This window comes from Piliocolobus tephrosceles, chromosome 3, assembly GCF_002776525.5.
Source record: "Piliocolobus tephrosceles isolate RC106 chromosome 3, ASM277652v3, whole genome shotgun sequence".
Classification (NCBI taxonomy): Eukaryota; Metazoa; Chordata; class Mammalia; order Primates; family Cercopithecidae; genus Piliocolobus; species Piliocolobus tephrosceles.
The window spans coordinates 69,728,759-69,872,937 of record NC_045436.1 but is presented as its reverse complement, the minus strand read 5'-3'; the positions used below and the strand labels follow the sequence as shown (position 1 = coordinate 69,872,937).

The 144,179-nt window shown below is 35.0% G+C and overlaps 1 protein-coding gene across 3 annotated transcripts; it reads right to left on the bottom strand.

Annotated features, from left to right (window-relative positions):
* Positions 1 to 72,633: 72,633 nt before the first annotated feature.
* On the bottom strand, positions 72,634 to 131,663 carry MMRN1 (multimerin 1). Of its 3 annotated transcripts, none has more exons than XM_023195443.2 (8): positions 130,818 to 131,663; positions 117,317 to 117,436; positions 114,677 to 114,783; positions 103,498 to 103,602; positions 98,771 to 98,944; positions 89,939 to 91,927; positions 74,746 to 74,898; positions 72,634 to 73,502 (listed from the first exon to the last, which is right to left on the bottom strand). In XM_023195443.2, the coding sequence occupies exons 1-8, from the start codon at positions 131,438 to 131,440 to the stop codon at positions 73,081 to 73,083; spliced, it is 3,693 nt and encodes a 1,230-aa protein (XP_023051211.2). In that variant the 5' UTR covers positions 131,441 to 131,663; the 3' UTR covers positions 72,634 to 73,080. The 3 variants fall into 3 exon arrangements, with proteins under 3 accessions (XP_023051211.2, XP_023051214.2, XP_023051213.2); XM_023195446.2 differs by lacking the exon at positions 130,818 to 131,663 and adding an exon at positions 126,923 to 127,019; XM_023195445.2 differs by lacking the exon at positions 103,498 to 103,602 and having other exon boundaries at positions 130,818 to 131,510.
* Positions 131,664 to 144,179: the final 12,516 nt, after the last annotated feature.

Sequence of the window (144,179 nt, the reverse complement as noted above, 5' to 3'; positions counted from 1 at the left end):
CTGAATCTGGAGAAATACATCAGTAAGTAGAGAATATTTATTTTCAAACTAAAAAGAGTAAAACCTGTGGAGTTAATGCTACATTTGTCCAAAAGTTGTCCTTAAAGTTAGGTTTCAGGTGGAGGCTGGTAAATTGAGGAGAGATAAGTAACTGCTTTTTCTGAGGTTTAAGCACTTACCACATGCAGAGGTGGAGTAAATCATTTATAAGCTTTGTGACTTTGGGTAAATTAGTTAACCTCTCTGTGTCTCAATTTCCCTCAGTAAAATAGAGATAGCAGCAAAACTTTTCCTGTGGGAGTATTTAATAAATAATGAGCTATTATATGTAAAACACTTAACATAACACTTGGCAAAAAGGAAGCACTTGATACTTTGAAATATAATTATTCCCAAATGCACCTAGTACATTCTCTTTTATACGTTAGGAGATAAAAGAAATATTAATTGAATTGTTAAATTTTTAAAAACTAAGAATATATCAAGATGTATCCAAGAAAAACTTTATACTGACAAACTGTATAAAGCAGGTTCTTCTCTACTTTATTAGTTGTATTAGTCTTTCAATAGTGACTCAGTAAACTGGGACCTTAGATGATTAACATTTTTTCCTTGCCTATAATGCCCTTAGATCTTCTTAAAAGAAAGTATACATAAATTCCTAGATATCAGCCAATAATATTCTTCCTCTTTTAATAATTTCTATTGGTTTTTAAAATTTAAAAAAATTAGTAACCGCTCTTCGACCAAAGTATTATTTTTAGATATCAAATTTATAAAGTTGACTTGTATATAAAATTACTAACTGAAATACGTTTGTGTGTGACCTTCATTACTCTGTGTAGAGTAAGAACAACTTAAGACCATACACTGATGAGAAATATCAAATATCAAGACCCACTTAATAAAGGGTGCTGGATAACTGGTTATCAGCGGACCTTTGTATGTGGGCATGGGATTTGTTGTAAAGGCTTTGAAAGCACGAAGCCTCCAAGGCAAATGAGCATAATAATCATAATCTCAATCATAAGCCTAATAACACAGGGGTGATTAAATACCACTCTCTGGGGAAGAAATAGATTGATTCTGTCTCATAAAGGGGGTAAGACACATTTTCCACAAATATGGCATAAAATATATGGCTAAAGTTGGGTTTCAAGTGAAGGCTGGTAAATTGAGGAGAGATAATTAACTGCGTCTCTGAGGTTTGAGCACTACCATATGCAGAGGTGGTTATACTGACTAAGCATCTAATTTGGTATTAGCACATTTTAGCTGCTGAATAGATGTGACCTCCCTTTTGTTTGCAATCTGCTAGCAACCACCTAGTTAGATTCTATCATCACACCTTCTGTCACCGCTACCAACAATCCCCTTCCATCAACCTTAAGGTACACTCCCATCTTTTAAATAGCAGACATCCATGAACCTGGAGCCTTCTGACTGATGGCTGCGGAAGAGATCACCTGTACCTGCAGGCCTCCACTGTGTCTTTCTCTGCCCTCAGCCAGCTCCGTTTCTTTAATTATAAGCTATTTTAGTTCTTTTGGTTTCTTTCATAAATTATTGCCTAGGAATGCTGCACTTCTTCTTCTGCATGTGTGCAATGAACTCAGAAAGTCACTAAAGGCTGAAAATCATATTTATTCACACATTTATTACAAAATCCATTTTTACCCACATTTTTCTCATTTGACCATTGTTTAGGAAGAAACAATGTCATATCATCTCTTGTAAAATTTTTTTTATCACACTGTAATTGTACTGTTTAATCATTAACACAAAATCATTCACATAGAAGCTAACAAGTAATTATTTCAGTGTAACAGGTTTAGTTTGCACCAAGGCAGATTAGAGCAGAAATAATATATCGATATTATCTACTGTCTTCAAAGATCAAGAAACTGGATAAACATGAATACCTCAAAATAATAAAAATAATATATAAGCTACCCAGGTAAATAAAGTATTATATTTTTCAGCTCTTTCAGGTGACTTGGTTTATTCATTTGGTCCACACATCCTGGATGATCAAAAAGAAAACAGGTACAATAATAATTTTTAAAAATGTAATGATTAAAATGGTAAATGCATTTAGTTAATTGGTGCAGTCATCAATGTTTATGTTCTAGTTCTGCTTTATTTCAAGATGAATCATTTAGTGGAAACCCCCAGCAAATTCATACCTTAAGGAACCACAAGTTTATCTTCACTTCCTTATTACTAAAGGAGAAGTCAATTGCTGCACATTTGAAAATGTCTCTATAAGTCAGACTAGTATAAATTAAAATGCATGTATCACATTATATAACCAATTTAAAGTAGGGCATAGAAATATAAACCATGCTTTTTTGTTGTTGTTTTCTTTTGGTTTTGGTTTGTTTTGGGAAAGGAAGTAAACTAAGACTTAATGATGAGTGATTGGTTAGGATAGCTCCAACATATTTATTTTTTAAAATTAGAAGCACTGAGTCTTTATCTTGTATCTCCTCCTTTAGGCCTTGTTGCTCAATGTATATCCTATAATTTTATGTTAATTTTCACTGATACTGGTGAGGTTTTCAAGTAAAATGAAATATACCTAAGATTTTCAGATATGCATTCAGTAAACTGTGATACTATAACCCAGTTGAGTAAATGGAGAAAGAAGAAATAAAAAGGAAGAAAAGGAGAGGAGGACAAGGTAAAGGAAAACAAGTCATGACTCCAGAGAAGCATTGTTCTGAGACTGGTGCGGGTCAGCTAAGTAGGAATGCAAGACAGATGTACTCAAGTGTGCACAATCTGGTTCTTTGTAAGGTACTCAACATTCCTGATGATTCCATGTGAGCATAATCTCCCTCTCTCTGTTTCCTTTTTCTGCTTAACATTCCAGCTCCTAGATGTTAAACAGAGTCAATGTTTTAAGACTGTGTGTAGTTTCCATTTTATTTAAAAAAGAAAGAGACGCAAAAGCATTAAAATACTATGGGCTGCAGGGCACTAGCTCTTTTTAAAAATTAATACTTATTAGTTATACTTAGAGGTTAACTAAAGCTATATATAAACATGTAAGTTTCAAGGCTATCAGCAACTTTAATTCCTTAAGATGTTCAGAGTTGACAAAATGTTTGGTGTCATTAATAGTAACCCCAGTGGTCTTGCATGCACTAACATTGGAGGGAATCAAATTGGGGTTACCCTATGAAAAGACTTTTCTTCGGGAAAAAATAACTCCTTATGAACAGAAATAGCTTTTGCTTCTTTTGTCTATAGCCTTGTCTCTCCTCATACTATAATCACATTTAATTATCTTTGCTTGAGTATTTAAAAAATAGCAGAACCTGAGCCTTGAATGAACTCTTTACTTACATTCTTATTACAATTTTTCTGTATTTGAAGTTAAAATAACTTATTTTTTTAAAGTAAGTCCAAAGTGTCTTGATTTAAACAATTCAGTAATAAAATATTACTTGTGGCTCTTATTCCATATATGCCAATTTGGAAAAACCAGTATAAATTATCAATCATCTTGACCTACCCCATTATAATTTTTAAAAAGCTGATATAGCATGTAAACTTACATTTCTGAGTTTTTGTTTGGTTTTGGTGCATATCAAGTGTACAGTGGCTTGTACAAAATTTTTTAAATTTATGCTGCTGGAGACGGATATTAGCATATGAGCCTATGACTTCTGCTTTTTAACAGTACTTTTCCATTTTAAAAGCATAACCTTTAGATGTGTGCAGACACCACATATCTGCAATTATATAATTACTTGATGCATATGCATAATGTTGAAATTACAGATGCTCCTCTATGCTCATTTAGCTGAGAGTGTGAAAAACACCATGGTTCCATCAGTTCATTGAAAGTAGCCAGAAGATTAAAATGTTCACAAGTGTTCTTAAGTCATTAGCCAAAATGGTCAATAGACTAATTTTTATTGCTTCAGTCCAACTCGCTTTATTTAAAAATGTTCCCTCAGAAACATTTTAATTTCTGCCCAAATAAAGTAGATACTCAGTGTATGTGTTCATATTAACCTTAGACTAAAGCATAGATTAACAGTTAGAATTTTTGTTAAATAAATAAATGTTAGGTGACCATTTTTGTGTGTGTGTGTGTTAACTCTAGGTCCAGAATTGAATATCAAAAGCAGAAATACCAGACCAAAATATAATCAGAACAAAATAAGGGGTAGAACTTTCAGCCAAATTTTGCAGAGCAAAATAGATACATTAAATTGATGTTGTGGTTCAGTGACAGTAGTATTTGAGTGTATTTTCATTTTCATTTATACAAGAGATATTTAAGAGAAAATGTTAATATGGGATGTGGTGTTGGTGGTTTTTTAAATTTTTTCAGTTAGACTCAGTTCAAATAAGGTAAGATCTTACAGAACCAAATATGGCTTTTTTTTTCCTTTTTCTTTTTCTTTTTAAATTTCCTTTTGGTAGATAGAAGAAACAAAGGATATGCATATGTGCCCTCTGCTGGCAAAGTGAAAATCATGGCCATTTTCTAGAGACAATAGAAACAAAATCCTGGAAGCAGAACAGCACATTGTATTCAAATATGTTTTACCTAAGAAGCAAAACAGATTTGAATTAAGTAAGTAAATGTCTTGAAAGGACTGAAGAAAAGTTTGGTATTGTGGTTTATAGCAATACCAATTTACCTTATATAAGCTAAATGAAGTTATTGAAAAATTTGAACATTGTTTTATAGTCTTAAAATTGTTATATTAATTTGTTGAAAATAATGAAGCTGTAACATCTAGTTTGGTTAATTCCACTAAGGTTCTCAGAGACAAAATAAAGCTAGATTACTTTGTGAGAGTAATTCAAGCTTTCTAGGCCTCTAACAATAATTATAGTGCATTTGTCTCTCAATCTTGAATACTGGATAATTTTTGTATTCCTAGAATTAATAAAATATTGGTATTTTGAACTAAACTGCACTGCCCTAACATTTCCATCCTTTTAAAATGTTGGGCAATAATACTTGAAATGAATTTGTATAACCTCATCAAATTGAAGAAGCACGAAGATTTTTAAAAACAAAGGCTTCATAAAATTAATTTACCCCAGAAATTTTGTAAAAAATCAGCAAATGTTTTCCAAACTGAAAACACTTGCAGACAATAAATAAGAAATAAGGATATAGTCAATGCATTAGTGTCAACTCAGGAGAATGTGACAAATGGTGCCCTGAAGAGTTAATTTGGGGCCTGGTGTTTGTCTATCTTCTTATCAAGTGTCAGGATAATAAAAGATAGAACATACTCTTCAAATCTGAAACTGGCTTTAAGGAGCCAAAGACTGATTCAGTCCCAACATGGAGAATGATGTTTTGGAGGTAAAAAGTACCTCAAGAGTTAAGCTACCCAAACTTTCTTATTGTATAAATGAGGAAACTGAGGCCCAAAAAAATTAAATAAGGTCAAAAAGATTAGAGGAAACTACAGTTAAGTAAAAAATAAAATAAAATAAACAGAGACAGAATAAAGTTTAATTAAGACAAGTATGGTGCTATATATTAGAGAAGAAAAACAAAAATATCCCATAAGTCCAGCAGGAAAATGGCTTAGGGGCATAGCTCATAACAAGTTGACCATGAATCACTAATATGAGGGGAAAGTATAACATTTTTATTAAAAATACATTAAAATACTGAAGAGAATTCAGAAAAGGCAGGAAAATGTATAGCAAAAAATATAATAGGAGTAAATAAGGGTTAGATAACTTATTCCTTATGCTACTACCAATTAATTGTAACTCGATCAGTTACTTAATCAATCTGTCAGTTTCTAAATATGTAAATTGATCATTCACATGACTGTCTCCTATTGACTTTTAATGAACTGCACAGTATTGACTGGCACACATACTGAAAGTGGGCTTTTTCTACATGTGAGGGGCACACACAATGATACATAGATGATTCTTAAAACTATATACTATAACTGTAGTTATAACTATATGACTTTACAAATTTGACAAATATTCACAAAACTCATTAGTGGGCTAGAAAGAACGCAAGGATGTTGTGACGGTTAAGATTGAATGTCAACTTGATTGGATTGACAGATGCAAAGTGTTGTTCCTAGGTGTGCCTGTTGAGGGTGTTGCTAAAGGAGATTAACATTTGAGTCAGTGGGCCGGGAGAAGCAGACCCACCCTCAGTCTGGGTGGGCACCATCTAATCAGCTGCCAGCAATCCGCCTGCCTAGGGTCTCCCAAAGTGCTAGGATTACAGACATGTACTACTGTACCGGGCCTATTTTTTTTTTCTTTTTTTTTTGGTAAAATTAAGTTAATTTTATCAACCAGCCATATATAAAGAAAACTATCATGGCCATTTGTGTTCAGACAGCTCTATGGTTATAATATACATCTTCTTGGTGGGTAAATGTCCAAGGTATTGGAAAACTTTAGGACCAAAGTTCTGTAGATTTTGATCAACATCAATTGTTTCTAAAACATCCTATATGTTCCTGCATTGTTCTACCATATTCCAGGTATGGTTTTTCAAACAGACACTTGATCACACTTTCCATCTAGTCTAGCTCTATCTTGGTCCACACATCCACCCTCTGCCCCCCAGTAGCTGAGCATTTCTCTATTCCACACATTTAGCATTGTAGGTGAGAGGACAAGCTCAAGATGATGTCACTGATTAACCCTGGTGGCACAGTGCCCACGATGCTACTAAGCTTTCAAACTGTAATTTGAGGGTCTATTTCATGGCAATTCAAGAAAATGTTCCCTCTTTTGAGAGAAACAACATGGAATTCATATTGTAGTACACTTTCTTCCATAATACTTTAACCACGTATGTACTAAATTATAAAATTATAATTAACCAGTCCTACAATGTACTTCTGCCACAGCATCTAGATTACCAATGACTTTTTCCTGTACATTCTTGAGGCTTTCCTAGCAATATTTATGGGCTGAAGATAAGCACAAAATGGAGAGAAAGTCTAATTCACCTATTTAGATTAACTGCCTTACCTTGGCTTGATTTACAGTCTTATCAAGACCACACAAAATAGGGTCGTGACAATTTCCTAAAATGAATTTTGGCTGCTCTTGCCAGAAGAAGAAGGAAAAAATATTAGAAGGTCTACAAAAACCTAAATGTCTGCACCTTCAGCTTCTGGCTACTGAACTTGAATCAATTCATTTTCTTTTTTCCCATTTGTCTCTTAGATGGTTTAAAACATCCACCTTCACAGTACACACACATCATTCTTTTCTAGAATTTTAATATATCCTCTTTGTATCAAAGGTACTTGAGTACAAAGATTTCTCTAAATATCAAAGAATGGATTTATTTCAAGGATAAACCAAATAAAGTATTCTTCCCTCAAAATCAACACGCAACCAAGGATCTCTTCATATTTTTGAGTTAAGTGAATATAAACTGTTGCTCCTCAAGAGATATTCGTGTGTAACAAGAATAGCAGTAGTGAATTGCTATCGGCTAATGCAAATCTTCCATATAAGTGTGCATTTTTAATAACATCAGCATTAAACATAAAAATGAGACAGGATAGAAATCCTTTGATTGTGATTGATACTCGCAGAAAAAAAGACGAGAATAAAATATATTTTAAGTTTATTTTAAATAAGGGGACCTTCATCTTCAGGAAAAGCTGAGTGACAAAAATTAATATTAATTATAAGTAACTCTGAAGAGTGACCTGGACATCAGTTTACACACATCTGGAAGGAACTAAAGTCTAGTAATGAGAAATAACGCATTTGTGAAGCATACAATCATATATAGGTTAATACTACTTTACTGCATTTGTCAGGTCAGTGCAAAGAAATTATGAATCCTCTTAGAGAACTGAGAAAAAGTGATTTCCTTTAAAATAGAAATTATTATTAATATGCTAATAATGTGTGACTGATGAAATCTATAATTCTAATCATACATGGAGCAGTATAGGCTATATTTAGATGCTTACTTAGTAGTTATATATTAAAATAGAAGGAATTATTTTTAAACGTTTGTTTCCAAAACAAATGATGATTTTCACTCACATTTAATGTCAATGAAATCTTGAGTTTATTCATAATAATCTGTGTATGAAGTATACATAAAAAACACATTTCATTTCTGAGGTTAAAATAATTTATGTAATCTATTGCTTTTAGATCAAAATACACAACAAGAAAAATAATTTTAAGAATAATCTGCAATTTATCTTGAACAAATTTGAATACTGGTTAAAAAATATTTCAAACTTTATTAGAAGTTTAAAATATCAGATTTGAATTATTTCAAACAAAAGATGCTGCTACAAAATTCAGTGTGAAAGACTATTGCTGGATTCATAAATGTAATGGAATTTCACTATTGAGTTACCTCATATTGAAAGTATTAAGAATATAAAATCATTACTGGTGTATTTAAACTCATTTTCACTTCTCATAAATTGCTTCTAAAGAAAAGAATGTATTTACAAAGCATTAAGGACCTGTGGACCTGCTTATCCAAAAAATGTCCACTAGGTTTATGAGACAGGACAGTTCACCAGGCCAATGGTAATGCATACAGAAATCTGACTGGCTGAAAAGTCTTAGGAAAATCACTCAACTTCTCTGGTCTCATATTTCTGATTGGCAGAGCACTAGGATTTCTAAAAGTTCTCTTTTAGCTGATATCTATAAAAGGAAGATGATGGGAGCATTGATATGGCAAATGCAGATCAGAGATATCTATAAATCATAAATGGAGGATAAGTAAACTTTGTAATCCTCTTCTTTATCCCTGATAACTCCGCTTGCTTTGAATTCTGCTGTCTAAGTTTAATATGGCTACTACTGCTTTCTTTTGGTTAGTGTTAACATAGTAAATTTTTCTCTGTTCAAAGTGAGTTTTTTGTAGACAACATATAGTTGAGTTTTATTTTTTGATACACTCTGACAATCTCTGTCTTCTAATTGGTGTATTTAGGCCACTGATATTTAAAATAAATAACTACATATTTGTCACTGTTTTTAATTTGTTGCCCTTGTTCTTTGTTCCTATTTTTGTCTTCTGCTCCTTTCTGCCTTTTGTGGTTTTGGGGTATTTTATATGATTTTATTTTCTTTCCATTCTTAGCATATCAGTTATACTTCTTTTTATCCCCCATTTCTTCCCTAGAACTTGCAACATACATTTACAACTAATTTAAGCCCACTTTCAAATAACATTTTACCACTTAATGGGTAATGTGAGAACCATAAAATAACAAGACAATCCTAATTCTCCCTCTTGTCCCTTGTATCATTACTGGCATTCATTTCAGTTACATATAAGCATACATATGCAGATGTACTAAAATACATTGCTACCATTATTATTTTGAACACACTGTCAGCTGTTATATCAATTAAGAACAAGAAAAATAAATTTTTATTTTACCTTCACTTATTCTATCTTTGGTATTATTCCTTTCTTTATATAGATCTGAGTTTTTATCTGTATTATGTTTTTTCTCTCTAAGACACATTTCTTTTAACATGTCTTGTAAAGCAGATCTGCTAGAAAGACATTCCCTCAATTTTTATTTGTCTGAGAAACTATTTCTCCTTCACTTCTAAAGGATAATTTTGCAGAGTATGGAGTTCTAGGTTGGCTTCTTTCCTCAACACTTTAAATACTTTATTCCTCTTGTTGTTGCTTGCATGGTTTCTGAAGATAAGTTGGATTAATTCTTATCTTTGTTCATCTATAGACAAGTCTATAGGTAAGATGTTTTATCCCTCTTTCAGGATTTTTTCTTTATTTTTGATTTTATGTAATTTGCAAATGATATGCCTAGGTTTTTGCAAATGATGTGCCTAGATTTTTTGTTTTGTTTTTCTTTTTTCTTCTTCTTCATTGTCCCACTTGGTGTTCTTAGAGCTTTCTGGACCTGTGGGTTGGTATCTGACATTAATTTGAAGGAAATTCTTGGTCATTACTGTTTCAAATATTTCTTCTGTTCCTTTTTATTTTTCTTCTTCTTTTTCATCTTTGCTACCTTTGTTGCCTTTCAGCTTTGCAAATTTCTGCTGAGTTATACTTAAGGTCAGAGGTTCTTTTCTCGACTATGTCCATTCTACTGATAAGTTCACCAAAAGCATTTCTGTTACAGTACTTTTAATCTCCAGCATTTCGTTTTTTGGTTATTTCTCAGGATTTATTTATTTTTGCTTACATTGCTCATCTGTTCTTTAATGCTATCTACTTTATTAATTAGAGCTTTTAGCATATTAATCACAGTTATTTTAAATTCCTGGTCTGATCATTTCAACATCCCTGACATGTCTGGTTCTGGTGTTGCTCTGTCATGTAAACCTATATTTTTTGTCTTTGGTATGCCTTGTAATTTCCAGACATGATGTACTAGGTAAAAAGAACTGTGCTAAATAACCTTTAATAATGTGGTAGTGAGGTTTAGCGGGAGGGGAAGCTTTTTATCTGTTGTTAGGGTGGAGTGATAACTTCTAAGCCCCTTTCTTACATGCAGAACCAGAAATCAGATGTCCGAAGAATTTTTTTGAGTATCTATTAGTTTGCTAGAGCTGCCATAACATAATACCACAGACTGGGTAGCTTTAACAAAAGACATTTATTTTCTCACAGTTCTGGAGGCTATAAGGCCAAGATCAAAGTGTCAGTAAGTTTGCTTTTTTCTGAAGCCTCTTGTTGACTTGCAGATGATGTCATCTTCTTGTGTCTTCACATAGTTGTCCTCATTCTGTGTGACCTGTGTCCAAATCTCCTTTTCTTATAAGGACACTATTCATATTGGAAAATGGCCCACCCATTAAAAAAAAACCTCATTTTACCATAATTAGTTCTCTAAGGTCCTATCACCAAACACAGTTACATTCTGAAGTACTAGAATTTAGGACTTCAGTGTATCAATTTTAGGGGGAGGAAGGGACAAAACTCAGCCCATAACAAAGTGTATTTAAAAGTAACATCTCTTCGTAAATGAACTAGGGCAACAAACAATTAGAAGGCAATATGTTAGCCAGTTTTCCCAGCACCATTTATTAATTAGGGAATCCTTTCCCCATTTCTTGTTTTTGTCAGGTTTGTCAAAGACCAGATGCTTGTAGATGTGTGGTATTACTTCTGAGGGCTCTGATCTGTTTCATTGGTCGATATCTCTGTTTTGGTACAAGTACCATGCTGTTTCGGTTACTGTAGCCTTGTAGTATACTTTGAAGTCAGGTAGCCTGATGCCTCCAGCTTTGTTCTTTTGGCTTAGGATTGTCTTGGCAATGTGGGCTCTTTTTTGGTTCCATATGAAATTTAAAGCAGCTTTTTCCAATTCTGTGAAGAAAGTCATTGGTAGCTTGATGGGGATGACATTGAATCTATAAATTACCTTGGGCAGTATGGCCATTTTCACGATATTGATTCTTCCTATCCATGAGCATGGAATGTTCTTCCATTTGTCTGTGTCCTCTTTTATTTTGTTGAGCAGTGGTTTGTAGTTCTCCTTGAAGAGGTCCTTCACATCAATTGTAAGTTGGATTCCTAGGTATTTTATCCTCTTTGAAGCAATTGTGAATGGGAGTTCACTCAGGATTTGGCTCTCTGTTTGTCGGCTATTGGTGTATAAGAATGCTTGTGATTTTTGCACATTGATTTTGTATCCTGAGACTTTGCTGAAGTTACTTATCAGCTTAAGGAGATTTTGGACTAAGATGATGGGGTTTTCTAAATATACAATCATGTCATCTGCAAACAGGGACAATTTGACTTCCTCTTTTCCTAATTGAACACCCTTTATTTCTTTCTCCTGCCTGATTGCCCTGGCCAGAACTTACAACACTATGTTGAATAGGAGTGGTGAGAGAGGGCATCCCCGTCTTGTGCCAGTTTTCAAAGGGAATGCTTCCAGTTTTTGCCCATTCAGTATGATATTGACTGTTGGTTTGTCATAAATACCTCTTATTATTTTGAGATATGTCCCATCAATACCTAATTTATTGAGAGTTTTTAGCATGAAGGGCTGTTGAATTTTGTCAAAGGCCTTTTCTGCATCTATTGAGATAATCATGTGGTTTTTGTCATTGGTTCTGTTTATATGCTGGATTACGTTTACTGATTTGCATATGTTGAACCAGCCTTGCATCCCAGGGATGAAACTCACTTGATCATGGTGGATAAGCTTTTTGATGTGCTGCTGGATTTGGTTTGCCAGTATTTTATTGAGGATATTTGCATTGATATTCATCAGGGATATTGGTCTAAAATTCTCTTTTTTTGTTGTGTCTCTGCCAGACTTTGGTATCAGGATGATGTTGGCCTCATAAAATGAGTTAGGGAGATTCCCTCTTTTTCTATTGATTGGAATAGTTTCAGAAGGAATGGTACCAGGTCCTCCTTGTACCTCTGGTAGATTCCAGCTGTGAATCCATCTGGTCCTGGACTTTTTTTGGTTGGTAGGCTATTAATTATTGCCTCAATTCCAGAGCCTGTTATTGGTCTATTCAGGGATTCAACTTCTTCCTGGTTTAGTCTTGGGAGGGTGTATTTGTCCAGGCATTTATTCATTTCTTCTAGATTTTCTAGTTTATTTGCGTAGAGGTGTTTATAGTATTATCTGATGGTAGTTTGTATTTCTGTGGGATCGGTGGTGCTATCCCCTTTATCATTTTTTATTGCGTCTATTTGATTCTTCTCTCTTTCCTTCTTTATTAGTCTTGCTAGCAGTCTATCGATTTTGTTGATCTTTTCAAAACACTAGCTCCTGGATTCATTGATTTTTTTGAAGGGTTTTTTTATGTCTCTGTCTCCTTTAGTTCTGCTCTGTTCTTAGTTATTTCTTGCCTTCTGCTAGCTTTTGAATGTGTTTTCTCTTGCTTCTCTAGTTCTTTTAATTGTGATGTTAGGATGTCAATTTTAGATCTTTCCTGCTTTCTCTTATGGGCACTTAGAGCTATAAAAATCCCTCTATACACTGCTTTAAATGTGTCCCAGAGATTCTGCTATGTTGTGTTTGTTCTCATTGGTTTCAAAGAACATCTTTATTTCTGCCTTCATTTCGTTATGTACCCAGTAGTCATTCGGGAGCAGGTTTTTCAGTTTCCATGTAGTTGAGTGGTTCTGAGTGACTTTCTTAATCCTGAGTTCTAGTTTGATTACGCTGTAGTCTGAGAGGCAGTCTGTTATAATTTGTGTTCTTTTATATTTGCTGAGGATTGCTTTACTTCCAACTATGTGGTCAATTTTGGGATAAGTGCGATGTGGTGCTGAGAAGAATGTATATTCTGTTGATTTGGGGTGGGGAGTTCTGTAGATGTCTATTAGGTCCCCTTGGTGCAGAGCTGAGTTCAATTTCTGGATATCCTTTTTAACTTTCTGTCTCATTGATCTCTGTAATGTTGACAGTGGGGTGTCAGCCACATGTAGAAAGCTGAAACTGGAGCCATTCCTTACACTTTATACAAAAATTAATTCAAGACAGATTAAAGACTTAAATGTTAGACCTAAAACCATAAAAAACCTAGAAGAAAACCTAGGCAATACCATTCAGGACACAGGCATGGGCAAAGACTTCATGACTAAAACACCAAAAGCAATGGCAACAAAAGCCAAAATTGACAAATGGCATCTAATTAAACTAAGGTGCTTCTGCACAGCAAAAGAAACTACCATTAGAGTGAACAGGCAACCTACAGAATGGGAGAACATTTTTGCAATCTACCCATCTGACGAAGGGCTAACATCCAGAATTCACAAAGAACTCCAACAAATTTACAAGAAAAAAACAAACAACCCCATCAAAAAGTGAGCATAGGTTATGAAGAGACATTTCTCAAAAGAAGACATTTATGTAGTCAACAGACACATGAAAAAATGCTCATCATCAGTGGCCATCAGAGAAATGCAAATCAAAACCACAATGAGATACCATCTCACACCAGTTAGAATGATGATCGTTAAAATGTCAGGAGACAACAGGATGGAGAGGATGTGGAGAAATAGGAACACTTTTACACTGTTGGTGGGACTGTGAACTAGTTCAACCATTGTGGAAGACAGTGTGGCGATTCCTCAAGGATCTAGAACTAGAAATATCATTTGATCAAGCCATCCCATTGCTCGATATATATCCAAAGGATTATAAATCATGCTGCTATAAAAACACATGCACACATATGTTTATTGTGGCACTATTCACAATAGCAAAGACTTGGAACCAACCCAAATGTCCATCAATGATAGACTGGATTAAGAAAATGTGGTACATATACATCATGGAATACTCTACAGCCATAAAAAAGGATGGGTTCATGTCCTTTGTAGGGACATGGATGAAGCTGGAAACCATCATTCTCCGCAAACTATCGCAAGGACAAAAAACCAAACACTGCATGTTCTCACTCATAGGTGGGAATTGAACAATGAGAACACTTGGACACAGGAAGGAGAACATCACACACTGGGCCTGTCATGGGGTGGGGGAGGGGGGAGGGATAGCATTAGGAGATATGCCTAATGTAAATGACGAGTTGATGGGTGCAGCACACCAACGTGGAACGTGTGTACATATGTAACAAACCAGCATGTTGTGCACATGTACCCTAGAACTTAAAGTATGATTAAGAAAAAAAAAGAAGGCAATATGTTGAATGTTTTTCACTAAATTATATGTCCTTAATTGATCTTGGAGACAGCTCAGTCCAACTGTCCATTGAACATGGAAGAAATACAGTCTTGGCACATGGAAGTGGTTTTGTTCATATTCACTCTGCTGTGTCACTTCACAAAAGTGCTTAATATGTGTTTCATTTACTGACTGATTCAACATAATTTATTACACATCTACTAGGTTTTCAACACTGTGAAATGTGCTGTGAAGTCTGTGGCAAGTACAAGCAGAAATGGTCCCAATCTTCACGGAGCCTACAGCCTAGCAGGGAGTCAAAGTATTACAAAATAATCATGCCAAAAATGTAAAACATAACTGTGATAAAGAATACAAGAGAGGCCGGGCATAGTGGCTCATGCCTGTAATCCCAGCACTTTGGGAGGTCGACGCAGGTGGTCTCAGGCCACCTGCCTTGGCCTCAGGTGTCCTGAAGGTCTCCTGAACCCGAGGTCAGGAGTTGGAGACCAGCCTGGCCACCATAGTGAAATCTAGTCTCTACTAAAAATACAAAACAATTAGCTGAGTGTAGTGGCAGTTGCCTGTAATCCCAGGTACTTGGGAGGGTGAGCCAGGAGAACCACTTGAACCCAGGAGGCAGAGGTTGCGGTGAGCTATGATTGCACCACTGCACTTCAGCCTGGCTGACAGAATGATACCCTGTCTCAAAAAAAAAAAAAAAAAAAAAAAAAAAAAAGAAATTCATAGTTCTATGAGAACCTGCAATAAGATGACTTAGTCGACTTCATCAGAAAGATTTTCCAACAAAAGTAAACTTGAACTGAGATGGGAATGATAAGCAGGAATTTACCAAATGAGGAAAGGTGACAATGTAAGTACAAATGCTCCATGGTGGGAGCTGTATGAGGAATTACCTGATCTGTAGCCCAGTTTACCTCTGTTACCTCTCTCTGCTCTCCCCTTCACCCTCTCAGCATCAAATGCACTGCCCTCCCTGACATCCTTAGAGCACACCAGCTTTGCTCCCATCTTAATGCTTTAGTCCCCTCTACCAGATACCTCCTGAGCCAGCTGCTTCACAAGCATCAGGTCCACATTCGCAATGGAGTCTATCCTGACTGTCCCATTTTCCACAATGCTCCAACCTACCCCACTCCATGCTTATCCTGCTGTATTTTTCTATTTGTTTTTCCATAGGGCTTATTACCTTTTCACATAGTTTAGAGTTTACATAGTGTTTCTTGTGTATTCATTGACTGCTTAGCTAGAATGTAAGCTCGGTTGATAGCACTGATCTTTGTTTTGTGTACTTACGTATACCCAGTACCACAGAAAGGTACATAATAGTCACTCAAAAATATTTATTGATTAAATTGACTGATTTATTAACTGCTAAAAAGAAGTTTGTGTCTGCAGCACAAAGTTTGAAGCAGTAGTTAGGGACCAGATCTTGCAGAGTCTTGTGAGTTTTGTTATAGAGAGAGACAGAGAGAAAGAGAGTCTGTGCAGCAAATCCATTAAAGAATTGTGAAGGGGAAATAACATGAGCAAATTTAAATTTCGGAAAAGTACTTATTGTATTAGTCATTGTAATATTCCAGCAAAAGATACCAGCTTGGGTGAGGATACTACTGGGCAAGATGGAAAGTCAAGAAGGAGTACAGAGAAATTTCTGAGTTAAAATATTGATTACGTGAAGAAAGTATGTTATAGCCAGAAATGTATCCTATTTCTTTTTCTTTTTTTTTTTTCTAGGTACTCCTTTATTTATTATTTTTAGTTGAATTTTTAATCATTAGGACTCTTTTTTAAACGATCAAGATAGGCAATTTATAAAAAGGTACAGCCTAGACAAAAAATAATTATAACCATTTCCTATAACTATCATTTCAGAAGAATTACAAATAGTGAGAACAAAGATAAGTTAAACTGAAAAATCAGATCAATGTGATGACCAAGGCTGAGGTCAGAGTGAGGTGGGGACAAGAGCCAAGAAACATGGGCAGCCTCCAGAAGTGGGAAAAGGTAAAGAAATAGATTCTCCTCTAAAGATCTCCAGAAGCAACACATCCCTGCTGACTTATTTTGAACTTCTTGACCTCCAGAACTGCACCATAGTAAACCTGTATTATTTTTAGTCCCGTCCACTGCAAAAAGGTGATCTATTATACTTCAAATTTAACTTGGAAAACAAGTATTACAATAGAAGGTGATGTATCTGCCCTCCCCACCAAATTCACATATCTAAATCCTTTAAGGAGCGCATACACACAGCAAATTATTTTGAGATACAGTAGGATACAGAGCACCTTCAAAATACATGAAGTATGATAAAGATACAATACTTTGAGTATCATTTTAGAATTAAATATTTATCATATTACATTCTGATCCTATAAAAACTGATGGTACTATATGATACATCAATCTCTATTATCTAAAATGTAAAATTAACAAGGAACTTGATTTTTTTCACTTATTATTATTAATTTTTTTTAATGAAGAAGTTCTTTAGTGGTGATTTCTGAGATTTTGGTGCACCCATCATCACCTGAGCAGTGTACCTGTATCCAATGTGTAGTCTTTTATCCATCACCCCCACCCACGACCCTTTCCCCCAAGTCTCTAAAGTCCATTGTCTCGTTCTTATGCCTTTACATCTTCTTAGCTTAGCTCCCACTTATGAGTGAGAACATATGATGTTTGGTTTTTCATTCCTGAGTCACTTCACTTAGAATAATGGTCTCCGATTCCATCCAGGTTGCTGCAAATACCATTATTTTGTTCCTTTTTATGACTGAGCAGTATTCTATGATATATGTACACCACATTTTTTTTATTCACTCATTGACTGATGGGCATTTGGGCTGGTTCCATATTTTTGCAATTGCAAATTGTGCTGCTATAAACATGGATGTGCAAGTATCTTTTCCAAACAATGACTTATTCTTCTCTGGGTGGACACCCAGTGGTGGGATTGTTGCATCATATGGTGAATCTACTTTTAGCTCTTTTTGTTTGTTTGTTTGTTTGTTTTTTGAGATGGAGTCTTACTCTGCTGCCTAGGCTGGAGTACAATGGCTTGACCTCGGCTCACTGCAACTTCCTCTTCCTGGGTTCAAGCAATTCTCCTCCCTCAGCCTCTCAAATAGCTGGGCATACAGGTGCACACCACTATGCCCAGCTAAGTTTTTGTATTTTTAGTGGAGACAGGGTTTTGCCATTTTGGCCAGAATGGTCTCGAACTCCTGACCTCAGGTGATCTGCCTGCCTCGGCCTTCCAAAGTGCTGGGATTACAGGCATGAGCCACTGCACCTGTCCCTTTTAGTTTTTTAAAAAATCTCCACACTGCTTTTCACAGTGGTTGTACTAGTTTACATTCCCACCAACTGTGTGAAAGTGTTCCCTTTTCACCACATCCACACCAACATCTATTATTTTTTTATTTTCTGATTATGGCCATTCTTTCAAGAGTAAAGTGGTATCGCATTGTGGTTTTGATTTGAATTTCCCTGATAACTACTGATGTTGAGTATTTTTTCATATGTTTGTTGGCCATTTGTACGTCTTCTTTTGAGAATTGTTTATTCATGTCCTTAGCCCACTTTTTGATGGGTTTGTTTGTTTTTTTCTTGCTGATTTGTTTGAGTTCCTCATAGATTCTTGATATTACTCCTTTGCTGGATTTATCAATTGTGAAGATTTTCTCCCACATGTGGGATGTCTGTTTACTCTTCTGATTATTTATTTTGCTGTGCAGAAGTCTTTTAGTTTAATTATAAGTCTCATCTATTTATCTTTGTTTTTGTTGGATTTGCTTTTGGGTTCTTGGTGATGAAGTCTTTGACTAAGCCAGTGTCTAGAAGGGATTTTCCAATGTTATCTTCTAGAATTTTTATGGTTTCAGGTCTTAGATTTAAGTCTTCAATCCACCTTGAGTTGATTTTTGTATAAAGTAAGAGATGAGGATCCAGTTTTATTCTTCTGCGTGTGGCTTGCCAATTACCACAGCACCTTTTGTTGAATAGGGTGTCCTTTCCCCCACTTTACGTTTTTGTTTGCTTTGTCAAAGATCAGTTGACTATAAGTATTTGACTTTATTTCTGGATTTTTTTTTTACTCTGTTCCATTGGTCTATATACCTGTTTTTATACCAGTACCTGTTTTTATACCACTGACTATGGTCTTATAGTATAGTTTGAAGTTGGGTAATGAAATGCATATAGATTTGTTCTTTTCACTTAGTCTTGCTTTGACTATGTGGGCTCTTTTTTTTTTTTTTTGGTTCCATATGAATTTTAGGATTTTTTTTTAGTTTTATGAGGAATTATGGTGGTATTTTGATGGGAATTGCATTGAACATGTAGATTGTTTTTGGCATTATGGTCATTTTCACAATAATGATTCCACCCATTCATGAATATGATGTGTTTCCATTTGTTTGTGTCTTTGATGATTGCTTTCAGCAGTGTTTTGTAGTTTTTCTTGCTGAGGTCCTTCACCACCTTGGTTAAGTGTATTCCTAAGTTTTTTTTTCTTTTTTTTTTTGCAGCTATTGTAAAGGGGGTTGAGTTCTTGATTTGATTCTCAGTTTGGTCACTGTTGGTGTATAGCAGGCTACTGATTTGTGTACATTAATTTTATATCTTGAAACCTTGCTGAATTCATTTACCAGTTTTAAGAGCTTTTCGGATGAGTCTTCAGGGTTTTCTAAGTATACAATCATGACATCAGCAAACAAAGACAGTTTGACTTCCTCTTTACTGATTTGGATGCCCTTTATTTCTTTTTCTTGTCTGAGTGCTCTGACTAGGATTTCCAGTACTATGTTGAATAGAAAAGATGAAAGTGGGCATCCTTGTCTTGTTGCAGTTCCCAGTGGTAATGCTTTCAATTTATCCTTGTTCAGTATAATGTTGGCTGTGGGTTTGTCATAGATGGCTTTTATTACCTTATAGTATGGCACTTTTGTGCTGATATTGCTGAGGTTTCTTTTCATTGTTGCTACTGTTGTTTTTGAGATGGAGTCTCACTCTGTCACCCAGGCTGGAGTGCAGTGGTGATTTTGGCTCACCGCAACCTCCACCTCCCAGGTTCAAGCAATTCTCCTGCCTCAGCCTCCCGAGTAGCTGGCATTACAGGCATGTGCCATCATGTTTGGCTAATTTTTTGTGTTTTTAGTAAAGATGGAGTTTTGCTATGTTGACCAGGCTAGTCTCAAACTCTTTACCTCAAGTGATCCACCTGCCTCAGCCTCTCAAAGTGCTGGGATTACAGGTGTGAGCCATCACACTTGGCCTTTTTGAGGATTTTAATCATAAAGGAATGCTGGATTTTGTCAAATGCTTTTACTGTGTCTATTGAGATAATCATGCGATTTTTGTTTTTAATTTTGTGTTCATGATGTATCACATTTATTGATGTGTTAAACCATCCCTGCATCCCTGGCATGAAACCCACTTGATCATGGTGGATTATCTTGTTGATATGCTATTGAATTCAGTTAGCTAGTATTTTGTTGAGGATTTTTGCATCTATGTTAATCAGGAATATTAGTCTGTAGTTTACTTTTTTATTAGGACCTTTTTGGGTTTTGTGTTAGGGTGATATTGACTTCATAGAATGATTTAGGGAGAATTTCCTCTTTATCTTTTGGAATAGTGTCAATAGGATTGGTACCAATTCTTCTTTGAATGTCGGATAGAATTCAGCTGTGAATCCATCTGGTCCGAGAATTTTTCTGTTGGTAACTTTTTAATTATCATTTCAATCTTGCTGCTTGTAATTGGTCTGTTCAGAGTTTCTATTTCTTCCTGGTTTAATCTAGGAGGGTAGTCTATTTCCAGGAATTTATCCATCTCCTCTTGGTTTTTTAGTTTATGTGCATAAAGGTGTGCATAATAGCTTTGAATGATCTTTTGTATTTCTGTGTTATCAGTTGTAATATCTCCCATTTCACTTGTAATTGAGCGTACTTGAATCTTTTCTCCTTTTTTCTTGGTTAATCTCACTAATGGTCTCTCAATTTTATTTATCTTTTTAAAGAACCAGTTTTTTGTTTTACTTATCTTTTATATTTTTTGTTTCAATTTCATTTAGTTCTACTCTGATCTTTGTTATTTCTTTTCTTCTGTTGGTTTTGGATTTGGTTTGTTCTTGTTTCTCTAGTTTCTTGAGGTGTGACCTTAGATTGTCTATATATATTCTTTCAGACATTTTGATTTAGACATTTAAGGCTATGAACTTTCCTCTTAGCACTGTATTTGCTGTATCCCAAAGGTTTTGATAGGTTGTATCACTATTATAATTCAGTTTCAAGCATTTTTAATTTTCCATCTTGATTCCATTGTTGACCCAACCATCATTCAGAAGCAGGTTATTTAATTTCCATGTATTTGCATTGTTTTGAGGGTTTATTTTGGAGTTGATTTCCAATTTTATTCCATTGTGGTCTGAGAGAGTACTTGCTATAATTTTGATTTCTTAAATTTTTTGAGACGTGTTTTGTGGCCTATCATATGGTCTACCTTGGACACTGTTTCATGTGCTGATGAATAGAATGTGTATTCTGCAGTTGCTGGGTAGAATGTTCTGTAAATATCTGTTAATAATATCCATTTGTTCTAGGGTATACTTTAAGTCCATTGTTTCTTTGTTGAATTTCTGTCTTGATGACTTGCTAGTGCTGTCAGAGGAGTATTGAAGCCCCCCACTATTACTGTGTTGTTGTCTGTCTTATTTCTTAGGCCTAGTAGTAATTGTTTTATAAATTTGGGGGCTCCAGTGTTAAGTGCATATATATTTTTCTGTTGGACTAGTCCTTTTATCATTATAGAATGTCCCTCTTTGTCTTTTTTTACTGCTGTTGCTCCAAAGTTTGTTTTGTCTGATATAAGAAGAGCTACTCCTGCTCACTTTTGGTGTCCATTTGCATGCAATATCTTTTTCCACCCCTTTACCTTAAGTTTATGTGGGTCCTTATGTGTCAGGTGAGTCTCTTGAAGACAGCAGATACTTGGTTGATGAATTCTTATCCACTCTGCAATTCTGTATCTTTTAAGAGGAGCATTTAAGCCATTGACATTCAACGTTAGTATTGAGATGTGAGGTACTATTCTATTCATTGTGCTATTGTTGCTTGAATACCCTGGGGATTTTTTTCATTGCGTTATTGTTTTATAGGCCCTGTGAGATGTATGCTTTAAGGAGATTTTATTTTGGTGTATTTTAAGGATTCGTTTCATGATTTAGAGATCCTTTTAGCAGTTCTTACAGTGCTGGCTTGGTAGTAGCAAATTCTCTCAGCATTTGTCTGGAAAAGACTGTACCTTTCATTCATTTATGATGCTTAGTTTCACTGGATACAAAATTTTTGGCTGGTAATTGTTTTGTCTAAGTAGGCTAAAGATAGGTCATAATCCATTCTAGCTTGCAGGGCTTCTGCTGAGAAATCTACTGTTAACCTGATAGGTTTTCCTTTATGGGGTAGCTGACGCTTTTGCCTCAGTTTCTAAGATTCTTTCCTTCATCTTGACTTTCGATAACATGACTATGTGCCTAGGTGATGATCTTTTTGTGATGATTTTTCCAGATGTTCTTTGAGCTTCTTGTATTTGGATGTCTGGATCTCTAGCAAGGCTGAGGAAATTTTCTTTGATTTTTTTCCTCAAATGTGTTTTCCAAACTTTTAGATTTCTCTTTTTCCTTGGGAACACCAATTATTCTTAGGTTTGCTTGTTTAACATAATACCAAACTTATTGAAGTCATTATTCATCTTTTTAAAATTCTTTTTTCTTTGTCTTTGTCAAATTGGGTTAATTTGAAAGCCTTGTCTTCAAGCTCTGAAGTTCTTTCTTCCACTTGTTCAATTCTATTGCTGAGACTTTCGCGTGATTTTTCCATTCTCTAAGTATGTCTCTGATTTCCAGAAGTTGTGATTTTTTATTTTTATGCTATTTCACTATGGTTTTTCCAGTTATATTCTGTATCATTGTTTTTTCTTTCCTTAAGTTGGCCTTCACCTCTATCTGGTGCCTCCTTGATTGGCTTAATAATCAACCTTCTGAATTATTTTTCTGGCAATTCAGAGATTTTGTCTTGGTTTGGATCCATTGCTGGGGAACTAGTGTGACCTTCTGAGGGTGATAAAGAACCTTGTTTTTCTGGTTCCTTCTCATTTGGGTAAACTATGTCAGAAGGAAAATCTGGGACTCAAGGGGCTGCTGTTCAAATTCTTTTGTCCCACGGGGTGATCCCTTGATGTGGTGCTCTCCCTTTTCACCTAGGGATGGAGCTTACTGATAGCTGAACTGCGGTGGTTGTTATTTCTCTTCTGGATCTAGTCACCCAGCAGAGCTACTGGGTTCTGAGCTGGTACTAGGGAATGTCTGCAAAGAGTCCTGTAATGTGATCCATTTTCAGGTCTCTCAACTGTAGATACCAGCACCTGCTCTGGTGGAGGTAGCAGGGAGGTGAAGTGGACTCTGTGAGGGTCCTTGGTTGTATTTTTGTTAAGTGCGCTGGTTTTGCGTTGGTTGGCCTCCAGCCAGGAGGTGGCACTTTCAAGAATGCATCAGCTGCTGTAGTATAGGGAGGATCAGGTGATGGGCAGGGCCATAGAGCTCCCAAGAGATTATGTACTTTGTCTTTGGCTACCAGGGAGGTTAGAGAAAGAGCATCACGTGGGGGCAGGGTTAGGGGTTTCTGAGCTCAGACTCTCCGTGGGTAGGGCTTGCTGTGGCTGCTGTGGGGGATGGGAGTGTGGTTCCCAGGTCAATGGAGTTATGTTCCCAGGGGGATTACGCCTGCCTCTGCTGTGTCACACAGGTTGCCAGAGAAGTGGGGGAAAGCTAGCAGCCACGGCCTCACTCAGCTCCTTTGCAGCCTACAACCTGAAATGCTATTCTCACTCCCACCACGCAACCCCAATAGCACTTAGTTTATTTCCAGGCAGCCAGTAAACAGGGCTGAGAACTTGCCCCAAGCTACAAGCCTCCCAGCTGAGAAAGCAAGCAATAAAGCAAGACTCACAATTCCTAGCTGTCTCACGGAGCCTGCAGCAACAATTCACTTCCTTCAAAGGGGCTGTGGACTCTCTCCACTTCCCTGGTATATTTCTGGGATAGTTCTTGGAGCAAAAGTTCCCAGTGTGGGTCTCCACATGCTTCTCTTTTCATCAGAGTAGGAGCTAGCTGGAAGTTAGTTCTACCTCCTATCTGCCATTTTCCCCCATATCCTATTTCTTGATATCTAGTCTATTCTCCTTCTATTGCAGAGTGACAGGTAGGGAAAAGAGCATAGACTTAATATTCATTTGGTCCTGACTTTGGACAAGAGACTTAACCCCTGTGACCCTCAGATTGTTTTCTATACAAACAGAGTAAAAAATGGTGCCTGGCAGATTTTCTGTAAATATTAAATTTAAAAATGTATGCCAAGCACCAAATAGTCAATACATAAGGGTTATTCCTAGTAGCATGCATCTCTGAAGAATAACTTCCTTTAAAAAAAAAAAAAAAAAGTTATTTTATAGGATTTGATTTACACTTTGGTTTTTCTTTTAAAAATGCCACTTATATATGTTTGGATATTCAATGTCTTGTTACTACTGTAAGCAAGAGAGTCTTAAAATTGTCACCTTTAACAATGTATATAATTTATGGTAGACTTGTAGAGTAATGGCTGTCAATTTGTCCATGCCTTTCTACGCTCTCAAGTCTCCTCCTATACTGACTCTACTCTTGGCCACTTGACTTATTTTGGTCAATGATAACAGTAAGTATGACTAAGTAGAGATTGAAAAACACTTGTACTATGTGATTTTCCTTCCTTGCTGCTACTGGGATTTCTGTGACTATCCTTATAAGGAAGTCCAGGCTAACATTCTGGAGGATAAGTGACAAATGGAGATGAGTTGAGGTATCTCACGTGCAGTTTCCAAATGTCCCATCCTCAAATACCATCACACTGGAGATTAGGGTTTCAACATATGAATGGGGCGGGGGGGATGGGACACGCATACATTCAGTCAATAGCATCAGAAAAAAAGATACTTTTAAATTACATATCTACATACTCACTTTAAAAAATATATGTGTGTATTTTATTTTATGTATCTTTTTAAAATATGTATCAGTCACTTCTTGATATCTAGGATAGAGTAGTAAATTAAACACATAAAAATTCCTACCCTCATTTGACTTATATTCTAATATAAGGAAGTAAACAATAGAGATAAATAAGTAAAATACATAGTATGGGAGACAGTGATGGGTGCTAAGGAGGAAACAGAAATCAGAGAAGTAGGATATAAAATGTTGAAGGGCAGTTGAGAAATTAAATATGTCCACCAGGAAAACTCCCATTGAGAAAGTAGTTTTTAGGTAAAAAACCTGAAGGAAGTGAGCTAGCCATATGAACATATGAGATTTGTGTATACTAGTAGTAACATTTTATATTGCTTTGGGGTTCAACTAAAATCATGTTATATGGTTTAGAGAGTGGTCATAGTTAAAATGAAAGTTGGTTAAAACCAGACTGAGAAGAAATTTGAGTATGCCTTGATGGCTGACATTTCACTCATAATAAAAAGCAAAGTATTTACTACTACTTATAAGCTACGCTTTTTCTGGTTACATGTAGCTCTCTGACTTCATTTCTTTTCTGTTCACTACAGCTCTAATGGTCTTTTTGTTCTTCAAACTTGCCAAGCATGTTCATCTCAGGCCTTTGAACTTGCTAGTTCTGATACCTAGATACTATTCCCAAATATACATATGGCTAGCTCACTTTCTTCAGGTTTTTACTCAAAAACTACTTTCTCAATGAAAGTTTTCCTGATTTACATATCTACTTTCTCAACTGCCCTTCAACATTTTATATCCTACTTCTTTGATTTCTGTTTCCTCCTTAGCACCCATCACTGTCTCACATATGGTATATTTTACTTATTTATCTTTATTGTTTACCTGCTTACTTTAGAATATAAGTCAAATGAGGTAGGAATTTTTACGTGTTTTATTTACTACTTTATCCTAGGCATCAAGAACAGTTATTGATATATAATAAAAGACTACTGATATGTGTTGGATTGCTAAATGAAAGAAAGAAGTATGGAGGTGTTTATTCCTGTGTGTTTCAAAGTATCTGTGAATTAGCTGGACATTTTATGAAACTTTGATGTAAGTTTTAACATAATTTCTATTTACTGGGAGAGTGTCCATAACTGTTATCAGGTTCAATAAGATTTTTTGGTACAGGAACAAAAAATACTATAATAATTGATCTAAAGAATTTAAAATATGTTTTGAAGTGGAGAATTGAGAGTCATTAAAGTTTTTTGAGAAGGGTAGTGGTCAGAGTAGAATGGTACAAAAAGAAAATTAATGAGGAAGAATGATGAATTCAAGTCAGAGAGATTAAAGGCAAAGAGACGAGTCAGAAGGTTATTGTAGTAAGTAAGACAAGCATTAATAAGGTCCCTGAACTGGAAGCATAGCTTTGGAAGTGAAAAGAAGCTTTCTTGCTCATTATGTGCAAATGCTGTCAGTTCTGCCACTAGGTTACAATGTGATAGCATTGCTGATATGAAAATCAAGTATCAAATTAAGAAAGCTATCTTCTTATTTTAAACCAAACAAAACCTCAAATGATGGGAGTTTGTGGACAGAGATAAATTCACTGGATAAAGAGAGAAAGCCGTCACCACAATGTCCAACCCATTTTAACCTTAATCCAAAAGCCATCTTTTCTTCTTGCATACCAATGCCACCAAGAATACATTTGGTTATGAGAAAGAAGATGGGGAATTATTGGCTGAGTTCCATCAGGGATACTGGAATAAGACAAAATATAGCACGTTATTTACTCCTTTCACTCTTTTGATCAGCCATGAATATATCCAAATATTTTCATTTGCAGTTAGAAACTAAAGACGATTTATTATTTTAAAAATATCTTAATTCAGTATATTCAAAATACTTCACTGATGTATCTCACATAGCAGAGAGGGATAAACATATGAGAACTGACCTCTCATGTTAAGTTAATTCCAAGTCCTAAGTTTTATGTGCATTTTGCATTCTCATCAATAATTTATCTGTGTATTTTTATGAAAATTATAATTAAAATTATTCATTGGCTAAATATTCAAAAAAAACAAAATTAAGACTATTGATGCTGTCTTTATAAACCCCCAGAATAATGCTAGTCATTCAATTTTAGTGGACAAAAAAAGGCCTTAATAAAAGTATTTTCATTTTCTCAGTTGTCATAAAAGAGCCACAGCAAAGTGAATCAAGGACTATTACAGTTAACATTTAAAACTTAAATAATGGAAATGTAGCTACTATTATCTGAGAAATTGTTAGTACCACAATGCAACTGAGTAACTGGGAAGTAAATACTCTTCACACTTGAGTTTCTCTGGACACTGCAGTATATTGATGCCCTCGTACTGCTCTGTTTCCACAGGCTTGCCTCAAATGTCCCTTCTCTTCCTTAAGCAAGTCCTACATTCCTATTCTGACTCTTGAACTTACTTGTCTGGGGCAATATTTCTTCAATTTCTACAATTTGATCTATAACAGATACAATACATACATCTGGTACTATGTTCATGGGTGTTCTTCAAAAGAAAATCTCACCCCTAAACATGTGTATATTCATCCCGAGATCCTTCTCATCTGTGGCCTTTGTATTCCACTTTTATCAGCCTTTCTCTATCTCAACCCGCTCTTTGCATCAATCCTGTTTCTCAGCCCTCAGCATTTAAACTCATCTTCTGAATTACTGAAAATCTGATCATACTATTTGCTTGCTTACAATCTATCAGCAGTTTCTCAAAGCTCTAGAATATAGCTTCAGTTATATACGCAATCATACCCAGACCCCAGGTTCTGCCTTTGGATTCTTCTCCCACTACTTCCTCAGGTTGTGCTGTTTCACTCATTCTTCAGAACACTGTGCTGCTTTCTCCACCTGCTACAGACACTCATTCCTCAAATCTCACTTCCATTGGTTCCCTTCTTTTGCCTAGGCAGGTGCATTCCTTTCCATTTTTAGTACTTTGCATACTTCTATTGAAGCATTGTCTCATCAGATAGTATTGGTGGGATAATTTCTTAGTCATCTTTTTATCAGTACCTGGAGATAAGTTCTAGAGATATGAAAATTCCAGGTCACATACATGAGAATGGAAAGAAAGTAAATCACTTATGTTTTTCAAACTGTGCCACTTACATTTAAGGAAGCTTAATTGCTGCTGTTCAGCTGCTACATTTGGGAAACCTCAATCTGTCTTTGTCTGACTCACTTTCTGAGTTCTCGCTCCCGTAATGAGGCCATGTGGACACGTAGGAATGAGAAAGAATAGAAGGAAAAGATATTGAGAAATGAATTGAGGAAACTGCTACTTGGCTTTTATCACTTCCTGCATAATGGCTTCTAGAACTACAGACAGCTGGGCAGAAAAAAGCACTGGCTCTCAAAGGAGATAAACAAATGCAAACCATTTTGATCTTGGCTGTGACTATGCAGGTAAAAAAATAAAGCAACAATAACAAAAAACCCAGTCTCTTTCAACAAAGGAGAGCAATTGCTCCCTTTCTATGACGGAAATTTCAGCAGCTATGAGAGCCACCTTCATCCAGCTATTGCTTTTTTGGAACGCAAATATTGGACCATCCCAGGAATTCTTGGCTGTCTGACAACAGAGGCATCTAATCTCCCCCTTTACTGAAGCTAACCATCTGGAAATGGAACCTGCTTGCTCTGATGAACCACCTTGGGTGCATGACATCCAGACATAGACTGGCACAGTAGCCCTGGCCCCAAATCAGGATCCCCTTACGATATTTTAAAATTGAAAACATGTAGTAGGTCCAATTGCTAGAGCTATAGAAAGTCCCCTAAGATTGCTGAAATGGATCCCTAATACCTATGCATTAATATCAGACTGAATTTTGTTTATTAAAGGGTCCTGTTGCATAAAAAAGATAGTTATTTTTAAGTTATTTTAGTTATATTTATTATTATTATAATTATTCAGTTATATATATTTATATTTATTTTTAAGTTATTGAAGTAATAGCATTCAATACAGTAATAAATGTATAAATTATAGACGCTCTTTAATGTTTAAACACAATCCCTGTGTTTTCACATAAAACCTAACTTAAATGTATTATCCACAATAAATCTTCTACTTTGCATTAACATATTTCATATTATATTTTTATTATAGTTATATTTTTATTACTCTTTTTATCGACACCAAAGTGATATACATGTAGTATGAACAAGACTTCCATATCTTACTCTAGAAAGTAATGAAGCTATTTCAACAATAGTTCTATTGAAAAAAAATGGTTATATTGTCTTCGCCTTCCCATAATCTCAAGAGAATTTGGGGGAACAATGTGAAAAAATAAAGCATGTACTAGATTCAGTGATTCCCTCTCTCCCTTTCCTTTTCCAGTGTTCTACTACTGGTACCATCTGTAAACCACGATTCATATAAGACTTGAGAAAAATAAGAAAGACACTAATATAATTCATATATGTAAACATAACTGTATATTGTTATATTTTATTTCTACATTTTGCCTACTATGTATTTTATCATGCTATTGTCTGTTTATAAGCTTCAAAAATGAGTCTGTATAGTTCTAGATTATAGCATAGGATTGGCAGGGTATCACCCAACAAAAACTAGCACCAATTAAGAAATCCAAGTATTTAAAAATAATCTAGCTCAACTCTACTGGAAAGGAAGAAATTCATTCTTGGCTCTGGTGTTCAATCTTTTATAGAACTCTGCTTCCTTCTGAGTGTGTTCTATATTTTTTAAAAGCTTGGTACCATATCACAAAATCCCGTGGTAACTGTATTTTCATACTATGTCAATAGCTGAATGTCTACACGTGTTATCTGAGCAACATTTTTCATGATAAAGAAGAAAGAAAGGAAAAGAAAGGATGAAGAAAGGAAGGAAAGTGGAAAGGAAGAAAGGAAATTTGAGTCTGACTCTGAAAGAGGCGTTTTGCCTTTGTGCTTCAATGCCAAAACCAAGCCATCAAGTGTTCTTGACAGGAGGTCTAGGGCTGCAATTTGTGGTTTTGTTGGCACCAGCCACGTCAGCAGCAGCAGCCAAGGAGCAGTGGTGATAGTGGTGGTAGTAGAGGTGGCAGTGGGCAGTGGTACTGGTAGAACTGATGGTGAAGTTTTATGTGGGTTACTCAGAAATGGAGGTCTCAGAATGCAAGACTTAGACAATTACATACAACATGCTTTTCTTTTAGGACTCTGCCTAATAAGTGGCAAAATCTTTAAAAAAGATAAAAATACTATATTGATAGTTTGCAAAGAAATAGTTTTAATTATTTTTAACATGCCACCATTTTATACCAAGATCAGGAGAGCTAGAAGAAATAGATGTTACATATATGAAATAAAATTCCTTAAAAAATTGACTCATGAGGCTGGGCACAGTGCCTCACGCCTGTAATCCCAACACTTTGGGAGGCCGAGGTGGGGGGATCATGAGGTCAGGAAATCGAGACCATCCTGGCTAACCCAGTGAAACCCCATCTCTACTAAAAATACAAAAAATTAGCCAGGCGTGGTGGCACACCAGCTACTCAGGAGGCTGAGGCAGGAGAATCGCTTGGACCCAGGAGGTGGAGGTTGCAGTGAGCCAAGATCACGCCATTGCACTCCAGCCTGAGCAACAGTGCAAGACTCCATCTCAAAAAAAATAAAAAGATTAACTTGTGGCCAGGTGCGGTAGCTCATACCTGTAATCCCAGCACTTTGAGAGGCTAAGGCAGGTGGATCATGAGGTCAGGAGTTCAAGACCAGCCTGGCCAACATAGTGAAACCTTGTCTCTACTAAAAATACAAAAATTAGTTTGGCATGGTGGCACATTCTTGTAGTCCCAGCTTCTCGGGAGGCTGAGGCAGGAGAATCACTTGAACCTGGGAAGTGGAGGCTGCAGTGAGCCAAGATCATGCCACTACATTCCAGCCTGGGTGACAGAATGAAACTCTGTCTAAGGAAAAAAAAAAAAAAAAAAAAAAAAGACTCATAAAAATGAAATTCATAGTTCTGAAAGTTATTGCTTGGAAAAATATTTATATGCTGGGAGGCCACAAAGCCCAAAGCCAAGAGAACTAATGTATAATTTTGACAGCTATTCATTAGCAATCAGTGTAAGATATTTGTGAGAAGAAGACTTTTTGAATAATTCTGAAATCACAGTACAATTTTTCCTCTGCCTTATCCCTTAATAAATATCATAGTCACATGAAGTCTAGTAGAATGGCACTACCTTTCTTGTGGATGGTTTGTTGTAGACATTCTGGGCATGTAATTTTCTTATAGAACATATATTCATTCTTCTCCTTCTTTAAAAGTTTATATGATAGTTGTTAAGTTTATTTAAAATAATTATTCTTTCTTGAGAAATCTTATGGCTACTGACTAAACTTTACTCTTAAAACAGAAGAAAGGACTGATAAGAGCAGGTGGAAACATTTTTCCTTTAGCACAATCATTTCAACTCAGGTAAGTTTTATAGTAACTAAAAGCAATTTCATTTGAACTTTTGAGTGACCTTTATGAGATTAGGTATTGGCAGCTTGAGTCTACCTCCTAGAGGATTTGGCCATATTTCAAAAGCAGCAACATAATTGGCACTCCTTCCAATAACCTTTTCAGAGTCACAAGGTTAAGTGGAAACAGAGACCAGCCCAAACATTCAGAACGGTCTTTGTTGAACAAGGTTAAAGCCTTTGTTTGCTTGTTTGTTTGTTTTGTTTTGTCTTTGTGTGTGTGTGTTTTACCAAAATGGGAAACTTTACCCAGAATTCTGTCAGTCCAGAACCTTTCATAAATATAGATCAAAGTCAATCTAAGCATTACATTTATTTCTTATGCGATTTACGATCATTGCAAAAGATAGAAAAAATGAACACAAAATGCCCATTTATTAAGACTCTTCATTGGTCAAAATATTATAGAATGGTGTAGCTAAGTGAAGAATGTGAGAAAAATCAGAGGTGTTTTTTCCTTTTCTCTGTAAGGATAAATTGTACAAATGACATGAACGTCGTAAGGCTGACAGTGTATCACTCTGCTCCTCCGTGATTTGGTAATTAGTGGCATATACCACAGTAAATTAATGGGAGGTATTTGAGAGGTTTTTTGTTGTTATTTTTTTAAATCCCAAGCACAGGGAGAGTTGAATTTTTCCTGCTTCTGCCCACTGTGTTTGCCATCTGGACTGCGGCTAACTGCTGGAAGTGTCTGCTTCTTCCCAAAGAAAAATAAAAGATAAATGCTTTCGAATACTACCTCATGCCTGTTTAAACGTCAATTTCTCACTATACACAGTAGCTCCCTCTACCCCTCCCCCTCATTCCCTTCATTTCCCTCCCTCCAACTATCTTGACAGGGAGAAAGAAAGAAGGAAATCTTACATGTACCACATTCCCATTATGATCCCCAGTGTGGTGCCATTAAATAGTACCCTTTCTGAGTGAGTCTAATTGGCCAATATATGGTGCTTTCTATTGATGCTTTGTAGTCACTGCAGAGTTCGATATACTTACATGTATATAATTCATCACGTGAAGGTCACTTTCTTCACCCTTATTGTTCTGCTGTTTAAATTGTTATTCTATGTGAATTTCCATGTAATTAACTGGTTTGGTAGCAATTTCAAGCACTTCAGAAAGACAAAGGGAAAACGGGGAAAAAAAAAAAAAAAAAAAAAAGGCCGCATTTGTGAATCAGTTTACATTCGGAGGCATTGCTTGTCGTTCCCCTGGACCACCAGATGTCAGCCTAAATTGAAGAATAGAAAAGAAACCATGTATCATAATGTTAGTGTCTAGTGTGCCAGATGGAGCTTTACACAACCCTGCAGGAAGAGGTAGCCAGCAGTAGTTAAAATTCAGCGTTAGGAATAGCGCAAGTGACACTGCATGCACTGTGGCATTTTTTGATTATGGAACTTAATTGTATCATAGATCACTGATAGCTTAATTTATGAGGATTGATTTTGTTAAATCAAGCAGTTCAAAAGTCACTGTTAAAGCTTCAGTCCATTTAATTGTATCTGACTTAAGCTTTACTCATGCTATCAGAAGACAAATGGCTGTATAAAGGTAATACATTTTTATTTTTTCTGCTGTTTGTCCATTTACTTCCACACGTCATTTACTGTGATTTACATTTCAATGAGCAGTATTAGATATATAAAGCATTTTTTTTTTTTTGGCTCTCAGCTGAGCCAAAAAAATGCAAATGTTAAATTATGTTAAAATGTCACTTTTGATTTCACAATAGGATTACCACCACCATGAAATGTTAAGATTTTCCTCACAATATTACCATATTTTTCAAACTGGGAAATTACTTACATTACTTCTTAGGACTAAATAGCTGTTTTGGTCTAATCTAACAGAAGTGGTCTGCTATATTTTTCATTAATATATGCAACATTAAACATGTAAGGAAATTCCATTAACACATCCATTAAGAGAAGCAGTCAGAAATACAATTAGAGTAATTTTGCTTATCCTTATCTTTTGAATTTAACACTGAGGAATGAGTAATATATTAGATCAAATAATAGAGAAATGAATTTAAAAGATTGTGTGTGTTTATGTGTATGTGGGGGTGGGAGAGAGAGAGAGAAACAGAGAGTATGACTGTGTAGTATGTATGTTTTGCCCTGACAGTTTATTTAGGATTCAATCTTGCTCTAGCTGGCTCTCAACTGATGTACCAATGAAACATGGTTTTTCTCCCTCTGTCTCTTCTCAGCTTCTCCTTGAGTTCTTAACCCCGACATTTATTTGAACACACCAGCCAAGTTCTTATCTTTCTTTTCACGCCACTGAGCTATGAAAGCCAAATTCCCTTTGAAGTCAATGATAATGATAATGATAATAAAATCTCACATTTGCTTATCAGTCTCAGAATAAAAGAGCTTAAAATACTCTACAGGCATGATCTTATTAACCTGGTAATAAAGTCCTTTTTGACATAGTGCATGTGAATTTCAAAAAGGTTAAAAGACTACTCCATGGTTGCAGAATCTATCGATGCACAGAATCAGATCACACTCCTTATGCTATTTCAACAGTGGCTTTGACATCTTAACTTCATTTTTAAATCAGATAAGCCAGAAAGAGGAACCAAAAAGAAAGCCAGCCCTTTATTCAATTTTATTTAATCCTTAATAATATTGTGACTTTACAGAAAATGAAATCTGAAGACTTAGGTTTGATAATACCCTACATCTTAAGTTTGTATATTTTGATTTGCAAATATCTGATTTGTATGTCTTTCATTTTAAACAAATATTTTTATAACCCAGAGGCTTGTTCATCTCTAGCACATTATAAACAGCATAGTGTGCAGATTTTGTATCATTTCAAAAATCATCTTCAAATGATAGAGATGATAATATCCTAAAGAGGATAGACTAGTTTTACTTCTTGCCTAACATAATCAGAACATTTATTAAGGAAAAAGAAAGAATAGTTTTGATTTGATATTTGTAGTTCCAGTAATAAGTTATATTTTAAAAATCAAAGACAATGCTGAAAACAAGCTTACCCAAATTATCCACATCAATAGGTGTGGATGTGATGTGATGGGCCCTACTTCCACAGATGTGATTAAAAAACAAATCTGAACATATATTTTCATGCATATAAATGGAACAATATACAAAATATAGTGGTATTGCTTTGTTTTTGTATTTTATTATTCTCATCCAAAGCAGGACAAGATGTATTTGAGTTTTCCCTTTCTTGCTTGTCTGTGATTCCCAATGTCTGGTGTCAAAAAGGAAAAAAAAAAAATTATGACAAGAAGTAAACCTTCTGACTCAGTAGAAGCCACAAAATATTAGTACTGTATGTGAGTCATTCTGAGTTCCATCAAGTAATTATCGGGATCACAAATAGCTTTGAGAATTTCTGTGAGGACCCGTTTACCCAGGTCCTCCACACAACTTTTTTGCAAATGAAAAGCAGGATCATGGGGCCGCTATACTTCTCACTCCATCGAGGACCAGTCTAAATCAATATCACAGGTAGAAAAGTGTGATGAGCTTCTTCCATATCAATATTGTATAAAAATCAATGCTCCTTTTGTTTCAACCCTCTGTTTATTATTTTAGTCAAGCAAAATATTTCTTAAATAACCTTCATCCTCTTTGATTGCTGCTCACTTACCTTCCCATTATGCATCTTTGCGTACATAAACTGCAATTTTCAAACATTTGCTATTAGACACTACAAGGGGAATCTAGGTGAGTTACTCTTTATGGAGTCCACAGTCCAGCAAAAAAAAAAAAAAAAAAAAAAAAAAAAAAAAAGCCGACCCAATGTGGTTAGTGCTTTATCAGAGTAATAAAAATGTGCTAGAAAGGCCAAACAAAGGGAACAATCTATTCTTTCCTGGAAGTGAAGTTGGTGAAGAGAAAGACCCAGCAGTACAGCTTGAAGACACAGTTAAGATGTTTCCATATGAATAGTCTAAAAGACATTATTCTAGAGAGCAAAGGCACATATATGAAAAAATAGAAAGTTTGAAGAATCCTGTGCTTATAGTGTCTTGGGAGAATGATAGACTAAGCTCCGACTTCAATTGTTGTACTTTAGCTCATAAACCTTCTTTGAAAATGTATTCATTTTTCTCTAAACCCCTTTAACACTTAGTAAGCATTAGACTCTGAGGGGATACAAACATCTAAAATACTTGAACAGTACAATTTGATGTTTGTTTTTTCCATTCTTTATAAACCTCCCAATATTTTATTTTTCCTTCTATGACCAAAAGCAAGTTAGAAGCTTTCATTTTTACTGCCCACTAACATCACCTAGGGTTTTTAAAAAAATACCCATATTCAAAGGCTTTTGTGTGTGTGTTTGTGTGAGTCAGGGTGTCACTCTATCACCCAGGCTGGAGTGCTGTGGCACAATCATGGCAGCCTCAACCTCCTGGGCTCAGGTGATCTGCCCACCTCAGCCTCCCAAGTAGCTGGGACTCAGAGATAGATACCTTTTTGAATTCATTAAAGCAGATATTCAGGCAATTCTCACATGAGACTCTCTGGTGTAGGCTAAGGAGATCTGGTCTTCTGTGTGGTGTGTAACCATGGCCACCAGAATAATTAGTAGGACACACCCCTATAGTAACTCATGTTCATTAGTCTGGAAAAGATTAACCTCAAACAGTCTCTTAAAGTTCAAACTTCTTCTATCTTTCCTGAGTAGCTGATTCTTGAAATACCTTTCATTGAGTCCCCATGGAATTCAAGATAAAGTTAAAATTCTTAACAGAGCATATAAGACCCTTCATTAGTGTCATACTATTGCATATTCAAACTCATCAGCTGCTGTGGGAGAACAGACTATGCCACACCAAAAAATGAAAGACTGTTGAACTGAAGGCAATTAAAAGTAGATGCAAGAATGCTCTCTGCCCTCCCTCTATTTACCTAAAAGCAGGACATAGATTTACAAAGACAAAAGATATCCCTACCAGAGAAAAAAAAGGTTAATAACTACAGACAACTTTAGAACACTACAGACCTGGCAATGGCACCAGAGGAATCTATATTAACAAGCTTTACTAAGAGCCTTTATCTGCCATTTATTTGTCTTTCCCCACAAGTTGCAATCCCTGGAGACTCCCAGTCCTTTTGCTTTGTCTTTCACTTCTCTAAAAATTCACTGTTCCTTGTTGACAATGTTATATAAGCTGGAATTCAAAACCACTTCTTGGAAAATTACTCATTCCCTTGTTATCTCTCATGTATATATGAAATACACTTGTAAATAAACTTCTGCTTGCTTTCCTCTTGTTTATTTGTCTTTCTTTACAGAGATTCCCTCCAACTAAGAATTTATGAGTTTAAGCAAAAATTGTTTTCCTTCCCCTGTAGCTGCCTTGTATACACACACACACACACACACACACACACACACACACTTACTTATACACACACAGCTTTTTGTCCAATGACATACATACATTTGCCATTTTCACATGCCAGGATCCCTCAAAGCTTCCAGTTTTGAATGTCTCCCTCCTTTTACCTATCTGGGTCTTATTCACTCATTTTACCACCCGCCTTGAGGTGTACGGTTGACTTATCCTTTTAGACTCCACAAAAAAAGTGTTCTTTGATTGTGCCCCATTCCTCAGGATGAATTAGGTCCTTCCTACTCTCCTTATGATAGTGCTTTTATCACTGTATTACATAGCTAACTTGCCATTAATTACCTCACTAGGAGGTAAGTTCTTGCTGGTTAAGTAGTGGGTCACATTTTCCTCTGAAACCCTTTGGATAAATGCTTAGCATGCAACAGTGGTTCAGATGTGTATTGAAAAAAAAAGAATTATATGACTTCATTGAGGCATGTTATTATTCTCAAAGTTAATAATATTTCTAATTTTTGCATTGTCATTGAATATTTTCAAACCTTTGGGATGTTTAGGTGCCAAATCTGTGCAGCATGTTTTAGTTATAACTAGACATATGCATAGCTTTCTGTATATAAAAGTCTTCAGTTTTAGAGTTAAGCTTTTTGAAAATTATTTTATGTATTTTAAATAACTGAAGTTACAGACTTGGGAAATGTTAAATGTTGTACGGATTTCTTTTTTATATTAATATAAATTAACTGGATAATTCTATTTGGAAGGAAATTTCATGCTGAGAACATAAAAGCTTTTCTTTGTACTTAGTTCACTGTTTCTATTGTATTTCATGCTTAAAGTGAAGAGAAATGAAAAGCAAAGAAATTTGCATAAATTGGATAAGCAATCTCCAGATCAGTGAGAAAGAACCTAATTATCCTGTGAAGATTCCCTTTCCTTCCATTTTTTCCATTAAAAGATGTAGGGGTTAAAAAGTCTACCTCCATCTTCTTAGAGTTCTGACTAAGTCTGAGAATTGAATTGACATAACATAAAATTAACAAGAGAAAAGCATAATACAAGTTTTATGTGGCATGAAAGCCCTCATAAAAAAATGAAAACCTGAAGAAGCAGTTTGAGTCAGTTACTTATATATTGGATTGGACAAAGAATAGTAAGTTATGAAGAAACAGCTAAGTTATGTGGGATGCTTAAAAGACAAGAGAGATTTCAACGAAGTCGGAAAAAATTCTCTTGTTTTTGACTTCTCTTCCTGAAAAATAAAGATGTTGCTTCTTTCTCATATCAAGAGGGTCTTTCACATGGGAATCTCACCCTTTGTTTTTAAAAAAACAACATGAAGGTCAAAGTGATCTTTTTGTACCAGCTGTTTTCAAGTGTCTTTTACTTAAATAGTTAATATGCCATTAACTGTTACATGCACATTTTGAACCCTTCAAAGGGTAAAAGGAGCCTTGAAATTGCATAAATAAAGCTAGTTAATATTTAATGAGTGATTGACCAAATGCCAGATGTGAATCTACCGTGACCAAAGCCAAGGAAATATCTTTCAATGGTTTTCACAGCCTATGTCATTTGGGAATTGTTTTTCAAATATGCTGCTATAATAATACCGATTTTTATAATCAGGCATTTATCCTCTGCTTCTATGGTTAGATAAGATGTAAAAATCTTTGGATTTGTAATCAATGAACCAAAAATCATGTCTCAAGGAAGTATACATTATATACCTCAAAACTGCTAGAAACACAAAGATAAATCTACTATGCTATTCTGACTACAATAGAGATATTTCTATAGTGTAATAAAACTTCCTATTTGAATCATTTCCTTTCTTACTCTTTTATCTCCATCAGTTGCTATTCACTCTCCTACAGTATTTTCAGACTGATTCTACTAAGATGCCACGACTTAAATTTTCACTTTTAAGTGTTGAAACTCCTGTACTTCCATCTACACTTCTTTTCTTAGTCTCTTATTCTCTTTTATGTCTCTCCACACGTTTTATTTCCTCCTTCCCTCTCAAATATCTTTATCTTACTTATTGCATATTCCTAACTACCAAAGGACTGTTGCAGCTGGGAAGCAGACTCTGAGATAAGATCTCTTTTATTTGGTAGAAAGTAGTGTTGGGATTAACGACTATGGAAGGAAAAGGAAACGTTTAGGTCCATTCAGGCTTCTGTAACAGAATACCTTAGACTTGTTGGCTTCTAAACAAAGAAATTTATTTTTCATAGCTCTGGAGGCTTGAAGTCTGAGAGCAGAGTGTCAGCATGATCAGGTTCTGGTGAAGATCTGCTTCTTCGTTCATAGCAGCTGTCTTCTCGCTGTGTCTTCACTTGGTGGAAAAGGGGAGGGAACTCTCCAGAATTTCTTTCTTTCTTTTTTTTTTTTTTTTTGAGACGGAGTCTCGCTCTGTCACCCAGGCTGGAGTGCAGTGGCGCCATCTCGGCTCATAGCAAGCTCCACCTCCTGGGTTCACGCCATTTTCTTGCCTCAGCCTCCCAAATAGCTGGGACTACAGGCACCCGCCAGCATGCCAGGCTAATTTTTTTGTTGTTGTTTTTTTTTTTTTTTTTGTATTTTTAGTAGAGATGGAGTTTCACCATGTTAGCCAGGATGGTCTCGATCTCCTGATCTCATGATCCACCCGCCTCGGCCTTCCAAAGTGCTGAGATTACAGGTATGAGCCACCACACCTGGCCCAGAATTTCTTTTATAAGGGCGGCAGAGCCCTCATGATCTAATCACCTATCAAAGACCCCCATCTCCTAATGCCTTTGCATTGAAGGTTAGGATTTCAATGTATGAATTTTGGGGGGATACAAACATTTAGATTATAGAAGGAGGAAAGCAGGATGGAGGAGGGGAAAGGTTAAGCCACAACATAGTTACAACAAAGACCTCAGCTTAGTCAGCTGATCCCACAGGGAGCTCTGAGGCTGATATGGCTGTCAAAGTTTCTGAGTTTAAGCAAGGAACCAAGGCCTTTATGCCTCCACGTGGATCAGTCATTAGTTGGGTACTACTCCTAGAATGGGACCATGACCTTGGGCAAGGAGACTATCTCTACCTGAGCCAATTTCTGAAGAAGGCCAGTAGCTGAGGGCTCACAGCAACAATATTATCACTACCCAGGGAAGAGGTTAATCAGTCCTGAAAGGGGATCTCAGTGACACATCATAATGCCACTGGAAAGATCAAACTTGTTCGTGTGCCTTTTAACACAGAAAGCAAGACTAACACTTTCTAGGGAATTTAATGACCTTTGCTGACTAAGGACTTTAGATCACACTGTGATGCAAGACATGAAAATACTATGACATAAGAGATGAAATGTCTCCTTTAGTAAACTAACACTATTCAAGGGATTGAATTAGAGGGAAAAAAAGACTCAAGAAAATGGTGTGGGGATAGGAAGTACCAAGTATGATGGTTGAAGGATGGGCACTCTATGGAATAAAGTGCAAAAGAAAAGCCCCAAATAGCATGGGAGGCAAAAGGATTTTAAAGACCATGGTTGTCAATGTCTGACTGGAAGTTATTGGCGTTGCTTCGACGTAAATCTTTCTCAGTCACCCCCACTGAAGTCTTCATAGATCTTCTCCATCCAGCACCTTACATGAATGATGTAATTTTAGCAGAAACTAAGTATAAGTTTCAGATTTGTGAATGGGTTGTATAGCATGTGTGCAAAGAACCTGGAACCAGAATTTGGCCATTTGAACATAAACCTTTGACAGTTTTCATAAACATTAGCAAATGTTATTTATACATGGGCACAGGATAGGGTTTACACTTATCTTAATAGATTTCAAGGGATGAGGAAACTCCAGGTTATGCTTATGAACTGAAGTAGTTAAGCAATGAAATGCTATTAATACAGAATTTAAAAAAGGAACAGCTTTGGAGCTCATATGCAGTTGAGATAGCAAAGATGCACTAAATATGATAGAAGAAGGGACATTTTTTAAATTAGTTGTGTTCAAGGCCACATTCAGCCTAGATTTTTTTTTCCCGTGAAAGTTAGGGGTGCTGATGCAAACTCTACTTCAGCTGCAGTAGAAGGCGTTTTGTGGCAAACATATTCACAGGCTTTGTCAATTGTATGTACATACCTGACAGGCCCTTAGTTTACAATTCCTTTTCTGGCATGGATGTTTGTGTCAACAACTTATTAAAGGAATAGAGCAATGAAAATGGGACTAATAACATCTGTTTGTTAAAGAAAATCATTGTAGTTTTATGATTAAACCTAGAATAATTAGAGGAAAAAAAATGAAAACATAATCTGTCATTTATCAGGTACCTATTCTGCACCCAGCCCTATGCAAGGTGTCTCAAATCCTCATACAGCTCTGAAAGATAGTCCCATTTTACATTGTAGAGCCCTAGGATGACAAGGGTTACATCTTTCAAAAGGACACAGAACTAGGATTCAAACTCAAATTTTCTGATTAAAGATTCATACTTTCTAAATTGCTGAAAAATTTTGAAATTTTCTCATCAATTCTGGTAAAAGCAAATGATCAGTCTGACATGCTTTAGCAAATTCCTATGTAGAATATAAATGATCATGAAATGCAAAAACAGAAGATGAAAGAGCGAAAAGATCTTTGTAGAACTGTTGGTCAGTTGGATTGAGGTATCTTCAATGGCTAATTAAGAAAGTATTGATAATTAGCAAGAACATCATTGTAACTATACCTGCATATTATTTGAATTTGTTATAAAACACTCACTCTATTTAATAAATTATATTTTTATTTTTATTTTTATTTTTTTGAGACGGAATCTCGCTCTGTCGCCCAAACTGGAGTGCAGTGGCCGGATCTCAGCTCACTGTAAGCTCGCCTTTCGGGTTCACGCCATTCTCCTGCCTCAGACTCCCGAGTAGCTGGGACTATAGGCACTCGCCACCTCGCCCGGCTAGTTTTTTGTATTTTTTAGTAGAGATGGGGTTTCACCGGTTACCCAGGATGGTCTCGATCTCCTGACCTTGTGATCCGCCCGTCTCGGCCTCCCAAAGTGCTGGGATTACAGGCTTGAGCCACCGTGCCCGGCCTAGTAAATTATAATATCTTAATTCTTTCATGTTTTATCAGTGGTTACCAACATTCTTCTGTTGACTTTAGGAAATGTAGCTGAACTTGTGGGCCTAAATCATATTTGTAATCTGTGAAAAAAAAAAAAAATCTATAAAATCTATAACTTATAAAATGATATACATGTGGGAAGAATAGGCAAGGATTATCCCTTACTGAATGATGCCTCAGATCTGTCCATGTTTAATTTCATTATACCTTAAATTTATAGATGTCAGGCCACTGAAGTACTTGCATCACCACGCCCCAGTTCCATTGGCTAAGCATGGAGAGAGACTCTGTTTGGGAAAACATAAGGGAAAAGAACAAGAGTCTCGGCCTGATAATCCAGAAAATTCTTCTGGATCTTGTCCAAGACCATCAAAGCTATACCTCTGTAAGTCTGAAAAAAGCACAGCGATATTAGACTTTGGTCCCAAATCCCTTCAAATACCTGGAAAGCCTTCTCCAGAAAGAGGGGCACAAATAAGCCCAGACTGTAAATACTACAGTAAATACCTAACTCTTCAATCCCCTGACACAATGAACATCCACAACCATCAAGACCACCGAGGAAAACATGACCTGACCAAATGAACTAGGTAAGTCACCAGGGACCAATCCTGGAGAAACAGAGCCATGTGACCTTTCAGACAGAGAATTCAAAATAGCTGTTTTGAGGAAATTCAAAAAAATTCAAGGTAAAACAAGAAGAAAATCAAAATTAGATCAATTTAACACAGACATTGAAATAATTAAAAAGAATCAAACAGAAATTTTAGAGTTGAGAAATGCAACTGACGTAATGAAGACTGCATTAGAATCACTTAATAACAGAACTGATCAAGTGGAAGAAAGAATTAGTGAGCTTGAAGACAGACTGTATGAAAATACACAGTCAGAGGATACAAAAGAAAAAAGAATAAAAAACAATGAAGCACAAGTGTAAGATCTAGAAAATAGCCACACAGGGGCAAATCTAAGCTGTTGGCCTTAAAGAGAAGGTAGACAAAGAGATCAGGGTAGAATGCATACTCAAAGGGGTAATATCAAAGGACTTCTGAAACCTAGAGAAAAATGTCAACATTCAAGTACATGAAGGTCATAGAAAACCAAGCAGATTTAGGCCAAAGAACACTACCTCAAGGCATCTAATAATCAAACTCCCAAAGGTCAAGGATAAAGAAAGAGTCCTAAAAGCAGCAAGAGAAATGAAACAAATAACACACAATGGAACTCCAATATATCTGGCAGGAGACTTTTCAGGGGAAGCCTACAAGCCAGGAGTTACATAACATATTTAAGGTGCTGAAGGAAAACAAAAATTACCCTAAAATAGTATATTCACTGAAAATATCTCTCAACCATGAAGGAGAAATAAAGACCTTCCCAGACAAACAAGAGCTGAAGAATTTCATTAACACCAGACCTGTCCTACAAGAAATGCTAAAGGGACTTCTTCTATCTAAAAGGAAAGGATGCTATTGAGCAAGAAGAAATCAAGGAGTTCCATTGATTCTAATTTCTTCCAATGAAGAATTAGAATAAACTTGCCTAAAAAGCAATCTCTCAGTCTCCTCAATAGACCTGAAAAACTTTTCCAAAAATTATTTTGGCCCTTAGTAGATGACTTTACCTCATTAGAAAAATAAAATTCACCAGAAATGACCTCAATTTTGCCATCTCAGTTACAAATATATCTTCTCCCACTCTCATCTTTCCCTTTTTTTCAGAGTGTACAAATCAGTGGATAAAAATAAACCTATCTGTAGGCACATTAAGAACCTGTGAAAATTCAGAACATTATGGACAAAGAGAAACTTCTGTAAACTTTCAGAGAGAGGGGAAAAAAAGGGGGCATTAACAAAAGATGGGTCAAAATTACTTTGAATTTCTCTATAACCACGTAAGAAGCTGACAAAGTCACAGAGCGATGCGCTTAGATTGCTGAAAGAAATTGATTTTAAATTGAGGATTTGAAATCAATCCATATTCAATCAAGGACAAGGAAAGAATAAGAGTATCTTAGTAATGCAGGATAGCAAAGAATTACGTCCCATTAAAATGGGGGACTAAAACAAGAAAGAAGAAAATATGGAATAGATTCCGTTTGGAGAGACATAAGGGAATCTTCACTATGAGAGTAAGAAGAGTCTCCATATGACAACTGTTCACCAGACCTAGAGGGCAATGAACCCAGATTGGAGCCAGGGAGCGGAGATATTTCTTAAAAAAAAAAAAAAAGAAATTCATAGAATGATTCATGTGTCTGATCATTTTGAAAATTTAGACAATCGTCAAAGGTTTAGAATTGAATTGTGGTGAGTACAGAGAAAACTAAGAAAACAAGCCAATGAAAACAAGATAACTAGCTCCAGAGAAAACTCATCTGTGACTGACACTTGCATAATCATCCTAATGTAAACATAAAATATTAATCTAATCAAACAATTGATCTAGCTACATTGGTAAGTTTGGTGGTGGTAAGAGGGTATATCCATGGGGTTTGGGGGAAGAAAGTTAACTGCTCTTCTTCCTTAATAGCAAGTGACCAAATAATTCCTAAAACTGAAATCTCAAGTAATAGGGATACAAACGTGATCTTCAGAACCATTTGTTTGTCTTTCAAAAGTTTCTATGCATGTAAAACTTTAACAAAAACAAAATGTAAAATACAATAAAAAACAAAACATTATAAAGGACTAATGAGATCCCATCCTCCCATGGGAAGTATGGCCTAGTAAGGGATACAGTCAAGTAATAAGCACATAAATAAAATGAAGCAACAAGTTCTAATATGTGCTGTGAGAGGAACAAAAAGAGTGCCCTGATAGACACTAGCTAGGGAGGATTTTTTTTTTTTTTTTTTTTTTGCATCGAATGAATCAGGAGAATTTTAGATTTTACCTAAGGAGGTGAAATGTAAGTTGAAACCGTAATGAAAAGCCATGCATAGCTGGGACTGGGTTTGGGAGAGTGTTCCATGCAGAAGGAAATATCAGTCTAAAGATGTAGAAGCGGGAAACAAATGAAGGTTTAGAGGAACTGAGGAAAGGCCTGAGTGTTTATAATAGGTACGAGGTAAGATGGAGAGTTTGAGATGAGTTTGGAGAAACAGGAAGGGACTAAGTCATGCATGGATTTTATTTACTTAAAAATAAGAGTGTTTAAGGAGGCAAATAAACTTATCTAAATATCAAACTGGCTTCCATGTTGAGAATGAATTGGAAACAGACAAGATTAGAAGTAGGGGACCATCTAGAAGGAGTCCAGGCTAGGGACAATGAGATGTACTCTAGAGATGGAGAGATGTGATTAAACAGAAAATGTCTGAGACACAATATTGCAAAATTGGTGATGAATCCAACGTGGTGGGTGATAGAAAAGGAAGTATTGAGGATTGCTCTCATATTTTGCTTAGGGCAACTTGGTAGATGGAGGCTCCATTTATTAAAATAGAAAATGCTGGAGAAAGCACAGATAGAAGTGTGCAAGTAGAAAAGTGAGTCTTTTTAATGCACAATTTAAATTTCAGATGCCATTAATTATTCAAGAGGAACTGTGAATCTCACAACTGGATTTGTTAATCTGAAGTTCAGATATGTAAGTCAGGGAGCTATCAGAATTCAGAAGGCATTTAAAACCATAGGAATAGATATGATCACCTAGACTGAGCAGGTAAAAATGGAAAAGAATAATACTCATGGTTGACCTCTGAGTAATTCTAAAAATTAGTAGTCAAAAGAAAAGGATCAGAAGAAGAGATTAGGTGAGTTACAGACTAGTAGCAAATGACTGCTTTTGTTTTTCAAGTAACAAGCATTCACATTAAGTAAAAAAATCAGAGCAAATTTCTCAACCAATCAGAGTCACAGATGTCAAGAAGCCCAGAGCGTTTAATGCTCAGTTGTACTTTAGAATTTTAGTTAGTAAAAAGCAAGTTATTCCAAATGCCTATTGATTTTTACATCTTCAATTTGTTTTGCCACCCATACAATTTTAAAGCTGTAAGGGTCCTCTCTTCACTTCTTATAGCTTCTGTAACAAATTACTGCAAACTTGGTGGTCTAAAACAACAGAAATTTATTATCTCACAGTTCTGAAGGTCTGCAGTTTGAAAGTATAATAGTATCACTGGGCCGAAAGCAAGGTGTCAGCAGGGCCATAATACCTTGGTAGGCTCCAGGGAGAATCCATTCCTTGCCTTTTCTGGCTTCTAGTGGCTGCTGGCATTCCTTGGCTTATTGTTGCATCGTTCCATGTGGCTGCATTCCTCCATGGCACATTGCCTTTGTCTCTCCTGAATCAAATATCCCTTTTATAAAAAAAAAAAAAAAAAAAAATGATGATTCCACTTATGGCCCACTTGGATAATACAGAATAATCTCTTCATCCAGAATCCTTAGCTTAATCACATTTTCAAAGTCCCTTTTTACCATGTGAGTTGACTTTCACAGTTTCCATGGATTAGGAGTGGGATATTATTAGGGAGTATTATTTGGCCTACCACAAGTCTTCATACATTATTTAACTTGACTATTCGTCATTTTTGATAAGAGAAAATGAAGCAGAGTTAAAGTTACTCACGCAGGTGCATACCCAATCACAGACAGGGCTGAAACCAGAGGCCAGTCTCCTTGTTGCAGAAACCACACATTACATTAGAAGCAAGATGACATTTTTTTTTTTTTTGTTTTTCTCTGACACTGGTTTTGTACAAGCAAGCTAGAGATTTTTGAATCACAGAGATTAAAAATAAAAAATTTGAAAAGAAATTTTAAGGTGTATGATTTTATTTTAATAACTGAAAATTACTTTTAACAATTATACTCACAAAAGTTCTCATTTATAGTGATAATTCATAATTTAACACATTTTATTATAGAGTTTAGTGTCTTCAATTAGTGTTTCTTAAGGGAATTTGTGAATGACTTTCCTGAGGGTTCCAGAGACTTTACTTTTGAAGAAAGTGCTCAAAAACACTAGGATAGATCTGTATACCAGAGCACTGGTGATTCAGATAATTACACTTTTTTTTTTCGTCAAGTAACTTGAGAGATAGAATTAAACAGTATGTGGTTCAAATCATCCCTGTTGAAGAAGCATGCAAAGCAAGCAGGGTTTACATGTTTGCCAAACCACTTTTACACCCAGATTAGCATACATTTTTAAATTTTATTTGTTTACACTTTACGCATAAATACTTCTTAACCAAAAATGAAAAAAAATTAAAAACTCGGCCGGGCACGGAGGCTCACGCCTGTAATTCCAGCACTTCGGGAGGCCCAGGTGGGCAGATCACGATGTCAGGAGTTTGAGATCAGCTTGGCCAAAAGGGTGAAACCCCGTCTCTACCAAAAACACAAAAACTAGCTGTGTGTGGTGGCGGGCGCCTATAGTCACAGCTACTTGGGAGTCTGAGGCAGGAGAATTGCCTGAACTCAGGAGGCGGAGGTTGCAGTGAGCCGAGACCACACCATTGTACTCCAGCCTGGGTGACAGAGCGAGAGTCCATCTCAAAAAAAAAAAAAAAAAAAAAAAAATTAAAAACCCTGTCTTAGATGATAAAATCAAACCACAGTAGATGTTCGTATGGTAACATTGTTGTTGTCAGTCATCACTGCAAACTTTTCCAAGTGTCATATCAGTCTTACATAAAAAATCATAAAATGTAGGAGAAAAACATTCAAATTCAAGTTGATTATTCTGCAGTCACTCAAAGCTGTCACAGAAAAGAATGAAGACATAATATTAGCATATCTTGAAAACAGGTGGGACCTGCCTACTACTGTTTGGAACTCTCATTTATGATTCCTGATTGAGGAAACTTTTCCAAATATTAATGCATTCAGCCCCACCATACCTTTTCTGAAAAATGAGTGTTGACAAACACTATATTTTGAATCTAACTTCCTTTTTTGTTGTTGCTGAGACAGGGTCTCACTTTTTCACCCAGGCTGGAGTTCAGTGGTGTGATCTCAGCTCACTGCAGCGTTGACCTCCTGTGCTCAAGTGATCCTCCCACCTCAGCCCCATAAGTAGCTGGGACTACAGGCATGTGCCATCATACCCAGCTAATTTTTTTTTTTTTTTTTTTTTTTGTATTTTTAGTAGAGACGGGATTTTGCCGTTTTTTCCAGACTGGTCTTGAACTCCTGAGCTCAAGAAATCCACCTACCTTAGCCTGGCAAAGTGCTGGATTACAGGCATGAGGTACTGCACCGGGCCTTTGAATCTAACTTCTGTGCTCAGGAAAGTTCTTAATTCCATTCCTCTGCATCCTTATGAATATTTGTTATTTTCAAAGCATTTTATTTTCAGCAATTCAGTGGTATGTATTCATATTTCACTGTGCTTGAATTCTGCGTTTCCCAATGTTATGCATTCATTTACATGTTCATTGTCTCTTTGGATATCCTCTTTTGTCACGTCCCTGGTAGAGGACTTATGTCTATTTTTTTTCAGCTATACTTTCTTTTCTTATTGATTTGTAAGAGTTTCTTAGATGTCGTAAACATAAATCCTTTGTCGGATACACACATTTTATTCAGAATATCTCTTTCCCTTTGGAAGTTACCTTCTGACTTTCTTAATTTTTTTCACACTGACCAATTATTAATTTTAGTATCAAACAAAATATCAACTTTTTTTTCTGTTATGATAGGGCTTGAAAAATTATTGTTAAGAGGTGAGTGGATCACGAGATCAAGAGATCACGACCATCCTGGCTAACATAGGTGGAACCCCGTCTCTACTAAAAATACAAAAAAATAGCCGGATGTGGTGGCAGTTGCCTGTAGTCCCAGCTACTTGGGAGGTTGAGGCAGGAGAATGGCATGAACCTGGGAGGCGGAGTTTGCAGTGAGCCGAGACCGGGCCACTGCACTCCAGCCTGGGGGACAGAGTAAGACTTCGTCTCAAAAAAAAAAAAAAAAAATTATTGCTTAGACTTGTTTTGAATCACATGATCAGCCAGCTGTATGAATTTAAATAACATTTTTAAAAGCTGGAATATTGAATGACATCAACCTTAAAATAATGAATCTTCAGGTGAAGAACCCACTTAGAATTCATGCACAATTATTTGAATGAGAGTTATGTGTTAATGTAGCATAGTAAGTAAGCGTGGGTTTGGCATCAGGTGTGGTTCATATATTTCTTTTGACATCTAGTTCAGATTAGTAGATAATATAACCTTTACGAGTCTTCAAGTAAATTCTTCTGTAAAACTGGGGTAATAATGCATACCTGATAGTCTCTTAAATAGCTACCATATATAAGATGCCTTAATATGACATTATTCTCAGATGCTACTTTTGTAAACATGTCAAAGTACCAAAAAATGTTTTCAACCAGAGGATGAAGTGAAGTTTCCTGCTATCACTAAATATATGAATCAAAATATCCCTATACCTGTGGAATAAACATAACTCATTTGAAAGCAAGAATTATGAAGCACCATTCAGATGATGGATGGATGCTCACAATTTTACTTTACAAATGACACTCAGGTACTTAATCAATTTTTAAATTGCTTTTTGAGAGATGAAAAATAAACTCATATATCATCAATATAATAATGTCAGCTGAAACTGTGCTATAGAATGATGGTCTTGGAAGGAAAAATATAACTTAGATTCAAGAATTCCAGAGCCATCTTAATTCAATAATTAAACTCCATGGGTCTTAATGGCAAATGGGAAAATGCTTGGCAATATTAATAATAAGGTACTATATATACTGTGTGAGCAAAGAACAAGCCCTATTTAAGGCAGTGACATATGCTTTATAAGAATGTGAGGACTCATGATCAAGTATGTCAAATAAAATAGACAGGTCCAACAATACAGAATTGACAGCATGGTGTTATCAGCATACATGAGCAAATGAGTGGTGCAATTCTCTGAAAGAGGGCAGTCATCATGCTGTGGAAAGATCAAAACACAGATAGAAATTTCTCATTAAGGTTGTTACGTTGGAGGCAATTGTGTAAGTATGTTGTCAGCACTTTTTAAAATGCTGCTCTAGCAATTGGCTAGAGAAGGCAAATTGCTTTGGTAAGATAGTGGTATTACTATATCCCTGTAAGCTTTCCATGAGGTATTCCTCATGGATAAGATCATTATCTTTGCAATCTATTATTTTCTAATATTCACAGTGTTTTCCAAATTTAGACAAATACTTATAAAACTTACATGCTGACATAAATAACTTACATCATCTCTCCTAAGGGAATTCATCCTATTGGGGATATTTACATAGAGATACATAAGCTATAGATGATATAGACAGAGATATAATGTTATAAAAATCTTATAATCACATATGTGTGTGTGTTGTATACATACATAAGATGACTTAATATGATGAAATTCTCAGATATTTTGTAGGCATTTCAAATAAGTATCAAAATGTTTTCAACCTGAAGCTCCAGTGAAGTTTCCTGCTATCACTAAATATGTGAATCCAAATATCTCTATAGCTGTGGAATAAACACAGCTCCTATGAAAGCAAGAATTGTAAAGTTTAGTTGGTTAGGGCTGCCGTAACAAAATGCCACAGACTAGGTGGCTTAAACCAGAAATTTATTTTCTCACAATTCTGGAGGCAAGAAGTCCAAGATCATGATGGCAACAGGTTCGGTTTCTTTTGAGAACTCTCCTGGGCTTGCAGCCAGCTGCCTTCTCACTGTGTCCTCACATGGTCTTTCTTCTGTAAATATCACTCTTATTATAAAGATGCCAGTCAGATTGGATTAGGGCCTACCCTAAATATCTTATTTTAACTTAATCATTTCTTTATTTTATTTTTTAAAAATTTTGTTTCTACTACTGGTCACATTAATCATCTCTTTAAAGTCCTTATCTCCTAACACAGTCACATTCTGAGATACTGGGGGTTGGGACTTCAACATAAGAATTTGGGGTTTGGGGACATAATTCACTTCATAGCAATACATTTTGTATTATTTTATGTTGTGTGTTTAATCACACGAATGTGTTTTACTACAATTGCTGTTTTACCATTAAGTTCGGTGATTTTTTTTTTTTTTAATTTACGGACTGTCTTAACTAATGTGAAAGTGGGAAAAAAAAGCCTGCTGTCCTATCTCAAATGATCCTTGGTGACACTTCCTGGGAAACCGGAAATGTTGAGGGGTGGACACTGGCAATCGTAATGTCAAGAGCCTGACACCCTTGACAATTCCTATTGGGCATAAACACCTGAGCATCCTCCCACATGACATTTGAACTGGCCTTGCAGCACAACATGAGTTTTTGGGTGTGACACTCGAAAAGGGGCATTGACAAGCTGTAGCTAGAGCCTGAAAATAATTTTCTACAGAACTCTATATGACAGAATTAAACTAACTTATGAAAATAATAGAGAAATGAGTCTTAGCTCAATATTGAGAATAATTTATGTGCCTCAAAATACAATGAGCTTCTCATTACATAATAACCCCTCATCCAATAAAGTGTCCAGGGACAGGATAAGCCCTAGACCAACACTACCCACAAAATACTCTTTTCCTTTCATTTCTACTGTTAACAGAACTGGATCGTTTGCACATTCCCTAAGTTTACCATGTGGTTATACATTAATTTGTTTCCTCAAAGAAACCTGTAGGTAAGTGAAATGCTGGGTCTCCTTTTAATATCTAATGGCATCTAGGGTTTCTGGACTGTCAAAGACTATGAAATATACTGAGATAGTTACCATCTTATTCTCCTTCAGCTTATCACTATTTGAAGGGTTTTGAATTCTAAAATTAACCTAATAATTTTATAAAGCAATGTGAGAACTTATTTATTCATGAGAATTTTCTTGAAGCAGGTATATATTCTCCCCAGTATAAAAGTAATTATGTATTGGTATTTTCTTTCCCCATACCTCCCCATCATGGAATTAACTGTGCAGTCCATTGCGTGGCTTAAGATCTGCAATAGTTTACCATAATATACAAATAAATTTTTTAGAAGGATTTTAAAAATGTTGACTTTTTTTTGGATGTACATCTACTCTTTCTATTGTCTCTTAATTCATGAAGATTCATATGACCAGATCAAATCACCTGAAGACATTTTTTTATTCCTAAAGACTTAGAGAGTCTTCTGCTTGGGAGAGCTACTTTCTAAAAGAAAAGCAAGCATAAGAAGGAAGAAGATGAGCCAGGTGTGGTGGCTAAGGCCTGTAATCCCAGCACTTTGGGAGGCCGAGGCAGGTGGATCACGAAGCCAGAAGTTTGAGATCAACCTGGCCAACGTGGTGAAACCCTGTCTCTACTAAAAAAAAAAATACAAAAATTAGCCAGGCTGACATGGTGGGTGCCTATAATCCCAGCTACTCAGGAGGCTGAGGCAGGAGAATTGCTTGAACCTGGGAGGCGGAGGTTGCAGTTAGCCAAGGTCAAGCCACTGCACTCTAGCCTGGGTGACAGAGGGAAACTCTGGCTCAAAAAAGAAAAAAAAAAGAAGGAAGAAGATAGGGGACTGAGGGTTCACAGGAGTGACTGAATTATACTTCCCAGTGTATTGTATACACTGCAAAAAAAAAAAAAAAAAAAAAAAAAACCGTGAGTTCAAGTTAGGTTTTGCCTGGAGGGGATTAGTACCAAAAGAAAGGGAAATAAATTTGACATTTGCATTTGTGGCCTGAGATTTACATTCCCACATCTAACAAGTAAATTGATCTTCCTTTCATATTTTTAGTTAAGTTTAATCTTTTTTCCAATACTTTATCACAGTAAAGTGGATAAACATTTCATGAAAACAAAAATATTACATTGGGATTGTTCTCAAAATCAGGAATTTTTATGTAATAATATTTAAATATTTAAAATCCATAGAAATGTTATAATTCATATTGATTACTTTCAGTTTTAAATGAAACCAAATATTTCTTTATTTACACAATAATAAAAAGATAAAATAAAGGAGTACAAATTATATGCCAAGTGGTATTCTAAAAGCTATATGTCTGTTAATTAATTTAATCACCATACCAAATTATTTTAGAAAATAATTTCATATCACATTTTCTTTCTTTGTATGCTCTCATTTTAAAGCATTCAGTTTTTTCCTATGTATGAGCTGTTTTACTAGAAGTTAATGACACATTTGTAGTTGGAAAATCCAAAGTGCAAAGCCATTTTCCTTAGTTATTTTCTTTCAGTAATTCAAATTTTCAGACTGTTGACCAAAATTAAGACTGTTGAAGCCAAAAAAAAAAATTATACAATTTTATTGAAAGCCAAATTTGTGGATCAATCAAGAAAGACACACCAACAAAGGTGGGTATGTTCCAAAGTTTGTTCCAAGTTGGAATGCTTTTGTAAGAAAGAAGATGGGAGGGTGACTCCTCATACTGGAATTGTCCTTTTGCATTGGAGGTTACAATCCAGAGGTTACAATCATTGGCTACAGATAACATCTTACAGGCTCAAATGTTTTACGCACAAGAGAATGAGTAAAACTTCATGATTTAGAAAGAAATCAGCAAAACTTTATGATTTAGAAACAAATTAGTGTCGTTTTCAATGTCAGTAGGTTACATACTAATCAATACGTCAACAATTTGCAGAACTCATGATCAGATTTGAACATCTCATGATAAGATTCTTTACTCAAGGACAGGATATAAGACATGAATAATAAGACTTTCTCCAGGCAGTTAAAACATATTTTATTATTTAAGTATAGGGGTGCATGACTTAACCCTTGCCTGGCATGGGCCTAGGTGCTGTTTATAATTTGGTATTTTATTACCATGAAGAATCTGTTCTATCAGTTTTGTGATCTCTATTTTAACAATAATGTTGGTCAGTTGTTGTGTATAACCCCTAAAAGGGTGGGGTATAATGAGACCTGTCTGATCTCCCATCCTGTCACAGCCAGGAACTCAGTTTTTAAGGTTTCTTTGGGGGTCTCCTTGGCCAAGAGGGGATCAGTTCTGGCAATGGGGTGCTTAGGATTTTATTTTTAGTTTACAAGATGTCTGTGTGTTTATGTATTTGTAAATGTGCATGTATATGATAAAAGAGTATGCTTTGTTAATATTTTATCAGTTCTAATCTTGCTTTTCTCTTGTTTTGCCAAATCACGAATCTAACAATACAACTGAGTCAGTCTCAATCTAATTCTATTCCCACCTTACTTCGCTGAATTGCATTTGTTGCCAGTGGTCGATGAGGCTGCTTTAATACACTTATTTTTTCATCACAATTCTTTTTCTCAGAATTTCTCTTCATAGTATATCTAACCACTTCATGAAGTAGCTAATTAGATCATTTCTAACCTTCTCCTTCAGTGACACATAACTAAGTCAAATATGAAGGAATTATGTGGATTAAGTTTGAAACCTGTTGTTTCCCTATACCATAGCCAAGGTACCTGATCATGTAAGAAAAAAAGCTTCAGGAGGGTGACAGAGATAGATAGAAATGAGTGGGAAATTAATTTTAGTAGCTGAAAGTTCTTGTTTTACATTGGCTTACTCAAGACATTCTTAACAAAATATTTCCTGTTGCCGTCTCTTGATATTTATTTCAAGAAAGATTCGGGCCGGGCGCGGTGGCTCAAGCCTGTAATCCCAGCACTTTGGGAGGCCGAGACGGGCGGATCACGAGGTCAGGAGATCGAGACCATCCTGGCTAACACGGTGAAACCCCGTCTCTACTAAAAACTACAAAAAACTAGCCGGGCGAGGTAGCGGCGCCTGTAGTCCCAGCTACTGGGAGGCTGAGGCAGGAGAATGGCGTGAACCCGGGAGGCGGAGCTTGCAGTGAGCTGAGATCCGGCCACAGCACTCCAGCCTGGGCCACAGAGCCAGACTCCGTCTCAAAAAAAAAAAAAAAAAAAAAAAAAAAGAAAGATTCTTTGAGCATCTCAAAATCTTTGTTTCAAGTGAAATATTTTTGAGATTAGGAAAAAGCTTTTTTAGATAATAAATTGAAAGGTAACAGCTCTGAGCAATAGTGTCCTGACATCCAAAAAGATCCTATCACATTGTTTTACACTTTGATGTGGTTTCAAATACTTGTTGCTATCATCTTTAAGTGAAGAATTCCAGAATTACCAGTAGCAAATACTTCAGGAGTACGAATTCTGTGCCAAGTGGTATTCTAAATGCTGTATGTCCGTTAATTAATTTAATCACCATACCAAATCTATGAGGTAGACACAGGCACACCTCGTTTTATTTCACTTCATTCTATTGAGGCTTTGCAGTATTGCGTTTTCTTTTACAAATTGAAGGTTTGTGGTAACGAGCAAGTCTATGGGTGCTATTTTTTTCCAATAGCCTGTGCTATTGGAATAACACAGGATATTGGAAAACATGGCAACCATAGACCAAAATGTCACAAAGAGACTTTGTGCTTCTCATAATAACTCAATCTTTTTCATTATTATATCTGTTATGATAATCTGTGATCAGTAAATTTTTATGTTACTATTATACTTCCTTTGGGTTGCCATTAATCATGCCCATATAAGATGGCAAACAATCAATAAATGTGTGTGCTCTGACTCTTTCACTAACAGGCCATTCCACACCTCTTTCTTTCTCCTTGGTTCTTCCTATTTCCTGAGACACAACAATGCTAAAATTAGTCCAGTTAATAACCCTACCATGGCCTCTAACTATTCAAGTGAAAGGAAGAATCGCGTGTCTCTCACATTAAATCAAAAACTAGAAATGATTAAGTTCAGTTAGGAAGACGTGTCAAAAGCTGAGATTAAGTTCAGTTAGGAAGACATGTCAAAAGCTGAGATAATCTCAAAAGCTGAGATTAGGTCTTTTGTGCCAAACAGTTAGCCAAGTTTTGAATGCAAAGAAAAAAATCTAGACAGAAAGTTAAAGTGCTACTTCTGGGAACACATGAATGATAAGAAAATGAAGCAGCCTCATTGCTGATATGGAGAAAGTTTCAGTGGTCTGGTGAAAAGATCAATACGGACACAATGCTCGCTTAAGTCAAAGCTTAATTCAGAGCAAGGCCCTAACCCTTTTCCATTTCATGAAGCCTGAGAAAGGTGAGGAAGCTGCGGAAGAAAAGTCTGAAGCTAGCAGATGTTGGTTCATAGGCTTAGGTAAATGCCATCTTCAAACACAAAAGTGCAAAGTGAAGCAGCAAGTGCTGATGTAGACGCTGCAGCAAGTTATCTGAATATCTAGCTAAGATCATTGAATGAAGGAGGCTATAATAAATGATTTTCAAGGTAGATGAAACAGTCTTCTTCTTTTGGAAGAAGATGCCATGTAGGACTTTCATAGCTAAAGAGAAGTCAATGCCTGACTTCAAAACTTCCAAGGACGAGCTGACTCTCTTCTTAGGGTCTAATGCTACTGGTGACTCTCAGTTGAAGCCAGTGCTCAATTGCCATGCCAAAAATCTAGGGCCCTTAATGAATATGCTAAATCTACTCTATCTGTGCTCTAGAAATGGAACAACAAAGCCTTGATAATAACACATATGTTTATAGCATGGTTTATTGACTATTTTAAGCTCCTGTTGAGATGTACTGCTCAAGAAAAAAAAAAAAAGATCTGTTTCAAAATATTACTGTTCACTGACAATGTGTCTGGTCCCCCAAGAGCTCTGAGGGAGAAGTATAAGGAGATTAATGCTGTTCTTATACCTGCTAACACAACATTCATTCTGCAGCCCATAGATCAAGGTGTAATTTTGGCTTTCAAGTCTTATTATTTAAGGAATACATTTTGTAAGGCTACATCTGCCATACATAGTGATTCTCCTTGTAGATCTGGGCAAAGGAAATTGAAAATCTTCTGGAAAAGCTCCACTATTCTAGATACCATTAAAAACATTTGTGATTCATGGTAGGATGTCAAAATACCAACATCAATAGGAATTTGGAAGAAGTTGATTCTAACCCTCATAAATCACTTTGAAGGGTTCAACACTTCAAAGACTTCAGGGGAGGAAGTAACTGCAGATGCAGTGGAAATAGCAAGAAAACTAGAATTACAAGTACAGCCTGAAGATGTGACTGAATTGCTGCAATCTCATGATCAAACTTGAATGGATGAAGAATTACTTCTTACAGATGAGCAAAGAAAGTGGTTTCTTGAGACAGAATCCACTAGTGAAGATGTTCTCAAAATTGTTGACATGACAACAAAAGATTTAGAATATTATATAAACTGAGTTGATAAAGCAGTGGCAGGGTTTGAGAAGACTAACTCCAATTTTGAAAGAAGTTCCCCTGTTGGCAAAGTGCTATCAAGCAGCATCACATACCACAGAGAAATCTTTTGTAAAAGGAAGAGTCAATTGATGCAGCAAACTTCATTGTCTTCTTTTTTAAGGAACTGCCACAGCCACCCCAACTTTCAGCAACCACCATGCTGGTCAGCAGTCATCAACATCCAGGCAAGACTTTTCACCAGCAAAGGGATCATGACTTGCTGAAGGTTCAGATGATTGTCAGCATTTTTTAGCAATAAAGTATTTCTAAATTAAGATATGTATTTTTTACATACCTTAGCAACATAATGCTGTATTTCTTTACATACCTTAACAACATAGTGCCGTTGCACCCATAATAGGCTACAATATAATGTAAACATAACTTTCGTATGCACTGGGAAACCAAAAACTTTGCATGACTTTCTTTATTGTAATATTTACTTTTTGCAGCAGTTTTGAACCAAATCTGCAGTATCTCTGAGATATGCCTGTATGATTTTTATTATTTCTTATTTATAGAAGATGAAATTGTCACTCAGATTAAATAACTAACCATAGGGCACACAGTAGGTAAGTGGAAAACCCAGGTTTTGAGGTAAGCAATCTTGTTTGTAGCCACTATGTATTCCATGTCTTTAGAAAAATCCTTTTAGTTTGCTGTTTCTGTGCCACTTTTAATCTAATGTCTTTTCCAGCATGCTAGAGTGAGGAAAGAATATTTTTAATTGAATATTTGAAAATTCTTAATTTAAGAGGATCAATCAAAAAATTTTAGTGAAGCATTTTATTACTACTGAGCCAAATAATTTTTAGCAATATAAAATGGTTTCCTTAATTTTCATTTAATTTTGGTGCATTAGAAAAGCTTGTGATATTCAGTAGCTCTAACTCCTACATGGTCTGTGTGATTTGTTCTATTGACATTTATGGTTAATATAATACTAAAGAATCTATGAATACTATATTAAAACTGATTTTAGAAGGACAATAAACAGACTAAAAATGGATTAAACATTTTACTTATGGGAGAAATCCTTTTTCATTTTGCTAATAATTATTTTTGCAAAACCTTTTGTAGTTAATCCGTTTTTACTCCCTGCAAGGTTTGTGTCACTATGACACAAAGAAAAGTGAAAAATTAATATAGCTGCCTGAAGTTCAACAAATAATTTCCTCTTGCATTTTCTTGTTCATATGTCCTTGTTTCCTATGCCAGCCTTTTGCTGAAACACTGATATATTACCTTAAGCTAAGGATATATTTCATTTCAGAAGTAAGCAATTGAATGTGTTAGGCTATCTGTTTATCTATTTTTTTATTTTAGTTTTTTAATCTGTCAGATGATGCCTGTGCGAGCTTATGCTGGTGACATGATATCTTGATTTATTCATTTCCAAAAGTTGTCGTACTCTGCCAGTTCTGTTCATCTTTGTTAAAACTTGAATCCAACAATAAGCAGTTATTTAAAGCTTTCTAATTGTCTCCTCTTTCCTGTGCGTTCTTCTTTATCCTTCACAATCTTTTTTCTAGCATAATCATAGTGCTAGCCAATCATTTTGTGGGTATTTGCTAAGTACCAGTCATTGTGCTTAATGTCTTGCCTGCATTGTCACATTTAATCTACATAAGAATCTTAATAAGTAGGAATCATTTTATGTCCATGTTACAGGTGAAGAAAATGAGGCACAAACAAGTTGAGGTTAAGAGGTTGATGACTGTAGTTTAAACTCAATCGTCTGTGTCCATATGATTCCCCGCCCTTATTAATCAGCCTCTTGCATCAGATCGGTATGAACTTTGGGTTTGACCAACTGACAACTGATTTTAGGTCTTGTTTACAAGGGAAAGCCTGATTATCTTTGTGCCTAAATCTGTGATTATTGTCGCTAAAAAAAAAAATTTGATTTAAGGTAAATAAATAGTGGAATCAGAACTTTTAAAGACATGAAAATAATCAAACTATGGTTTACAGATGATTCTTATAGAGTTGTCTTTGGAGTTGATTTAGTACTGTAGACTTCATTTAATTGTTATGGACAACAATCACAGGGAAATGGATTTATATGAGAGATTATTTTTATAAAAATTAAATTTTACCCTTACTATTTCCACACACCTTTATGTATAAATTATGTGATTCTTCATAGCATATTTCTGTTTGAAGTAATTTTAGCTAACATATTTGTGTACACCTAAAACATATGTCCTTATGAATACTTCACTCACATTAATTATTTAAGTCAAGCATTCACTAAAAACATATTAAGTAAATTATCTACTATATGTTGACCATAAATAAATTATCTACTATATGTTGACCATAAATAAATTATCTACTATATGTTGACCATACTATATATGATATCTATAAGGTATGACTCATGATATCTTATAGATATCATGAACAAGAGAAACCAATGTTAAGTCCCTCTGAAACAGCTCTAATAAATATAACTAGTAAGTGAGTATTGCAGGTTTCTGATTATGGGAGTGAATTTTTTTTTTTTTTTCTGTAGTAGCTATGCATGAATGTAAATACTAAATGCCAGTGTTTCTTTGTAATGAAAAGCAATATACAGGAGTTCAAAAATCTTTTCTTTTTAAAATTTCGGTCATTTGGAAAACAGGTTTGATTATTTAGAGAGATCTATAAATTACCCTTTATTCAAAATGTCTATAATTTTAATCATGTTATTTTAATTGCAATAGGTTGTAAATTTGCAATAAAATAACAAGAAGGAGGCTGTAACAGATGTTCTGCCAGCACACGTGATTTTATCTGAGACAATCTAGCATTCATCATGCTTAATCTTCATCAGTTGAAATGTACTACTGCTTTTCAATAATGTCTGCTCTGTACACTCAAAAGGCTTCTGATATTTAGGAAAAAAAATTGACTCAAACAGTTTTTTTGTGTGTAGTTAAACGATGTATCTTTTTATCCTGATTGTAATTTTATTTAGTTGTGTATTATTTCATATTACATGATTTAAAAAGATAGCTATCTCTTTCTATAGATGCAGTCTTTTTATTTTTTGGATCATCCCATGTTTCTTTGCACATGATGAAAAATATTTTACCCAAATAGGCAAAATATCATCTATGCTTAAACTGGATGCAATTTGTAAATAATGGTGTTAATTTTTTTCTTTGGAATATACTACCCAGATGGCAGCGTAATTAATTTAGATAGCTGTAAAATCCTATGGAACATCACATTAGCAGTAATACTTTCATAAAGGAAACACAATTTAGGCCTGCTTCAGTACTATATTCAATGAAAATTGATTTCATTAATAATATAGTGCTTCCTAGAGTGTGTTTTGTATTATTTTAGGATCTTAGAACATGAGGTAAAAATAAAATAAAATGAGAAAACAAAACAACATTCTTTAAATGACGGTTTATGAAAATGTATGTCAGAAAGAGAGTAAGAAGGAGAAAAAAGAATAAGGAGGAGAGCAAAAGAGAGACTGAAAGTGAAAGAAGAGAAATACAGTAATAAGTACGTAAAAAACTGATGGAAAGAATAGGAAGCAAAGGAGGAAGAGGAAAAGATGGAGGAGAAAGAGGAGAAGAAAAGGAGAAGGGAGAGGAAGAGGAGGAGGGAAGAGGGAAGAGATGGGGAAAGAAAAAGAAGGGAGAAGCAAAAAGAGAACCAGGATCCTGCAGTAAAAAGACCAAAGCTTTTCCTTTCACTTGCAAAGCCAGACATTCACCTGCTAACATTCAGAGGATCATGTAGAGAATCAAGCTGTTGGGTAATGAGAAGGTGATCTCTTGCCTTAGGGCTTGCTTTCATAGAAAAGGAGTGGACGTGGGGAAAAATTAATGAAAGTTCCTGCCAATGGGACGTGGGGAGAGACCATTAGGTCTTGGCTAGTTCTCAGATACCACAAATGCCATTTGTCTAGGCCTGGAACTGTCCTTGTTGCTGGGTAAATGACAGCAGTTTGAGAGGCTCCCAAGGAAATGTGGGGAGTTGCCCAGAAACATAAGGCTGGTGCATCTAGAGGTCAAAATAAGATTTCAAATTGGCAAAAAAGGAACAAAATTGTGCTTATTTGTTTGCCTTTTCTATCCAAAGGGTTGGAGAACAAAACAGAGTAACTTCCAGAATATCTTTTCATTCATTCTAAAAAATTATCATGATAACCTTGCCTGGATGACATTATAAAACGTTTTAGCAAGAAAAAAATCAGAAGAATGTGCCTTTGATGTCTTTTCTGAGATTTATAAACTCTTCTCCCAAACTCCACTCCCACTGTTATTTGTTTATGAGATTCTCAACTTTTCGAAAATAAATGCAGGATGAAATCAAGAAAGTTTTATTTTAAGTGGAAATTTGTGTTATCTTTACGAGCTTTTTGGGAGAGACAGTAGTACATATTATTACAGATTATTTTCTGATCAATATTTATAAGAACATATTTTGTGCTAAGGGCCAACTGAATTTACTGAAGACTTATTTTAAACTCACTACTCTAAGAAATATTTTAAAATTCATATGCCATTTCCCACACTTTTAGAGTTCAGAAAACAATAAAGTTTAAATGTATTTGCTAATTTCCTACTTTAATTCAGTAGCAATGCCAGTGTTGAAATTTAGCAATTCCATTATGAAAGCTTAAATTCTATTTATTAAAACTGTACCCACTTTACCCATTTGTGCCTTTCATTTTAATGAACAGAGCTGCCTCGTACGACTTTAAGGAGTATGCTGAACAAATGCACCAATGGTCACATTATACCAGGGAATAATTTTAGGATACCACTAAAAGAAAATTTATGGAAATGGTAAGTTTTTTTTTTTCTTGTTCGGCAAATTACCAGGTTTCAAGAGTTAACAGGGAAATAAATGAGAACACGTACTCACAAACAATTTTTTAAATGGAGGCATAATCCTAGTCCTTTTTCTTCCTAGTTTGTGAAGCTAGTATTGAAACCGCCTTTGCAAAATTATTAAACAGTGAAACAGATCCAATTTAACTGACTCCATCTTGCTTCTAACCTCCAAGCTGTCCCTGTTCATTCCTGACCATAGGCTGAACTTTGGGAGAAACTTAGTTTGTAGTTTATAGTTTAAACAAAGACAGCCTTTCCCAAAACAGACTTCCTTCTTGCCTGGGGACTAGACTAACATAAACCACAGGATTAGAAATGGTTTAGGAGTCATGCAGCTGGAGGCTACAAGATTCTGACCCTCCCTAAACTGCTCCTAAGATCAGTGCTTGAGATATTTTGCAGACCCTGCACTTGATGGATCAGCTGGCACCACCCAGATCTACAAACCAGCTTGTCTGATCTTGTGGCCCTCACCCAGGAACCCCGACTCAGCTCAAGAAGACAGCTTCCATTCCCTATGATTTCAGCCCTGACCAATCAGCACTCCGGGCTCACTGGCTCCCCACCAACACACCAAGTTATCCTTAAAAACTCTGCTCCAGGCTGGGAGAGGTTGCTCACGCCTGTAATCCCAGCACTTTGGGAGGCCGAGGCGGGTGGATCACAAGGTCAAGAGATCGAGACCATCCTCCTGGCCAACACGGTGAAACCTCATCTCTACTAAAAATACAAAAATTAGCTGGACATGGTGGCACGCACCTGTAGTCCCAGCTACTCAGAAGGCTGAGGCAGGAGAACTGCTTGAACCCGGGAGGTAGAGGTTGCAGTGAGCAGAGATAGCGCCACTGCACTCCAGCCTGGGCGACAGAGTGAGACTCCATCTCAAAAACAAAAACAAAAACAAAAACTCTGCTCCCTGAATGCTCAGGGAGACTGATTTGAGTAATAGTAAAACTCCCGTCTCCCGCACAGCTGTTTCTGCGTGAATTAGTCTTTTCGCTGTTGCAATTCCCCTGTCTTGATGAATCAGCTCTGTCTAGGCAGCAGGCAAGGTGAACCCCTTGGACAGTTACAGTATTAAGTTACTCAAAGAATGACAATTTTTTTTTCTTCAACTTTTATTTTAAGTTCAGGAGTATATGTGCAGGATGTGCAGGTTTGTTACATACGTAAATGTATGCTATGGTGGTTTGCTGCACAGCTCATCCCATCACAGCTCATCCCATCACCTAGGTATTAAGCCCAGCATCCATTAGCTATTTTTCCTGATGCTCTCCTGCCCACCTCCCGCACCTCTAATGACAGGCTGCAGTGTTTGTTATTCCTCTTTATGTGTCCATGTGTTCTCATTGTTCAACTCCCACTTATAAGTAAGAACATGCAGTGTTTGGTTTGCTGTTTCCTTGTCAGTTTGTTGAAGATAATGGCCTCCAGCTCCATCCATGTCCCTGCAAAGGACATGATCTTGTTCTTTTTTATGGCTACATAGTATTCCATGGTGTTTATGTACCACATTTTCTTTATCCAATCTATCATTGATGGGCATTTGGGTTGATTCCATGTCATTGCTACTGTGAATAATATTGCTGCAATGAACGTACATTTGCATGTATCTTTATAATAGAATGATTTATATTCATTTGGGCATATACCCAGTAATGGGATTGCTGGGTCAAATGGTATTTCTGCTTCTAGGTCTTTGAGGAGTCACCACACTGTCTTCCACAATAGTTTAACTAATTTACACGCCCACCAACAGTGTAAAAGTGTTCTATTTTCTCTGCAACCTCGCCAGCATCTGTTGCAGAATGGCAATTTCACAAAGTCCAAAGCATGGACTTAAAATGTGTTCAGAAGTATGTCTCCAAATGTGTTCAAGATGAATTTGCAAGTTTTCAAAATGGCAACTGGAGTGAGTAGAGACAGTAATGGTTTCCTATTATAGATTTCGTCTGCTAGTTTTTCACATCATCTAGGCTAGAGGGAGGTTGATGAAATGGTACCAGGATCTTACATCTCTGTGGCTTTCACTCTGCCACACTATGTCACACCGTGTCTGTTCACCCTCTATCTCTTAACATGGACCAGTCTACCAGTTTGGATATACAGTTGTCCCTTGAACAACATAGGTTTGTATTGTGTGGGTCCAGTTATACACAGGTTTTCTTTTTAAACATTTTTTAAATTAAAATAGGGACAAGGTATCACCATGTTGACCAGGCTGATCTCCAACTCCTGTGCTCAAGCAATCCAGCCCCCTTGGCCTTCTCAACTGCAGGTATTACAGGCATGAGCAACTGGGCCTGGCCTATATGCAGGTTTTCTTAAGCCTCTGTCACCCCCACCCTGGAGAGAGCAAGACCAACCCTTTCTCTTCCTTTTCCTCCTCAGCTAACTGGACATAAAGATGAGGACGGAGACCTTTGTGATGATCCCACTTCCACTTAATGAATAACACATATATTTCTTCTTCCTTATGAATTTCTTAACCTTTTCTCTAGCCTACTTTATTGTAAAAATACAGTATATAATACATACAACATATAAAATATGGGTTAATTGACTAATTGATGTTATTGATAAGGCTTCTGTCAATAGTAGCTTCTTCGTAGTTAAGTTTTTGGGGAGTCAAAATTTTCTTGCAGATTTTTGATGCACAGGGGATCAACGGTAGTTTTTTCTCCTTCTCATTCTGTCTTTCTTTCTCTCATTGTCATCCTCCTTCTCTTTCTCTTTCTCTTTCTCCCACCTCCCTTCGTCTTCCTCCTCCTTATTTCTGTTCTGTTCTTTTGTCTCCTGCCTTTATTTCTTGTTCTTTTTCTTGTCTTTGTTATTAACTTCTGCCAGGTAGCCACCAGAAGATGAAAAACAATGGGGAAAGAAAATGTCCAGGAGATTTGTTCCTGAAGTTTGTGTTGCTTTAGATTTTACAATTATAGAAAAAATGATATTATGCCTTTAAAAGTGTAGTGATATAAGGAAGATTAGTCACTCTGGGTAATGTCCACATCAGAAAGAAAATGACAAAATCAATTTTGCATTATTATTCACTGTTGAATGTGATCATTCCCCCTGAGGCTGGAACCATTTGGCCCTATTGAAAATAGTTTTCTCACAGGGTTATTTTCCAAGTAAATTTCTTCATTGCTGTGGTTAACCTAAAACAATCACATGATCTATAAATTTAGAAAGGGAGACTTCATTTCTTGTAAAAGGTTACAGCCTTGCGAAGTGGCCATCTGGCAGGCTGGGAAGTGTGCCCCCAGCTGAAGCCACTTTGAGGAAAGGAGGGGTAAGGCAAGAATTTAAGTTGAAAAGGTTGGCCAAACATACATATTCAACAGGTTACAGGAGGAGCTATGAATATTCATAAAGGTGGTCTTGACATATGAATATTAAGTAAACATGCATGTAATATATGACCCTTGTTTACCTTGGGGGTGCAACTTAACATTTAAATGTGTTACAATTAGGCCCTATACATCAAGAGATGAAGGAGAGATACAGAGGCACTCAGCCATAATAAGTCCATGGTTAGTGGTCTTATCAGGAGACAGTTATTGAAATCAGTCTTTTGCCCAATCAAAGCTGTAGTTATGAGTTGTGGAGCAGGGGCCAGGGACCAGTTAGTCTGCGTATGGTAGAGTTGCAAATTGTTTTAATTTTGCTTATCTCAAGGCCAGTGCTTGTTTAGTTGCTAGAAAAAAAACAAACAACAACAACAGCAACAAAAAACCCTTGTGGCAGTTAAAATATAGTTTATTCTTTAAGTATAGGGGGGGGGTGTATGACTTAACCCTTGCCTGACATGGCCTTAGTTGCTGTTTATAATTTGATGTCTTATTGCCACAAAGAGTGTTCTCTGTCAGTCTTGTGATCTCTATTTTAACATCAGTGCTGGTCAGTTGTTGTGCCTAGACCTGCAAAGAGAGGAGGTATTGACAGGGATAGGAGTCAGAGAAATTCTAGGCAGAAAAGGGCAGGGTTCCTGCCCAGGGCCCCACCCTCAAGCCTGAAATCTCGGGCTAAAGTGAGAACTTTATATCCCTGTTTTCCCGCTGGAATGTTGCCTTTTCCAAACCATCCCTGGCCTGCACCGACCCCCATCCTGTTCCCAGAAAAACCCCAGGCTCCACTGGCAGAGAGCAAAGAAGTGGAGAAGAGAAGAAGCAGCTGAACATCAGAAAGAAATAGTTTGACTTCAGAGGGATGACTTGACTGCAGGACTTCAGAGAAGAGTCTGGCTGGAGACAGCTGGACTTCAGGGGAAGTTCCCACTCCATCCCCTTTCCAGCTCACCCTTCCTCTGAGAGTCGCTTCCATCAGCAATAAAATCCTCCTCATTCACCACCCTTTAATTCATTTGTGCAACCTGATTTTTCCTGGACACTGAACAAGAGCTTGGGTGCCACACAGGTGTGGACGCTAAAGGCTGTCACACCGACCCTCGACCCTCTGCCCTCACTGATGGAGAACAACTGCCTCACGTAAAAAGGCAGAGGGCCCACTGAGCTGATTAACACTTAAGTCGTCCACAGATTGCAAAGCTAAAAGCATGCAGCACTGTAACACACCCCTCTGGGGCTTTGGGGGTTATGGGTACTCCTGCGAGATGCTGCCACAGGGCCTGCATGGAGTTTTGCTCCTGCTGGCGCCCAGAAGCACTTGCCCTAGCTTCTGCACCCATTCACCTGTGTGCTCCCCCTCCTGTGAGGGGCTGGATTGAGTAAGCGAGGTACCTCTGCCATGAGACCCACAAAGTGGTGGTGGAAAATGTCCCGTTTCAGTATAACAAGGCATGTCTGGCTTTGGCTTTCCATCCTGTCATGGTCAGGAACTCAGTTTTTAAGGTTTCCCTGGGATCCCCTTGGCCAAAATGTGTCTGTTCAATTGGTGAAGGTGCTTAGGATTTTAGTTTAAAGCATGAAGAAGTCATATCTGGTTGGCAAAACTGCATCAGTGTGTTAGGATATAGCTAGGGCATGTAGTAGCTGTTTGTTAAAACCCAGAATGAGGATATTTTAAGAAAATTCGACATCTGCTTTGTAGGCCTAATTCAACAAAGATGACAACATTAATCAAATATAGATGTCATATTTTACCTCTTCAGATTAAAAAATAAAAATTAGGAGTAGATTTGGGATTTATATTTAAAAATTCATATATATCTCCATTAAGGTGTGTAAAATGAATTTTACTAGAACATTTTCTAAGTTTTGTGACTTTCTCAGATTTTTTTTCCATGAATTTAAGACATTTAATTCTTTCTATATTTCCAGCATGTTCTGAGCATTTACTGAACTCAGTGTTTTTTCCATTAGCTGCAGTGCCAAGAACTTCATTGATGAGCAATTGGTATATGGCCTCATGGAATTCTAAAATGCTCTGTAGGCATTTTAATATACTTATTCTTCAAAATTGATTATAGAATCAGTTTTCAGATACTAGTATTGTTCCAATGATACCTACAATGTATTTCTTAAATTTAAAGGTTCTGTTGTGATACCCAAGAATGCCTTTAGAGCATGTAGATGTGTTGCTGATAATAATGATGGCTTCTTTTTCTCAAACAGATGTTCTCCTTTGAGTGTACCACATGGGAAGAAAAAAGCCACAATTATATGGAAATGTAATTTGTTTATTCTTCCCTCCACCTTTGTTTATTCTTCCCTTCATTGCATGGGGTAGATTACATAGCTCACTGTTAACACAGAGCTCTGTGATAGAGGAAAACTCACTGATGAGCTGTCAGTCTGCTGACCATTTAAAGGAAATAGAATTAATATATCAAATAGAATCAAGATTCAAGGGATTTAATGACAAGATTCAGGAAGGGCAGTAAAAGTCACATTAAAAAGACATGTAATCTCTGGAGGATCTTTGAATTTCATCTACAGAATGACTTCTACACTATTTAGCTTCCTCTTCAGCTGGAATAAAGAAATCTAAATATATTTGTTAAAATAGCAAAGCTACGATGGTGAAGTCGGCAAAAGGGTACAGTAGAGAATTGAAGGAGGGTTTGAGACTGTGGGAGGAATTTTTGCAGGTTTTTTCTTGTTAATAGCTAGGTGACTCTATGACAAATCATAAAAATTAATGCATGTTAATATATCTAAGACATTAGGATAAGGAAAGACTATATTCTTGAGATATATTTGATATATAAATAGCAACTAAATGTCTTTGTATAAGTTTAATACTTTTCTCAACATAAATTATACATCTGTCACCTTAAATCAATTTTAGAAAGGATTTGGAAGCACAAATAAATGTATTTTTCCTACGTATATTTTCTGGCAAATTACTATCATCCTTAATCCACAGATTTCATATCAATAAAGAAATATACATGTGGTTTTCTTTATATATATTATGCATAATTACATATTTTGAAGATGATTGTGGCAGCAAGCATAAATGAGGGGGAGAAAATTACAAAAATAATAGAAACTATCCATAATCATCTGTATCCTGGTAAGAGGGACTCAGTGAGTCAATTTCTTTATCAGTGGCTTGAAGTTAGGAGAGTAAAGTGGTATTTATAAGAACACCCATTCCTTGGGTTGCATTATGTACTATTTTCACTGTTAACTTCAGTAGATATAATTATTAGTATGAATCAAAAAAATATTAAATCCAAATAAATATTTGAATCCAAATAATACATTGAAAAAATACACCAACTTTAAGATAATGTCATGTAGCACTTTCACTGTTATCTTCAGTGGGCTTGATATAAATGTTTACTTGAATCTAATAGGAAATCAAATTATAACTAGGATCTACTATAAACTGATATTTTAAAAGCTATGCAAGGAATGTTTTAAAACACCATCCTAAATATCACTACATTCAACACTTGGTACTGTACACTGCATGTTTGTGCCCCCTCCCTCTATCAAATTTATATGTTGAAGCTCTAACCCCAAATGTGATGGTATTTGGAGGTGGGGTTTCAGGAATTAATTAGGTTTAGATGAGGTCATGAGGGTGGGGCCTTATGATGGGATTAGTGTCTCAAAAAGAAGGAGGAGACCAGAGCTCTCATGTGCTCTCTGCCCTCACGCTCCTTCTCCCTCTCCCTCTTTCACCCTCTCTTCCCCTCTTTCTCTCTCCACGTGTGAAGACACAATGAGAAGGCAGCCTTTTGCCTTCTATAAGCCAGGAAAAGGGACCTCACTAGAGATACCAAATCTGCTGGCACCTTGATCTTGGACTTGTCAGGCCTCAGAACTGTGAGAAATAAATGTCTGTTGTTTAAGCCACCCAGACTACAGAACTTTGTTGTGGCAGCCCAAGCTAACTTAAATAGTTGGAATCTGAAAAGTGTTTTGACTAAAGCCTTGGCTTTGAAAGTTTATGAAGCAATTCATGAGTAAATATAATAAAAACTCCAAAATTTGGACTTTTCCCAGAGTTTTAGATTGTATAATTAGGATGTCAGCCCAGAGAAATAAATACTACTTTATTGTTGTTTTCTCTGAACACAAATGCAGTATAGCTCATTGAGAATTCTCACTGAGCTCTGGTAAAAGCACTCAAGGGAAGGTTCTTAATAACACTCCCCAGTCTGTTGATGAAACCCTCAGTTTGAAATCACAGGGACAGGAAATAAGCAAACATCCCTGCCTTCCACACAGGAAAGCAACCCAACTAAATTGTACACTCTGGGAAGGGCAAGCCTATATTTTTGCTTTAATGTATCCCACAGGTGCCTTGCAATGATCAATGATAGACAAAATTTTGAATAATGAGAAAAATTTTACTACATTGAAAATTACCTTCGTTGAAGACAAATACGATGTATGGCTCACGAGGTTTCCAATGTGAGTTGACAAATTTATATTTTGAAACAGATGAACAACAACCAAAAAATTATCTCTATGTGCCCTAAAAAACAAGCCAACTGAAAATTAGGATGGCTTACTTTAATCATTTCTTAATGATTAACTAATATTAGCTTATTCTTTCAAATTGCTAATTTTGACCAGTGAAAAGAGTAAGAAAGAGCAATTGTAGACACTCATAGCTTTGAATAGGAAGTCTCTTAATTCAGGGAATGAATACAAAAGGAGGTAACAGAAGACTGGTCAACAGCAGAAAAAAAAAAAAAAGAGGTGGGTGGTTATTAAAGATAAATTTCTCATTCTTACAGAGCTATCCATGATTCTGGTGGTCGTAAATGCCATCATAACCCCGGATTATGTATTTCAAATGCAACATTTGTCTATACTGATTTACTTTATATACTTTTTATTATTTGTTATATATAATTTATCATGCCTCCTATATTATGTACCTTCAATTAGGTATGTAATTAGCTACTTATTAAATACTAAATGAATGGATTTGAGATATTCATCAGTAATTAGTGACTTGGTGTACTTTGGGAGCCGGTGTGGCTGGAAGATATTGTGAGAGAGAAGGGCTATGAAATTGAATCTATAAAATAATATTCAAGGTACTTGGCTATCTCCATAGAAGAAATAAAGAAACATTCCAGTGCTATATTTTTTTCTACATGTATGAGTTTGAAGATGATGATTAAAAATACAATACTAAATTATCTTTGATTATATTGAGTGACTTTAAAAAAATAGCCAAGCAAGTTCATAGCAACTTAAAAGTTGCTCTAATGCCTCTTGGCTATTGGTGGCAATTTGTTATTTAATTGTATATTCTACAAATGCATATAAAAATAAAGAATATTATTAATAATTATATTTCTAAACACCAAAGCATTATATAATGCTAAATGTTATTATCTAACTAAAAATAAATAAATTAGATTGGACAGTGCAATGATGAACACTGTCAAATGATTTACTTCCTTCTGTTCTGGTAATAGAAAAGAAAAACAATATAATGAAATCAATGAAATCTATGTTGAAAAGTATATATGGGAAACAAAATCTATTTTAATCTGTGAAGAAATAAAATTTTAAAAATTTAGATTATAGTAAATTTTTAGGCAGGGACTGAAGATATCATGAGAACTTTTTAAATGTTTTTGAAAATGACATGTTTACACATAACAAGATAAAAAGTTGTCAGTCATTCAGTGATATGGTTTGAATTTGTGTCCCCACGAAAATCTCATACCCGATTATAATCCTCAGTGTTGGAGGAGGGGTCTGGTGAGAGGAGACTAGACCATGGGGGTGGATTTTCCCCTGCTACTCTCCTGATAGTGAGTTCTCATGAAATCTGATTGTTTAAAAGTATGCGACACCTCCCACCTCTCCTCCTTCCTCCTCCCCCAGTCACGTAAGACATGCCTGCTTCCCCTTCACCTTCCACCATGATTATAAGTTTCATGAGGCCTCCCTGGCCATGCTTCCTATACAGCCTGTGGAAATGTGAGTTAATTAAACCTCTTTTCTTCATAAATTACCCAGTCTCAGGTAGTTCTTTATAGCAATGCGAGAATGGACTAATGCATCCAGTTGTCAGTTTTAACTCTTGGATCACACTCTTCTTTGGCAGCCTGAATCTAGTACTGAGTGAGGCTACGGTATGAAGGCCTGATTATTTTGACTCAATGCAGGACATTCTGATGGACAATACTTACTTTAGAGTTCCTCCTTGCAGAAGTGACGAAGTTTGTTAGACTGCAGTTTAAAATCTTCTGCATAGTTATTGTGAAATTCCCAGGTGTTGTACTGTGTTGTATATGTATGTGAAAGTTTGCTTAACCATTTGTCTGTCACAGGACATGTGGGTGATTCCCAGTTTTCAAGCTATTACAAATAAACAATGAACATTTACATACAAGTCTTTGTATGGATGTATGCTTTCAAGTTTTGGCAAATTTGAAAAATTTTCAAGTATCTGCTACAAATAGAAGGTACTTTCATCTTCAAGATTGGAAATATTTCAAAAATTGTTAATTTTTATGAGGATGTGTGGGGTATAAGGAGCAGTTTTTCATATTCATAGGACTTAGATTGTTAGTACCAATCAAAATGGAAAATTATAGTCATCCTTTGTCCCAGAAATTCTCCATCATTGGCTATACTACTAGGAAAATTACTTAACTTCTATGTGCTTCTGATTCTCATGGGCAGAAGGAGAGTAACAATATGTAGTACAAATTTCATAGGTTAATATGTAATTCATTATGTTATAGTGATCATTAAACAAATCAATTAATAAAAAAAGACTTACCATACCAAAACTTTTATTATTATTTTTACTATTACTTATGAAAGTCTGTTCTTCAGAAACACTTTGTCAGATATCCAAGGAATGTATTTTTAAGCATGTTCACTACAGTAACATTGTAATAAAAAATGGGAGACTACACAAATAGCGGATAAAGGATTAGTTAAAGAAATTTTAGCACATCTGTGGGAGGCAATATAGAGAAAGGATGGATGTGGGCTCTGGAGAAGACATGGCCTGATTCCAAATCCTACCTCAGCCCTATGAGCTCATGGGCCTTGGTCTCTGTATCTTAGGTTCTTTAACTATAAAAATCATGGTAATAATGCCCACTTTACAAGGATTATTGTGAGGAATGAGACATCACATGTAAATTGTTTAGAAGAGAAACAGGGCATAGTGAGCATCCCATAAATTGTAGTATTACACAGATAATGACTTACCCTTTAGAAGAAGAAGGGCAGATCTGCACGTACTGCCATAGAAGAATACTTATTAGAAAAATACTGTTTCCCCCTTATAGATGTTGTGTGGGGGTAAATGATCCACTCATATATTCTTAGACTTGAGTGTACATGTCCAACTACACGTCAATTACTATGTTATAATTAGATAATTATAGGAAGAGAACAATAGTTAAGCATATTTCAAATTTTCAATTCAACTTGCTTAATTTTGATTCTGAATGAAAATCTTAGTATGGAAAATTGATCAACTCAATGTAAAGAGTAAAAATAAAAGTTTACAAAAACCATTTTCATTTTTTGAGTAATTTATTTAAATTTGTGAATCTAGAAAATGTATGTTATTTATTTATATAGAGGGAATAACAAAAGTTAAGTGTTTTATTGGAAAGAAAACTGTGACTGATAATATTATGTAATTACCATTTTATAGTATTACTTTACATTGCAATGATTTAAAATGAAGAAATAAAAATAGGAATAATTATGCTAACAAATTCACTTTGTTTTCTGTGCCACTAAATTTCTTTAGGATCAAGAACTCCTTCATATTCAGACATTAAAAAAAATTCAAATAATTTTATAAAATAAACAGTCATACAAGTTTACTCATTAAAAAAAAGAAGTTGGTTTTCTTTTCCTGTAGAAAAAACAAAACAGAGCAGATGTGCAAGCAAAGATAAATGAAAACACTGGCTGTTTCTCAATAAAGGTGATAGTCTGGTTTTCATACTAACTTATGTACGATATAGTAAGTAACCACTAAATGTAGTAACAGGAGGAAACTTGGCTGGAATTGTTCCTTTTGCAAGTCGTAACCAGACTTCCTGCCCATAATTTAATTCTAATAAGGCATCTCCAGTTAAAACCCTATCACAGTGTATTTCACTGTTAATATTTTCAGACTCAAATGCAAGCTTGTCTACTCCATCAACCACTAAATATCCAGAGATATGAGCACTGAATGACTCAATGGTATACTTGAAAACATATACTCCAAGATATGGAATTCTAAATTTTCCAGTTCTTGGGGTATATGAAGCTCCATAATTGACATCCAAGTTATTAAACAGGATAGGACCAGGTGTAGTCATTCCATATGTATGAGATGCAAAAAATGCCACCATAGGTGCATATCTGTAAGATCCTTTGGAAAAATCTGTTAGAGGAAAAAATGGCAAGAGTTAATTTTCATGTTTTTATCTTATTTTGTCTTTCCTTATATCTTCATCACTTTTATCTCAGTTACAAAAAGTCTTAGCAGAAGAGAAAGGCCATCCATAAAACTTAGCAAAGGTGCATGTGTCTCGATGCCTGTCTCTTGGGCAAATTACTCTAAATTGCTTAGCCTCTTGGGGCCTCAGTTTCTCCATTTAGACCAGGATAGAATAAAAATAACATTTGATATCTTCCTCACACAAATGCCTCAAACATAATTTGCATGTTGCTTTGATCTCCCGAGAGATAAAGGAATTCAAAGCACTCTATGATTATTATGGTTATGTCAGAATGTTTTAAAGCCCCTTGCAGGAATTGAAGCTGACATGATGTAGAAACAATTTTTCCGGCACCTTGTCAAGCAGTTTCTAAAGGCTAAAACGAAAACCATATAAAGTCATATTCACTGTAGCAAAGTAGACAAAGGCAATTTTCTGTGTAATTAATGCCAATTGTACTTACAAAGGCTGAGATCTAAAAACAGACTAAAAAAATTTACATTTCACTATGCAGGATATTATTAAGAAAAAGCTGATTTGAAATAGGTTTTTTTGCAGTCATTGAATAACACGTTTTTATGCTGCACATAAATTTCTGTATAAAAATCAGAAATGGTGCACTCTTGAAGTAAATCCAAAGCACAATACTTATGAATTTAAATAACTAAAAACGCCATCTTGTTTTACTTAATACATTTGAGTATGTTCTACTAGTTCTCACACAGTCAAAATGGTACCATTAGTTTAACCTTCACAGAAAACGTGTTACTAAGCATGTATTAAAGCCTCATTTAAATGACCATACCAGACATAAATCAAACGTGTTTTTCTTTAACCACTTGTTTGAGGAGAAAATGTTTGTATCAGTCAGATATATACATCCATATTTTTTTAGGATGCACAAGAGATAAAAAGTTTGTGAGAGGGTGGAATTTTCCATAAACTGCCTCTATATAGCAATATTGAAAATTTCAACAAGTTCATGTGAATAAGAATTTGCCTAACAAAAAGACGTTTCCACTTGTAAATCAGGTATATTATTCAGTAAGTTTCAGAAAAGTAAAAGGAATTGTCAAGTGGATCCAGATTAAGCAGGCTTAAATATTCATTCATAAATATTTTCAAAAAGTGTTTCTATTTATGACAATGAGCACATCCAAAGATGCATATAGTTTTTTTTTTTACCTGGAGCTAAAGCATTTTCTTCCACAAGCTTGATAGTGCAGTTGTCACCAGTGAAAGGATGCCTGCAGGCACAGGTAAAGCTAGTTCTTCCATTTATACATGTGCCCCCATTTTGGCACGGATGCCTACTACAGCTTGAATACTCCTCTGTTGCTGAAAAAGAATCAAGGTAAAAGAGAATAAAGTGACCTATTTTCCTTTTGATCTCAAATCGTAGTTTGCATCAGAATAGGAAAATGACTGAATTTTAAGTAAGAAAAATGGGCTCCACAGCCCAGGATGCCTGTCGATCTGGTCACAGGACGTCATGCAAATCCCTTAGCTCTGATATCTCCTTCAGTAAAGTGAGCAAAATTCTGGGATCCATTACATTTATTGGTGTGAAATGGTAACATTCTTGTCAACTGCAGAACAGAACAGAATTATCTCAATACAGATCATGTATATTTGAAACTGGTATGTGATAAAGGTAATGCTTTAAATCACTGGAGAAGAAAAATATCTATTCAATACATGGCGCTAAGCTGGTGTTTAATATATATAAAAACATAAATTCCACATATACAAAAATACTAAATATAAAAAACCAATATGATTGCATTACAACAAAAAAGGAGAATATCTTTCTAGAGCTTTAAATTTTTTTAAAATTCTTTCAAAGCAAAACAAAGCAAAGCAAAGGAAAACAAAACCCTGAAACCATAAAAGAAAAACATTATCACGTTTGACCTAAGAATTAAAACTAGTTTGCATTGAAAACCACCATTCTCAAAGTTTAATAATAAGTAACAAATTAAAAGAAAATATTTTTAGAAGACATGGCAATCTAATGACTAATATTCGTAACATATGAAAAGCTCTGAAAAGAAAAAAAAAATTCTCCCCTTAAAAAATGGAAAATGAGGCTGGGTACGGTGGCTCACACCTGTAACCCCACCACTTCAGGAGGCCTAGGCATGAGGATGGCTTGAGCCCAGGTGTTTGAGACCAGCCTGAGCAGCATAGTGATACCCCATCTCTAATTTTTTTAAATAAAAAATAAATAAAAATAAGAAAATGGTCTTCACTTAAAGATCAGAAAAAAATAAGTTAAAAAATGGAGAATGTGTCAGTAGGCAAATCATTGAACAAAACCCACAAAATCTCACTAAAAGTTTTAAAGCATATGCAACCTCATTACTAATTAAGAAATAATAAATTTAGCAATAATAACATTATTTTAAATATCAGGTGGCAACATTTAAAAAGATATAAAATATCCAGTTATGTCAATATAAGGGAACATGGGCCTTTTCATGCAATTCTGGCTGGAGTGTAAACTGCTATAGCTATTAATAGGACAATGTGACACTATTTGTCAGTATAAAAAGGCTCATTTACTTTGAGCCAAACATTTCTTCTGTCTGTATATATATACTCCAGACATACTTGTCCATGTGCACGAAGACAATTCTTCAATTCAAAATGATATCATTTGCATTCGTGAAAAATTTAAAGACTCCTAAATGATCACTGATGCCGGACTTGTTAAATAAATTATAACATATTCCCACTGAGGAATATTAGACAGCAATGAAAGAATGAGGTAGATTCCCCAACAGGTTTGGTTTACTGAAGACAGAAAGCTACAGTTCACACATTACATATAGAATACTTTCATTTGTTGTGAAAGCTTCAAATTGTGAATATGGTTTATAAACATAATACATAATTATGTAAATGCAGAAACAAGGTCAGAAGAATTCAATGCTTACACAACTTGCCACAATTACTTTGGTGCCACCTTATGGTAATGATGTAGTTTACCATCCACTTATTTCAAATCAGGTGATTGTTGATGATTTTTAATTTGAAAGTTATTTGCTTTGTGTAATATTTTTCTCATGAAGTGAGATTTATACATTTCTATATACATTCTATATATCTAAATTTTCATAAACATTATATCCGTATAATTGAAATTCACATAAAATGTGACCAAACTGCATGCCTGTATTATTAAAATTTTTTGCAAAGCAAATATGTTAATATTGCACTTATGTAATGAGAAATTAATCAGAATTATATTGATATATTCTCTGCAATATTCTATAAACTATTATTCCTTATTAATATTCTATAAACTAATATTCCTTATTAAGAAAAGTATTAAAACTATTACATGTGTGTAATATCTTTTAACAAATATTTCAACTGGCTAACATTCCTTTAACCTCATTTTGCTGCATGTGAATAGAGAACTTTGCCCATTATTTTCCTGCATTAAAAACATCAATGACTTTTCATTACCTGTAGTAATGTGAATATTTTGTATCAAAGCATTTGCTTCATTTATTTTTACGTTCTCGGAATGTAGCATAGTGATCAACTCACAGGAGAGGTTTCAATTAATTCATTTTACTAGGAATGTATCAATTGTGCAGTAGAATTGGGGGACACTAACTTATTTATGTAATTTGATCAGCTCTATAATTTTAATTTTCCCAAATATAAAAAATCACACTCACCTGTAACCTTGGCCCTGTTCATGAATCAGGGATCAAAGCTGTGCTAGAAGGAGAACTTAAGAAACTGTAGAAAAGAATAGATTTATCTGCATTGCTATTAGCTCTATTCTGAATCTTCAGGATGAAGGCTTCTGCCTGCTATTTAATGTCCAGGAGCAGCATTCCATTTTTTGCTTCTTTATGTTCCATTACTTTAGGAATGGGGTCTTGCCTTGCTCTAGTTCTTTGAGTCATTTCAGAGGGTACTATTTTACCTTTTTCCAATTTCTTTTTAGGGTCATTCATCTGGAGGAGGGCTCCACTTAAGTTTAATTGAAGGTCTGCATCTACTCCTGCTGTTACAGTAGCCCAAACTTCTTGAGAATGCACACAGCTTGCCTTCTAGGACATCTTTCATGGTGCCTACTGACTATCTGCCCAGGATGCCTCAGCCACTTGTCTGTACCTGCTTCGACTGCTTCTGTTTTAAGTTCCTTTCTGTGCCTTTTTTGCTATTTTAGGTATGTCTGGACTTTCCAAGTCTCTGCCAAAATAATCACATTTTAGTATATAAAATCATGTCCATGGCACCCAGAACTGGACATATTGCACCAATGGAGCCTAAGCAGAGTAGGCTATGGTAGTTACCATTGCTAGTTACCCCTGCTGAAATGAACTTACACTTCTGTTAAGATAACACAAGTATTAAGTATTCATTGCCTATTTCTGCATCTGTATTACACTGTCTCATAACAGGTCTCCTGTGCTTTGATGTATTGAAGCTTTCTAAAATCTCATGTTTATTTAATTCATTTAAACATGAATTTACAATTATTACTGATAATAAAATTTATCTTATTAGACATAAGTTACCATCTCTGTCCATATAAACCATTCAGCTTCAGTCTGCATGAGATGTTTCAGACACCCTCCCCTATCTTTGTTATTATTTCCAAATTTATGTCTCATGCATTCCTCCAAGTTATTGATAAAAATAACCACTAGAAAAGAAATACCTAATGGATTAGTGACAAATACAGAGCCTTATAACAGACAACTGAAGATTGGCTGGCACTGATTTTCCAACTGAAGCTATTTGTACTTTGTTATACAATGAGTTAGAAATCAACTTTTGGCTGGGTACAGTGGCTCATGCCTGTAATGCCAGTACTTTGGGAGGCTGAGGCGGTCAGTCAGATCACCTGAGGTCGGGAGTTTGAGATCAGCCTGGTAAAACCCTATCTCTACTAAGAATACAAAATTAGCTGGGCGTGGTGGTGTGTGCCTCTAATCCCAACTACTCGGGAGGCTGAGGCAGGAGAATTACTTGAACCCAGGGGGCAGAGGTTGCAGTGAGCCAGGATCACGCCACTACACTCCAGCCTGGGCGACGGAATGAGACTCCATCTCAAAAAACAAAACAAAACAAAATCAACTTTCGTATACCACCTGACTTATTTTTCTCCTTTATTATTAAAATACTTAAAAAATAGTCAGGTGCCTTTATAAGTACCTACTCATATTTGTGCTTAATAGGCTACTTGTTCTTGAATTACCAACAAAAATCAAACTCCAATAAAGCATCATTTTCTTTTTGACATCTTTCCTCATCCCTATGAGTAAATTACTTTAGTTCTCTCCATTTCTGCCTGATGCTCCAAAATTGTCTTCTTGAATTTATCACACTCAACTGTAATTGCTCTGGTGTCTTTCTCACTTCCAACAAGAGTATGACGTTTCATGAGGTCAGGGATCATGTTCTCTATTACTTATACTTCATATCAACACTTATTAGCACAATGCCTGACATATAGAAAATACTAGTTTTAAGAATGAATAGACAAATTAATAAAAGATGGAATAGAATACCACATTCTTATCAAATTTCAACCTTCTTTCCAGTTTCACAAAGGTCACAGAGTTTGACAGTATGCTATCATTGTCATGTTATCCTAGACACATGAATCTATTTGTTTATTTATTTTATTTTTGAACTGGAGTCTCGCTCTGTCGTCTAGCTTGGAGTGCAGTAGCATGATCTTGGCTCACTGCAACCTCCGGCTCCTGGGCCCAAGCTATTCTCCTGCCTCAGCCTCCCAAGTAGCTGGGATTACAGGTGTGCGCCACCACAACAGGCTATTTTCTATATTTTTAACAGAGACGGGGTTTCACCATGTGGGCCAGCCTGATCTCAAACTTCCAACCTCAGGTGGTCCACCTGTCTCGGCCTCCCAAAATGTGAGATTGCAGTGTGAGCCACTGTGCCTGAGAGTGAATCCATTTAAGCAAACTTTCCACAACTTCTCTCCTTACTTTGAGCTTCAATAACCTCTTAAACTCCTTCCTGTCCATTTTTTTTTTTAATGGAGATCAGTGCAATTAAGTCAACAGTTCTTCCAACTTAACATTCTACCACTGTGCAAGTAGCATAACTGATATTTCATTTGTAAGTTTCAATGTGTTCTGGTCTTTGCTTTCTGGACCCTAATATGTGCTCTAGTTATAATTTTCTATTAATCCTAGTTTCATATATCCTAAATGTTCATATTAAATTTGAACTAATTGGAGAGCACCTTACATTTTCAGAGCACCTTACATTTTCAAAGCATCCTGTCTTTGCTAACATCTGTCATTTTTTATTATAATTACTTGATTAATGTATGAGCTTCATCAGAAGAGGGGTTGTGTTGAGTTTACCACTCTATTTACTCAACTTTTCTCAGCACTCATTCAGAACTCACTCAACAGGAATTTGATAAATAAATGAAGGGATACATTGTGTTGATGATTCCTACTGTATTCTTACTTTTATTTCTATTACATATAATGTTATCTATCATATACTTTTATTTTAATTTTACTTTATATTTCATTGTTTACTTCTACTTTAGCATCAAAATCTTAATTTCTTCATGTAAACAGTAACATTGTGAGGGCGGATAACTGATCTTTGCTAGAGCACAATGGAGTTTCCAATAGATTAGTGAGGGAACCTATCGTTTTGCCTCTCCTCCAGTTTTACAATACACGGATGAAAGCATTCTACAAATCTGCTCTAGGTCATATGCCCACACAGCATTTGCACTTCTCTGTATGTTTCATCCTGATTCCAATGCTCTATAAAATGTTTTCATTTCCATATTAATGGACACATTCTAAACTTTCAGTGTTTTTATGCTTCCCGATTTGTCAAAACTGTTTATATCGAATAAGGTTTATCTTCCTACTGCTCTAGAAATATTTCATATGCCCATTGCCAGCAACTTTCAGGAGTACTAATACGTATCTGTTTTTATTAACTTTTCAAATTCATTGTTCTAATTACTAACATTGTGTTCTTTGGTGTATAGATGGATGGAAATACTATTTCAAACCATGTTTACTGCTTCTCCTTCAAACCATCAGTTTTATTTTTGCTATTCTTTTTATATCACACCCATTGTTTCTTACACTGTTTTCTGGGATCTTTTTTCCTCAACCCTTCATATATTACTTTAAAGCACAATTAGTTGTATCAGCAATCTTCAGCAAATATCTTAGACCTGTTCCAAAGGATTTACTTCATACCTTACTGTTAAACTATTATTTTGTTATCTTAGGCCATGACCTAGGAAATTAAATATTTTTGTTTGATGTCATAAACTGATTTATCCTTTTTCTTTAGTGTCATAACCAGCAATCAAGAGAAGAATTAAAAACATTGTCTGTCAAATACATTAAAATATGTTCAGTGTTCCTAGTCACTAGGAAAATGCGAAACAAAACCACAATGCAATGAGATATAACTATGCACCTACTAAAATAACAAAAGATATTGACAATGTCAAGTGCTGGCAAAAATTTGGAGCAATTCTCATACATTATTCATGGAAATGCCAAGTGGTTAGTCATTCCTTATAAAGTTAAAACTATGTGTCTTATAACCAAACTATGGTAATTCTGTATAATTATAAAAGAGAAACAAAAACTGACATTCATACAAAAACCCGTATGTGAATGTTTATAGCAGCTTTATCCACAGTAACCCCAGACTGGAAACAACCAAAAAAAGATCCTTCAACTGGTAAGTAGATAAAGAAATTGTATATTTATACGACCTACTACTTACAAATAAAAAGGAATACATGCAAGAACATGGATGAATCTCAGATATGTCACATGAAGTGAAAGAAGCCAGACTCCAAAGCCTACACATATTGTATGAGTTTGTTTCTTAGATATTCGGGAAAAAATAAAATTGTCTGGGAAAAAAACAGATCACCGGTTGCCAGTGCTTGGGAGTGGGAACAGGGTTTGACTACAAAGGCACATGAGGAAATTAGGGGTGGTGATGGAACTAATCTCCATCTTGATTATAGTGAAGGTTATATGACTCTGTATTTGTCAAACCTCATAAGCTATCTATCAACATTAGTACATTTAACTAAATGTAAGTTATACCACAAACAAATAAACTCACATTGTTTCAGGTCCCTTAATTTCCTACCTAGGATTTCAAAATCACTAAGAATATTATAGATCATCATCCCGCCTTTTTTGTTGTCTATAAAACTTATTATTTTACTAAATGTAACTTCCCAAAAGTAATCTCCCTGCTCTTTGATTTCCATTCTATCCCCATTAACTTTTCTAATTGATGCTCTCATTTTCTCATATCTAGATGATTACAGCAGTCTTAACACCACTTTGCCTGCCTGTAAACAACCCTCATCCATATAGCTGTGAAATATGCTTCCCTAATTACAATGGGATATAACTGCATACCTATTAAAATGATAAAATAAAAGATACCGATAGTGTTACCATTGTCTGTTAAAAGTTTCATATTTAAATATTTTTTAATTTTTTAGACAAACTTTTTGGGCAAAGTTAACGTGCCCATGTGTATTTATCTGCACACGGGTAAAACATGGCCCTTTCATAAGTTGCTCAAGGGAGCGTAAACTGACACTCTCTGAAGAGAAACTTGGCCATATTTATCAAATTCTTTGAAAATGTGCATGGACTTTGCACCAATAATTTTACCTCTTGGATGTTATCTTAAGGAAGTAAGATTAGAGATGTTCACAAAAATTTATTAGTGCAACACTATTTAAAATAGAGAAAAAATTAAACTGTACAAAAGTCAAAAATCGAATACAAGTTAGATAAATACTTAGAATATGCTGTGGTATGTTGTTTCTTTTCTTTCAGATTCAAAATAGCTTCATAATAACATGGTATTCATATGCACGTACCAAAATAGCAAAAAAGTATAAAATAGAACATAACACTGCTCTATAGGTATATCTTTCACTACCAATTTTTTTTTTGAGATGGAATCTCACTCTGCCACCCAAGCTGGAGTACAGCGGCACGATCTTGGCTCACTGCAACCTCCGCCTCTTGGGTTCAAGCTATTCTCCTGCCTCAGCCTCCCTAGTAGCTGGGATTACAGGCACGTGCCACTACACCCAGCTAATTTTTGTATTTTTATTAGAGATGGGGTTTCGCCAGGTTGGCCAGGCTGGTCTCGAACTCTTGGCCTCAAGTGATCTGCCCACCTTAGCCTCCCAAAGTGTTGTGATTACAGTGGTGAGCCACCGCTCCCAGCCTCACTAGCAAATTCTTCTAGAACAAAAAAATTACAAAGCTTTCTGAGCCAGAGCCTTGCTTTCTAACTTGATCCCACTTAGGACTTAATATTTGTTGAATCAACTTGAACAATTATGAATCATTATAGTTTTCAGATCATATTCATAATTCTAAAAATAATTCATTTGGGTCCTAAAACAAAAACTGCTTTAAAAAGTTTTAGCACAACATTTTAAGCTAATATGACCATGAATAATAGAAATTATAACTTTATTGTAGCATCCATCTAGGAAGGTGTTTTACAAAGATTCTCTTGAGGTAAATCTGCAATTTCACATTTTCAAACAAACTTCCTACTTCAAGTAAATGACTAAATACACGTACACATGATTGTGCACAAGCAATTTCTTAGTTGACAATAAAGTCACTGAGTTTAGGTTACATATAAAAGGTAGTGTTGATGTCTCATTATTATTCAGATGATGATTTGGGATATTAAGTTTTTTTTATAACTTCCAATTTATTTTGGCAGGCCTGGAAAATGCAATCACATGCTAGTATCCACATCAGATGAACTCATCCTCCTGTCTCTCTTGTTTCTTCTTGATATTCTCTCCCAACTTCTCTCTCTCCAGTTATGCTTTAGAGATTGTCGTTCCTCTGACTCTCCTCTTATATGAGTCCCCTGGCTCAGTTCACCCACACCCAGAGTTTCCAAACACTATTTTCATGCCAATACCCCTCAAATCTAAATTTCCACGCAAATGTCAAATCTTAACACTTGTTTAAGATTATAAAGTCTGGAAAATAATTCTGAAAGGAAGGTTGATTAACTGTAAAACAATTGTTTACATTTTTGTAAAAAGTAAAAATATAAGTGTAGTTTAGAACTTTTATCATTCTGGCACAACATGCAATAATTTTTTTTTATTGATTGCTTTCTTTCTGCAAACACTGTGTCATAATTTCACTGGTAATTTGATTTTAGGGTAAAGACACTTGAGTTTAGATTTATTAATATTGATATCAATGGAGTGTCATGTGATATTTTCCCCTAAAACAATGCTGTCAACATAATCAGAATTTAAAAGTTCAAATTAGGTTTTTATCCTAAAATAATTATTATTTCTTTGGAGAGCCCATTTTAATCTATGTATAGTAAAACTGGCAATTAAAAAATTAAAGTATGTTTTTCAGACTTCATATGCAATTAGTATATGACACAGCTATTATTTCTATGCTGTGATTTTTGTCAGGATGAAAATATCATGTTCACTTAGATCATTCCATAGCAAATTTACAATCTGTCATTTAATAATCCTGGCACCTTCCTTTTCATGTTTGATAATAAGTTACAAAATAATACTATTGTATACAGTTTTAAATTCATAATATAGTTAATGACCAGTACAAAAATATATGCTTATTGCATTTAATTTACAGACAAGAATCAAAATTCGTTTCAAATCCTTGGTGTCAAAGAAATCGTCTATTGTTGGGAAACAGCTCCTGTGATTCTTGCTTGGGAAAGAACCCAAGCATATGCAGTGACTGTGTAAATGGAACCTGGAATTCCGTCCCATTTCCTTTTTCATGTCAGAGCAAATGTTAGAAATTTTGGTTTAGAGAATGTGATCATTAAATGTCTGGGTTTCTGACTGTGCGCCTTAGTTAGCCTGGCTACTTTACTGAGGACAAGGTGACAGAAAAGGTTGTCAATTTCGTCAGCATTCGCTCTTTAGCTGTCATCATCCTTCCTTATGAAGGGAATCATATGGAAATCTGGGGGAGTCCGTTCTTCTCACAGAGAGCCAACAAAAAGGAGTTCATTTACTATTCCCTTCAACACTGGTATGTTTTATTGACACAAACTGGGGAGGCCATCCCCAGCAGACAGGCCTCCTAACCAATTCTGACACAAAGAATATCTTTAAGATAATCTGCAGAAAAGAGTGAACAGAGCAGGCCAGAGACTGCTATCTTTAGAAAGGCCTACTTGGAAGGTTTTACTGTTGGTTAGCATCTGGGAACTTGACTTCTCTCCATTCCCTAACTGGTAAGTGTCATTCACCATGCCCAGACTCTCTGTACAAACAATATGGCTTATGCTGAATATCTGCTTCCCTTCTGAGAGTCTGGAGTTTTGGTATGTCCTAGGCAGAGGATGCTAATGTGACCAGCCCCCAGTAGAACTCTTGGGTGCTGAGTATCTGATGGGTGTGTCTGGACAGAATTAATGTACACATGTCACTAATTTTGTGTATGTGTATGTGGCTAGAAAAAAAGTGCACACAGAAATGCTGTCCTTCATGGGAGGGATAAACATAAAAAATGCTGTGCCTAAATTTCCCCAGACTCAGCTTGTATCTTTTTCCTTAGCTGATCCTATTATGAACTTTTTGCCATAATAAACCACAGCTGTGAACACTATAGATAGACCAGATCCTATGAGCGCTTCTATTGAATTACAAAATTCATACTTGCTTTTGGGGGACTTCTAAAACACATCATAAATTCTAAATTGAAGCAGATAGCTTTCAAAATTTAACTGGCTTATATTCAGCCATTTTGTACAGAAGATAACCTATTAGTTATCTTGAGGTATATTTGAAAATATTTTATAATATGGAAAATCACATAAATAGTAGAAAATCGCTTGGAGAAAGCGATTTCTGTCACTCTTTGACATTTATTTTCAGTGCTTATCAATGTACATGTTTTTACACCGTCTTTATATTTTGTATCCTATTCTTTTTGATTTATCATTGTATGATAACCATAAGCTAAGTTATAAGCATACGCAGAGTTTGAAACAAAGTGACTTATCAAAGTAATAATAAGTAACAATGAAATGCCATAAGTTTGTAAATTATGTTGATGCATGGAAATATTAAGTGAAAATGTTGAGAAAATAAAAACATATACATTGAATATAGCTAAGAAAATTGCATCATATAGCAATAACTTAATACACTATCTGCAGATTATATTCTTGATTCTCAAAATAAGCTTGTAAGGTTTGTATTTTATTCTTATTTTATAAATGAGGAAAGAAAGGTCTAGAAAAATAAATGACTTATTACAAATAAATACATTGCCAGGCAGGACTTGAACCCTGGTGTCCTGATTCCAAGTTCAGGGCTCATTCGTCACCACAATTGCCTCTATGCTGAGTCACAAAATATAGAAATGTTTTCAATGTGATATAAGGCAGCTAAATATTCACTAGATCCTCATTTTTTCTCTTTTAAATAGCATATATTCACATCTATTATAATTTTTTAAATTACATTTTAAAACACTACCAAATGTTTTATACAAAGTAACCTTTCTTGGGAGTACAGGAATAATTATTAATAAGAGAGGCTTATGAAGGAGGACTAAATTGGTAAACATTAGGGGAAAAGTTGAAATAAAAAGCCAATGGTTTTACAAGCAGGAGGTGCACATGCTCAACAGTGAGCTGCTGACATTGTGTTAAGGCAGGATTCAGCTGCTCTTGGAAGGGCAAGCAGCCAAAAGCTCTCTGCAGGGATAAGTCTGCCAATTGCTGTACAAACAAATCTTCAAAGATGAAATAAAAACCTCTTGGTGTCTATTAGAATATTGTTTAGAAACAAATCAAATATTTAGCAATTGAACCAGAATAGCTTATCATCAGTGGCCTACTAGGAATCAGAATTAGCATGAATAAATGTAGGAATGGCTCAAAAGGAAGTGGCAGGGATGAGTACTCTGAATTTTGTCCTCCTTCTTCGTCAGGCAAAGGAAAACCTTGTGACTAGCTGATGGTGACTTTCAATAAGTACCCACTGGCCATATCCCAGAAAAGCCAAACTGAAAAGTAGCACCTCTACTTCCTCATGTGCAGAAACAAATGATCAGTATTTGGGTCTTCAAGAAAAGAAACTCCTTAAAAATATCAGCTCTGGCCATATGGAATATTCAGATATGGCCAGACTGAAAAACATATGACGCATGAAACAGAAACAGAAAGAAGAGAAAGGCATGTGAACACACGCTACAATCTCTCTGAGCATGTGGTTGAGGACTGAGCCCTGAGTCTAGCTGGCCAGAAGCCAAGATCTATCACTTACTAGTTGAATGACCTTAGGCAGGATACTTGAGTTAATGTCTCTGAGGGTCAGCTTACTCATCTTCAGAATAAATAATAATACTTACCTGACAGGTATTGTTAAATGAAGTTATGAATATTGGGAATTTTCACAGTGTCTAACATACAGTAAATATTAATGAATACTAACCAATGTCATATTATTACAGTATTAATATTATCAGGCTTCAAAGCAAGTTATCAGTTATTAAAATTAAGATTAAAACACTATGTTTCTATTGCTTTTTTTCTATATACTGTACTTATTTTGCAAATGATGGCAGCTATAATCTGAATAATATGACTCTGAGATTCACAAGATGGTGATAAATTATCTTCTGGCTTTAGTTATGTGGGAGAGCAATGTGGCTGTATAATACCTACATAATATCAAAGGTGAAATGAGACAGCCAAATTAAGCAATGTGTCCCACCCCTGGTATAAAACAGGGTATCAAAAGTAGTAGTTTATTCTGCAATTGTTTGATTCTTACAAGAGAACTTAGCCTGAGTTCATTGGTTTCATCATCTTTCACAGACCTTACCTGCTGAGCTGCCCAGTGAATGACATCTCTTCTATGACCCATGGAAGTATGGCTGGCTTAATGGGCATGCAAACCTATGCACCCACTTAAAAGAGTCCCATACATTTTGTTGTTGGCCGGGTCTGGCATAAAATGAATATCTACCTTGCACATGGGAATTAGGCCTTTATTACCTTGACATCATTATTGGTATCTTCACTTAAAATAAAGAACTTTTATTTAATAGTTATTTTTGGTAGGCAGGAACATAAAAAGTTCTATTCTCAGTAAATAAAGGAACAGGAAGCAATGTTATCAAAGCCTTATTGGAAAAGAAGAATTAAAACTGAGTTATTTCCTATTATTAGCTTATTAAGCTCAATATTGAGTCAATCACAAGTATCTAGATATAATTTTTGTAAGGTCCTAACATGGATTCATTATATTATCAAAGTTTGAAAGTTCTTATGTTCTATAAATGTTTTTGCCTCAATTTATTTGAGGCTATTTCAATTTTATACTTACTATGAAAATAGCACATATATATGTTTAAAAAATGGCATAGGCCGGGCGCGGTGGCTCAAGCCTGTAATCCCAGCACTTTGGGAGGCCGAGACGGGCAGATCACGAGGTCAGGAGATCGAGACCATCCTGGCTAACACGGTGAAACCCCGTCTCTACTAAAAATACAAAAACTAGCCAGGTGAAGTGGTGGGCACCTGTAGTCCCAGCCACTCGGGAGGCTGAGGCAGGAGAATGGCGTAAACCCGGGAGGCGGAGCTTGCAGTGAGCTGAGATCCGGCCACTGCACTCCAGTCCGGGTGACAGAGCGAGACTCTACCTCAAAAAAAAAAAAAAAAAAAAAATGGCATAGCTTGCCTGGTGTATGGTCACACATGCTATATAGCTAATTGAAGATCATGATAAAGTGTCCACATGAAGACCAAGAATGGAAATAGTATGAAAAAACAACTCCTTATATTTCCCAAAATTGTTAATGTAAGAACATCTTAGATACTGTCTTTCTCTGGGAAACGTATAAGTCTAAATAGTTTGTTCTACGTTCCTACAGAAGTAAAATTAGTTCTATTAGTTCAGATTAATCTGGGGGAGTCATAAATAAATATACTAATTTAAATAGTAGAGAGAATTCAACTCTATTATTGTTATTTTTAATGTTATCAAAACACACATTAAACATGATGAGTCATATTATGTTAGAATAATGGTCATCCTTTGTAATGAAAAAGCAATAAAGTACAAAATTCAAACAAATGGGCTATAATTTAACAGCAGACTCATATGAGAAAAACACAGCCATTTCTTTTTGTAAGAATGAATAGCCATTCTTATTGTGAAAAGATTATTCAATATTACTTATATGACAACCATATTCATAAAACACTTCTTTCACACAGAGGTAGTATTATGCAATTTATATGCACCACACAATTCCTCTTTCTTCCAAAATACATACTTCTTCCTTGGTGTTTAGAACATCTGTTAATGGTACCCCTATTCTGTCATTTCCCAAATTCAAAACATCGGAAAAGTCTAGGTCTCTCTCTTTTCCAAGTGTCATGCATTAAGGCCGTGAACAGATCGTGGTTTTTTTTTTACAGTGATGCAGTCTTCAGCATATCCCCACCTCAGCGAATCACCTATTGCAATCTCATCACCTAAAAGGAAGAAACTAAGGCCTAGAGAGGTGAACGTTTTACCTAGTGCTATTAACTAACACAGAAACTTACTAATACAGCTAGGATCAGAGTCAAGATTTGATGTTCCTCAAATCATTTTTCTTGACACTCTCCCTCTGTTTCTGTTGATGGGAGCTTTCCAACATTTCTCACATCTGCCTTAGAGCTTCCTCTATGGCTCTTGCCAATATTCATTCAGTAACATCCCTAATATCACCTCTGCAATCACACTATACACTATTGCTAGCTTCATGCTTTTGAGTTGCAGCTCTTACCACAACCAATCCACTGATACAAATTTTCAGACACCTACTCTTTACAAAATCATGTCTAAGCACTTAGCTTGGCATTGATGACCTTCTATGGTTTACCCAAATCTATTTCCTGGACATTCATTGTCAGATGATCATTGAACAGATATTTACTGAGTTCCTATTGCATATCAAAATGAGTAAGTCTGGTCTATCAAAGATCTCCTTGCTTAACAGCTTTGTTTAATTACTTGTGCAAAGCAAATTGTTCTATAGGAGCAAATTTAATTATTTTATAGAGGGCTAGTCAGAAAAAACTTAGAAACTTATAGCCAAATATACACTAGAAATATTTGTTTTGCATTGATGCCTAAAATACTGTAAGATAGTTCAGATTTAAATATCAGTCATCTTCACAACTTGACTATCTACCCAAGTTCAGGTATGTTGTTTTATATTTAATGGTGTTGCTCAACTGTACAGATCTATTAAATATCATTTAAGTAAAAAGAGAGATTAAAAGTTACTTTTCAGTAACAGCTTACCAGGATATACTATGTTGTCTGTGTTTCTTTGAGTCCGGCCTATCAAGACAGTGGTAAGATTTACCGTTGGTTTCTTAAGTGTACTAATTTTCTTTGGCAACGATTTTACTTGCTTCTTAGACTTGACAACATTTGCCAGACTACCAGGCAACGATCGATCTATACAACAAGTTAAATTAGAGAGGACAGCTTGAGTTTGTATTTGAATTATTGGTTCCACAAATTCTGTCAGATCTTTCTGAAGAAGTTGAATATCTGGCAGGGAATGTTTTATCCACTTAGGTATGGTAGCATTCAATTCTGACACACTTGTAGAAGCATTGTGACACATTGTTAAAACTTCATGGAGAGTTTTGTTAAGCAAAAAGAAGTTACTTGAAAGATGGATGGATTTTGCTTCCAATGCCTTAAATCTGGAATTCAATACTTGCAGTTGAAGAGCCTGATCTCTCTCATTTGTAACCACATTGCCTTTTTTAAGTGAAATATAATAAGGTATGAGTGTCTGGGTAACTTTAGACTCAATGTCTTGCAACCGAGTTTCCAAATTTTTGGAAATCTTGGTGGTTAAGAGCATTTTTTCTTCCAAATGACTCATATTTTGCTGGTATTTTCTCACTTGGGAAGTGGTTTCATTGAACATTTGAAACATCTTTTGGAAGTTGGACTGATTTAGTTTCTCATCTCTAGGAATACCTGCAAGGGTCTTGGCAACTTGCAAAACAAAGTTGTATCTCTGATTGTCATTGATCAAAATCTGAATAGAATCATTCAGACGTTGGAACTGAGGAATAAATGTCAAAATAGTTTCCATATCGGAGGTACATTTATAATGGACCTCATGATTATCTTTAATAGTACTTAAAGTCTCTTTTAGGGCATAGTTATCTTGAATGAAATCAATAGCATTATTTACAATAGTCATTGTCTTATTTAGGCCATCTTCCATTTCTAAGGCATATTCATTGATACGTCTTTCTAAGGTATCATCACGACTCTGTACTTCATTTCTAAGTAAGTTGTGTCTTTTTGTAAGTTCTTTGATAATAAAATTTAGACTATTGACAGCACTAGTCAGATTTTCTATCTTTTTCCTTGTCACTATTGCTTCCTTCGGTTGTTCATATGTCATTGTCTGTCTGAGTGATGCTCCCTGCTCAAGCAAGGGTTGAAGGATCTCCATATCATAAGTCAAATCATTTAGTTGCTCACTCATTTGATCCATCTTATTGTCCATTGGAAACAGAACTTCAGCCAATGTTTGGTTTAACACATGTAAATTCTCTTCTGTGTCCTTAAGTTGAAATTTAAAATCATTTCTGCATTTGGATAACATGTCTTCACATTCACCTCTGAGAGACTCTTTCTCCATCTCTAAAGAGATGGTGAGATTGTTAATCTTGCTTTCTTGAATGCGCAAATCTTCAAACATTTGCAGCATCATCAAACTCTGCTTCTTTATATTCTCATGTAAAGTAGACATGTATTCAGTGACATTATTGCTAAGTGACTCAACAGCTGGAACATTCTTCTGGTCTGATACCTGTTCAGTTGATAAAAGCTGCTCATGTACTTCCTTCAATTGAGAAAGAGTTTTATTGAGGGATTCATAATACAGAATGCTTCTTGAGTGTTCCTGTTCTAGAGCATCTTCTAAATGAGTCTGCTTTACTTCTAGTTCTTTAATAGGCTTCTCACATGTAACAGTCATTTCTTGCCTTACATTCACAATGTGATTCCTTAGATCTACTATATCAGTCAAAGTGGGCCGATTGTCTTGCATTAAAACAGACTTTTGCTGGGCTGCTATTGAAACCACAGATTGATTAACTTTTTGAATTATTTGCCTGGTGCTTTCAAGGTCCTCTGATAGACTTGATACAGTCTTGAAGAGCTGTGCTACAGTTTCTTGCATGTCATTTTGAAAAATTTTAAATTGTTCTATTACTATGTCTCTTACCAGTACATTAATGCTTTTGGATTTTAGATCTAGAGAAAGAAACAATAAATAATACATAATTTTCATTATATGAGACTTTAAGCATCTCTAAAAAGATTAAAAAGTTTGAAATTAAACATTAATAACATGTAATAATAAAAATACCACTTAACTACATTTATTTATAAAATTTTAAAAATTACTATAACTTACAAAAGGTGATCAATTCCTTAAATAATAAATCTGAGAGGAGATATCACTTGCAAAACATACTAGAACATAATAAAACCATAAAACTAAGGTCCTTTGGATGAAAGACATGAGGGAACTACTACTGACTTCAGTAATACACCGTTGTGTGTAATAATTCTAGGTCTAGTTTTAGTTTTGTATGAAAATAAATGGCTTTGGGCTTTCTGCTTTAGTAAATAATACCTGGTGTTAGCTCATGAGTGTGTTATTAGGTTTCTAGTAATTAAGTTTCAGAGCTTATGCTTTGAGCTTATAAAAGCTAATAAATTGACTTCTGGGAAAAATCTTAATGATATTCTCAAATGAGGAAAAAAATGAAGTAATATTCATAAGATTTAATACTGGTTTATAATAACAATAAAATAATAATAATGAGGCTTGGAAATTTCAAAATTAAGTCTTCCTCCAATGAAAATAGGAATTCAAGATACACCTGACATATTATTATAGTATGACATTAATTTTTAACACAAAGAGAAGAGAAAACTTGCAAGTAATGAAACACATAGTCCTGTCTCAAATATTAGAAAACCTGGATTAATCATAAGACATGATTGTGGTAGTCTCTAAATGTAGCATGAAAAAAAGGAATAGGAAAAGTATACTGGACTATTCACAGTTACTAATATTCATAACTATTTAGAATAGAAAATGACTAAAATATAAAAAAACTTGCATACAAAGACAGAAAACAGAAAAAATACATATACTAGAGATATATTTATAATATCTAGTGATGAAGTACACATAAATGGAAGATATGTCCATTCACATTCAAAATATAATTAATATGGTTTGGCTGTGTCCCCCCCCCAAATCTCATCTTGAATCTTACTTCCCATAATCCCCACATGTTGTGAGAGGGACCCAGTGGAAGGTAATTGAATCATGGGGGTGGGTTTTTCCCATGCTATTCTCAAGATAGTGAGTTCTCACAAGATCTGATGGTTTTATAAAGGGCAGTTCCCCTGCACACACTCTCTTGCTTGCTGCCATGTAACACATGGCTTTGCTCTTTCTTCGCCTTCTGCCATGATCGTGAAGCTCCCCTAGCTATGTGGAACTGTGAGTCCATTAAACCTCTTTTTCTTTATAAATTACCCAGTCTTGGGTATTTCTTCATAGCAGTATAAAAATGGACTAATATAGTTGTTACCAGTAGAGTGGGGAATGGTTATCAGTAGAGTGAGGTACTGCTATTAAGACACCTGAAAATGTGGAAACGACTTTGGAACTGGGTAATGGGCAGAGGTGGGAATAGTTTGGAGGGCTCAGAAGAAGACAGGAGTATGTCAGAAAATTTGGAGCTTCCTGGAGACTTGTTGAATGGTTTTGACCAAAAAGTCCAGGCTGAGGTGGTCTCAGATGGAGATGAGGAACATATTGGGAATTGGAGCAAAGGTGATTCTTGATATGCTTTAGCAAAGAGACTGGTGATATTTTGCCCCTGCCCTAGAGATCTGTGGAACTTTGAACTTGAGAGGAATGATTTAAGATATCTGGCAGAAGAAATATCTAAGCAGCAGAGTTCAAGAAGTCACTTCAGTGCTCTTAAAAGCATTCAGTTTTATTAATTCGCAAAGATATGGCTTGGAATTGGAGCTTATGTTTAAAAGGGAAGCAGAGCATAAAAGTTCAAAAATTTGCTGCCTGATGATGAACTAGAAAAAAAAAAAAAAAAATTTCCTGAGGAGAAATTCAAGCTGGTGGCAGAAATTTGCATAAGTAACAAGGAGCCAAATGGTAATTGCCAAGACAATGGAGAAAATGCCTTCAGGGCATGTCAGAGTTTTCAAAGCAGTGCCTCCCATCACAAGCCGAGAAGCCTAGGAGGAGAAAATGGTTTCATGGGGAACTTGCTCCATTGTGCTGTTTCAGGACTTGGTGCTCTGTGTCCCAGCCATGGCTAAAAGGGACCAATGCATAGCTCAGGCCATTGCTTCAGAGGGTGCAAGCACCAAGCCTTGGTGGTTTACATGTGGTGTTGGGCTTTCAGATGCACAGAAGTCAAGATTTGAGGTTTGAGAACCTCCGCCTAGATTTCAAAGGATGTATGGAAACACATGGATATCTAGGCAGAGGTCTGCTTTAGGGCAGAGCCTTCATGGAGAACCTCTGCTAGGGTGTTGCAGAAGGGAAATGTGGGGTGGGACGCTCCCAAACAGAGTATCTACTTGGGCACTACCTAGTGGAGTTGTGAGAGGATGGCCACTGTCCTGCAGACCCCAGAAAGGTAGATTCACTGACAGCTTGCACTGTGCATGAGGAAAAGCCACAGACACTCAACATCAGCCCATGGAAGCAGCTGGGAGAGAGGCTGTACCCTGTAAAGCCATGGGGTGGAGCTGCCCACTACCATGGGGACCCACCTCTTCCATCAGTGTGACTTGGATATGAGATATGGAGTCAAAGGAGATCATTTCGGAGCTTTAAGATTTGACTGCTCCACTGGATTTCGGATTTGCATGAGGCCTGTAGCCCCTTTGTTTTGGCCAATTTCTCCCATTTAGAATGGGTGTATTCACCCAGTGCCTGTGCCCACATTATATCTAGGAAGTAACTAACTTCCTTTTGATTTTATAGGTTCATAGGCAGAAGGAACTTGCCTTGTCTCAGATGAGGCTTTGGACTGTGGACTTTTGAGTTAATGCTGAAATGAATGAAGACTTTGGGGGACTGTTGGGAAGGCATAATCATGCCATGTTTTGAAATGTGAGGACATGAGATTTGGAAGGGGCCAGGGATGGAAAAATATGGTTTGGCATTGTCCCAACCCAAATCTCATCTTGAATTGTTGCTTCCATAATACCCACGTGTCATGGGAGGGATCCACTGGGAGATAATTGAATCATGGGGAGGGGTTTATCCCATACTGTTTTCATGATAGTGAATAAGTCTCACAAGATCTGATGGTTTTATAAAGGGCAGTTCCCCTGCACATGCTCTCTTGCCTGCCACCATGTAAGATGTGGCTTTGCTCCTTCTTCACCTTCTGTCTTGATTGTGAGGTCTCCCCAGCCACGTGGAACTGAGTCCATTAAACCTCTTTTTCTATATAAATTACTCTGTCTCAGGTTTTTTTTTTAATAGCAATATGAAAATGGACAAACACCATAATCAATGACTATAATGTAAAATACAACATAATGCAAAGCATTTTAGACAGGAAAGTCTGTACAATGGGATATTGCCATCAGTTAGGGCTACTATGTAGTCTATTAAAGAAAGATCATCCTAGGATTAAAAGAATAGGCTCTACATGTCTCTATTTTGTAAGTAAGTTTTAAAAAGCACTTAACATACATGAGGGACTTACATAAAATATGTGAAAGAGTGATTATTAAAATATAATGATGTTTGAGCATCTTGATATTGACAACTTTGTACAAAAACAAAGCTGTAAATATTACAATTTAGATGGATAAACGTTTCTCTGGAAATCCTACATCATAAAGATCAGTGTTGCCAGATGAAAAAAAAATGGAAAAGATATTTTACTTTACTTTTTATAAACTTAGTGGAAACTAAAGTAAGTTTAAAAGTCCAAAGATCAATTTGTATGTAATGGAAAAAAGAAAACAAAACATGAAATATGGAATAGTAATCAATGACCACAGCCTTAAAGTACTAAGAAAAGGCTAAATGAATTAGAAAAGACTAGCCACAATTAAGATAAATTATGCAGAAATAGTCCTAGCTTTTGTATCAAATAACATGGAAAATCACACCAGAAAGGCTTTAAAATATTTTTATCTTCTACATTTTGCTTAGCATTTAACCAGTTACCCATTTATTAAATAAATATTCATGAAGTACATTCTATATGCTATACAGAGAAAGTAAAATTTAGAGAATTAGACTTCTGGTCTTAAAAAAGAATATGTAAATATCGTTGAGTGTAAGGTACTATTCAATAGTAATATTAATATTACTCTTTCTATAAGAACATTTAGTCATTTCCCATTAGTTAAAAATGACTCTGATTCTCCTGACGTCAAAAACTTGATGAAATATAATAAAATATTTAAGGTTCAGATTAGACCTTCTTTGACTTTATAACCTTACAATTTTTCAAAATTTAAAAGAAATAATAAAATTTAAGCTTTATTGACTTTATTAGTTGTGGACAATTACAATAAATGTTTAACTTCAGCAAACAAAAGATGACATGACCTGAAAGCCATAATAAGAATAACAATAAGCAAAAACGCTGTAGATAGATAAAACTCAGTACAAAAGCTTGATCAACATAATTAGGGAAAAAAATGAAAATGAATAATATAAATTACTTCAGCTATTATGCTTTAACACTTTTTTGGAAAAATACATTGAAGAAAGTGCAAAATCACAGCAATGTCTGAAAAGACATTAAACAGATTATTAGCTTAAAAATGTGTTTGGGGATAAGAAGCTTTTCAGATAACATTTCTACAGTTTGTTACTAAACAAGCATCTGTGCAAGAATCTGATTTCGCAAGAACATATCAAAGTGCTGTATGTTAATATTTGAGTGGGTACATCGTTTTAATTCTATTTGATTCTGTTTCCTGTGACTGATGTGCTTCCACTTTCCTAAAACCATATTACATTTGGTAATTTACCAGATATATTTGGTATCAGATACCTTCACATGCCCCTTCTGTGACTGTGAATGTATGGTCTTTTAATAACATTTAGGTACCTCTTAAGGTATCCATCTCCTCTTAAGGAGTTGAGACATTTGATTTTCAACAGTTTCTATGGCTACTGTCAGATTAAGCAGTGTTTTTCACCTTGGGAGTAAAATAAACAAGGGAGGAAGCTGTGGTTTCGCTAGGCAAGCACAGCACCTTGCAGGTGGGTTTAGTTTTTGTTTCCTGTAAGAATATTCAATAACTTCAAGCCCTCTGGTTCTTATAATTAATGACTGTGCTCAGTACACAATTAATTCCTCCTATTGAGGAGGGAGTTTCATTATTAATGCTGTTGCTGTGAGTGTGTGATTTTTCTCCTGTGTCAGTGCCAGAATCTTTGTAGTAGGCTGGTAGGTCACAAAAAACAGTTGAGAGGCTAATTCTCTTAGCTCATGAGAACCAACTCTTGCTAAACAAATCTCATTCAGATGGTTATAGTCAATTACATACTGTTTCTATTTGACTTGTTTCTCATGCTGTCACGTCAAGGGGGAAAAATATTTCCTTCTCACGTTTAGCATTGGTAAAGTTGGGCCATACCAGATACATAGGACAAGGTCTCTCTTTTAGTGACTGAGTAGCAGCAATTATTTATATGATTAAAAAATCATAATTGTTGTTGAGTTATGTAAGTGTCTGTACTGGTAGATGATATATTAAATATCAACCTATTTGTCTTTTTTAAATCTGAGAACCACAATAGAGAAAAGGTAACTTGTGAATCATAAAAATTGGGTTGTACACTGAGTTTTTTAATGAATAAAGCAAAGGGAAAAAACCCAGTAATCCTGAAACTTGCAAACTGACAAGTTTCATACAATAAACCCATTTGGGACACTCCCAGGAACCAAACTAACTGCATGCCTAGAACATCCTTGCCCTACCTGAAACCCTTTTGCCTGGTTAACATCGAGATGGTTTCTCCTAGACGCTTTCCCTGGTCCCCTTAGATTGGAAGTGTCAAGTAGTCCCATTGTATCCTGTGTATAACACTTTCATAGCAATTACTCACTATACATAAATCTCTGTGGCAGGCAGAATAAGACACACCCATTTCCCCCAAGGTGTCCATATGCTAATTCCCTATATCTGTGAATATGTATCTTACATGGCAAAAGGGACTTGGAAAATGTGATCAAAGTTAAGTGCCTTGAGATAGGGAGATTTTTCTGATTATCCAGGTAGGTCCAATGGAGTTACATGGTCAGAAAGATGCAGAGAGAACTCAACACAATGTAGCTGGCTTTAAAGATGGAGGACTATGAGTCAAGAAATGCAGTGGCTTCTAGAAGCTGGGAATGGACCTCAGTTTACAGACATCAAGAAAACAGGGACCTCCGTTCTACAACTCCAAGAAAATGAATTCTGCCAACAACTTGGATTAGCAGAAAATGGATTATCCTGTAGAGCCTCCAGAAAGAAACATAGCCTGCTTTTAAGCCCACTGTTTTAAGAGCACAAAATTCAGGCAAAGCCTATTCACATATATAAATTATGTTTTAATATTAATAATAACTGGAATGCTTTAGGATATATTTAGTAGATTTTACACCATAACCTAGAAAATTTTGGGGCTAACAACGCACTTCAGATTAGTATTGAGTCAACCAGGCATCTAGCTGTCTTGATCCCCTAAATGCATCTTTATTCTTGAAGTGGATAACACAATGGAAGTAAATTAATATGACTCGCGTTAACTAAAAATGAATATAAGTAAGGCTATAATTAGATGCATTATGTTTATCAACCAAATGGAATATTCAAAGACTTCAGTATATATAATAAAATGTAGATATTTCAAATTATTTCAGATTTTTTGTGATTTTATATCTCATTCAAAAAATATCTTTCTTAGGTTTCCATACTACCCAGACTAAAGCAAAGATCCCGAAGTGATGTAAGAAAAGAAAAATGAATCATTTGCTTCCTGTGTTACTGAATGAATAATTTATTTCATTTTATTTTTACCTTTTAGAAGAGATTGAAATTCTCTGCCTTTATCTTCACTGACTTTTCCTTCTAGTGAGGAGTAAGTGTTCCTTATGTCATTCACAGTCAAAGAAATATTGTCAATCTTGTTCTGCAGAAGAGTCAGTTTTATTGCCTGGTAGTTTACCTGGTCAGTCATTTTTCGCATCACTTCTGCATATAGAAGAAGAGAAAATTGAGACCATTAAAAAATATATTTTGACCCATAGTTTGTATCATATAATGGAGAAAAACTAAAACCCTTTCTTCTATCATCTGGAGCACAACAAGGATGCTCACTTTCACCACTGTTTTTCAACAAAGCACTAGAAGCTCTAGCTAGAGCAATCAGACAAGACAAAGAAATAAAGGGCATTCAAATTAGAAAGGAAGGGGTCAAAGCATCCTTGTTTGCAGATGATATGACCTTATATTTGGAAAAACCTGAAGACTCCACCAAAAAACTATTAGAATGGATAAATGAATTCAGTAAAATTGCAGGATACAAAACCAACATATGAAACTCAGTAGCATTTTTATATGCCAACAGTGAATAATCTGAGAAAGAAAAAAAGTAATCTCATTTACAGTAACCACACACAAAGTTAAATACATAAGAATTCAATTAACCAAAGAAGTGGAAGGTCACTATAATGAAAACTATAAAACACTAATGAAAGAAATTGAAGATATGTCATGTTCATGGATAGGAAGAATAAATATTGTTAAAATGTCCATACTATCCAAAGCAACCTACAGATTCAATGCAATCCCTATCAAAACACTAATGACATTCTTCACAGAACTACAAAAAAAAAAAAAAAAAAAAAAAAAAAATCCTAAAATTTACATGGAACAACAAAAGACCCAGAATAACCAAAGTTTACCTAAGCAAAAAGAACAACTGAAGGAACAACTGGAGGAATCATACTACCTGACTTCAAGTTATAATACAGAACTATAGTAACCAAAACAGCATGGTACTGGAATAAAAACAGACAAATAGACCAATGGAATAGAATAGAGAACCCAGAAACAAATCCACATATCTACAGTGAGCTCATTTTCAAGAAAGGTGACAAGAACAAACACTGGGGAAAAGACAATCTCTTTAATAAATGGTGCTGGGGAAATTGGATGTCCATATGCAGAAGAATGACTCTAGACCTCTATCTCTTGCCATGCACAAAAATCAAATAAAAAAGGATTAACTATTTAAGTCTAAGACCTCAAAACATGAAACTCCTACAAGAAAACATTGGAGAAAGTCTCTAAGACATTGGTCTAGGCAAAAATTGCTTGAGTAATACCCCACAACCACAGACGCTCAAAGCAAAAATGGACAAATGGGATCACATCAAGTTTAAAAGCTTCTGCACAGCAAAGGAAACAACCAACAGAGTCAGGACAAAACCCACAGAATGAGAGAAAATCCTTGCAAACCACCCATCTGACAAGGGACTAAATAATCAACATATATATGAAGGTCAAACAACCCTATAGGAAAACATCTGATAATCCAATCAAAAAATGGGCAAAAGATTTGAATAGACATTTTTCAAAAGAAGACACACAAATGGCAAACATGCATATAAAAAGGTGCTTAGCATAACTGACCATCAGAGAAACTCAAACCAAAACTACTATGTGATATCATCTGACCTCAGTTAAAATGACTTATATCCAAAAGATAGGAAATAACAAATGCTGACCAGGATGTGGAGAAAAGGGAACGGCCATATCCTGTTGATAGGAATGGAAATCAGTACAACCATTATGGAGAACAGTTTGGAGGTTCCTCAAAAACTAAAAAAAGAGATACCATATGATCTAGCAATCCCACTGCTAGGTAAATACACAAAATAAAGGAAATCAGTACATCCAAGAGGTATCCACACTCCCATGTATATTGCAGCACTATTCGCAATAGCCAAGATATGGAAGAAACATACGTGACCATCAACAGATGAATGGATAATGAAAATGTGGTATATATGCACAATGGAGTATTATTCAGCCATAAATACAAAGCAACAACATGGATGGAACTGGAGATCATTATGCTAAGGGAAATAAGCCAGGAACAGAAAGACAAATATCACATGTTCTCACATATTTGTGGGATCTAAACATCAAAACAATTAAACTCAAGGAGATAGAGAGTAGAAGGATGGTTATCAGAGGCTGGGAAGGATAATGGCTGATTGGAGAGAGGTGGAATGGTTCATCTCCCAGGTGCAAGCAATTCCCCTGCCTCAGCCTCCCAAGTAGCTGGGACTACAGGTGTGTACCACCACATGCAGCTAATTTAGTAGAGATGGGATTTCACCATATTGGCCAGGATGTTCTTGATCTCCTGACCTTGTGATCCACCCGCCTTGGCCTCCCAAAGTGCTGGGATTACAGGTGTGAGCCACCACACCCAGCCTAAAACCATTTAAATGTTTAATTAAAAATTAAATATATATGTGTGTATATATATGTATTTTTAAAAATATATAAATAAAAATTTGTTTTTTATTTGGGTATAAAAATTTTGTTAGAGGCTGGGCACAGTGGCTCACAGCTGTAGTCCTAGCACTTTGGGAGGCTGAGGCAGGTGGACTGCTTTGGCCCAGAGGTTCAAGACTAGCCTGGGCAACATGGCTAAACCTCATCTCTACAAAGAAAAAAAAAATTAACCAGGCATGGTGGCACACGCCTGTAGTCCCAGCTGTTCGGGCACCTGAGGCAGGAGGACTGGTTGAGCTCTGGAGATGGAGGCTGCAGTGATGCATGATCACTCCACTGTACTCCTGCCTGGGTGACACAGAGAGACCCTATCTCTAAAAAAAGAAATAAGTAAATAAATAAATAAAAATGAAAAAGAATAGCAAAAGAAAGAATGAATAAGACCTACTATTTAATAGCACAATGTTGTGACTATAGTCAATAATAATTTAATTGTACATTTTAAAATAACTAAGAGAATATAATTGGATTGTTCGTAACCGAAAGGATAAATGCTTGAGGGGCTGGATACCTCATTCTCAATTATGTGATTATTACACATTGTGTACCTGTATCAAAACAATATATACACCTACTATGTACCCACAAAAATTAAGAATTAATTATATGTATTTAAAACCACTTAATTTTTTATTTTTTGTTTTTTATTTTTGAGACTGAGTCTCGCTCTGTCACCAGGCTGTAGTGCAGTAGCATGCTCTCGGCTTACTGCAATCTCTGCCTCCCGGGTTCAAGAGATTCTCCTGCCTCAGCCTCCCAAGTAGCTGGGACTACAGGAGGGCACCACCATGCCTGGCTAAATTTTTTATTTTAGTAGAGACGGGGTTTCACCATGTAGGCTAGGATGTTTTTGATCTTCTGACCTCATGATCCACCCGCCTCAGCCTCCCAAAGTGCTGGGATTATAGGCATGAGCTACTGTGCCTGGCCTAAAACCACTTAAATTTTTAATTAAAAATTAAATATATATATATTTAAAATCACTTAAATTTCATGATAGACTTGAAGGTAATTCGAATAAACTATATTTGCACTAATACATTTGAAAATATAAGCCTATATTCATATAGCAAATGGCAACTTGAATGTTAAGACTAAGTGTAGAAATTTGTAAAAAGTATTATAATAGCTTCTTTTTCTAAAATGTTTTAACTTTTCTCAGAATTTTCTGTTTTAAAAAAATTATTTCAAAGAGTTACTGTTACACTCTCAAAAAGAAACAAAGGGACAGAAAACCAAAATAACTTGCTCGCAGTTACAGAGCTGATGGCTCATCTTCTGCTTCCAAATTCAATACCTCAACATTAAAAATATGCAGCTGTATATATGTATGTAGTTGTAGCTATGTTCTGAGAATTTTATTGTTTACTGAGGTATTCATTAATCAAGGATAAAGAGACTTATAATTTAGTTTAAATCACTTTATATAGCAATAATACTGTCTATCCCTTTAGACATGTATTGCAGTAATTCAAGAATGTTATGGTCTTTTATAAAGATACTGAATTTCAATCCCTTAAAAAATTACAATACTATTATTAGGGGATATTCAGCTGCATTCTTAAAGACAGCCCTTTAAGTCACATTTCTTAATTGAATGCCTTGTTTTGTATGACTAGATCCATGCCAAACACAGTGAAGAGACGTTTTTAGCAGCAACCAACCTTATGTTTGTAAGAGCTAAAGTTTAGCTTAAAAGAAATGGCAAAAACTGATTAGAAAGATGGAAAAACGTGACATGCCAGCTTTGGATCAGCAGGAGGTTCTTGTTGATTCTTAGTCATAATTTCGTTTCTTAGGGATCAGCACCTGTTAAGCGATCTCTTCTCAATGAATGGAAGAGAGCCTTCTTAGATCCCTTAAAATAATACGTTGTTCCTTCCATGTCAAGGGTCTTCCATAATGGCACTCTTTGGAGAACGAAAGTTTGGTCTTGTTTTGGAAACCTGTGGTTTCCTTACAACCTAATATCATAGCATTTTTATTCCTTCTGTGTTTGCACACAAAGCTTCAATAATTATACATGGTCTTTTCAGTACCTATTATAGCTTATCCACAATTTCTCCCAACATCCAGCACCAGTAGAAAAGGATTGAGAAGTATGCTAATGTGTCACCGTCAATCATTTGACAGCTAAGAGATTTCTTGCTTAGAAGTTGTAATAAATAGCACTGGCAATAATTGGGTTAGAGATGATAGCAATTACAGTCTATGACCTGGGTCACCACAGTCTTGCTGCTGCTGCTGCTCAGCTACTCCTCTGCCAACAGCTGTATGACTTTCAGCCTGGTTGGTGTGTATCAGATGTTGCTGTTCCTGGGCTAAAATGAAGCAGAAAGAGAACAGAGACAGTTAAGCGCTGGGACGGCCTCATTTTTTCCAGTCCTGAACAATAATGTGGCTGACATTCATTTTCCCATGTACTGAAGCATGATGGTCGGGGATGATTGCAGAGTAAGCTGCTCCGCCCCCAACCATAGGGCAATGTGACACCACATTGGAGTGGGAAATGCAGGACTCTAATTCTGCTTGGAAAAAAAATGAAATTATTCAGGGCTCCTTTCCATGAAAATGGATGGTAGTTTGCGGGAGCTGTATAAACTAGCAGATGTATACTGCCTGCCTAATTGAGGGGATTTTAAAATCCGCTGTGTTAAAAGCTATAACAGTTTTATAAGTGGACTGCCACAAAGGCTGATTGTTTAACAAGGCAATTTCCAACTGATGTCTACTTGGATAAAAGGGAGAGCTACAGGTTCCTTACTAAAATAAAAATAGCTATTTCATTAATAGTGCCACTTAAATGGATTGTTTCCAGATTTTTATAGTATCAAACTGGACTAAAAATAAAAGTAAACTATTGTAGGCATATTTCAAGCAAATCAACTGGCAAAGTCAGTGAAATTTCATTAAATAGAAATTCTCGTAAAATAAATCAACTCTATTGAAGAATTTCACATGACTCAAGTAATATTTTAAATGGCAATATAGTTTTTCATTGGGGAAAACAGTTTAGAGAAATCAACTATTTAAAATATTGAGAACAGGGCAGGTGTGGTGGCTAACGCCTGTAATCACAGCACTTTTGGGAGGCCGAGGCAGGTGGATGACTTGAGGTCAGACCTCAAGACCCATCTGGCCAACGTAGTGAAAGCCCGTCTCTACTAAAAATACAAAATTAGTCTGGTGTGGTGGTGGGTGCTTGTAATTCCAGCTACTCAGGAGGCTGAGGCAGGAGAATCAATTAAACCCGGGAGGCAGAGGTTGCAGTGAGCCGAGATGGCACCACTGCACTCCAGCCTGGGGGATAGAGCAGGACTCTGCTAATAAATCAATCAATAAATAATTAAAATAAAAATAAATAAAATAAAATATTGAGACCATCAAATAATGTGGCTTTAATTTACAGACTTCTAATGAACAAATTTATCCATTGAAATCTGCATGTCAGACATGAGGAAACAAGTGTTTTGTGTCTGGCTGGGCTTCTTCCCACGTGAATTTATGAACCAATGAAACTCTGCATCTCTGGCACATGTTAATTATGCTCCCTAAGCCATATGTGGCCGTGACTATAATACTTAAGCTTCTCTACTCCACAGGAAGTATATTTGACATTAATCTGAGTCTCTATTGTTAGATTGAATTTTGCATTGTTTTTCTTCAGGGCATTGAGCTAAATTAATGAATTTCCATTCATGTCCAATATTTTTGTTTTGATGCTGTTTCTTTTTGATTTTCATTTCCTCCACTGTATTCTATAAAGTCCTGTGTAATTGTTGACTTATCTGGTGGACAAAGGCAATCTGCAGCTTGGGAAATAGTGTAATTATTTAGGGCATGGAGTGGGTGGGGAAAAGTGTAAATCTTCTTCTAAGACCTAGCAATAAGATTATTATAGTGTAAGTTTAAACTAATTCACACAGATACAACCATTTAATCATTGCATAAATTTTTAATCATGATTCCTTCTTAAATGGTGTAATAAGGCCTTTTATTCTGGCAGGTTAAATGTAAATCCATCCAAGAGTATAATTAGAGAGTAAAGCAATGGTTCTTAGACTGGGGTTCCTTAATCAGCAGTATGAGCATCACCTGGAAACTTTTGGCGGTAGAACTTCTAGAACCCCACCTTGGACCTACTAATTTAAATATGAGTGTTAAGGATACAAGCTTATAAGTATTTATAGCAGTAAGAACAGGTGAATTTAACAGGATGAACAATGATCTTTTCATTTATTTGCTGCTTACATTTTTGGCTAGATCATAGGAACAAAAAGAGCTGGTGCATTTGAAGGTAGTACCATTACTCAGTAGGCTGTGGATACTTTGTTAGGAAGGGAAGCATAATTATATAAACAAAGATAATATTGTTTTGTGGTATACAAACAAGGTTACTCTTCAGATTTCCTTTTCTATCATTAACTTTTATTATAACACATATTTCTTTACATCCCATTAGAAACTTTTTTTTTCTCATGGATGGAAATCAGAAGTTCCTGTATACTTTGAAACATTAAGTGTCCATGTTCTTTTCACTCCCTCACCTGAGATTCTCATTCAGTAGATCTATTTTGGGGAATGGGACATGTGCGTATTAAAAAACAAAACAAAAGAAAAGAAAAAACTCTACGGGTGATTTCTATGTATGGCCCTGTTTAGGAACACTAATTTAGAACAAATTGCTAAGCTTTCTACTTCTAAGAGGGAAATTCATTGTTATAATGCAGAAAATACTAGATATATTAATACTAAAATTGCAATCCAGAAATCAATCTTCATAGACTTTTAAACAGCATTCCTGTTAATAACAAAGGCATGTGTTGAAGACATGATTTAATAAAGTTTAAGAAATGAAAACCTTGAGTCTCATACCATTCCTTAAAGAGTGAGTGAAGTGGGATGGGGGTGGAAGGTGCCTTTCACAGCTTCCTGATTTCCTCATGTAGACATTGCCATTCTTTCTATTGTTATAGCACAAGATCCCTAAAGAGGCACTGCTAAGCATGGAAGCATATGAAGGGTGTTTGTGCTGCCTTCACAGCAATCAAATCTACAGCCCAATGACAATTTTAGAATGTCTCAGAAATAAAATCGCTTTCCACTCAAAAGCCAGACTGTTGCTCCTTACTCCCATGTAGCAACATTGCACATTCCCCAACTCCATGATTGTGTTTTGCCAGTATGTAGCAATGTGGTCGGCCAATTGTTAAAATATTGAAATATAATAAAGCCACAACTGTTGGCAAATATATAATGCTGAAGTCCAATAACTGACAAGCTGAGTTATACCAATTATAATATTAACTAATTACAAGTTAATCATGGATACATGATAAAGGATGTATTTTGTAGGATATGTGATGAATGGAATTCCTACTGTGGCAACATCTGAAAACTATTTTTCAAAATTAACATTTTGTTGGACCGATGTCAGGCACTGCATAGATTCTGTGAAACAGTCAGTGTTTTAGTAGAATGAACAATTTATCATTACTTATGATTTATGTATTTGCTAGAACTTCCAAATCGTTTGGTGCTCAATTTATTTTACTTATTAGTATGTACTAATTGTTCTAAATGCATAGTTATTTGATAATTATAGTCCAGAAGTTTGTGGTAAATTATTGAAGATGCTGAAAAAGAAACAAAAGTTTAGCCAAATTTTAAAAGCATTTGTTTCAGGTATCATGAGTATGAATTTTTTGAATCTGAGAATAAAACAAAAATTGTATCACTTAGGAACCTAGTCGTAAATTAGGTAATGATACTGTGCCAAACTCAGTTAGTCTGGAACATCTTTTAATATGTACAACATCTAAATAATACCAAATAATTATAAAAAATAAATTCAATATTAAATAAATAAGCTACATTTCTGGAATGAAAATCAACTTGATTTTCAATATTGGTAGACTATTTTTTCTTGCTAGGTAAATGTTGGATTCAAACAATCATACAAATTTGTATAATATAGAAATAAAATTACTAGACTCATTTTTCATCATAATGGCATTTACCCATTATGGTAAACATCATTTGCAATCATGAATCATGAAGAAGAAAATATTAAAGAATGTTATGAAATTAGTCTCATGAAATAAGTATCCTTAATAATAAAATTTTTCAATGAAATCAATTGAAGTAAAAAACTTTAAAAATACTTTATCAGATGTTAATAAAGTGCCCATAAAATAAATAAAATATTTAGAAAAAAATCAGAATTTTAAATTATTTATTTTTTAAAACAATAAGAGCATAAAAATAATAGAGCATTTTAGAAAAGAAAAATATTATAGAATTTACCTAATATAATAATTCTGATCTAGGAATATCATTACAAATCAGTTTTATGATACTGCTTTTTGTAAGACAACTTCTTAGAAAACTTAAAAGTCAACTTGATAAAATATAAAAGTATTATTAATGAAACTTGAATTCTTTCATATACAAGTATTTTCATAATTTTACTAAAATGTAAAAATCAAGAATTTTAAAGCAGTTAATTTTTTTAATCTCAGTAAATTAGAAGGAAAAGCATCTTTAATACTACATTAGTAATGTAGTAATACATATGAACACTCGAGAAAGGAATTTTCCACGAAATTTGTGTATGTGAAAATTTAATTATTTAGATAGGTGAAGCCAGTGCAATAATAGTGAAAAAGTAAACTAGGAATTCCAGGCAAAATTTTAGATAGACTTCTGTTATTTTTTTTAAATTTTGGCACTCTAAGTTATTGTATTCAAATATTTCTGACTGAAAGTATAATGTGTTATCAAGTAAATACTTGAAATCTTTTCTAGATGAATTTCACACTTACTACTATATATCAAATAGAGAAGAGACAATAAAAATAGACTAGAGGGAGAGAGAAAGATGGAAAGACAGAAGGAAAGCAAGAGTATATGCTAAAAATTAAAGTAATAAAAATTGGAAGAATATTTGGACTTCAAAGATAGCCTGTGATGTTACAGCTAAAAAGGTATTTTTTAAATTACATCAAGCCCTACGAATTCACTTTCATATAAATTGTGAAATTTAACATTTGGAAAATAGACTTTTTAAAAAAAGAACTGATTTTCAGAGATGACACACTAACAGAAATGCCAATCCTTTTTCAGCTTTACAAGAAAAGAAAATTCCCCTTGTTAAACTGGAGACAGTTAAAAAAACTGATCAAAGATAGCATAGATATAAAAATTTCATGTATTCTGTAAATGTACATTTGAAACATATATATTCTATTTTAAATGAATATATATTAATTGAAATATATAGATGTACATATACTATTTGAAACAAAAATTAGTAAAAGACCAATTATATAAGGAAAAGATTTTCTAATAAATTGTTTGAAAATAAAATTTATATGACAAAACTAAAAAAATGCAATAAATATTCCTTGATTTATACTGCCAGATGAATTTAACCTAATGACATTTACAAAGCTCTATAAACTAATTAAATAGGATATTTATATAAGAATTTTCATGATTTAGTTAATAGTAAAGATAGTAAATATTCAAAAATACACACAGTATTCAAGTGCTGATAAAAATTGAATGCAATCACTTTTTATTCAGGAAAGCCCAACAGATAATTCAGCAGGAGGATAATTTAACTGATGTTAATAGAAATTACAAACTTATTGAGACCTCATGTCACCCAGTTTCTCTAAATCTGATGGGTAAGTCATTAAAGGAGGTTGAGATTGTTCCCTGTATTAAATTATCTCTCTGACAAGGACATCATTTAGCTGGTATTATCCATGGCAAAAGACCACACCAATATAATTTGTAGAAATCAATAAATTGCTTAGAAATTATTAGAATGATACGAGTGATTTTTGGTATGATTTATCTTATTTTCTTACTTGGTCTGTAGTTTTAGATTGTGTTATAGACAATGCTTTAATTTAAGAAAATAAAAAGTAATGCATTCTTAATTTTTGATTTATATACAATATTGACTGTGACTGTTGCCCCTTCCCAACAATTATCATAATCAAAAGGCAGATTGGTTTGGGTGCTCACGATCCTGAAGTGGAGAGATCTCAATACAAATCACAAAAGCATTTTACACAGGATTTATTTCCGGGGTTCAAAATACTTTGGTAAAGCTTTATTATAAATAGTGACGTTATTTTAAGTTGCATTTTATAATGGAATTTTAGTCAGTTCTTTTCATTTTACTTCTTACAAAGTATTACATGCTGCATATTTAATATGAAGATTATAACATAATGTTTTACTTAACATCCTTCAAGGACTGGGAAGCAAGGGCAAGGTCTCTCTCTCTCTCTCTCTCTCACACACACACACACACACACACACACACACACACACACGGATGTGTTGGCAGTATTTTAACTCTTCTAGGATCCTATTTGAGACTTCAGTAGGAGCACTTCATCAATATATAGTTCCTTCTGTGTACCCAGTCTAGGAAAGATCCTGAATGCTCAAGAAATAAAAATTTACGTAGGTGAGAGGTAAAGTGTCAAGAATAGAAAAGAGGCAAATGAAGAGCATCAAAGTTTAATTTTCTATTGACCTGAGGGTCAAAAGAATTTGAGATATATATCTTTCATGTGATCTTGAAAAATGCTATTACATTAAAAGAGGGAATAGACAGTGATATGTGGGAGATAATCAATATATTGAAAATAGTAACCAAAAACACGAGAAAAACTTTAAAATCAGTGACAAGAGGGAGAGGAGAGAGTAAATTAAAAAGTTGTCAGAAAGAAAAAAAAAAAAGCAATTGAAAGAGATAAAAAAAACATATATAGAGGTATCAAGTAAAAATCTAGTTTTCCTGTACACTAAAATTTGATGATTCATTCCTCAGTATATGAAAATAATATATATAAAATGAGAGAAATTAAGCTTTTTTCATATTTTATAGTTTCAAGATCATTAATTTGAAAGAAAATGTGATTATGAAGTATTTTATAGTATTAAATGCCAAAAATTAATGTAATTGTATGTATATATGTGCATGTTCATAAAGCTTCCCATTTGCTCTTAGCAATATTGTTAAACCTTTTTTTTTTTTTTAAGAGTCTAAGTGAGAAAACTGTACTCCTGAATAAAAGAAACAACTATTAAGCATCACACAAAGATCCTTGAGATCCAATTGTCACATGAATCTCTTTGCTGGGGAATTCATTAGATGGAGTCCCTGCCAAGGCTGTTGAAAACTTGAAATGCCTGTTTTACAAATTCAATAGTTTATGTTATCTTTCCCTACCTCTGTTTATTGACTGGAGTTCAATACTTCCATTCATCCCAATTTATTACACGGGATTTAACCAGCCACAGCAAAGAGCTGATAGGATCTCCGACAGTGGAGTCAGTTACTCTCCTGTGATAAAGAGCCTCGTTGATTGATGCTCTTTTGTTTTTTCATTTAGCAATCTTTCTGTCTCCCCAAATGTATTCTCTACCACAAGGACTGCCACAGATTCTAGGTTTTCCAAGCAATCTATCTTTCACTTGACACAGATTTTTGCTTTGTTTCTTACAGGACAGATTTCTAAGTTTCTTTTTCTTGTTCCCTTCTAAGCGATAAGCACAGGAACAGAGGACATTTATTTCAGTCAACTAAATTTGTAAAGATGTTTGTGCACTTCAGATTTTTTTTAAATGCAATATATTTTTTAAGTTGGATTCCTTTTTGCTTTTCTCCCAGCACAATTACTCTCTTTTTTATCCCCTTGCAATGGAAGCCCTGACCTTGATGGATCAAGGACTTACAGAAGCAAGGTCTGCAAGTGTCTACAGCAGAAGCAACAGCTTCCTTATTAGATCCTTTTTTTTTTTTTTTTTTAATTAGACGGGTTTTATTTGCATTATTTTGTAGTTGTTTTCCTTCCAGGCCTTTCAACCATATGGAAGAAGTCATTAATGGCAACTCAGTAATGAGGATGTTTGCTCTCTCCCACTCAGAACCAGAAAACCTTCCTGTGTGGCTTGAGGAGACAGATTTCCAGCTGATCCATCAATATCAAGTGAATACTGGCATGGTGAATGTTCGGTGTACATATTAAGCTTTACTGAGATTTACTAGTTAAATTGAAGTAGGCAGTTTGGTGCAACAACCACTTATGGTACACAGTGTTCTTCACTAAATGCATCATAATTTTATTGTGAAAGATGCTTAGAGGAGGTAATGTTCTTTCTCAAAGAAGAAAGCATTTGCTACTGCTGGGAAGAAAGACATGCAAAACTACAGTGAATGCATTTTACAATCCTCCTGCTGGAGAAGCCCCATATTCAAATGTTAGTTACAGTAGCTCTTATATAATTTATTGCATGATTTCACAGCATTTGTAAAACCAAATATTTGTTATATATTCATAACATATGGTAGGGGCCAGTTTATTTCAGCACTTGTACATGCTCACATTTTGTCAGCATTCATAATATCTGTAGTACAAAACAGAATGTTATAAGATACCTTTTTTCTATAAAGGATCTGATGATTAAAGCCACTATATTTTTAAAAACAGATTTGCAAACAAGTTTTCTTCGTCCTCTGTAATCTAACATTATTTGTATTTAAATCATTGCCCTTTGTGTCATTAAAGTAAGTCACGCTTTCCTTGTTCCACTTCAGAATATTTTAGAGACATCTACTGGAAAAGAGCATTATTGCAAATTTTATAAAACAGGTTTAAGTGTATGTTACCGCTGACTTTTTGAAAAGTATCTTGAATACCGTATCACAAAATTAGGTCCTTTCTGAAGGCAAAACCCCTGTGCAAACTGTCTTTGATGACTCATTCCTCATTATGTACAAATATGTATGTTTAAAATGAGAAAATGACATAACAAATGCAAAACATACCAGAACTATTACTTTGATGTTGGACTTAAAGCTCCTTTTTCCCCCCATATAAGGTTCTATTCATTTAGATCTTTTAAATTGGTTTCCTTTTGATAATATGATGAATATTTTTATAAGGTAATCTAGAACTGTGGCTACCAGTATTTTGATTATCTGAGTTGCAGCTGAAGTACATGTGTAGCAGATTAGCATATTGTGGAATAAAGAGAGAATCACCCATGGATTCTGAGTCACCACATCTCTTTCTAACAGTTTCAAGATGGATTTATATCCCCAAAGAAATAGAAAGAAGGGTATAAAAGAAAGAAATGGAAAGAAGGGTACAAAAGTAGAGGAGAAGAAGTAAAAAAGAGTACAGTTGCAAATAGCTCCAATTTATTCCTGAACTGGTGATATTTCTTGCATATTTACAAGATGTTCCTACTGCAGTTTGGTTTGCTATTAGAAGGGAAAGTGTGCAAACAGCCCCCCAGGAGAGAAATAATGAAGGTTCAAGGGTCAAAGGGACACAGTAGTTCCTAATACAACCAGTGCATCAATTGCACTAACAGAAAATTCAGTTATTGAAAATACAACTGCACTAAAAGTGAAAAGTAGAATGGTCAAAGTATACTAGGGAGCAACAGGGGGTTCTTTTGGAATCAAAGCTATATTAGAATTGGTTGTATGATAACATGACACAATATGCACATCTGCCATTGGAACATTATTCCCATTGTAGATTTCCATAGAAAAGAGGCCTTTCAATAACAGCTTAATCAATCAGCAGATACCTGAATTATGAGTGGTTCCAATTACACTGTTACGACAGAAGGTCATAATCAGAACTGTTCTGGGATATTTTTTGTCACTGGAAATCAATACAATGATTTGTAAATCTAGTATAAAACCTATCCACAGGTTACTTCCAATTAGGATATAAGGTGCCATTAGACAATCCCTAAACTACTTGAACTCATAAATATTTCATATCATACTTTGAAAAATGAGAACGGCAGGACACAATCTGTATTTGAAACTGTCAATTAGTCTTTGTTTCTTGTGTCTATATTTACAGGGATGTTCTGGTGTTTTTTTCTTCCTACATGTATGTAGTTCACCATAGTGATAAAGAATTGATTCCTAAGTATAAAAGGCTGAAACACAGAGCAACAGCAGTTCTCATCAACTAGAGTCCATGACATTGTTTCATCTGTAGACTTTTTCCCTTCCATGTGTCTACCAGTAGGATGTGTGATAACATCCTAAATTTCTAGAAATGTGCTCTGCAAACAAACACTCGAATCACCAAGAAATAATGATGGAATTAATAATCTCATGATATCCTTCCTTGTAGAAGAAAATAAATACAGATTTCAGAAACAGAATTCTAAATACTATTCAGAACTTTTAACCATTCACCAACTCTAAACACAAATATGTTTTACCATTGTGAGTATATTCGTGTACTTCATGGAAATCAGAAATCAGGGCCATATTTGGGCCTTTTTAGAATATGCTAAATTCTTTATTTCCAAATATTTTCAGCATAGATTACATTTTATTTAAAAGTTTATTTTGCCTGGTTATAAATGCAGTGCACATTCATTCTATAGTCTAAAAATAAATTGAATTTTTATAACATCTTCGAAATTCAGGCCAGACCCAGAATAAATAGCATTATGGTGAAATATGCCTGCAGATTCTCATTGTATGGGCTAGTAAAACCATAAATGATATCCCTAACTAAAATGCAGGATTCCTAGAGCTTTTGTATTATAATTTGCTTTTTCTTAATGTGAGTCATAATGGTTTATCCACACTTATATTAATTTTTAATCATAGTCTCTTACACTGTTGATTGAATTCCCCACCACTGCTAATGGTCTTTCTTGTAATATTCATTCACTTAAAATATGTATGCTGATGCCATATCTTATTTTTCAAAGGAAACCTGTTTAAAGCCAAAAGCAAAATAATAGTCACATGGATATTAGGCCACAGCGGGTTACCATGTGTTTGATCAGCCTTGCCACCAGAAAGTCCTTAAAACTTCGGTTGAAAAAAAAATAGCTCCATTAGAATTTTGAAAAAGAGAGAATTATTCATGACATACTTTGTATGTCCTTTAATACTAAATTTCATTCATATGCACATTATTTCAAATAACTGAACTGGAACAAAATTAGAGAGTAGTCTTATTTTTATATTGAGTCACTTCTAATAATACTTTATTTAAAAATTGAAAATTAGCATTCCTGATATTTTAATAAGGCATGCCTCTATAGCTTGTTGTTAAGAATAAGTAAGATCTTTCATCAGATTTCCATTTGCTCATCATATAAATCCAACATAAAAATGGGGGGAGAAATTAGAGAATAGCTTATGAGACTTCAGAGTGTTATAAAAGCTACCAAATTAGAAAGCTTAGAAAAGTAACAGTCCTAGGAATTTGGCTACATGTTAATTTACCTTGGTTCAAAGGGGGAAATATTATTCTTTTCTTCAATAGAATCAGTTTCTTATTGTTCAGAATTGTGATTACTAATATTAGAGTATACCTCTTAGCTGACATTTCGGCCCACTGTATCCAGGACAACACCTCCAATCCAACGAGGTGACAATTTTATGTTGCATCCTGTAGATAGGATTGGATATCTTCTGAGATCTAGAGAGTTGAGCAGTTGGGGGAAAATCAATTATTTGTTTCACATTAAATTATCAGTTGGAATAATAAATGTAAAGTTTTTGGGGAAATGCCTACAATATAACAAGCATTTATTTAGTATTAGCTGTTATAATAATAATATTCATTATCAACATTATTGCCTAACTTAAGTTTTTTTCAATACATTACAAAAAGCGGTAGTAGTTATGGTATTTGGTATTTTAAATTGATAGTTATCATTGACTTTCTAAAGATATTATAGCTTTTCTCTTGATAATACTTTTAGCTAAATCAATGTTAAAACATATTTTCATTCCAATTTTAAAATTATATGGAGATAATTTATTCTACTTCAATTCATATTATTTCCTATATTATTATAATTAAAAAGATCTATATTTCCTCCAGATCAGTATCAAACAACTTGAAACAACTGGATATTCGTGATCTAATTGAAATTTTGATAACCACTATCATTTTCCCATTGAATTTTTCATCATCAAAGTTTTGAAATTATAGTACCCACTATTTTTGTCATATAGTATTTCTCTGAGAGAGACAGAGAAGGACAGAGAGAGAGAAGGGATGTAATATGAGGAAATTTTATTTCTAAGATGAAACCATAAAACAACAAAAGAGAAATAAGGAAACTATAGCAGTTCAACACAACAATCAACATAATTAGTGAATGCTACTAAATTGTGAGCTCCGTGTGTGTAAGTCATAAGTACAATTTGGCCGTATTAATCTTACCCATGTGACTTTAATATTTAGTTACTATTTATCAAATGGGTCTGTAAAATGGGTACATACTATCTTGCTTAATTTTCATATTAGTTTATGATGAAGGCATTATTATTATCCTGATTTGCTGATGAGGAACCAAAAGAACAGAGAGATGAAATAACTGGCTCAAAGTCCCATATCTAAAAGGGGTAGAGCTGTGATTTTTAGCCCATGTCATGTGGGCTAGCTTCCCATGTTATTATCCTGGAGTTTGCCACGTACAACTATATGGAGACAACAGTCATCCACATGGGTAAACCCTGAACATGTGGAACAGTAACATTATAATAGACTGGCCTTTAGGGACTTGGGTTTCAGTTTCTGCTATAACATGACAGGTAACTGAGTATGTCTGAGGCTATTTGTCAGTTGCAAAATGAGTTACAAGATCCTTTCCATTTGTGAAAGCATGCTAATCATTTGCCCTCGTTTGTTTCACTAAATCTTTCTGTCTAGTGAAATATCATCTGCAATCCCATAGTTAAAGCTAAGTAGGAAGTAAAGCAATTTGGAAAGGGACTCTACATAGAGTTTGTAAGGATGAGCTCGAGCAGTTAGTTGAACTATTGTTGGGGTCAATATTCCTGCTTTGGCAAATTGAGTATCTGTTGCAGACATAATAAAAGAAAAAGTAGCAATTATGACATAAGTATTAAAATAGCGAATGAATGGACCCACTCAGAAGGCATAAAAAAGATAAGATTCAAGAATAAAGATAAATACTGGTTTGTTTGAAGAAAAGAAAAAAAAATGAAAAGAGCTCACTTTGAATCCAGAAGGGCAGTATGCTAGGGACTACTGTGGTCAAGTTTTCATTACTAAAGAATTAGCAATGCATTATTTGTGTCTCATATTAGCAAGGAAATTGTCACAAAGGGAGTAAGGGCTGAAAATAGAAATAGAGTTCAGCTCTCCCAAATCCCTAAGATGTGCTTAGCTCTCTGGACGATGAACCTTAGCTATTCCTCAAGGGACTAAGAAACACCTTGATTTTATGTATCCTTATTGTGCACTCTTCCAGATTGCCATGTGTCAGATTCATTGCCTGAGTTATTTGTATGACAATTTGCATAACATTAGCCATCATGGCCTGAATAACAATTTGAGTTTTTATTGTAGGCTCTTTGGAAACACCCCTAGCTGAGCTACTGTGACTATATTAATTCAGGAATTTATCAATTACTCAGCCCCATCTTTTAGGACAACAGCATAGATTTTTTTTTACATGATAATCAAATGACATGGCTAATTACAATAGATACAAGAAGAAAAACTTCACTTAGCTGCTTTACCATGCATAATTGTAACTAGAAGCTCTTCTAATTTTAGAATATGAACCAAGTTATAAACTTGTCTCTGACCTAGCATGAAGAGAAAATAATAAATCTTCAAAATTGTGCATGAAATTCATAAGCAATTAAAGGACAGGATTGTTGACTTGCTATATAGTGAAAGTAATAGTGATAGTAAAAATAGAACTAAGCATGAGAATTAACATGTATTGAATGTTCACAGGGCACAAGGCACTAGGCTAAATATATTATTGCATGACCTCAAATGATTCTGAAAATGACCATATGAGGCAAATATTATTAGTGTCTGCATTTTCACTTACTGAAGCATAATGCGACGACTATCCCCTGACCCTGTTACGTATTATGTACCTTGGATGACTAACATTATATATTCCCAGCTATAATTTATTATGGTGCAAAAACAGTGGCTATTTTCAAGAAATATTACATACCTTTGAGGACAGGATCCGCCGGTCCAGCCACAAGGTCCTCTCCCACCTGGGACATAAGTGACCTGGTTGTCCAATATCACTGTGGGAGATAACCTAGTGTGTACATAAGCACACCAATTCCTAAGGAAGATCATAATTGTTAGAGAATAAAACTGTTCTCAAAAAGAATTCTTTTCATCAAAAGTATTTTCACAGACAAACATCTATTTTTGCCATACTATACATCAGAAACTTTGTAAGATTGCTATTTAGCTTTAAAATATTTAAATATAAGAGAAAATAACTTATTACTGCATTGCTGTACTCAGGAATTATAAAGAAACACTAACAAGATCAAAATAAATAAAAGAATAAATCAAAGCTAAAATGAGAAACTTGCAGAGTATAGCTATAAGATAAATCAAAATGCAAGAATGCTCTTGTAGCAAGTATTAATATTAGTACTGAGATAAAAAAAAAAAACTCAGATCCGGGTCCATTACTTTAAAATATGTGCAGTAAAGCATAAGTAAATAAGTAGATAAATGGTTTAAAAATCAAAAAAGAGGAGAAAGAACTGTTGTTAGCTGCAGTGGATAGGATTGTAACTGAACAAAATACAAAATGGTCTAGATGCAGATTATTATAATTAAAAAGAGAATTCAGCAATGTAATTAAATATAAATGTTTATGAGTTAATACAAGATTAATTTATATTAATTCAATCACAAAGTTAAGATCAGTTACATTTCTCTGTACCAACAACAAATTCAAAAAGGCACTATTAACAATAGTAAAAACTAACAACAAGAATAATGTACCTAAGAATAAATTCAGCAAAAGAAGTGTTAGATTTAGTATGTAAAAATTTTAAACTTTATTGAAAAACTTTAAAGAAAAAGCCAATGGATCATGTTAACTAATGGGAAACTCAATGCAAATATGTCAATTTTCCTCAAATTAATCTCCAAATTCTATGCATTTTCACAACAAGTCTTAGCTTGAGATAAGGAGTTAAATGAGCTTATACTATAATTTTTCATATAAAAAACTAAAAACTTAAATTTCAGAGAATTTTGTCCCTGGCTATATAAACTATCAGATTTACCTTTTTACGGAAAAAATTATAAATCTGGACAAGATGTATAAAGCAACAGTTTTCAGATGTTGGGCAGTAGACAATGCAGTGATATGATTCTTGAGGGAAAATACGTGATGTTAGCTCCACATTCAATCTAGTTTTGTGCCTGGGAACAATTTTCAAACTGCATCACAGAAGGATGGATTCCAGAAAAGACACCAAGTAAAGAAAATAGAGATCTGAGTTTGGGGATACTAGGGTGGTTAAAAAGTGTGGCAAAGATTAATAAAATGAGGGGGCCAGAGAGAAATATCATTTTAAAAGTCAATATAGGGGTGCCCTTGAATCTTGGACTGAATACTATTTTGTGCTTGCAAACAACAAAATTCAGACACTGATAACATAGAATCCACAGTGCCCAGCATGAAAAGCAAACAAAACTAAATATGAGAAAAAGCAGCAAAATAGGACCAGTATATGGAGTAAAAATCCAGTAAACAGAAAAAAAAAACAAGGATGACATAGATGTTGGAATTAGCAACCCATGACTTTAAAACAATTAACCATTAAATAGAACGAGAAGTATATAATATATGAATTAAAAATGGACTGGATGTGCTTAGCTGAAGTCTGGACACTTCAGAAAGTAAGACCAATAAACTCGAAGACAAGGAATAGAAACCGGCCAAACTGAAGTACAGAGAAAAAATTCAAAAACATAAATGAGCAAAACTGAAGTGGTCCTAAGATCGGGCAGAATAAACATGTGAAGAAAAAAAAGGAAAATTTTCTAAATGTGTATTTTTTTAAAAAAAAATCAACCCTCATATCTAAGAAGCTCAATGAATTCCAGGAGGATAAACACAAAGTAAAACCTCACTTAAGTACATCATACACAAATTCCAGAAAACAACACATAAAGAGAAAAAAAAAAAAGATATGTTAATTGCTTGATTTAATCATTCCACATTGTCATTCATCTAAGGCAGATAAATTGAGCTCCATAGAACTTATTGTGCTCTTGTGAATGTGATGTTTAAAATTTCAGGCCCCTCAAAGAAGTAAGAAGACACGCTGGCACATGTTGTTAAATCACTGGTAACAATTGAGGCAAAAATAACGTAAAACAAAGAACTGGAAAAAGCAAGAAATAAAAATAAAACGATTTGAAATTGAGAGGACCACAATAAAGGGATCTTTAAAAAATTAACTAGATTCCTCATGCAAATGCAATGAAGATCCTAATTACTGAGACTGACTAACTTCAACAGAAGCACAATTAAATTGTCACATGAACATTCTCTGAATGACTGTGGAGGAGGGAGTGTGGGGCAGAAACAACACAAGGATTGCCGTCACTGCATGCTCAGGGCTTTGAAAAGAAAAAAATATATTCATTCTCTGTGAGGCAAAATGATAGTGTCACCTGGCAGAGGCCTTTTCAAATCCTAAATATTAAAACAATCTCATGACTAAAATAGTTGAGGAGGCAAAGGAGCAGATCAGCAGACTGCTCATGGCCCAGCAATCTTTGATCCAGTATAAATTGGAAGAACAATCCACAGCAAAAGAGCCCCTGGTGTGACTTGTAATTAGGTTTATGCTACCAATGAAATAAGCTCATTAAGGGATGTTAAAAATGTAAATATAATTTTAAAACCAAATTATCTGAAAATGTAGGTTTAAAAACAGAAAATGAAGCATGGTAAAATGGTGACGGCAGTTTAAAGGAAAATGCAATGATCCCAGACAAACATTTTGCTTAAACCTAGTAATCCTTTGTACCTTTCTAGACAGATTATGGTGGATGGTGAGCAGTTACTTTGAAGTATTTAGTTTTCCAGGGGGTCATAACCCTCCATCCAGCAGACCACATTTGGGATTCTCTTTCAGGGTAATAACTCTGTTGCTTTTGTGCAGCAACATGTACTGAAAAAAAGCTTGTATTGATTCTTTGGATTTTTCAAGTTAATAGGTAAAAGGTTTGTTCTAGGGAAAAGCAGACATCTTTGGTTATGAGCAAAGGCCTAGCTTGTTGAACATATAAAACAGAGAAGGGAAAGGATTCTATTATGATTCCTAAAACTCAAAGACTTGTGGATAATGAACTAAGAGAAGGCGTCATAAAGAAACAGTTTACTGTATTTTTGATTTTCACATTTTAGAAACCAAATCTTTCAGGAAACTAGTGAAAAGACTAATGTAAAAAACTTCCATTAATGGACTAAATAATGGCCCAGTCATATCAGTTCTTATCCTGAACTGAGTGAGAGGGGACTGAAGCAAAGAAGATGGCTTTAAATAATGACTGCACAGAACATGTTCCCAAGAAATAAAGGGATAATCTAAGAATTAACATTATTCAGTTATACTAGTCCTTAGAACCCAGATGAATAGATTACTTGTCATCTAATTCAAAAGAAGCTACTTAAACTTTCATATTAATAAACTGTGGCTACAATAGTATGAAAATACCAAGTCCTGAGGATGTTCATTAGAAGTCAAGGTAAGCCAATAAAATCACCACCATAAACCAAGCCAATGGTATATAATTTTCTTTGAGAAGCTGGAGATTTTGTGTCTGGGGGAGACTTTATGGATTGAATGGCCTTTGTTTCCCACCATCCCCTTGAATGTAGAGATTTAAAGGGGAACAAGAGGAAAACAAAATAGGACAAGACAGACATACTGCTTCTGAAAATTAACATTCTCTCAAAGAAATAGGATTATCAGGTGACTCTAGTAATAAGCCCTCACACCTCACTTAATACCCACCCATGCCTCTCTGACTTGAGAAAGTATAAGATCTCAAATGTCCATTTCTTTACCTTGTACTTAAAGATGACTACAATTTGCAAATGACAATATATGCATATATTAATGAATTCATAAATGCCTCAGGGGAAGAACTAAGTCTCTGGTGGGACTTAATTTAGAGAGAACAATATTAATCCCTCATAAGAGAATAACTTATTCATATTATTCCTAATTCACCTCATGAAAAATACTATTGTCTTAATTATAAGATTATTATTGCATGGAAGTACATCCAAACAAAACTTAACTGTTTGACCATTACTAATGGCAAAATTATGAAATAATAGTGTCGTACATCATTTTATATTAAACTCCGGAAGTCCATAGGGATAAAATTCCCACCCAATTCAATGATAAGTGGGACAAACATATGCTAAATATATAAAAGTTAGTCTTGTACTTTTTTATAAGTGTTTACTACTTTTTGCAAATCAAACCTGCTCATTTCATTCTCAACTCTGTAAGTCTGACATATGTGGATAATTCCCCCTCTCTCTCTTTTTAAAAAATATCACTTAGTAAAAAATAGTTTGTTTAAAGAGGAAAATAGAATTTTAAAGGCAACTATACCTTAACAAACCTATTTTTATTGATGTCAATAATCAGGGAAAAAATTCAGCTGAAGCCTCACTTGGTTTAACAGTTCAATTATTAAGTCCTTGAGCAAAATTATGTGTCCTAAGTCAATAAAAATAGAACATATTTTAGATAGCACCACTAGGCAGAGTACGTGTTCTCCCTAGCACACTACCCTAATTTGAGAACATCATTAAAATATCATGTATCACAATAACAGAAAGGTAGAGGCAACTCTAATGTCCATTGACAAATGAGTGGAAAAAGAAAATCACACACACACACACACACTCAAAATGGGGTATTATTCAACCTCTGAAAAGGAAGAACCTTGAAAATACTATGCTAAGTGAAAATAAACAAGACACAAAAGGACAAATATTGTACAGTTTCACTTATATGATGTACTTAAGTGGTTAAATTCATAGAGACAGAAAATAGAATGGTGATTGCCAGGGATGGTGAGGAGGGTGCAATGAGAAGTTATTATTTCATGGGTACAGAGATTCAGTTTGGGAAGATGAAAAAGTTCTGGAAATAGATGGTAGTGATGACTGCAAAACAATGTGAACATACTTAAAGCCACAGAATTGTACATTTAAAGACGGATATAAATTTTTAATGTATATTTTACCATAATAAAAATAAATAAATACATACATACTGAAAAAATGCCATACAAAGTGATAAATAATAATTTTGCATATCTCTTGTCAAAATCAGAGAGAGTTGAAGAAGAAAAAGTAAGAAATAGCTCAAAGGATGAAAAAATAGGACAAAAGAACAGGAAAGGGGAAAAGAAGGAAGGAGGAGGGGAATGAGGCATTTCTGGCAACATCAGAGCTGTCATCAATACATGCCTTTTTTCACCTCCTAGGTCAGAATTAGAAAGTCATTTCTGTTGATGAAGGTCTGCCTGCTGGACAAGATTTTTATTCTTTTAACTCCACACATAGGGGCGAATAAAGAAGAGAGTGTATTTCTGTGCCTAGAGTTTTTTGTTTGTTTGTTTTTATTCCTGAATTAGGCAAGGGTGAGGGGTGGGGGCAGTGAGCACACCTGCATAAGCAAAATAAAATAAAGAAAAATTTCCCATAACATAATTCGATGCTGGAGCCAGACTATCTGCTTTTAGATCTTGACTCCACAATTTATAGCCATGACTTTGTCTGGCAAAGGTGACTTCCTCATCTACAAAGCATCTACAATAATATTATCTACCTCACACGATTGTCGTGAGACTAAATGTTTTAATAAAAGTAAAATACTTGCTGCTATCACTGCTCATAATAATTAAATGATTCAGAGTTAAGTGGGATTTTTTTTGAAGAGGATATATATATACAATATGGCCTCAATTTTTTTGCCTCCGATACAAAGAGACACAACTCCTGTTTTGCTTCTTTAATGACCTGATAAATTCATCTCAACCATAATTGCTTGTATGTTTCAAGTCAATAATTTCCATAAAACCAATACAGAAGACCATCATCATCATTTATGGTCAATTCAGATGATGAAGCTTGCCTCTCAGGAAAAAATAATATTGAGAATGTCTCTACAGTCTTAAGAAGTCATGAACATAAATACTTCTAAAGTGTTATAGAATCTGTTTATTAAAATCTTTATTTTTTCTAATCAAGCTAAAAAGAGAAGTTTTTAATCAAATTATTAATTTGAGAGACTATAATTGGCATGTAGTTCACTAGTCATAAATGAGAAAATAATTCAAGGGAAATATATACAACACAAAAAAAGATAATAAAAATGGGAAGAAATCATTTACACTTAGTGAAAAGATTCGTGATATGTAACTTATATTTAATAAAGCATTAGACATTTGATATTTAGCTTTGGCTAACAGTCCAAAAGACAAGTTCATCTCAATACTTATTTCCTTAAGAAAATCACTGTTTTATTTCCTAACAACAAAATAATTTATGTGTGTGGTTCTTTTTTTGTAGTATACCTTTGTATACTTAATTCTTTTACAGAATTTTATATAATATTCAAACTGAGATAAAAATATCAGTTTTGTAAAAGAATCATATAAATAAATTGATATTTAAAACAATTTTTTGAAAAGCAATTATGGAAAGCTCAGATCATGGGGAATTTCAGATACTTTGATTTATGGTTAGACTTTAAGAGGAAACCCTTTCTTATGTACCAGCTTTTGCGATTAAAATATTTTCGTCAGACATAATTAATTTGCTTTCTGTAGTGGGAACAATGTGGTGAATGTAGTTGAGTTTTCAATGATAGATGACTATAGAGTGCCTCGCAGCCACAAATTACTGTCTATACACAATATTGTCAGTGTAAAGTTTTAGGAGATCAAGCCGAATGTATGCCCATCACAGGATGTGCATAGAGTTTGCTGCTTGGATCCAACCTATTTTCCAATTTTAAAGTGAAATTTTCCAATTTTTAAAGTGGTACATCGAATTAAATATGTATAACGTATATCTTTTACAAGTAATGATTGTTCAAGTCAACCTTTAATACAACCTTTTTCATAAATTTGTTTTATTTTACCTAATTTTCTTTTTTGTTTCCCCCTTCCCCGCATAACTGTGACTTGAGCATATTCCGGGCATTGTAAACTGTTTCTATTCCAGTAGGTGTCAGGCTTTCCCAGCGTGCAGACCACAAAGGCAGGCTAACAATGCCATGATGCAGAATTCTATGCTTAATCCGGTTCCTGTAAACTGACTTTTTTAGCATTTACCCTCAAATAATCAACTTAAAATTACAGTTTTATATTCAGAAAAGCAGAAGGTGTGCGAATACAAAAAGTTCTCACTTAATTATTAGGAATATATAAGCACTCATTAAATTCTAGCATATGAAACGCAATATATATTTATAGTAACGTAGTAGAAACAGCAAAGTAATGAAATAAAGAATGCGATTAATGAGTAAAAACTGATTGAGAATATACTTTATATAGTGTTTATTTCACTGGCGGTAATGTAATAGAGACGTCTATTTCACAAAGATATAAGAAAATACCCTTTAGTATAATGGTTTCTCTTTAGAATTTTACAGCATGTAAAAATTACCCATTTTGGATGTTATTAGCCCTAATAATAACTTTGCAAACAACACAAAAATTTAGCTGATCAGATAATTCACTTCTAAAACCTATTCATAATTCACACAAAATGAGCAGAAAAAAATGTCTATTATGATAGACAGTAGAATTAATTTAATGATTAATTTTTGTAATTTTAAAATAATTTTCAAATTTGTCATTAAACTCAGAAAAAAAACTTTCTGTTTTTTTCTGCATATTCAAATTTTACCTTCCTCTGACCCTTCTCATTAATATGTTAACATATGTATGACCCCTCTGTATATAAAATAAAATATAATAAGAAACAAACACAAAAAATAAATAACTGTTTGGACCAGCCTTGGCTGCTGACCACTTTCTCCTTTTTTTTTAATAAAAGCCCTTCTTAATTGAGTTGGCTTTAACGGCTCTTTTTTGCCTTCCTTCATACCTCAATTTTCTCAGGCCAGATCACGGTGCTCACTCAACTACTTATCAGTTCCATGTCACTGAAATACTATTTCTCAGTGCTCATTTTGTCTTTTTCAGCAGCATTTCACACTGTTGATCACTTACCTCCTTATTAAAATATTTTCTTCCTTTGTTCTATGACACCACACTTTTATAGTTTCCTTCCTAACTTCTCTGGTCACCCCATTTAAGGCTGTATTGCGGGCATCCACCACTATCAGTTAATCAAAAATATTAGAGATTATCTGTTCATAATTCTAGGTCCTTCTTTCTTTCAGTATCATCCACATTCATGACTTAATACATTTCTGAAAACCAATGCTTTGCCAAATTTATATCTTTAGCCTTGATCTCCCCTCTGGATGCCAAACCCATCTAATAATCCATGATTTTACAGAGTTTTATTGAGCCCTTTCTATGTCCCTGGCACTGTTCTAGGCAGCAAATAGAGTAGTAATAAGACAGGCAAGGTCCCTGTTTTCATCGGATGTATTGCGGAAATACATAAAATACACTGTTGTCTATATAAATAGAATAATTTTCAAGTAATTCCTACAAAGAAAAAATAAGGGTGACAAAATAAGGAATGGCAAGTGAGAGAATAGTTAACTTTACATTAGGTCAGAGAAGGTCCTTTTGAGGAGGTGACATTAAAGCTGGAGGTGCAAGTGGAAAAGGAGTCCTTCATTATAAAAGGTGCAGAAAGAGCATTCCAGCAAGAGCAAAAAAGGTTTCCTTTGAGATTTATATTAACTTGACATGTTCAACAAACAGAAGTGAAGCCAGCGTGGCTGGAGGAAACGAAGTGCAGTGAGCTTCGAGTGTGACAATGAATGAAAGACCAAATTTCACAGATTTTAAGACACACGTTTTTGAAATCAAGAATGTGTCTTGAAGTCAATGGCATTTTTCAGTCACAAGTGGTCAGATAGTAGTTGTTGCTATTGCCTTAGAAATACTTTACCAGTTTCATTTATATTTTCTTCTTAAGTTTGCAAAAGTGATATGTGACCAAAATCTCAAAGTCTGAAAGACAAATCTAAAAATTCAAAGTAAGCAAGTATGATGTCATACTTTTCCTTCTGATTAGTACCTAAAAGAATGTGTCGCTTACAATAATGAAGTCTTACATTCAGTGAAATGAATTAATCTGACTTAAATGTTCAAAAGATCCCTCCCTTGTGTGGATCATGGATTATGGTAAACAAGGGTGGAAAGAAGTGGACCAGTTAGAACACTAGTGGTGAATAATGGCAACTAGAAGATGGAGAGAAGCTAAGGTATTTGGGATATATTAGAGGTGTAACAAGACTTTTTGATAGATTAGATAAAAACCAGGAGGGAGAGAAAAATTCCAAAGATCTGTCCAAGGTTTCTAGTTACAGAACTAGCCATTCACTGATTTAGTAAAAATTAAGATTCATGTGTACAGGGGTTGGGAATTGTGGGAAAAGTTAAGTAGGCAGTTGAATTGTATCGTTACCTCATTTCACCTATTATCCTCTCAGGCAAGGTTTACTGACCCCATTCACAATGGATAGACCATTCCCCTTGTTATACACTACAATTTCTTAAGCTTCATTCAGAATCAGCATTTGTGATTCACTGTTATTCCTCCTCTCACCTCTGCCACTGGGCTGTTGGTTCCATTCCATAAGGCAGGACATGTAGGAGTTCTTGTTCATTGTTTTACTCCCAGCACAAGCACAGTGCTGGGGACAGATAAGGTGTTCAGCAAATATTTGTTCAACATATAAATACACTAACCCTAATTTCTCATTTCCATCCTTCCTATTTCAAAGTGCTTGGTCATTGACTAATACCCACTCTGCTAGACAGGAAACCACAGGGCTATTGTAGCCAGGAGTTCCTGCAATGCTAAAAAAAAAAAAAAAAAGAAAAAAAAAAAAGCTACAAGATGAAACAAAAATATGCCAGAATAATCCTGAATAATCTAGAAAAGAACCTGTAATAAACACAAATACTCCTTTTACTAAGAATTATTATAGAATTCCAAGAATGGTAGAAAAAAATATGAGTTTATTCTAAATCAACCAGGTTTTTTTCATAAACAAATGCAAATATTTACTTGGGAAGCTTTCTTCTTTATATTCACATATTGATGCTCGTATTTCACATTCAGTATGATTAAATATTGATTGTGTACCTGCTATAAACCAGAGACTTTGCTAGCTCTGAAAGTAAGTCCCTACATGCAAAGACACTACAAATTCATTATGATTATTATGTAGTGTTGTAAGTGCAGTGAATAGGGGAATTCAAAGAGACCTGTAGGAGCAGTTAGACAGGCCACCTAACTTCACCTGAGAAGGCTTCCTGCATTATTAGGTGTGAAAGGAGACAATGATAGCAAAAAAGGACCATTGTAGTCAGAGGGAAGAAACGTGGGTTTAACAAACAGCATATATTGGACCAGAGAACTACTTATTTGAATAGGCAGGAAGCGGCAGAAGATGAGGTTGCGGAGGTAGGCAGGAGGCAGATCTACGATGGCATCATGTGACTAACTGGGTGACAAATCTTGATTGTATTCTGGAGGCAACCAATAGCCTATGAAACCTCACGAGCTGGGAAGTGAACTGGTCACGCTTATCCTCCCACTTGTGATAAGAGACTGTACCTGCCAAAGGAGTGTAATGTAGGAGCTGACAGCAATGACTCTAAAGCCAGCCAGCTTAGATTTGAATCTTTGCCCCGAGCTTTGTTAGCTAAATGACCTTAGGTAAGCTACTTAATCCCTCTGTAAAGAAATAATGATAGAATCTTCCTCATCTTTAAGGAGTTATAGTAATGATTAAATGAGTGAACATATTCACTCACAATAGTAGAGTACTAGGAAGAGATGCCATGTAAGTGTTTGCTACTATTATTATTATTATTTGCCAATCAAATGAAAATTTGAAAGACTTCTTTTGACCTTATCAAGGGTTTACAACCTAGGTCCATAAGCGAAGCACCTAGGTTTTCTCTAATGCCATTGTCATTTGCATGGCTTAATGAGTAAGGAATCTTGGTAGTGGAAAGGATTACAAAAAAATCCTCAAGCTCTCCAGGACCTCAAACGACAGAATCTCTACATGCAGTTGGTACTTTTCTATAGAAAGAATTGAAGAATATTTTTGTTGGAAAATTCATAGGATAAAGTTCTGTTCAGCAAGTTATACCTTTAATATTGTTTTCTCATAGAGCATATTAAAATTTTTTGAAGTCTGGTAGGTATGTTAGTGTTTACTTTTTATAGGGAATATTCCTTAGAGGCAGGAATTATTATTACTTTTTAAATTTTGTGTGTCCCAAAGCCTAGCACAGTGCTGGCACATGATGGGCAAATTATAAATAATCATCAAATAAACAAGCATTCCCAACCTTTAAAAGCAAGGACCTTGGATGAAACAACTAGCATTTATTTAAAAACTAGTATTGATCAAACTATTAGTTACTAGTTCTAATTATGACACAGCTGTATGCCACTTTCTATATGGTATATAACATTTAAATGCTATTTTAACTTGAATTGTCTCTGTTCTGTTTATTATATTTCCCTTTCTATTAAAAATTTCTGACTGAGTGCAGTGCCTCATGCCTATAATCCCAGCACTTTGGGAGGCTGAGGCGGGTGGATCAAAAGATCAAGGGATCAAGACCATCCTGGCCAACATGGTGAAACGCCATCTCTACTAAAGATACAAAAATTAGTCGGGCGTGGTGGTGCGCCACCTGTAGTCCCAGCTACTCAGAAGGCTGAGGCAGGAGAATCACTTGAACCTGGGAGTCAAAGGTTGCAGTGAGCCGAGCTGTGCTACTGCACTCCAGCCTGGCAACAGAACAAGACTCCGTCTCAAAAAAAAAAAAAAAAAAAAAAAAAAATTATTAGCTATAGCATCTCTGAAAAGCTCACAATCGTTTCCCATGAATGTCCAAGAGTTTTATTGTAATTAATTTTTTAAAATTTAATTACAATCTTTAATAAAATATGATGAACAGAGATGATGCATTCAAGTGATTTAGAAAAAGCTCTCAATAAATGACATTTCTGATTATTATTTAATAGACAAAATCCTGTTTCCCCCAAAATGAGAAAGATTAATACATGTCCATTAAATGTTTTTTTAATGGCAAATCTACTTGTCCCAAAATGAACATTTTGTAATCTGTACTATTTGTTTTACAGTAAGCTGGCATTGTTCCAAAGTCCACTATGTGAATACTTTTTTAGTTACAATCAGATTTACTTACATATTTTTAAAAATTCTGTATCTTTTGAAATATAGTGAAAAATAGACTTGAATAATAAATAATACAGAAATAAGTAAATTCATCAGCTTGTATTCTTACCAGTGTCTCTCTTCTTCTCACCTTTATATCAGCAACAGCTTTAACCAAATGCCTTTCACATAGCAGGTGTGTCAACTTCTATTTTTAACTTGTATTTTATTTTATTGTTAGTAAGATGTTTAACCCCATTTTGCTCCCAAGACATGTCTGGTATCTTGACTTTGTTTTATTACATGTAAAAATTATTTGTAAGTTTAGTATTGTAACACTAAACTTCTAGTATTCTAAACATACAGATGACTCTGAGCCTTAAATGAATAAAATATTGACCCACCCAGATATTTTTTCTTTGTTTATTTTGATTTGACTATCACTTCTTTTGAAAACCCTCTTTAACAATACTCTTTTAAATTTGTTTTATTTTATTTCAACCTTTCAAAGTGCTCTAACTTTAAATTAAAAATGATCTGAAAAGTAGGTTTTCTGAGTCATCACATTCATGATGGCAATACAACTCGAATAATAACAGTACTATCAAAGTTTGAGTTGTTGAGCACCTATTCTGTGAGGATCATGCACCTAAGCACATTTCATTCATTTGTATCTGAACGAGACCCCTGCAAAGTTTTATTTTTATTGACATTCCTTGTATTAAATCTGTAGTTTCCATATGAAGAAATCGAGGTTCACAGAGATCAATTGAGTTGCTCAAAATCATGAAACTAGACCATACTGAAGCCAAGATTGCACCTCTGGTGTGCTTGGTTCAATCTTTAACAACTCTTACGTTTTATAATACTGCTATTCCAATTTTCAAACATGTTTATGCCCCAATTTTATTTATTTCTTTATTTTTCTCTTTCATATTGTGGGTATGGTTGGGAACACAATCAACATATCCTTGAGTTGAATTAAACTAACAGCCACCATGGTGCTACTTTGCTTGGCAATGACTATTCTAAAGTAAAACCACCTCTATAAGGGAATAGAAAAGTGAATGATTATTTTAGTTAAAACAAAATTGCTGCATTTTATTTGTTCATTTTTCCCTATTAGGTAAACTAACAATAAATAATCTTATCTAACTGAAATGGCGAAATTATAAATATGATCCAATTTCATCCTGAATTTGATATAATTTTCTGGGAGTGAGGTAAATTTCCCTTGCAATCTTCTAGACCTGCTAGACAGAGAAAGAACATAAAGAAAAGAAGATTCCTTACTTTCCTCTAGTTGTTTCGAAACTTGATTTTTGGTAGTCAGTTCTTTGGCTAGGACTGCTGTCACCCCGGCTGAGGTATGTTTCCCGTGGGGCTCGATTTCCCACGCCTCCAATGCCTCCAACACCTCCAACGCCTCCAGCTCCTCCAACTGCGTTTAGAGAAGTTGCTTGTTCATTTGACTTTCTGGCAAAGCTCTGAAGAAATTTCAGTGTGGAATTGGAAAGGACCACTGGTTCTGCTCCAGGATTGAACCTGATGTTAGCTTTGGTTGGGAGGGTAAGATTCTGCAACTTGACCACTCCTTCTGCTCTCTCTGTGGATGTGAGAGTTTGGTTTCTCACACCCTCAGCAGGTGCACTTGTCTCTGAGGGAGGCAGTGTTGATTTAAGAAGACTCTCTTCAGAAGTTCTTGCCTCTGGAGCTGTAGCTATCTCCGCTGACATGGCCCAAGTGGTTGGCAGTATTTGCAAACTTTGTATTTTATTTGGAGAAACTGAAGCAGAGGTCATAGTCTTCTGAGAGTTCCCATCCTCAGGTATAGTCCAAGAATGCTTACTGTTGTTAAGACCAATGCCCCCACTCCATAAACTAGAAAGCAGGACAAATAATCTTGCCCCCTTCATCTCAGTAGTTTGAAGCAAGGTAGCTCATGTGAAATTTGGGGACAAAATCCGTGTGGCCTTTTTGATAGCTGCTTCCACACTGAATCTGCTAAGACTGAGCTTTGCCAATTTGAGATGTGTAGAGGAAACAGGTTTCTGTGTTTTGTAGTGTGCTCAGGAAGTTCGATTTCCTGTTTCTGTAGGGTTTTTCTGATCTGTGACCTCTAGTGGGATGCCTCTATGGAAGTGCTGAAGGGTCTCTGACAAAGCTGAGGGTAAATGGGAAAACACAGGCAATTATTATCAGGAAAACCCATGAGAAAAATATGAAGTAACTTTCTTTTCCTGAGCACACCCATATTTCACGTTTCACTGCTTTCAAAGAGAAATTTCGGGTTCACGATAGGTAGTGTAAAGTTTTGGTGATACAAGCTGAACACAGGAGTTTTAACATTTTGTTCTATTACATAAAGACACTGAGAAAAGTTTTTATGATACTTCTTATCTTCTATGCTCTATCCAGAGACCTGCATTTTGTTCAAGTGCATATCCACATGCATACACATAATCAAAATGTTGTTTACAGTGTCTCTATCATTTCATATGGTACATATACCCTAAATTATAAAATATCTATCTATCTATCTATATATATCTTTCTATTTTTATAAATACACTTCAGCTGTGTCATTACTTAATCTCAATGATTATAAGTAATAACAGAAAAGGAAAGTATAAGTAATTGAGTTAGACAGGTATACCAGGAACTCACTTTAAATTTTGCTCCTGGAACTTCTACCAGAGATATCCGCTAATGGAATAAATAATCAGAATTTTGCTTCCTTTATTTTCCAATCCTGAATGTCTGGTGGATGGGGGTAATCAATATTTTACTAGTAAGGGATAGATGAAGAAAAAGTGGAGTCACATAAAAATAAATTAAAATGGGATCATATAGAATGCTTTTATACTTTTACTGTAGGACAAAATTATACCAGTTGTAGGTAGCAGAGAACCAGATGTATCAAAGAGCTTTCTGTGGGTTTTTTTCTGGTAGAGATGTTTCATGAGATTTATCATTTAAATTCTCCAGCAAATCTCTGATCCTGACTTCAATTAACCTCTCATCTATAAAATTTCATAGCAGCCTGTTTAAATAGATATGTAAACTAAGTTATAATAGTTCATTCATTCATTCACTCATACATTTATTTATGTATTTAAGCATTCAGTAGTTGCATAACCCCTCATTCTGTGCAAAGTACTCTCTTATGTGCTAGGATTATAAAAGAAAGCAAAAATATTCTTTGCTGTCAATTTGCTAATTGTCTGTTATGTTATTTGAAAGCTAAATCCATGTGTAACCAATCTTTCTGTCAACTTCTGTCCCAGGCATTATGTTCTTGCTAAATATTCACTCATTGATTATTAAACTATAATTAGATTTTTTTGTTATTAGATTATTAAGTTCCTTCTTTCAAAATTAGAGAACTGGAAATCTAATTCCTGCTTGGTTGTGTTTTATTGTAGATATTTTTTCTAATCCTTATACCTGGACACAGTGCATTGGATTTGAAATAAGGCCTAATTCTTCCCTGGGCTACTAACTACTTGGGTTTAATATTTTTCTTCCCTCAATCTTTGCCATTTATTTCCATAAGTGTATTGTTGACCTCCTAGAGGGCATATAATATGGAGCTATTTAAACTAAGACAATCATCAGCAACCCCAATTGACTTTGATATGGAGTAAAAAGCATCCATTTCTCAGATATACCACAGAAAAATCCACAAACCTTACCTTAGTAAAGGACTAAAAAGGTCCAGCACAGACAATCCAGGAAATGAGTAGTTACTAAAAAGAGCAATGAAACTGCACAACTGTCACAATACAAACACGGTTTTCAGTACAAAGAAAAAGGCTTTACAGTGTCTTTATCTGGAAAAGACAGAAGGAAATAGCTTTGGCTTATAGAAGAGAAGTAATTTTGTAAAATTTAGGAAAAATATTCTTATTTGTATTCAATTTTATACCAATTTTCCTAGATTCAGTAGAAATAGATGAATGGACTGTCTTGAAGATTTATAATAATGCCAGAATAATGACATTCACTGATTTTTTTTTTTCTTCTACAGTTTGAAAGACTGTTCAAACCTGGTTTGGCAAGTGAACTTTAGTGATAAAAGGTCACCCACTGGTTCTATAACTGATAACAAGTAGTTATCCAATGATAATAAAAGCTGAACAAAGCTAAGCAATTCATTTCACCTCTTATAAGGTATTGACCAATAATGACTTTTGCTCACCCCCTCCTAGCTTACAAGTGACCCTGCAATCCAAAGGCTAAAGGTTCTGTATCTCACTATTGATCTACAAAGCCATCTTGTGCTTTAACTCCCCAGAGAATCCCAAGCTCATTTAGTGATTTGGGGTGTATGGATCAGCCCTTAATTAGACATATAAAATACTCCAGAAACTGTCAGAGGCCTCATCTCAAATTCTGCTTTCTAAGATTAATTGTCATCAAATAACAATTAAGAAAAATAATATTGCTGAGATGACTGACTGAGGAGTACTCAGTTTATTCATTCGTCTAGATACTCTAAACACTATTGTTGGATTAAACTATAACATCATTTTTGTATACCTGGACCCCGTCATTTTGTTCCACCTCTCATTTTCCACTAGGTTGTTAAATTATGTTTTACCATCTTGCCATTTGTTCACCATGAATATTTTGTAAGATAAAAGTCATGAAATTTATTATATTATGTGCTATCAGGAGATTTTTATGTCATTTTTCATTGTATCATAAACACCGGATTCACTACATACTGCAAAATGGGTTATCTGTAGGTGATAAGATAATGGGTTTGGTTCTTTTCCCCCTTATAACCCATATGCATTAATTTTCTAACCACAAGAAAAAAAAAGATTATTAAGTTGGAAGAAAACACAAATGTGAGTTAAAAGAGAATCATAGATTGAGGAGTTCACTGTAGATGGTGCTGTGTATTATTGAAAGCCTTTTTTTTTTTTTTTTTTTTTTTTTGAGACAGAGTCTCCCTCTGTCTCCCAGGCTGGAGTGCAGTGGCGCGATCTCGGCTCACTGCAAGTTCTGCCTCCCAGGTTCACGCCATTCTCCCGCCTCAGCCTCCCAAAGTGCTGAGATTACAGGCGTGAGCCACGGCGCCCAGCCTAAAAGCATTTTTAAAACAGTAAGAGTTATTATTCTCTGTAAAATGTTGGGGGTATAGGCTAACTTCCACCAGATTAGTAGGATTTTTTTCAGCAGCTGTTTATTTTTCACGAGAAATCCCTATTTTCTTAAAATAGTTAAAAACATCCAAAATGCGATTTCATTATACCTTTCCTCCATAAGACGTATCAGTCAAAAATAATTGAAGAAAACAAATTTTAGAGTTTTTTCAATTTAATGGTGTTTGAAAAATGTTGAAAACCTTTTAAATTTACATGTGGACAAAGGGGGTTAGCAACATACAGCAAAGGGGCTGGAGAAGAAGAGAAACTGATTTCTGCATAATTTTGATGAGTCGATGTGCTAGGTAAGTTAAATTTGGCATATTATGTAATTCTTACAAATGTGTTAGGTAAGTATTCTATTCTCATTATACTCATGGGAAGTTAAACTTAAAGAAGTGAAATAACTTCCTAGGGTAGCACATTAGTAATTGATAGAACAGATATTTAAGCCCGATTCTGATTCAATAGGCATTCAGTAAATATTTGTTGAATCAATGAATGAATGGATGAAGCTATGACCATACTCCTATGTATAGTGATAACACATGGCTTGAGGAGGGCTCTATTTCACATTCTTATAGCCACACAAAAGAAAAAAGTAATCTAAATAAATATAATGAACTTGTTCCAGGAACACAACTTCAAAAGTCTTCTGAAATACCCTTTCAGTCACATTGCTTCCTGTAAGTTCCTCCTAAAGAAAATTCAGAAAGCCCATTGATTCTACATTATCTATTCTCAAAATAAATATGAGGTTTATTTTGAAGCCATCATAGCCACATTAGAACAATAAACCAAAGACTAGGAGCTGTAGAAAAAAAGATAATGAAGCAGTAGCGATGCTAGAAAAATATAAGATAAGCAAATAAACTGAAAGTAAGAAAATTTAGGTTTGAGTGGGTTGGCTGGAAAGGGAAGATGGACAATTGATGAATTACATAATTCTTAATATTAAGTGAGAGAAACATATTAGTTTATCAGAAAAAAAACAACATATTTTATCCTAATATTAAAATTTTAACTTTATAAGAACATAAGGAACATACTGATAAAGATGACCAAATGCCCCTAATGAGAAAATGAATGTATGAATAGTTCACAGAACCATGCCATTGCTGATTTTACATTTCCCATTTAAGTAAAACAGTACCCTTGAAGTGAAAGAGTTCAAAAATCATTTCTTTTGATCATTTTAGAAATAACAATATTTTCATTTTCTTAATGGAAAGTTGTCTCTGGTTATCAAGTGATTATCAGTAGTGACTTCTGCTTCTGAAAATATGGAATAGACATATTTCCCTATTCCTTCTGCTAAGTACATCTGCAAATCATGGACATTATATATAGAACAAATAGAAGAAGATTCTGAAGGGTGGAGAAAAGAAGGCAGAATGACTAGGTGACCCAAGGAACAATTAAGCATTGAGTTCCCAAGTTTTCTTTTGCCTCATTTCTGGGTTCTGGGGAATTTGGCAAACTAGGAACACCAATAGGCACAAACAATAAAAGCCCCAATAAAAGCTTTCTTTAGGCCAATGACTAGAAAATTGAAAGCCTGGAAAGAAGGGAAAGATTTTTTTATTTTTTTATTTTTTTGAGACGGAGTCTCGCTCTGTCGCCCAGACTGGAGTGCAGTGACGCTCTCTCTGCTCACTGCAAGCTCCGCCTCCCGGGTTCACGCCATTCTCCTGCTTCAGCCTCCCGAGTAGCTGGGACTAGAGGTGCCCGCCACCACGCCCAGCTAATTTGTTTTGTATTTTTAGTAGAGACGGGGTTTCACCGCGTTAGCCAGGATGGTCTCGATCTCCTGACCTCGTGATTCGCCCGCATTGGCCTCCGAAAGTGCTGGGATTACAGGCATGAGCCACCGCGCCCGGCCTAGAAGGGAAGGTTTTTAGAAAATAACCACTCTACTCCCACCATACAGCACAGGGAAAAAAAAAGAAAGAAAGAAAGAAAAAGAAATAAAAACAAAAAACAAAACAACTCACCCTTGCCAGCAAAGCCTGAAGCGAGAATTAAACTTCCACCTCCCGAGGTTGTAACAAGGTGTCCCAACCCTCATTCTCCTGTTGGGGTAGTGTCAGAGAAGGCCAACAGAGGAGTCAGAAGTTTCTATATCAAGAGGCCTCGCCTGAGTACACTGCCATAGCTCTCCAAAAGCTGAGTGAAAGGAAAAGAATGAAAATCAATAGCTTCAAAAAGTCCTCCAAAGGCTAGAGATAAGGCAAGAGGTTGGAAAGATGTCTTCCAAGGTGTAGAAATCCAAGGGTGGGTCTGGAAAGAAATGAGAATGTACTAGAGATTTTTTAAAAACGATTTTTCATCGTAAAGTAGAAGAAGATTTTTCATTGTGAAGTAGTGTTTTAATCACCCTCTCTTCACCCTATTGTTGAGGGAGGAATTCCCACCTTAGGGTTATAGGAATGGGTAAACACATGATGTCCAATGTTGAATTGATGAGATTGGCAGCAGTTTATACATAAGCTAAAGCCCTGGGGAAGAGGATACAGCATACCACGCAGGGCCACACCAGGGCTGCACTCAGGAATAGAGTCAACAATCAACAACGCTAGAAGGTGGACTTGGTAATATCAAGAGTATGAGGTGTCCCCTGGCTCCCACAGGCGGATGTGACTGGCTTGTTTGAATAATTCTGTGGGCTGGCAGGGAACTGAAACCTACTACTCAGGGATAAGCAGGAACTATGCCTGGTCCCCTTGATAAGGCAGTGGATACTGGACTCGGAACCTTATCCACAAGAGCAGAGTGGGGAAGGAAACTTTTGGATTAAGGCCATCGATGCCCTCTGGTTTCAGATGTCAAGACAGCACATAATTCTATGTCTTTATTTTAGGCCTCATATTACACACAGTTCAGAGAGCTTTTTCTCTGTATTGTCAAGGATAAAGAGCTCTCCAGAGCTTTGCCTGTGCTCAGATCTCAAACTTAGTTGAAAGGAAAATCCTTATCACACCCTCAAAGTATTTTAAGAGCATGGTGAGTTAAAACTTAACGCTACAACAATTTCCGTTTATATTAGACCTAGCTCAATTACAAATTGGGATAACTCAGCTCCTACACTAAAGGGCTAGCGGGATAAGAATGTCCTTCTCTGAGGTAAATATTATTTTCTATAGCCTTTATTATTCTTTTATGCATAATGCCTCATATAATACAAAATTTAAGACAAATGAAAAAATAAGAAAATGTAATTCATGGTCAAGAGAGAAAACCTAAAAAATCCAGAAAACACCAAGATATTGGAAGTATAAGAGAGAGAATTTCAAATAAGTATGATAGAATGGGTATTGAAGGTGGGCAACATGTCTGAATATAAAGGGAATTTCAGCAGAGATAAAAATTATTTTTTAAAAAGTTGAATGAAAATGCCAGAAATAAGACATAACAAAAATGAAGAAGTCATTTGATAAGCTTAATAGCACACTGGAAATATCAAAGAAAATAAGAAAAGAAGATAGGGTAGAAGAAATTATCAAAACTGAAACACAAAAAAGATCAATATGTGAACGAAATAAACAGTGTCTGAGATCTGTGGAACAATTTCATATGGTTTAGCACACCTCTAAATGGAGGGAATAAAGAAGAAAAGAGAGAGTAAATAGTACAAAAGATAATTTTCTAAATATTTATAGGTAAGACTTTTCCAAAATTGATGAGACACAATTGATGAGTTGTTGGGGGAAAAAAAAAAAAAAAAAAAAAAAAAAACCACGCCATATCACATAAAGGGGAACATAATTACAGCTGACTTTTCATTAAGTCAAATAGATGAGAGAGAGCAATAGAATTACACCTTTAAAGTGCTCAAAGGAAAAAAAATAACTTGTCAACTTATAATTCTATATCTTGTAAAAATATCCTTCAAAAGTAAAGGGGAAATAAACATAACTTTAATAGGTGAAACTTGAAAGAATTTGATTTCAGAAGACCCACCCTATAAGATATAGTAAAGAAACCCTTCCAGCTAAAGAGAAACTATAGAAAAATGGAGCTAGATTGGCAAGAAGGAAGGGAGAGCATCAGAAAAGTTTTATATAGGTAAACAAATTTGATATTATCTTTATTATTGATTTAAAAAGGTAGATAATTGATATCTTTAGTATGGATTCAAAAAAGATGAATATGTGAACAAAATGAACAGTGTCTGGGATCTGTAGAACAATGTCATATGGTTCAACATACCTATAATTGGAGGAAATAAAGAAGAAAAGAGAGACCATTATAATTTCAAATGTAATGTGAAATGTTAATGAATTAAATTTTTTTTATTTTGACTGTTGAGATAAAAATCACAGCAATAATGTATGGTGAGATTGATAGTATTTGTAATTAAAATTCAAGACAGAAGAACACAAACAGTCTGCAGGTGTGTAAATGAAATTACACAGTTATAAGGAGATTCTGATGTTATATGTGAAAAGTAAAATGTTATTTGAAAATATACTAGAATAAATTAAAATTCATATTTTAATTGTTAGAACAAAAATGTAGCTTAAAAATCAATACAGGATTACAATGGAACATTTAGAAAGTACTCACTTCATATAACAAGGGAAAGAAAGGAGGAAAGGAGACTCAGTCAATCAAGAACACCTAATACTGAATATAAATGCACCTAGTAGTGTTTCAAAATATGTGAAGCCAAAATCACTGTAAATGTGTGGATTTATTTCTGGGTTCCCTTTTCTGTTCCATCAGTCTATGGGTCTGTTTTCATGCCAGCACCATCCTATTTTGGTTCTGCAGTATAATTTGAAGTTAGGTAATATGATTCCTCCAACTTTGTTCTTTTTGCTTAGAACTGCTTTGGCTATTCTGTATTTTTGGTGGTTTCATTTAAATTTTAGGATTTTTTTTTTCTATTTCTGGAAGAACGTCATTGGTATTTTGATAGGGATTGCATTAAATCTGTAGATTGCTTTTTGTAGTGTGGATATTTTAACAATATTGATCCTTCGAATCCATGAACATGAGATATCTTCCCATTTTTGTGTCACCTTCAATTGCTTTCATCAATAATTTTTGACAAAAGCTCCAAAAACATACACATGTTTTCTTTAATTTGTGGGAGCTAAAACATTTGCTCTCATGGAGGTAGAGAGTAGAATTTTGGTTATCACAGGCTGGGAAGGATAGTGATGAGTAGGGCATAAAGAAAGGTTGGTTATTGGGTACAAAATACAATTAGATGGCAGAAATAAGATATAGGGTTCAGTAGCACAATAGGGTGACTATAGTTCACAATAGTTTATTGTATATTTCAAAATAAGTAGAGAAGTGGATATGATATCATAACACAAAGAAATGATAAATGTTTCAGGTGATAGATATCCTAATTACCTTGATTTGATAATTAAACACTATATGCTTGTATCACAATATCACATGTACCCCATAAATATGTACAACCATTATGTAGCCATAAAAATAAGAAATAGAAAAATAAAAATCATGAAGCCAAAATGGACAGAATTAAAGGGAGAAATGGATAAATCTATTATCATAGTCAGAGATATTAACATCTTTCCTTTAGTAGACAAATATTCACATAATCAGCAATGATATAGAAGATTTGAACAAAATTATTAACCGATTGGACCTAGTTGATATTCATGGAACATCCAACAACTACAGAACACATACTTTTTAAATGTACATGGAACCATCATTGATACAGAATATGTTTTGGGTCATGAACTATTTCTCAGTAAGTTTCAAAGCATAAAAATCATAAAGAGAATATTCTGTAAACACAAAAGTGTTAAGTTACAAATAAATAAAAGTAAGCTATTAAAAATCCCTAAATATTTTAAATGAAATAATATACTTCTAAATAATCCTCAGTCAAAGCAGCAATAACAGGGATGTTTTAAATATGTGCAACTGAATGATAATCAAAACAGATCAAATTTTGTGCAATTTTGTCAGTTGAAATGCCTATATTACAAAAGAAGAAAGGGGGCAGGCACAGTGGCTCATGCCTATAATCCTAGCACTTTGGGAGGCTGAGGCAGGTGGATTGTCTGAGCTCAGGAGTTTGAGACCAGTGTGGGAAATGTGGCAAAACCTCGTCTCTACTAAAATACAAAAAATAAAAATAAAAAAAGTAAAAAACAAATTAGCCAGGCATGGTGGCTAATAAAAAATAAAAAAAAAAAGAAGAAGAAGAAGAAAGGGATGAAATTATTGAGGTATGCTTCCATTTTAAGTAATAGATAAAAAAGATCAAAATTATCCCAAAGTTGGTAGAAGGAAGAAATAGTGGAAATAATAGCAGAAATTAATGAAACAGAAAATGGGCAAAGAAGAGAGAAGAATAATTTTCGAAGTTGACTTTTTGCAAAAATTAATATGATTAACTGACCTTTAGCAAGACTAATCAAGAAAAACAAGCAAGAGATTATAAATGTTACAAAATAGAAGTAGAGACATTATAAAGAGCTTACACACATTGCAAGAATAGTAAGGACACATTATGAAGAATTTATGCCAATATATCTGGCAACTTAAACAAAATGAAAATATTCCCTTAAAAACTAAAACTGGTATAAAGAGACATTTAGAAAACTAAAAATCTCCATTCATAATAAAACCTTTCCCACAAGTAAAGCTCCAGGTCCAAATAGCTTCATTCGTAAATTATATTAAACATTTGAAGAAAAAACAGTACAAATCTTCATGGATTCTTTTCAAAAACAGAAAAGGAGATACCACATCCCAACCTCATTTATAAGGCCATAAAAACCTAATACCAAATATTACAAAAAAATATTTCAATAAAAACAAAACTTCAGACCAATATCTTTCGTTGACATAAAAGGAGAAGTATTAAACCAAATGATATCATTATGTAAAAGCTAATATATCATGATCCCACAGGGATAATTCAAAGAAGTTAAGGTTCATTTACATTCAGAAGTCAGGCAATGTTATTCACCATATTAGAATGAATGAAAGAAAGAGAGAAAGACAGAGAGAGAAAGAGAGAGAGACAGAGACAGAAAAGAGAAAAAGAGAGAGGAAAAAAAGAAGGAAGGAGGGAAGGAAGGAAGGGAAGGAAATGTATGTATATACATCTAAATAGTGTAAAAACATGTGACGAGACTAAACACTAGTTTATATTGAAATCTATCTGCATACTAGTAATAGAAGGCATCTACAAAAGGTCTATAGCTAACATCTTTATTAATTATGAAACTTTGAATGCTTTTTCCCTAATATAAAAATAAAAAACAAAAATATTTGCTCTCACAACTTCTGTTCACTATTGCATTGAAAATCCTAGCTGATGCAATAAGGAATAAAAGAAGTTAGAAGCAAGATGATTGGAAAGGAAAATGTAAAGTACTATATTATATATAAATGACTTGTCTGTGTACATAAAAATGTGATGTAATCCTCAAAGTTTTTAAAGCAGGGTGTGGTGGCACACTCCTGTAGTCCCAGCTACTTGGGAGGCTGAGGCTGGAGGATCACTTGAGCCCAGGAGTTCTAGGCTGCACTGTGCTCTGATTGCACCTGTGAATAGCCAGGGCATGCCAGCTTTGGCAACATATCAAGACCCTGTCTCTATAAAAAGGAAAGAAAAGAAAAAGGAAAATAATTCACAATTAGTGAATTTAGGCAAGTTCACATGATAAAAGATTAACATTCATATATTAATCGCAGTTCATATGATAGCCACAAGCAATGGGAATAGCAATTTATTAAAGTTCCATTTATAATGGCATCAAAAACCCATCAAAATCTTGGAATAAACCAAATTTTGCAAGATTTTTGCAATGAAAACAAGATATTGCCAAAATTTTTTTTGAAACACCCGAATAAGTGAATATGCCAAGTTCAAGGACTGGAAAACTTGATGTTTAAAAAAGTCCATCCTCCTCAAGTTTATTTATACCTTCAATACAAAACTAATTAATCTTAGCAGATTTTTGTTGATTAAATTTATAAGCAATGCTAAAATTGATAAGGAAATACATTGGATCTAAAAACTCAAACAATTTTCAAAAAAAAATTGGATAGTTAATACTACCTGATGTCAAGACTTAATCTACAATAAGCAAAATAGTATAATATTGGTGTAAAAATAGAAAAAGGGAGCACTGAAACAAAATAGTCCAAAAATTAATCTATACAGATTTTGGACAAAGGCACCAAGTCCATTCAATGGTAAAATATCTTATTAAATAATGATGCTGGAACAAATACGTGAATTTAAAAAAAATGAACCTTTACCTTGAATCCACTCCAAATCCAAAAATTAATTTGAGATGGTTCAGAGACTTAAATATAAACATTAAAACCTTACACCTTGTAGATGCAAGTATAAGGAAATGTCTTCATGGTCTTGGTATAGAGAAAGATTTATTTGATAGATACAGAAAACATGAACCATTTAAAAATAGTTGAAACATTGCATCTCCTCAAAATTTAAAACTTTAGCTCATCAAAGGACATAATTTAAAACAAATTGACAAGTCACATCTTGGAGGAAAATAATAGAAATTTAGATATTTGAACAAATTACTCCATCCAAAATATAAAATGAATTCATATAAATGAATGAAAAGACAGCAATACAATTAATAAATTGTCAAAAGCCCTGAACAGACACATCACAAAGGAAGATACACAACTGGCTAACAGACATGTGAAAAGATGTCCCGGCATCTTTAGTGATCAGAGCAAAACAAAGCAATTAAAACCTTACTGAGATACCATTTCACACCCATAGAGAGACCTAAAATTTTAAAAGCCTCATAGCACCAAATGTTGGATGGGAGTGGAGTGAAGCAATCAGAACTCATACATTTCAGGTAGAATAAAATGGTACCACCACTTTGGAGAATTGTGCAGCAATTATAAAGTTGAAAATTCATGTCATCCATGATTCAATAATTTGCCTGAGATACTTACACAAGGAAAATAAAAAATATGTCCACAAAAAGACTTGTTCAAGAATATTCATAACAGCCCAAATATAAGAGAATATCAAAGGAAGATATAAACAAAGAATGGAATATTGCACTCATACAATGAAATAGTATTCTGCAATGAAAAGGAATGAACACTGATACATGCAATAACATGTATGAATGTCAAAAATCAATATGATTCCTGAGAGATTTGAGATGAAGAATAATATTTATGTTACAGTTATATTTATATAAAGTTCAAGAGCAAGAAATACTAATTTACAATGATAGAAATCAGAAAGAAGTTTCCTCTGGGGATGGAAAGATTGATTGGAAAGGGACATGAAAAGTATTTCTGGGATGATGAAAATATTTTACATCTTGCTTTCGGTTGTAGATTCTGAGTAGATGCAATTGTCAAAACGCATGAAAAAGAACACTTAACGGCTGTACATTTTATTGTGTGTATATTACACATTAAGTTTTTAAAGTGAAAGAAAAGAACTTAATGAAAATGTAATAAAGAATGTTTGCCTCTTCCTATCATTGTATTC

Coding starts and splice junctions, on each gene's coding strand:
- MMRN1 (XM_023195443.2), bottom strand. CDS start 131,440: ATGAAGGGGGCAAGATTATTTGTCCTGCTTTCTAGTTTATGGAGTGGG. Junction 91,928..98,770: donor ATTTCAATCTCTTCTAAAAG/GTAAAAATAAAA, acceptor TTCTTTCTCTAG/ATCTAAAATCCAAAAGCATT. Junction 73,503..74,745: donor AGAAAATGCTTTAGCTCCAG/GTAAAAAAAAAA, acceptor TTCCTCTAACAG/ATTTTTCCAAAGGATCTTAC.